The 123,357-nt window shown below is 37.8% G+C and overlaps 6 protein-coding genes across 8 annotated transcripts; 3 read left to right on the top strand and 3 right to left on the bottom strand.

Annotated features, from left to right (window-relative positions):
- The first annotated feature begins 375 nt into the window (after window positions 1-375).
- On the top strand, window positions 376-17,438 carry rhocb (ras homolog family member Cb). The gene is made up of 5 exons (XM_079467893.1): window positions 376-537; window positions 11,236-11,393; window positions 11,784-11,904; window positions 12,031-12,161; window positions 13,730-17,438. The coding sequence occupies exons 2-5, from the start codon at window positions 11,238-11,240 to the stop codon at window positions 13,901-13,903; spliced, it is 582 nt and encodes a 193-aa protein (XP_079324019.1). The 5' UTR covers window positions 376-537; window positions 11,236-11,237; the 3' UTR covers window positions 13,904-17,438.
- Window positions 17,439-19,698: 2,260 nt separating this feature from the next.
- On the bottom strand, window positions 19,699-29,079 carry LOC306900682 (putative helicase mov-10-B.1). 2 transcript variants are annotated; one of them, XM_079467891.1, is made up of 22 exons: window positions 28,639-29,079; window positions 28,444-28,555; window positions 27,320-27,504; window positions 26,286-26,524; window positions 25,950-26,193; window positions 25,721-25,846; window positions 25,423-25,582; window positions 25,186-25,340; window positions 24,395-24,568; window positions 24,161-24,308; window positions 23,857-24,024; window positions 23,357-23,454; window positions 23,167-23,264; window positions 22,925-23,023; window positions 22,615-22,717; window positions 22,357-22,474; window positions 21,424-21,621; window positions 21,246-21,317; window positions 21,038-21,163; window positions 20,869-20,957; window positions 20,667-20,785; window positions 19,699-20,309 (listed from the first exon to the last, which is right to left on the bottom strand). In XM_079467891.1, exons 1-22 carry the CDS (start codon window positions 28,788-28,790, stop codon window positions 20,248-20,250), a joined length of 3,045 nt encoding a protein of 1,014 aa, XP_079324017.1. In that variant the 5' UTR covers window positions 28,791-29,079; the 3' UTR covers window positions 19,699-20,247. The 2 variants fall into 2 exon arrangements, with proteins under 2 accessions (XP_079324017.1, XP_079324018.1); XM_079467892.1 differs by lacking the exon at window positions 28,444-28,555 and having other exon boundaries at window positions 19,701-20,309; window positions 28,639-28,857.
- A 1,997-nt stretch (window positions 29,080-31,076) lies between these two features.
- Window positions 31,077-40,837, bottom strand: LOC306900121 (putative helicase mov-10-B.2). 2 transcript variants are annotated; one of them, XM_079466838.1, is made up of 21 exons: window positions 40,590-40,837; window positions 40,398-40,494; window positions 38,423-38,619; window positions 37,734-38,316; window positions 37,292-37,426; window positions 36,699-36,861; window positions 36,445-36,599; window positions 36,194-36,367; window positions 35,036-35,183; window positions 34,777-34,944; window positions 34,511-34,608; window positions 34,327-34,424; window positions 34,040-34,138; window positions 33,792-33,897; window positions 33,548-33,665; window positions 33,225-33,416; window positions 32,774-32,845; window positions 32,525-32,650; window positions 32,258-32,346; window positions 32,034-32,149; window positions 31,077-31,713 (listed from the first exon to the last, which is right to left on the bottom strand). In XM_079466838.1, exons 6-21 carry the CDS (start codon window positions 36,780-36,782, stop codon window positions 31,652-31,654), a joined length of 1,905 nt encoding a protein of 634 aa, XP_079322964.1. In that variant the 5' UTR covers window positions 36,783-36,861; window positions 37,292-37,426; window positions 37,734-38,316; window positions 38,423-38,619; window positions 40,398-40,494; window positions 40,590-40,837; the 3' UTR covers window positions 31,077-31,651. The 2 variants fall into 2 exon arrangements, with proteins under 2 accessions (XP_079322964.1, XP_079322963.1); XM_079466837.1 differs by lacking the exons at window positions 37,292-37,426; window positions 37,734-38,316; window positions 38,423-38,619; window positions 40,398-40,494; window positions 40,590-40,837 and having other exon boundaries at window positions 36,699-36,928.
- Window positions 40,838-60,381: 19,544 nt separating this feature from the next.
- wnt2bb (wingless-type MMTV integration site family, member 2Bb) lies at window positions 60,382-71,799 on the top strand. The gene is made up of 5 exons (XM_079466987.1): window positions 60,382-61,057; window positions 63,664-63,884; window positions 65,614-65,891; window positions 66,191-66,455; window positions 69,341-71,799. The coding sequence occupies exons 1-5, from the start codon at window positions 60,861-60,863 to the stop codon at window positions 69,568-69,570; spliced, it is 1,191 nt and encodes a 396-aa protein (XP_079323113.1). The 5' UTR covers window positions 60,382-60,860; the 3' UTR covers window positions 69,571-71,799.
- An 8,046-nt stretch (window positions 71,800-79,845) lies between these two features.
- Window positions 79,846-85,606, top strand: capza1b (capping actin protein of muscle Z-line subunit alpha 1b). The gene is made up of 10 exons (XM_079466696.1): window positions 79,846-80,075; window positions 81,657-81,720; window positions 81,964-82,015; window positions 82,141-82,204; window positions 82,988-83,194; window positions 83,373-83,452; window positions 83,691-83,769; window positions 83,864-83,935; window positions 84,016-84,078; window positions 84,438-85,606. Exons 1-10 carry the CDS (start codon window positions 80,037-80,039, stop codon window positions 84,576-84,578), a joined length of 861 nt encoding a protein of 286 aa, XP_079322822.1. The 5' UTR covers window positions 79,846-80,036; the 3' UTR covers window positions 84,579-85,606.
- Window positions 85,607-85,623: 17 nt separating this feature from the next.
- cttnbp2nlb (CTTNBP2 N-terminal like b) lies at window positions 85,624-102,128 on the bottom strand. Its single transcript, XM_079466695.1, has 5 exons — window positions 102,014-102,128; window positions 96,690-96,797; window positions 91,583-91,813; window positions 91,000-91,107; window positions 85,624-88,732 (listed from the first exon to the last, which is right to left on the bottom strand). The coding sequence occupies exons 1-5, from the start codon at window positions 102,017-102,019 to the stop codon at window positions 87,461-87,463; spliced, it is 1,725 nt and encodes a 574-aa protein (XP_079322821.1). The 5' UTR covers window positions 102,020-102,128; the 3' UTR covers window positions 85,624-87,460.
- Between the last annotated feature and the right edge of the window lie 21,229 nt (window positions 102,129-123,357).

Raw genomic sequence — 123,357 nt, 5'->3', positions numbered from 1 at the left:
AACAAAAAAAATAAAATGTAGCATTTAGCTAAATTAAATACGTAGCATTTCTAATAATACGACTTCGACTAGCTACAATCCATCCCCGATCATGCCAAAAATTGAACCATGAGGCAATTTAATCCTGTGTTTCATTTTTTTATATTTTTTAAAATACAGGAATAATGTGAATTATAAAATCCTTATAAACAATCTGCTGTTCGTATGAAAAACTATCTTAATCCAAACTCGCTATGGTGCAGTCGGAATTCAACTGGTCCTTCGCACACTGCGCCCACACCCAGCCGCCGCCCGTGCCGATGATGTAATCCTGTTTAAACGGTAGTGTGGGCGGAGCTATGGCCGACTGTTACGGACAGCTCCTCCCTCCGAACCAATAGCGCTCGGGCACAAGAAACACCAGCAGCCCGTGTCCGCGATCTGTGGGAGGATCTAACGGCAGCTTTCAGCTTCTGCACGGCCGGCCACACAGTTGAACACACACTGCGCTAAGCAAAAACGAAACCTTAATCTCTGAAACTTCACTTTGATCGGAAGGTAAGACCTCGTTTCGAAAACCCTCCAATTTTGCGTTTGTTTCTTATGGGGTGTTGGAACACGCAGAAACCTTTCCAGGGCTTATCGCGCGCACGCCATGTAGAAAAGTAGGTGTTGGCTTCAGAAAAGCGAATTTTATGACTCTCAACAACTTGACGGTTTCTTAGATACTAGATTCTGATTGTGGCTCGTTTGGATGCAAAGTTGTGATCACCACCTGTTTTCACGGAAAGATTGAGGTGTTTTTTGTGTTTTTGGCCGCGGTATAAGATTTGTCTGGGGAGTGTGAGGGTAGACAACACCCCTGTTGAACACCTCTCGCAGCCTTATTTTTAGGTCTATAAGTTCCGTTGTCTAGTGGATCCGTTCGGAGTTGTGAATGTTACAGTGTAACCTGCCACTGTGGGCGTTTATACAGCTGGCTGTTCATTTATGAAACTTAGACCCCATCTCGAAATATTCACAAGCAACTTTGAGCTCGTGTTGTCGAAGTCTCGGATTCGCCACAGTTTCGTGCGGGTTCACGTTACACATTTGAGCGCGATGCTAATAGACGTTATTTGTTATATATTTAGGACCGAAACAAACCGATTACAAAGCCTATTGAAAGCGAAATGTTTACATGGTTGAGAACTCGTTAGACAGGAATCCACGTGTTTGTTTGTGTTTGAAGCAGTTTCTATAGGAAACCCCTACACGTAATTTGGAAAGGAAGAGGCCACATTTCAGCAGGAGTTTTCAAGCTATTCTCTCACTCGCTTGCTTACTTTCCTTTTCCTTGTTCTGCTAAACACAAGGGAATATATGTGGAAGAATGTCAGCAACCAAACAGGTTTGGAACAACCTGCAGGTGAGAAAATGACAGATGTTTTGTCTGTGAACGATCCCTTTACTGTTTAAAGAAATACACATACATGCATGCAAAAAGAGAAACAAACGGAAAAATTCTTTAATCGGCACTTCTTACTGGTAGCATTTCAAAACATACCGGGCTGCTTCATAAACAACTTTTTAGGGAAGCCATACAAAGTTTACTTTTAAATTTGGGACCCAGTCCCACTGTTGTAAGTGCACGGCCCCTCTCCGTTGCAGCTTAATGCCTTTTTTTACTTTATCCTACAAATGTGTCTGTGATGTCCTAACACGGAGGTGAAGAATATCACTACTCATACTTTATAAGCCTGTCTCGGAGTGCCACCTCAGCAGTGTCAACAGGTGTGTGCTCAAAGCCACAACACACAACACTGTGTGAATATAGAGGTGCAGGTCGATATCTGGGCTTTTATTCAGTTCACTGTCCAAACATCATAGTGATGTATTGCACATTGTATTGATTCAGAGGCAGCCCAAAATGCTGTAGCGGAGACTATGCCACTCAAATATCATAAACAACATTTGGGATGTTTTATATGCCAATCGTTTTGATGAAACAAATCAAAATTGAATTTACACCTAAGTTAGTGAATCCCATTTGATGCAGTACAGCTGGATCCCCAAACAGCACCCTACTGAGAAACAGGACGCGCTATTTCGGATATAAGCATATTCAACGTCGTAAATGGTTTTAATGCACAGTTTGATATTTGTCCAGACAAGCTTAATGTTAAGAAACAAACAGAACCAGTCAAAAGCTGTTACTACCTTTACCCTTTCTCTCTAAAATGATGTTGAGTGATCATGAATAAACAGTAAATTATGTTTTGATGTTGATTCTTTGACGCTCACCCCATCTTTTGAGAACAAGGGTAAAAGAGGCAAACGACCCCCCCTTTTCTCTCATCTGCTGTCCTCTCTCTAGGAATGAGAACAAACGTTGAAGTAGGTCAGACACTTCTGCTGTGTTCATCCTTCTAGTTAAGAGAAATTTGTCTGTTTTGCTCTGTTAAGGTTGGGAGTTGGACTGGCATGACATGTCATGTCATTTGGAGATGATTTGAGTTTTTTTTTATAAAGTTTCACTGGGCTGAGTACATTAAACACATACACAACCTGAACAGATGTTAAGAGCAAAGATGAGTCATCTTTACTTGATCTAAAAGGACTTTTGAATTCATAATAGTGTGTAACTTTGAGGAAACTTTGAGCTTGCAATGGTGGCTTAGACCATTTCAGCGGCATGCTGAGTCAGCAGAGAACGAAAGCAGATTTCACTTCTGTTGCTGGTAATGCAGGGCTGTGACATTCTGGTGCAGTTTATTTGGGCGATGAAACTGAAGACAAATGCTGAATCACTGTACCGCCACTGCACTCTTTCTCCCACAATGTAAATGTTTAGTTTCTGTAAGTTTGCTACCTTAATGATAAAGTTACTACTTTTCACATTCTTTTATGGTATACTAACAGAGTTGGCTTTTAACAAAATAATTTGTATATGTAGATTAATTGGGAAGCATAGTATATGTGTTATTTGTCTATAGCATTTCTTTATTGTAAACATGTATCACTATTCATTTGACATCATCACATATTAAAATAGATTTTCAACCGGTTCATGGTGAATCGGAATTGGAATCTCTAAACAATTCCAATAGTTTTTAGTTCTTTACTTAAATTTTATTAGAAAGCTGAAATCAGAGCAGATCAGCAGGATTTGTAAATATCTTCCTCGGATGATGGTGGTCACATAATAAACAGGGGAACACAACAATGGCTCCATCTTTGTTGCTCAACAGTCATTTACAACAATGTTCATTTACAAGAACATGTTAAATAAAATAAACAAGATAACAATATATCATAGACTAGACTGTCAGTATTCATTGCGTTTTGTTTGTTTTCTTTTTTATTATACCTTTCCACATAGTTTTCATGTATGTTTCTTTTTTTCCAACGTTGCAAATTTTTTCAACATTAAAAAAAACGTATATACAGGATATAATATTATTAATGCGTTATGAATATTTAAAGATAATTATAAGTTTGATGTGAAATTGTTACAAAATAAAAAAACACGTCTTTATTAACTTAATTTAAATAAACAAATATTCCAATATAATTATTTTATGAGCTCAAATCGGTGGAAATTATGCTGGATTTGTAGATTTGAAACTGTTAGATGGCGCAATCCCAGCCGGACATGAACAACACGTGGTAAGTCAAACTAACACCGTGTCTACAACATGACCACCAGCTTGTTCTTAATCGGTTTGTCGCGCCGCATCCAGTGTGGACAAAATTTTAAATTGTAATGGGTTCTAATGTCTTTTGTCGCGTCACGCCGGTGTAGACACGGTGAAAGTCACATGTCTGTGTTTGTTGGCAATCGGTGTGTATGTGCATAATGTAAACAACACAAACTTGATGATTGTGTGCTCATGCTGTAGTTTTAACTCCCCCACCCCCTGCAAGCCCTCCAGGCGCTCTCATTTTTATGGAAACTATACAGCTATACAGAAACTATACTGTATCTGTCTTTTATAAATATGATCAAACGAAAATCCTGTCTACTGTATAGGTACCCAAGGTTGGCAGAAATTGTGTGTGTTACCTCATCATTAAGCAAAGGAATTTGAAATATAAAGGAAGTTTCATTTGCTATAATTTGTTTGTGTATATGTGTTTTCCTCACCTCAGTGTCTGTTACGCTGAAAACGTTTCCTTTCTCAGTGTGATAAGGAAACCAAACATCAGCGAGGCCTCAGGAGGCCCTTAAATTAGAGTTGAATCTTCTGTGCACTTGTCTGTTCTGCTGTGTATAGAATCCTTTCTGAGGATGCGCTGCAGAACCGTGAGGCAGCTGTGTGTGGTTAAGAGTGAGCTGTGTTTGCTGTTGATTGGCTATCACCCTCGGGGTCAATGAATCCTGTTAGAAAAATGTTGCCGTAGCAATCTGATGATCTTCAGCAAGAAGATCGCTGTGATTGTGTTTTGGCAAGTGGTTTATAAAGTTCCTCCTCTGACGTTGGACAACAAACACACACACATTGTGTCACATCTTGCACTGGTGAGACGGCGGTTCACAAAATGTTTTCTTCACTCTGTGACGGCTGTAGAATAGTTGGAAGGTAATTAATGAGAGTTGTTTCCAGTAATTATTGACTGGAGTTGAGACTAAACATTGATCTGTTGTTGCTGATATACAGTGGAGTAACTTCTTGGTTTCAAGATGTCACACGTGATTTGAAAATCACTGGTATCAACAAATTTCCTTTTTATTTATTAAAAACATGATATAAAAAGCATTATTAAAAAAATGTAATAACAGCTAAGAAAACAACTTTTTTTTAAAGAAAGGCCTTATCGATACGTATACATTTCGTATACTTGTTATAATTGCTTCCAATGTTTCCTCATCTGTAAGTCGCTTTGGATAAAAGCGTCTGCTAAATGACTAAATGTAAATGTATGTTGGTAATGAGAAGTCATGTACACAGCATGACAAGAGAATATTGAGCTTATTTTAACTAGAGAAATATAAAGTATAATGTTAACCTGCATTTAAAAGGTATTGGTAGATGTGTTTCTTCACATGAAATCAAACATAATGTAAATACCTTTGTGTCTTTTAAAAATGTTACGGACTGTCCATCATTCATGGACAGTCATTTGAACAATTTCTTTATTTGTATTATACATGCAGTTAATATTTTGTCAGTTCTTTTTTGTCATTTGAGAACATCTAGTAGAACATCGAGTATTTTTATTTAGCTTTGTTTAAATGACAACCTATAATGCACTCGGACAAATTAGGACGCATTACAGTAATGAGAATTTCAGCAGAAAATGACAGCAATAAACTATAATATATAATATATATATATATAAAAAAGATTAGGCTTTGTTCAATGTAGAGAGGTTTATTATTATCCTTTTTTGTGTCAAGCTATTTTTTATTTTATAAGTAAAAAGTGGTTTCGTGAGAGTGACCCAATTAATGATTGTTTCGTATGGGTGTATAAGGTAGATTATGAATTTTTTTATCTGGGTGGAGCATAATTTGTGAGTGTTGTGGCAGGTGATTAATGATTGTTTGATCTGTAGGGTAATTCACGATTATTGTGGTTGTAGTTGGTATATGCTAAATAATGATTTCTCTAATTGTTGAAAGTGTACTGTTAAAGTAATTTTCACAGCCTAATTTATACAATTCGATATTATAAAAAAATGCTACCTACATTTAACTATGAAAAGAAGACACACTTCAACAGAGAGAATAATTGGACTGTCGCCGAATCTTCAAACAGAAGGATCCGAACTTGTATTCCCGTCTCAGTAGGGCTGTAGTCAACCAAAGAAATGCTTAGTCGACCAAAGTCCTGTCCTGCGCAGCGATCAGTCGACTAAAAAAAAAAAAAAAAAAAAAAAAAAAAAAAAAAAAAAGACGCGATGTTTTGCATTTTGATTGAACATTTATTAAACAATCGTCATAGAATTTATAAAACAACAACGAAAAGACATCAATAATACATAAAACTATAATATTAATACAATTCGTTGAAAATTAAGTGATTTTTTTTAAATAGCCGAAATTAAAGTATTTAAAGTTGGGGATGAAACATAGGCTAAAAAAAATAGGCAACTGGTCGACCAATGAGAATGTCAGTCGACCAAGACGGCATCGACCGATTAGTCGACTAAACGACTAAAGTTGACAGCCCTACGTCTCAGTAGCAAGCAGTATCTACAAACACACATTCTCAATGGTGTTACAGTTGCTGAAACATTCTTAACCTGCCCAGCATGTCCAAATCAGGAACCTGAGAGCATTCCTCACAGTCTAATCACATCTGCACAGCTTTTATCTACTGACCTCAGCACAGCTTTTCGTTCATTTTAAGGTTAATGGTTATGGTTTACCTTAAGATTATGATCTTTAATTACTAAAGCAGCAGTAAAAACAACCGCGTGCTGTGTTTATTTAACTGTATATGTGTTTGCATGTTCCGTGAGTCATTGTGAGCCATTTTATTTCCTAGAATTGTATGTATGTGTATTCAATATCTTCCTGTTCATTGTCTTGAATGGTGATACTTTTCGATCATTTATAAACAGTATGGTGACATGCACAAGCGCATTACAAAGAACTATCGCCTCAGGATAAACTATATAAATGTACTTTTCTAGTGGATGTTTATGAAAGCTCTTTTCTTTTGAACGGAAGGCTGAATAGAATAAATTTTTTGAGTTTTCTCCTATGGAGCTTTCCAAACATTTGTCACATCATGTTTCAGTAACCAAACTTGACAATGTTTTTGTTGCAAAAGCTGTTTTGCCAGACTGACAGTGGAAACGTTTCTGTCTGTGTTTGGTGATTAGACCAGCACCTACTAGAGAAAAAACAGGTGGAGTTGCACCCAACCTAAAAGCTGAAAAAAAGATAAGAAACTTACAGACAAGAAATCTGACCTTACAGGATTGAAGATGAAAACAAATTGAGGCTATTGAGGAAAGCTTACCAGGGTTCTTATCAATATAATGCACTTACACCGGGTGCTGTTGGTTAAGGTCTAAATTTCAGTTTCATTGCAGCTTCAAAAGGCTCTACATGCGGATCAGCGGATGAATAAGGGTGAAACTATTGTCATTTTTGCAAGAAAGATTATACTCCTTAAATACACGGAGTGACTCATGTTAGACGAACATGATAAAAGCAGTGAGATTTTTGGCTGAACGGTCCCTTTAATAGCAATTTAGATGTAGTCAGACAAGGATAAGTGTGTATGTATGTGTGCACGACTTCACATACTATGTATTCACATTGGAAAGGTCACACATGAAAAGGTATTAGTCGCCTTTACTGTTTGTTTTACTGTTTTATTTTTTGGGTGGAGCTTAGATGGAGGCAGAAAGAGCCCCTTGACCGCATTACTCATGCTAGGTAGCACGTTTTGTTTCATTGCTTTTTGACAATGAAATCGCGGATGCAGGTGTGTCATCAAATTTAACATAAAAGGCAGCGGTTGATACGATTGCAGCCTTTCCTTACGGCTAATTTTGTGAAATTTTGTTTGTTATACTGTATCTTAAAATAACCTGATCTGTTTATGCGACTGATATACCCAAGTGTGTTTAAAGTTTAATATACTTGTTTGTTGCTCTTCATAATTTTTTTTTAATTCACCATTGTAATCTGATGTTTACTGATCTTTGTATTCAATCTATAATCATTGACTCGAATCGAGAGCTTGTGAATCCGAATCGGAACATCAGAATCGATACCCAGCCCTACTTATAGCTTATTCTGTTCATTTGCAAACACGTAATGCAAAAATGACTTACTTCACCTTGTGCATTGTTCCAAAGCAGCTTTACAGGAGAACATAAGAAAAACTGAAAAACACAAAAAAAGGTAAAACACAGCACAGTACATGGTGTTTATAGAACAAGCTAAATGATTCTTGTAAATAATATCTAATAAGGCAGTCTCCCGGTGGTTTATTTAGCATTTTTTGCATTAAGTGAATGCTTGTCTGAAAACATGTGTCTTTAATCTAGATTTAAATTGGGCGAGTGTGTCGGGAAGGCTATTCCAGAGTTCATGTGCTGCGTATGAGACCGCTCGACCCCCTTTGGTGGATTTAGTTATTTTAGGTGTTATCAAAAGTCCTGAGTTTTGAGATCTTCGAGAGCGTGATGGCTTGTAGTCTGTTAGGTAGGTAGGGGCTTAACAGTTTAAGGCTTTATAAGTGATTGAAAGAACTTTAAAGTCAATACGATACTTAATGGGTAGCCAGGGAAGGGTTGATAACATTGGGGTTATGTGATCGTATTTTCTGGACCTGGTTAGAACTCTGGCAGCTGCATTCTGAACTAACTGTAGTTTGTTTATTGATGCGTCAGCAATACATAGAATATAACGTAATTGCGTATTTTGTGAAGTCATGAATGCGCATAGCAGAACAGAGCAAGGCAAGCATTTGTGTTTATAAAGCATATACATTTTTATTTTATTTTTTAAATGGCAGATCGTTTCACTAGATAAGACCCTTATTCATCGTCTGGTATCGTTTAAAGCCCTTTGAAGCTGCACTGAAACTGTTATTTTGACCTTCAGCCATTTTTAGTCCATTGAAGTTCACTATATGGAGAAAAATCCTGGAATGTTTTCATCAAAAACCTTAATTTCTTTTCGACTAAAGAACTAAATACATAAACATCTTGGATGACATGGGGGTGAGTAAATTATCATGAAAATTGTGAAAGTGAACTACTCCTTTAATGGCCACACACATCTTTATATTGACACAAGGATTGGACTGAGTTTTGAACCAATTCATAAAACTAGCAGTTTGAACTGATTTACCAAAATTAAACAAACTGTGTTTTTGCTTATGAAGTTTCAATCAAAAAACTACAATAAATGACATGCTTAACATAAAAATTCATAACACATTCATGATGTTGCTTCATTTTATGTTGGCAGCATAAGAATCGTGGGTATATTATGAGTATGCGGGGCAATATGTCACCCAGCCCTAATAGAGAGCCATCGCTTCACATCTTCTCTGGCTCAAGGTCGATGGTAAGCATTTGGAGTGTCAGCAGGACCAGCTCTCCTGGGCACTGTGTAGTGAGCTATAGGTGTGCGTTTGTCATTTCTATGATGGGCTCGAAGAGGAAGGCTGTCATGACGGACTGGACTCAATTATCGTGTGATCCCTACTGGAAATCTTTAAAACAGAACCATTAAACCTCTTTCTGAATCCAATTTAAATCTCATTCATTTTCCATATCTGGGTTGTATCCAGCGATTATAGATTCTTATCAATCACAATAAAGCTGATTAATTCGTACTTATTCAATGCAGGTTTAGTCCAGTGATAGTCTTTTTGATTCTAGATGTGTGTGTGTGTGTGTGGTACAGATATGCAGAAAGACATGTATTTTGTATATCAAACTGTCAAAATGAATGAAGAAATACACCAGTGTGATGCTTATCAGTTTGTTTGTGATTACAAGTCCTCTCAGCCGCTTTTGACTATTTTTCAAGTGCGTTGAGGCTGATGTAGGACTTAGGATGGCTGCAATCTCCACCAACATCATGGACGTAATGGTTTTTAGAGCCTGCATGTGAACAGGAAGGGAGTAGTCGGGACAGGAAGTGAGTTTCTTTTCTTCCTACCACCAAAGGATGACGATACGTTCTGCACTGTGTTGTCAGAGAGGGGATAGAATTCCCAGAAGCAAGAGGAGGTGGGAAATTCCCAGCATACATCCTGGCAAATATCTGCTGAAAATATGAACTATGATTTGAAGTTAATTGTGATTCCATCTTGTCTAGTTCATATTTTTCATCCAATGAGAAGTATTTGAGGTCTCCTTAACCGTTTCCAAAAGCCAGTAGTGTTCAGAGCAGTACTGTGTGTATGAAAAGCGTGTGAGATAATGGTAACAAAGATTAATGCATGGGAGAAAGTAGGCTGTCGTCACCAAGAACATATTTCTCTCTCCAAGGACTCGCATCTAAGAATAGCGCTGACCTGCTTCACTTATTCCCTCTCAGAGTTTGTTCTGTGTTTTTGAGCTTCAGTTTTTGCGTGTCTTCTGGAGACAGATTCAGAGAAAAAATGTCTGTGGCCATCTAACCCAATCGCCCAGATGTATCGTATGAGACAGATCTGACCAATTTAGAGAGAACTGATTGCTCAAAAAGCTTTTAATGGGTTTCTTATGGTCAACTAGGCAGCCAATCAGAAATCAAATTGAGAAAATCAAGGCCTTCCTTAAATAAGGTGGCAGTATTGTGGTACGAGATGAACAAATGCTATCTTTACGTTATGGCAGTGGTTCCCAGAGATTTCAGTTGTATGTTGTATATATGAAAGGTTGAGAACCACTCTGCTATGGTATGTTTGTACCATAGAAATGGATTTTGATTATCATTCATTAATCGCCATGCATGTAATTCAAAAGTATATTGCTGACACCTGTCATATTGAAAAAGGGCGAAATGTAAATAAAACACATCGCCGTAGTCCAGAAAGCATAATACTTTTAGTGCCCTATAGTTTACAGTTATTAAAAAATAGCCATGTTTTTGTTTAAAGGTGAAGTAACCATAGCTTTGCTGATTGATTATTAGTTTATCCATGAATGTTAGGTAAAACTATGGTAAACCATAGTAGATTTGTGGTTACTATGTTTTTACTGCAAATAAAATCCCCAAACTATGGTTGCTGTTGTTAAACCTTGGTTAATTCTCTTAAGGGATTCCTCTCATACATGAATTATCTTTCCGTTTATTGTCTTAATGGGTTAAGCTCTACTAGTTAGTCAGGCTTACAATGTGTCTGCTTTCTTCCAGGTGGCTACTCCTAAGGCCGCTTTGCTGTTCCATATGTGTGTGTCCTGTTTAAATACGGACAGCTGGTCAGATTGGCCCTATTTTAAGAAAACTCTGTTAGAGAGTCTATATTCCTCTGCACTGACATTTTGAGGCCATCGCGTCCTTATTTTATTCTCAAAATTGCGGGGAAAATAGGGAAAGGGTGGGGCAGGAAAGTTTCTCTCACTTCTGTTTTTTTCCATACTTTTTCTCACACTTGCTGTTTTTGTCTGTATGGATGTGGCTACAAAAATTGCTCCCAAATAAGGTTTAGAACAAAATGTGCTCTTTTATCCTAGAGTGATGTTCTTTTTTTAGGTTTCTTAAGTGCTTTTCAGCATTAAGATGTCTCGTTGGGACTCGTTTATGTGAAATAAACTGCTTTGTGGATGTGGTTCTCACCTGTTCTTTTGTTTGTGTCTTTCTCTCTCTAGTGATGGCAGCTATCCGTAAGAAGCTGGTGATTGTGGGAGATGGAGCCTGTGGGAAGACATGTCTGCTTATTGTGTTCAGTAAAGATCAGTTCCCTGAGGTCTATGTGCCCACTGTGTTTGAAAACTACATTGCTGACATCGAGGTCGATGGCAAACAGGTCCGTTGAGTTGTCTTTTTTTTAACTCAAATTTGTGGCCGCCATGATCGGATAAACCTTTTTATGTTGTGAGCTGGTCTGCTGCGGTATGGAGACACGGTCAAACAGGAAATGGTTGTTTGTTCCAGTGTCCTATTTGGGGTGGTCTACCTGTCCTTTCGTGCTCTGAAAGCAGCTCACAATATTGCAGTGTGGGTTAAAGATGGAGATGTTTTTTTTTCGTCTAAGTGCCCGACTACTTGTGTAGTCCAGAATGCAGTTATGCCTATCAATAGCCTCAAGTTTATAAATTATTTTTTATTTATGAACACTGACTTCGACCACTCAGAGTCCAGAGAAATACTTTTGTCTGAAACGATTCTGAAGTATCTGCACCTCTCTCTTTCTAAGGTGGAGCTGGCTCTATGGGACACAGCTGGTCAGGAAGACTATGACCGTTTGAGGCCATTGTCATATCCAGACACAGATGTTATTCTCATGTGCTTTTCTATAGACAGTCCAGATAGCTTGGGTATGTGAGAAATTTACCCTACACACACACAGGTTCATACTTGCATAACAGTAAATGAAAAATAAATTAGCTGAAATAAATGTTGTTTGGATGCTTTCATGTAAATTCTGTTCTTGTCCCTCGCAGAAAATATTCCAGAGAAGTGGACACCAGAAGTAAAGCATTTCTGTCCCAATGTTCCCATCATCCTGGTGGGCAACAAAAAGGACCTGCGGAACGATGAACACACACGCAGGGAACTGATAAAGATGAAACAGGTGTGAATAGTCTGTGTGTTTGTGAGGCACGGCAGATGACTTTTGCTGGGTTATTCAAATTGAACTTTCTCTCATTATTTACTTAATTTCAAACCAAAATATCAAAAGTTTTGAATCCACTGGTTATACATTTCTGTGCAACTACAATGAATGACATTTCAAGCTTCTCTCTGTATTTAAAGTTTTCAAAAGATGATAAACCGACAATTTAAGTACTTATCGGTGGTTGTGTATGGTATTGGTTGGAGTGAGCTGTTCCTTTAACAAACAGGACACTTGAGTCACTTCCTGTCTGAAAGCTAATAATGCAGCTGTTTCCTGTGGGTATAAAACTGCCCCTTCGCATCATACTGAAGGGTGTACGTGTACGTGTTAAAGAGAAAGAGAGACAGCAGCATTTTTTTGTATTTCAGGTACTCAAAATTTTTAATTTAGTAATTTAGCAGACATTTAGAAAAACATTTAATTTTAAGTGCAACTACTTGTTTATTAAAATAATCCTTTAATAGTCGTTGGTCAAGATCATTGTCCTTTATTTTGACCGGTACCCATTAGTCTAATTATGGATTGGTTTCTGTATGAATTATAAGTATTGCTTCTCTTGTGTATAAACCTGCTTGTGTCGAAATGGGAAATTACTGGAAAATATAATGCAATATATAAAAAAACACATTTTCATATTGAAACCAAGTGCTTATATTTTTTAATATAAAAAAGCATAAATTCGTATGTATTTTCAATAAATTGTAATAAAAATCTGTTTATTATTCGATGTATTTTCAAATATATATTAAATATGTAGGAAAATATATTTTCTTTGCGTAAGGGATAAAAATATCGCCTATATTTTAGATACATTTAACAAACATAAATGTGATATTCTGATGCCTATCATTCTATTGGATTGCTTTAATTTTACTCACAAGTAATTGGTAATATGTGTTAGAACACTATTTACGACTCTTGTCATTGCAGACATTAGCAGTGTTGTTAGTGTCTAGGAATTCACATTGAGCTGAATCCTTGATGTTATCTCTTCAAGAATGCAGCTCACATGACTGAATCAAATTGTATTATGACAGGTTCTGTACTGTTTATTATATAAAAATAGCATGGAGTCTGTAGTACCTAGCACAGTGTATTATGGTATTTTGTTCCCCTTTATGTTGTGATTTTATTAGAAGATATTTTTATGGTGGCTTTGCATTCAGCTTTGAATAAATGTCAGTACAAAAGGCAGTAGGGATTAAATCTTAATGACAGATAATGTGAATGCAACTTAATGTGAGGTTTATTTATGAAAAGTATACTACGGTAGCAAAGGTGAAAGTAAAAGCAGATGCTCTTGCACATGTTCAAGCTATTGTGTTTGAATAACATTGTTCTTTGGGAACTTGGGAGCTAGAGAGTTATAAAAGACCAAAAAACAGCAGCGTTTTTATAAGAAATTACCTGGTATAAACAGGAGTGAAGTTTTTAACATAGAGTACTAGGTTTTCCAAACTTTACCCACAGACTTGCAATATTCTTTCAGTTCTTCAGTCTTCGTGTGTGTTCATGTGTTTTAGGAACCTGTTAAACCAGAGGAGGGCCGTGACATGGCAAACCGGATCAGCGCTTTTGGATATCTGGAGTGTTCGGCTAAAAGTAAAGATGGAGTGCGCGAGGTGTTTGAAATGGCCACCAGGGCGGCGCTGCAGGTTCGCAAGCGCAAGAAGAGGGGAGGCTGTCTGCTCCTATGAGCCACACACTGAAATGCACACACCTCCATCCACCTTCCTACAACTGACACACGACCCAAGGGGAAACCTTTATCCAGCCATCTGCCCCTCGTACGGTTCACCACGTTTCTTGCAAGTAGAGTGTGGATGACAAAAAAAATATTTATAGAGAACCAAGTGCGTGTCAATACCTCTCCACCCTGCAATTTTATTGTTCTCTCTTTTTTTCTTTTCACCAGCATATCTTTTTTTCTTCTCAGCGAGAAAGACTGACTGATTAATTTTGTATTTGTACATAAATCTCTGTCTCTCTCGGTTCTGGTTTAGTTACTCTATGCCTCTGTATATGATGCTCTGTGAACTAAGATACAAATGTATGATACATTTGGAACAAAAATAAGAATACATTTATCATTCATTTAAAATCTCAGTGTCTGTGTTTGTGAATGCTGATCTTGAGACTTCCTCCTACAGGAGCTTTGGTGGGAAACAGAAAGTTGTCAAATCAGTCATTGTGAAGAGGGACAGATGTGCACTGCAATACGGGTTTAGTGGGCCTCGACTAAATTTACATTAAGTGTTGACTGAATTCGTTCATTGTATGTGTGTGTTTTAAACACAAAATAATCCTTTGTGGCTCTGTCTCTAGTACAGTGTGTTACAATATCAGAGATGTTATCAAATCAAGATGAATCACCCAAATCCCAGGAGAAATTATACCTGCTTGAAAAAGAAGTTTTGTTCTGGGGTTGAGATGGGTCTTTGCCCTCTCACTCTCTAAAATTCTCTAAAATAGATAAATAGTTGATTTGACACTCTTTGATGAAATGCGGCGAAAAAAGTCAACAGATCTTCGAATAAATAAGAGCGAAAACGTTGGCTTTTATACGAACAGATAAAGCTCACACATGAGACACATTTCTGGGTCAATGGTGCAATATACTGTTCCTATGACTTATTCAAAAGCATTCTGCGTAGCAAAGTGATCAAGAGAGAAAAAAAACTTTGATTTAAAGAAATAAAAATTTAAGGGGAAGTGTCTGTTTTTCTACTTATCAGTTTAATATCCAGAGGCCGCTGTAGGTAATATGTAGGTTGATTTACTCTGTGTAAACACTGTGGCACGGTGTAAACATTGCTCTGTTAGTCAGAGCGTCTTGACCAGCACCGCTAGCTCAACAAAATGGCTATATTTGACCTCCCAGTGGAAAGTGTGGGGGACAAAATATATTCTTTTGTGTTTTGAGAAAAATCAATTCATAGGTTCGAAATGACAAGAGGGTCATTCTACGATGACCAAATTTATTTTTGGGTGAACTATCACTTTAACATAAACCTGTTGCGTGTTACCTCAGAATTACACAGTTCAGCTTTAAGCACCAAATAAAACATTCCTTGTGTTATTTGTGCCTGTGGGGTTTTAAAACTTTTTTTTCTAAACTGAACAGCTCTAAAACGAGTGCTCCAAATTTGGGGTGTAGGATGTAACAGTAGCCTACTCCCAATGACCAGTAGGCAGCGCCATATGCTGCGTAATCACATGAGGAAATCCGCTGTTCTGGTTTTGAAAAACTTTTATTGATAAATCATTGGTCCGAGAAATTATACAGACGTGCTCAAATTTGTTGGTACACTTACAGCTCGTTGAAACAATGCTTTATTGTTCCTGAAGAGTGATGCAATTGTATCATGTATATTTGCATACCTTTGGTATGTCATAGAATAAAGCAAAGAGATGAATTATTGCTTATTCTACAAAGGTATTCTAAAATGGCCTTGACACATTTGTTGGCACCCCTTAGAAAAGATCAAACATAATTGGATTATAGTGAAATTTCAAATGAATTAGTATCACACATGTATCCAATCTGGTAAGCAGTCTATTTAAACTGAGAAGTTTAGAGACTGAAAGTAGTCACTGTGCTGTTTGGTATCACTGTGTGCCCCACACTGAACTAGGACCAGGGAAAGAAAAGGATAGAGGTGTCTGGGAAGTGCAGAAAGAAAAGAGACCACAATGGTAAAGGCTACAAGACCACCTCCAAGCAGCTTGATGTTCCTGTGACAACAGTTGCAAATATTAAGAAGTTTAAGGTCCATGGAAATTTAGCCATCCTCCCTGGGCGCGTCCACAAGAGGAAAATCAACCCAAGATTGAACAGAAAAATTTGTGAATTGTAGAGAAAGAACAAAGGATAACAGAGACAAACAGAGACAAGCTTTCGTTCTGATCACACCATCCATCGCTTTTTGAGCAAAAGTGGGCTCCATGAAAGAAACAAACGCTTTTGAAAGGAAAAACATAAAAAAGCCTGACTGGAATTTGCTTAAATTCATAAGCATCCTTCTGGAAGAATGTTCTTTGGACAGATGAGTCCAAACTTGAGTTTTGGCAAGTCACATCAGCTCTATGCTCACAGATGAGGAAATAAAGCTTTCAAAGAAGTGAACGCAATACTTCCAGTGAAACACGGAGGAGGCTCGGTTATGTTTTGGGGCTGCTTTGCTGCATCTGGCTCAGGGTGCCTTGAATCTGTGCAGGGCACAATTGAATCTCAAGACTATCAAGGCATTCTGGAGCGAAACGTACTGCCCGTGTCAGAAAGCTCCCAAGAATGGATAAGAACAAATTAATGGACTTTCTATGAGTCGTGATCTGAATCCTATCGAACATCTATGGAAAGAGATAGCTGAAACTTGCAGTCTGGAGAAGGCACCCATCAACCTGATACCGCTGGAGCAGTTTGCTCAGGAAGAGTGGGCCAAACTAAGTGCAGAAGTCTCATTTAGAGCTACAGAAACCGTTTGCTTTCAGTGATCGCCTCAAAAGGTTGTGCGTCTAAATATGAGGTCCCATTTTTGTTCATGACATTGTAATTTGTTCTATTTACAATATTATGTAGACTAAATGATCCAACGCAAAGTCTAATTTCTATTACAGTTTTTCTCAATTGCTAAAACACGATTTCTGAAACCTTGCTCCATTTTCTGAAAACATTGAACACAAAACCTCATCTTCAAGCACTATTTACAAAACCTCTGACTCCTCTTGCAAAATGAAACTTTCAACTCAAAACAGTTGTACCTGTGTTCAAAATCAAACACTGCTCTCAAATTATAAACAAAGTGATCAAAATGATATACACTATCAAGCAGCCAGTAAACAATACACCAATAAATAGAAAATTCAATGTTCAATACATAGTTCTCAGGGATAAGTAAATTTTTAAGACATTTGTCTTTTGATGAATGATGAAAACATGTTCTATCATCGTAGCTCAAAATTGATCAGAAATTATTACTCTGCTTTCTTCTTTGCACTTTTTGGGATTTCTTCCTACTTCTACCCCTATTTTTACAGTACTGTACCCTGCATCTCATAAACTTGTCCTTGGTCTCTGAAATAGAGTGTAATTATTGTTCTTTGTTGATATGAACCTGCAACCATTCAAAATCTATCGAGCATGTCAGTGCTGTTCACAAATGGAAAGAACAATGTTCAGGGCCAAACAATTTGTTTATTGTACAGTATACAGCCTTCAATGTACTGGAATATAAAATCAAAAATCAAAAGAGTAAACATGTGATGATCAATGTGCTTCTTGTCTTTGGCCTGGGTCAGGCCAGAGCACTTCATGGAAGTCACAAGCAATATTGTCCCTCCTGAGGCAACGGGGGAAGAAGCCTCTTGTGTGCCGTATCCAGCCCTGACATGATTCCTCAACTATATCACCACAGGCTAAATCCATGGCTTGCAGCAGATTTACTCTTGTGTAGGGTTGTCTATCATAAACTTTCCATCTCCAAGAGGAGAAAAACTCCTCAATCGGATTCAGGAAAGGCGAGTATGGAGGGAGGTACAGGTTCATAAACTGCCCATTGATGTTAAACCATTCCCTTACCTGAGCAGCTCTGTGAAAACTGACATTGTCCCACACTATCACATAGGTGGCAATGGGATTCTCATTTAGCTCTTGACCCTGCTGCTCAAATAAAATATCTCTTATAATCTCTCTGCAATAAATCTTAGAACAAGCTGGGTATTATATGGCCCGAGTGTAATATGGTGATGCAGAACACCATGGTTGCTGATAGCAACACAGATTGTGACATTGCCACCTCGTTGACCAGGGACTTCAACAATGGCCCGCTGTCCAATCACGTTTCGGCCTCTCCTAATCCTCTTCGTTAGATTGAAGCCGGCTTCATCTACAAAGATGAACTCACGGGATCTGTCCAAGGATTCCAAGTCAAATATTGTCTGTGTAGAAATACAATATACTGTATTTAGAAGTTTGTAAGTTGTACAGAGACAGTGCTATACTGTAGGGTACAATTAGGCCTACTGTATGCACTTCTTATTCACGTACATTGTATTTACTGAAGAGTAATGTCATATGTGTTAGTACTGTAGACAATCTAAATTACAGTAAATGTGCACTTACTTGCACATACTAAGCTCGCAGTTCTTTCACCCTTGCTGAGTTGCGCTCAAAAGGTACTCTGTATACTTGTTTCATTCGCATCCTATTTCGATGTAGGACACGGTCAATTGTGGAAATGCTCACACTGTTGATTCCCTGGAAGTGTGTGTTGTCTTGTATCACTCGTTCCTGGATTTCTCTGAGTCGTATTAGATTATCTTGAAGGACCATGCCCACTATAATGGCCTCTTGCTCCTGAAAATTCATGCAGTACTATATACAGTGATGTACTTTACAAATGTCTATTGAAAAACAGCTGCATATAGTGTAGTACAGTAAATTTGCAATTACAAAAATAAAGAAGTATACCGTTCTCTTCTCTGAATGTCCTTACTATGGTGGACACAGAAAATCGGCTCAAATTGGGTTGCACTCTGAGTCCTGCTTCCCTCATTGTCAGTCCATGGACAAGAACATGGTCTATAACTGTTGCTCGAATTTCATCAGATATTTCCACTCTTTGTCTTCCTCTTCGTCCTCCTCTTTCTTGCCCTCCTCCTCTTTCTTGCCCTCCTCCTCTTCTTCCTCCTCTTTCTCCTCTTTCTTGCCCTCCTCCTCTTCCTCCTCCTCTTTCTTGCCCTCCTCCTCCTCTTCCTCCTCTTTCTTGCCCTTCTCCTCTTCTTCCTCCTCTTTCTTGCCCTCCTCCTATTCCTTCTCCTCTTTCTTGCCCTACTCTTCCTCCTCTTTCTTGCCCTCTTCCTCTTCCTCCTCTTTCTTGCCCTCCTCCTCTTCCACCTCTTTCTCCTCCTCTTCCTTGCCCTCTTCCTCTTTCTTGCCCTCTTCCTCTTTCTTGCCCTCCTCGAATACGCACTCGTCCTCTCACATTGTTTCTTCTATCCATTTTCTGACTTTCTCCTTCCCACCTTCAACAACCTGTTTGCTCTCTGAACTGGCTTATATTGGTTGTGTCACCGCATTTGAAACAGTCTAAATAAATTTTGAGTGGATGTGTTCAATCAATGAGAAATGTTCTCTATTTGTATTTGATTGTTGCCACTTGTGTTTACCAGTATGGATGACATGTGCATTAGAGTGCAGAATGTGTTTTGAGAATGAGAATGTGTTTAGGGTTTTGCTGAAGAGTCTAAGTGAGATCTGCAAATTGTGTTTTACCATGATAAATGGTTTAAGGTATTGACAACAGACTGCACAATTAGCTAAATAAGTTCAGGCAACTGAGAACTTTGTTCAGCCAATGGTTATTTGTGTTTTAGCAATTGAGAAAAGCTGTAAATATGGAATAAACAATGGTGGATGCCAATTCCTTTTGTCAGTTATTTCAGTTAAAATGTAGAATTCTTCGCTTTTTTGTGGAGGGTATCAACAGCATGTCTGTACATGTTTCCAGCATTTGCTTTATTTTTGGTATATCAAGACAGGTTTAAGCCGACAAGAATGCAAACAAAATCCACCCAAAAACAAACATTGACAGTCATTCATAGCGCATAAATATTCATAGCATTAACATCTGTGCAGCCGGACATTACCACAGTAAATTATTACACAATATTAAATTAATTTAAAACATGTTGCCTTGTCCTTGCATGACTTAAAGCTGATTGGATGAAATTTTAAATAAAATCTGGCTAAAGGGTTGATTGCAGTAAAATAATGCTTCAATTAAAATCTGTGGTTTACTTGCCATATGTTCAATATGCTTGTATTTTTCATACTGATAGTAGACATAGTATCTCTTTTTTGAACCAGTTTCATTCTACAAAATGGAAAGAGCCTTCTGTAAGTAAGGCCATGTAAAACAATAAAATCATTGTGTAAATTAATGATTGAAATCAAACTTTGAGGCTTGTTATCTCCGGTATTCTTAACACATAATAACTCATAAATAATTAAAGAAGTGTGGCTTTGAGAATTGTCTGCACTTCAGTGTTCATGTCTCCAACCCGGATTCACATATTGTTGGACGACACTCTCCTCTGTTTCCACTAGGATCAGACATGAGACAACAGTATTTTGATAACATGTTTTTAGGCAAGATTGGATACATGTGTGATACTAATTAAAGATACGAATTTGTTTGAAATATCACTATAATCCAATTATGTATCATATATTTTAATTTCTAATATTATTTTTACTTCAAAATAGTCCCATCATTTCTGTGCAAAAAATGTCATGCTTATGTTCAAACTCTGTACAACTAAATATACAACTATTGGAAGCACCAGAAACATGATTACTAGTGTACTATATGAATTTTACTCTATTTTAAAATCTAATACTTAAACACTGGTTCTTTGAACATTTAACATAGCATGTGCCTGGCCATGGCCTGTTCTTACCCAGCTCCAGTGCGCGCATATTAAGAGCAAGCAAACGCTCAACAACGTCATCTGGTTCCTCCAAGTTGGAAATATCATATCCCGTATAACCTCCTTCATCAGTGCAGTACTTAATAAACCTACAAACATAAGTTTCCAAAAATACACTACTCACAACAGGGCCAGGATTTTTCTATGCATTTTAATGTAAAAGAATACATACCTGCCCCAGTTTGTATCTGTCTGTAGAATGATAGGGTTTCCCACTATAATCAACAGAGCTTTGGCTCTCGTCACCGCCACATTGAATCTCTGGTGAAGAGAGAGATGCAAACAAAAATGCCACAAACACTGTGTGATGTGCTGCCAAGTGTACGTGTGATATACATTACCTTCTCGTTTTTGAGGAACCCAATGTTAAATGTTTCATCAAAAGTGATGTTCTCCCTGCTGCTGCGAACAGTCGACACGATGATCACTTTCCTCTCCTGGCCTTGAAATTCTTCAACTGAACCAACCTACAGACAAGGATTTTTATACATCTGTAACTTTGACAAGAAAACATTACTAAATGTTTGGGGAGGTTAGATTCAGACTGACCTTGAGCTCTTCAATGCCCATGAAGAATTTAAGCTCTCTGTGTATTTTGATGGCTTGCCTGATTTTCTCCACCTTTAAAATCGAACAGAAAGTACACTGAATTTTATAATATCTCTGGTGGATTTCAGGTGTCATCTAAGTCAGATTCACTTTTAGGCTAATAAAAAGGAATTTTCACCTGCTTCCTGTAGGGGGCGATGATGCCGATCTCTTTGGGGGACATTTTAGCAATGCCTTTCTTGGCCTGTGTCAAGAGCAGCTTCTCCAGGTATTTCAAGATGTTCTCGATTTCAGAGATGTTGAAGAATGAGGGGCTGTTTGACTCTCTGTCGTCCTTACCAATCACCCCATGGAAAATAACGGGGAAATGCAAGTCCTGAAAATGCAGCATGGGGCAGATGGGCATCATTTGTTATTTATAGATGGTTTTAAAGGTTTAACAATAAAACTCAAATAGCATGATCAATAAAAACTCTAGAATTAACCAAGAATGCTTAAGGTATCAAATCTTCCCTACCAGCGGCATATTTGATCAATTTGACCAAACTTAAATGGACCCAGAAAATGTTCTTTAATGAATATATGAACATATATAAACTTATTTTTTATCAAATCCAAAAAATCCAGATAAAGATATAGAACAATAATACAAATGATTAAATCCATAGCTTCTTTTTCAGAAGATAAATAGTTTAATAAGACCTCGACCATGAAGAACCAATCTGTCACGAATTACGGACAATCTTGTCAATTGCGGGGAAAGAATGTACTGATATTCTGAATAACCAAATTGACTGAATAATAAAGAACTCTCACACCCTAAAGAGTAGTCAAAATAAATAAGCTCAGAAAGGAAGTTATCTCTGTTTTGGCCTTAACATCCCTTAAGAACTAGATGTGAATAGTATATGGGGTTTCCAAATAAATCTAGGAAACACGTTACCGAAACTGTTCCGAAAGCCTATCTATTATCACTTAATTCGACCTAAATGATAAGGCAGCATCACATGTATCCTTAGCAGTTTCTTTTGGACGCCTTAAGCAAATGTATGAATGGCATGTCTTAAATGTTCTTAATATTTATCTTCCCTTTTGTAAATATGGCTCATACTCTTTTAGGCAGGTGCTCCCAGTCGCAAAATTGGTTCGAGCTGATCTCATCTGCACATGCCATCAACTCCCCATCATAGAACAATTCATTAGGGACTTTCAGAATGGATCGATGAGACCTGTAGAGAGAGAGATAACAGGTCCCTCTATTTTACATAATAAATCATGACTTTCAGACTGATCTTTGTGTTTTTTAGTCTCAAAGTACACAGTTCAAATCTGTCTCTTTAAGGAGCTTTCTGGACTATTCAAACTTTACCTATAGTTCTTCAGCAGCTTGGTGACATAGCGGTTGTCATATCCTGTTGCACCTTTTTTATATAGTTCATTCTGTGTCATCAACCTCTCAAGCAATGAGAGACCTACAAAAAGGACATCAACATTCATGCTTTCAATTAACAACACAATATTCTACAATGTTTTAAGATTTTTGTAAGAAATATTTTTAGTTTAGCAATCTATTAAACAGGATGTGCAAAATATGTATGTATTTAAAAAGCTGAAGTTCACAAATCGAGTATGTAGTATGTACAGTATGTATTCAGTATCTGTAAGCATGTATCTCTCACCTAGTCCGTATCTGATGGCAAATGGAGATCTCAGAATTGGCCCCAGCTGCTTGGGATCACCAACCAAAACAAGTTGTCCTGTCTCTGCATCTAGCAAACCTGCACACACAAAAACACACAGCATGCAAACAATTATAAATAACCTCGCTCCAAACAAGAGTTATGTATAGAGAATATAGAAAAGTACAGTGTGTGTGCATGTGTGTGTGTGTGTATGTGCGTGTGTGAGAGAGAGAAGCCACCTGCTACACTGATGATGGTCTCTGACTCCACAGCATGTCCAGCTTCATCCACAAAGATGTGAGAGAAATGACCCACAGGAATACCTCCACTGACCAGCCTTTATAACACACACAAACACAATCTTTACTGTTGTGTGTATTTGTGAGAGAGTGTGAATCTATTGTGGTTGTATATGATGAAGCTCTTTACCTGCCAGCAGTGACCAGAGTACTGACCAGTATCTTATAGGACATAAGATCCTCTTTACATGGGAACACAACCGAATCTCCTTCCACATTGCTGTTTTTCTAAACACAAAATTTTTTTTTTTTGACAAACTCACAATCAACACAAAACTCTTAATAAATAAGATAATGAACATAATGCTGATGTGAATCATTGACATAACATTTTGGTTTGGACAAATACTTTTTATTTTCAAGTTAAATGGTCATTGCACCAAAGTTCTTATCGCTTGTTTTAGTTCTTTTAGTTTTATTATTTTAAATGAGCAATCATTCACTTTAGCAATTTTGTTTATTATTATAATTTTAGTGCCTTAAATTTATTTCAGGTTATTTCTGAGGTAACATTTCGTCGTTGTGATTTTTTAGTACGTTTTTAGTAAACTAAAATAAACTTGCTTTGCACATAACTTGTCATGGATCATAAACCTTTCCTAAGAGACTAAACATCAGACAGACACCAACCATTAGAGCTGCAGGGATGTCTTTAGGATTGCGCGAACTGGCATAGAGTCTGTAGATTTTTCCTTTGTCAACATGTTGGCTGCTGATCAGTTTTTCACACAGTTGATCAGCGGCACTGTTAGATGGAGCACACGCTAGAATAAAAGCCCCAGCCATATTCTTCTCCACCTGAGAGTTTAAACACAGACACACAATTTTATTGTGTGTGTTGTAATATTTGGCAAATATGGACACTGGGATGAGCGGATTTGCATGCAGGTGTGTTTATTGGGTGTTTATTTGTAATTGTGATAACTTGCTTTACCTGTTTGATTGCCTCCACAATAGTGACAGTTTTGCCTGTGCCAGGAGGTCCAAACACCAAGTATGGTGCCGGCTTGGACACACCTGCCACGATGTTGCATACTACGGTTTTCTGTTCAGGATTCTTTTCCAGCTTGAAGTCAAAGAGTCTACACAAGCACACACACAGCTGTGATCCTACTGAAATACTCCATAATGTGTCATTAAAGTGAGATAAAGAAGAAGTTTAACTGACCTTAGGTTAGGTACAGACACAGGGTCCGTGTTCCTCGAGCCATCAGGAAACAGCACATCTCTGAGGTTGTGCTGGACAGCCATGTTCACGGCTCGGTGTTGCAGTTTTAATGGGAGACGATTGACAGTAAACTCCACACGAAATGCCATATTGTCAATGAAATGGTCAAGCAGCCTTGAAACATAAAGTCAGTGTGTTAAAGACAAAAAGTGCCTGTTGATGTAATTTTAAAGACATGGGTCCCTAAAAGATGAGGAACTAGTTTCAGTTTTGCAATGGGTTGTGCAAAACCTTTAATCATGAACACACATCTTTATATACAGCAGGGTCCAAATAACATGAGACTGCTAGTGTAAATGCTAATGTTTTATATTTCTCTATGAAATAGTTTTACTTCTAAATTACAAAATGGACAAAAGAATAAAAATACTATAGACCACTTAGGAAGGTACTGGTCCAACCCTGGTCCAGAGGAAAAACTGCAAGAGCTTATCTACTGCATCTTGTGAAGTGTTCTAATATCATTGACTATTTTTCAATTATTGCTTTCATGACCTGGAAAATTTCCAAATTATTTAAATTATTTACACGTTTTAACTTTAGTTCAAATAAATTACTTTTTATTATGAATTATTTGAATAAATAATCATTTTGATGTTAAATAGTTTTCTATCCAAGTTTACTCCGAAACTCACAGCAAGTTTTCAAAGTATTGTACAATTTATTGTATTTCAAAAGATAAAAAAGTTCTTCAAATACTCTTTCAAATTTAGAGATCTTATTTTTCATACCTTTTGGAGAAGCCCAGTTTGACCTGGTCCAGTTCTACTCTGTGGACGTAGCCCTTGTATTTCGTTACATTTAAGGCATTGATTTCTTCACTTTTGGTGAGAAACAGATGATCTCCCCTCAGAACTGATGGGCGGTTCTCAGATACACCAGGAAGCTTTAGCACAAGATATTTATGATCTATGTGTACATTGGGTCACTTTATTGCTCGAATAAAAAACAGTAAGAACACAACTCACCTCTAATACAAGCAGTTTCTTTTGACTGTCCATCTCCATGGGGACATCATCTTTGTTGTATCTCTTTATATCCACACGCATCTGATCCTCCTCCAGGTACAGCAGTAATTCAAAACGCTTTGCATAGACGTGAAAATTCAAATCACTTTCAAGCAGAGACCTAGTAAGAGCCACAGAAAAGAAACAGTGACTATGGGATTAAATTATCTTCACACAAATAGATGCAAATATGCTTTTGTGTATTTCAGATCTGATAAGATCAGTGCTAACAAGCACATTGGAATTATAGACCACATACCGAGATTCCTGGAGCTGTATTGTGGGAGAATTGCTGCTTTTCAGGAAATTTACCAAATCGTGGATGTAAGATGGAAGAGGGTAATCCGCCAGTGACACAATGAATTGCAAAAAGTTTCGAGTAGTACTGCAGGTAAGAGAAAATTATTTCTCATTTTGAAACTTTAACATTTTGTACAAGCAGTTTAATACAAACATACACACAATGTACTTCTTGGATTTTTACTCACTTTTCTGGACGAATACCCTCATCCACGTTGAAGTATACTGGTTCATTGTGCATAAGTCTGAAGGGTTTATATGGTTCTTTGGGACCGAGTTGAGCCGCAAGTTTGGACCTGTAAACCGCTTCAATGAAGCGCACAATGTGGAAACTGTCTGCCATGGTGTCTTTTTTGAACTCAAATGCCAGTGTGGCAGAATAAACTCCAATGTGATCTGATTTGAATCTCATGATCACCTCGTATTTTTCACCTAATGACAAAAAAGTTTAGTTGATATTGAGAGTTTATCTGATGTCCAATGTTTTACACATAAATGTCAAATACAGTTTTGTAATAACTCACGTGGTTGAAGTTGAAGCGGATTGTTGCGTGTGACTTTCTGGCTGTCTTCTAGAGTGAAACACTGAAGCCAGTGAAGGGCCGTGTAGTATGTGAAATACACCACATCCTGACCCGTATTCTCCACAAACAGCTTCAGCTCATGAACTTCTGCTCTGTCCACAAAGAACTGAATCTTGCCGTCTTCTGTCAGTTCCTCTGAAAACACTTGCACCCCATCTTTATCAGCTATGAACTCAGACCTGGAAAGAGGCATTTCTTTTGATTTTTTTAACTTTAAAAGGTTGATGACTTGGGCTACATAAGAGCCCAGAATAGATGACAAACCTTCAATAATGTTTAAAAACATTTCAGTTTGAGACCAAATTAAGTTGATAAAACGCCAATGGGGAATTTCATGGAAATTCAAGGCAAAGGATTACAACTTTTAAATAGCAAAAATGTGAGAATTTGAATTTTCTTCAGCCGAAACTTAAATATCCAAAAAATGTTTCTATTACATGAACTTATGCAAACAGACATATGAGCTTATCAGTTAAAACCAGTCATTCTAAATACCACAACAATATACAAAAAGAAAAAATGATTTCCTTACTCCTTAAAGTTATAGTTCACCCAAAAATTAAAATTATATCATAATTTCCTTGTTCTCCTGTCATACATGTAGGACATTTCCTTCTTCTGCAGCACACAAACAAAGACATTTTGAAGAATGTTGGTAACCGAACCACAGCGGTACCAATTCACTTCTATTGTATGTATGAAACCAATGCAAGTCAATGTGTACCGCCGTTGTTTTTAAAATATCGTGTTCTGCAGATGAAAGAAAGCCATACAGGTTTGAAATGACATAAAGGTGAGTAAATTATTTCAGAATTTTCATTTTTGGATAAACTATCCCGTAAAGGCACATTATGCTTTATACTTTTGATCCATTTAGGATCTTGGTAATGGTAGCTACTGTACTAGATGATACTTCACACTCTTGGGCATGACAAGAAGTCTGTTTGAATTTGAAAGTGAAATAAGCAGCTCACCTGTTTACAGTGTTCAGTCGGCGTAGTAAATCTTTAGCTAGTTTTCTCCTTGCCCTTACTCCACCCTCTGGCCCTGGAACCAAAGGCGGGTCACAGGCCTCCAGGCCATTAGGAGTAGTGGGCATGGTTTGGTTTTGCTCTCTGTGAAGGGGTCTAAACCATTGATCATGTGAATGCGCTCGGACCTGGATGTACAACAACGTGGTTTTCAATTTCCAGTGTTTTCTCAGAAGAAGCGATGCCAGACTAACGAAATAGATTCAGCCCATATTTCAGGAAGGCTGTGTGCTCAGTGAAATTAATATTATTTTCCTGTATTTTTGTAATTTCCTTCTCAAGTTTTTTCTTCTTTCGTATCTGCTGTTTGTTCTGAAATTCATTTCTGTACCACTGCTTTTACTGCAAAATTCTATGTCTACACATTTCGCCATTGTATCTGTATTCTTATTTCCTGAATATTTTAGTGTGTACATTTCTCCACCCTATCCTTAAAGTGTGCATTCACCAGAGATGACAAGTACGAATCTACCATTGACCTTCATGAATCTTCCTGTCTGTATCTGAGCAGAGAGAATGTCTCCCACAAAACTTCAAAGATTAGAAATGTGCCTGTTAGAGGAAGCCTGAGTTACTGCGTCAGTCTGTGACCCTATATGCATACTTTAGCTTTCTTAAAAAAGACCGGTTTAAGGTCATGTTTATTGCTTTTTGTGTTAGCAAACATGTCAAATGCATATAAATGACAACTTCTGTTGTGGATTTAATTTATTCTCGTACAGTCTTACTAATGCATGTCATAAACCAGGTTTACATTGAATCGAATATGTTTAACAAAATGTTTATATATCACTGTGTCGTTGCTGTATCATCTCGAGAGTTTCGTTTGAATGAAAATGAAAGTAACATTCGTTTTGTTGTTTTCGGACATAGCCTATCTCAGCATATCTTGCCATTACATGTAATAAGAAGATAGACCTCTATAAAATAATGCATAGCCTAATGCAGATGTCCAGTTTGTGAAAAGGCCAATAGGCAAATACCGTCCGTCACCAAAATAAATATTGTGGGAATTAATATTAACCATCGAAGAACAAAACAAAGACATGTATGTGATGTTTTTCTACCTGAGTGTTGAAGTAAACGTGTCCATCTCTAGTAACGAGAGCTTTTCTGTTTTTTCTTAATACATACAGGACATTTGAGAAGCTTGGATCTCTGACTCCGTCCCTGGATAGCCTACATTTATTTAACCGAATTGCAGTTGTCGATCATTTTTATTAATAGTATTATTATCATAAAATAAACACTTAAAGGTATACCTGTTTTGAAACTCTTCACAGTAAATAGTTCTGAGGTCTTCTTTCACTGTAATAGATCTCCTGTCGGATTCCTCCAGCAGCTCTATAAAGTCCAATCCAACCGCGCGCACGTCTGCTAGAGAGAAGTGCTTTTTTCTGTTTCTTCTACTCATGTTGTCTGAGTTGAGTGCAAACTGCTGAGGTCTCTGAGGTGCTTCCAACGTCCTATGACCCACACTCGCTTGCTTCTATGAAGCGAAGCTGTTTTTGCGTAAGAGTTTTTGAAAACGGAAGAAACGAAACTTAACGTATTGCCAAGTCACAAAAATAAAACCTCATTATATACACATCAATTCATTGTTTAAACCTTTTGTGTTCGTGAATTACCAGTATAACCATTCAAATAGTGTTGAAACAAAGATCATACAAAATGATAAGAATCCATTTTATATATGCTGTCCTGTGAGGGCAAGTGCTCCCTCTATGGATCATCAGAGAGACCAATCCTTTTGGTGAAGGCCTGCTCAGTCTACCTATTGTTCAAATAAATAAATATGAATTTAACCCTAAATAGAGAATGTGAATCCAGGTAGCCAGTGCAGTCGGGCCAGTTCCGGCTGTGGCTCACCAAAAGTAAACCAGCTCTGGCCCAGCAATGGTTGCCAGATACGGCTTGGCTTTTGTTATGCGAATTTGGCTCAATTCGGGCTGAGGGACATTTTGGGGTTTGATATGGCCATACAGACTTGAGCCAGTTAAGGTTGAGCGTTGGGATGGACTGATCATAGACTGGGACACAGGTAGGGTAGACTTTTCAGAATGGTTTACCTTTAAACAATGCAGCAAATTTGTTTTACTTTTTAATAAAATATTTAGAAAGTGACACTTAATCTAAAAACGTTTTTTACTTTAGTGAGAAATAAATAGAAGACAATTCATAGAAGAAAGAAATAAAAAGATCCCGATTATCCAACTTTTAAATTCACACGTTATGTAGTGTTAGCTGATTGAAGACTTGCTTAAGATAGTTCTAGCTTGTATATGGTGTTACTCATTTTAACATGAGAGTGCTTTTTTCCTCATTATTAACAAGCATCAAAATTATATTAAACATCCAGATTTAGATTCATATTTACAAAAGACAAATAATACAGCTGGATTTTTATGAACATAACTACCATAATCAATATTCAAGTTTTTACATTGTCTACCTTTAAGAAAGTTAAAAGAAGTGACCATGTTTTCAAACATTTGAATTATATTTATTAATATTTAATTAGTTTTCCTGTTATTAAGAATCATTTTTTTACCAAGCATTAAAGCTAAACAGACTATTTTTAAGTAGTGTGATGGAAAGTTAAGCTCAGAAAATTCCCCTAATAAAAAGAGGGAAGAATATCTTCCACGTAATATCTAATATCTTCACACACATAATGAATTATTATTCAATTAATGAATTGTCAACTTACTGTCAAAGATGTGTTCAGTATATATATGCATAAATGAGGAAGTGATGAACATATCACTTATCTCTGAACATCTTACACAATAACAAGATAACACAATAAATCGGACGTTTGTTAGGACAACGCGTACCGAGCACGCCGACATAATGGACATCCCTTAGACAAAACATATACTGTATCTGACCTTGCATGTTGGAACAGCTGGGACACAGAGAATTTCTGCATTCTCACACCTGTTTTTCCCTATTAATTTGATTTTTTTACCTTATATTCACTATGTGGCCTTAACTTAAGTGTGTTTATATCCTAATGAAAAAATATATAATTGACTTTCTCTCAAACGTTACTTAACAACAGTATTGAGTTATTGAGTTCTTTATTTAGCTGGTATATTGTCATAAGATATGTTTATAGGACCTTGACAACCCTGCTGTCAACTAACGTTAAATAACCTTTTGTCACATTTATATTTCTCAAGATCATCAGTTTTGTTGGCCATCTGGGAAGAATTCGTTTGTTCCATGTAAGTTAAAGTGCAAATAACATGATATGGTTTCTTTATGGATATTGAAATCATATTTGCAGAGGCATATTGTCTTAATTAATGTAATTTAAATTCGACTCAATATATTGAAACAACTGTTTATATTTCTAAACCTCTTCATAGTCAAGACATCCGGGAAAAGGCTATAGGCTTACACTTTGTTGTAAATACAAGATCTGCATCAATACAAGATCTTGGAGAAAAATTATGCACATTGCAGAAGCTTATCGAAACGATGCCACGGCAAATGTGTGATGTAATCAAAGCTAAAGGCGGGCCAACGGAATATTAGAGTGTGTGACTTTTTGGGGGGACAGCAGAGTATAAAGTGCTGCAATAAAATTAATCTAAATTCTGTTGGTCAGAAATTATAGATTCATATGCATATGTACAATATTAGAAGATTAAGAATTAATAAAAACCATGTGAACTTAAAAACAGGCTAAATTAAGCTTTTATAAAATACATTTTATTCAGGGTAAATTTGCTTATTTTGACTTCTGGCACATTGGTCATGGAGGCTGAGACAAACTGTCTAACAGTTTGTGTGCGTTTTGATAAAGTGAATACATGTAAATATAATTATATCTAAGCAACTCTAAATGAGAAGGTGTAACTTTTAACACTCCACTTTACTCCCACCACCATTTGGACTGGAAGGTCATCATAATTGAGATCCACATCATGAACATCATGAAGAGTCCAAAACCTCCTTGCTGTTGGAGGTACAATTTTCCTTTAGCACACACAGTTCGAGCTCTACACTAACAAGGCCATCGTCAACATAGAACTTCATTCTCATGAAGTTGGTTGCTAAGGGACACTCGTTTTCATATCTTCTTGTCTCTACTGTCTGTGTCCTAAGATTTGCTGTAAATAGTTAAAAACCCTAAAATCAAATGAAATCAGATCAAATCTTTACTGTCCAGAACATCTAGAAACCGCTGAACATAATTTCTTTAGTTCTTTCGTAGAGGATAGGGTAAATGGGGGGGGGGGGGGATGAAGAACTTCTGAAACTTTGTTAGTGTTCATGTCTCCATTCAGGATTCAGATGTTGCTGGACCATGCTCTCCTCTGTTTCCACTAAGAAGAAAAACACAAAATAAACATTCTAACTATGATTAAAAGAGTTCTTTCAACTCACAGTTTTCTAACTCTGCATTTTAAAATAAACAATCACCCACAGAACAGAGGTCGCAACCCCTTTTTCAATATCTGCCTTTTTGTATTATATGTTTGTTAAATGTTTAAAATGAAAAAAAATCAGAAAAAGAAGAGGGGTTCCTAGTAAATGTATTTTTCAGGTTATCTGAACGCTAATGGTTTAAAATGCAACATTACCTGCAAATTATATCATTTTTGAAATTAGCATTTCGCTGAGATTAGCAATAGCCAGGTCTTACCACTGGTCTCCTGGATATTCAGAGCAAGCAGACGCTCTTCAACCTCCTCTATTCTTTCTACATTGGAAAACTGATACCCAGTGTAACCGCCCTGCTCGGTGCAGAAATCAATGAACCTAAAACAAATGCAAACAGCATTAACATCAATGCAAAATAACATTATCATTTAGACAAGGAACCATTTCCTTGTATTTCATGTGTATTTAAATTATAAGGATTCATACCGGCCCCAGTTTGCATCTGTCCGTAGAATGATGGGGTTCCCCACCATGATGAACAGAGATTTGGCCCTTGTCAAAGCCACATTAAATCTCTGAAAAGACATAAGAACAATTTCAGGATAAGACACAACAAAGACTATCAGCTGAAATGCCCAAATTCACTAAAAAACAAACAAATTTATTTTTATTGGACCAGTTATGACGAATACATTTTCCTAGTCAAAATGTTGTTTCTTTGTTTTCTCGTGTCAGTTTTTTTCTCATGCCTACCTTCTCATTCTTAACAAACCCAATGTTGAACGTTTCATCCAAACTGATAAACTTCCCACTACTCCGAACCGCTGATACAATGATCACCTTCCTCTCCTGGCCTTGAAACTCTTCCACTGAACCAACCTGCTCACACACATACACCAAACACAAATTGGAGAAGTCCTTTTTGTTTTCACCTGTTTTAATATAGGGTGAATTGCCAAATAAGCGAGTGGGAGTGTTAACAGAGCTTAAACTCAAACTAACCTTGAGGTCATTAATAGCCATACATTTCTGGATCTCATCATGTGCGTTCATGGCCCGCCTGATCTTTTCCACCTGAGAAATCAAACCACAAGAGAAAAGAAATTGAATGGCCTGCACCAAAGCCCAGACCTAAACAGAGAGCCAGATCTCATCAACCATGAATGCCTTGTTAAACAGATCTAGCTGGCCCAAAGGTTCCAATACATATTATTTAAAAATTAAAAAGGAAAATGTTGTCACCATTTACTCACCCTCAGGTTGTTTCAAACCTTTATAAATCTATTTGTTCAGCTGAACACAAAGGAAGATATTTGGAAGTACGTCAGTAACCAAACCGATCTCATCCCCCATTGACTCCCATAGTATTTTGTTTTTAATTGGAACAACCTCAGGGTGAGTAAATGATCAAATAATTTTCATTTTTGAACTATCCCTTTAAATATATTTTCACCTGTTTTCGGTAAGGAGCAATGACTCCTATCTCCCTGGGGGAGATTTTAGAAATGCCCCTCTTGGCCTGTGTGAGGAGCAGCTTCTCCAGGTAGTTCATGATGATGTCAATTTCAAAAGTGTTGAAGAATGAGGGGCTGTTTGATTCTCTCTCATCCTTTCCAGACACTCCATGGAAAATCACAGGAAATCCCTGACACATTAGAAAACACGATATGATAACAAAAACATATACGCTGATTCCACACAAAGTGTAAATGTTGCTGTTTTTTATTTTGACCAGCCAGACTTAGCAACGTTGGCTTAACTCTGTAGGTTTCGTACTTTTTTGGGCAGATGCTCCCAAGTGCAATATTGGTTCGAGACGAACTCATTTGCACATGCCATTAACTGCCCATCATAGAACAACTCACTAGGAACTTTCAGAATGGATGGATGAGACCTACAAACAGACAAGCATAAACCAGTCTTAATAGCTATTTCATTGCAACTTATTATGAATTAAACAGATCTGTTGTTAAGTAGAGCCTACTGATTCAAGCATCTACAATTTGGTGTAGGTCTATACCTATAGTTCCGTAGCAGTTTGGTGACATAGCGTTTGTCATACTCCATGTTCTCTTTTCTATTATAAAGTTCATTTTGGGTCATCAGCCTTTCCAGCAAAGAGATGTCTACGGGATTTTCCAATAAAATGACATTGGGGAGGTAAATGACAGGATGTTAATTTTGGGGTACATTAGTCCTTTGAATGCTACTGTGCTATTTATTTGGTCCAAAATGTGTATGACAGCTTTTGGTGTTTGTTTATATCACCTAGTCCATGAGTAATAGCAAGAGGAGATCTGACAATTGGACCCAATTGCCTTGGATCTCCCGCTAAAACAAGCTGTCCTGTCTCTGCGTTCAGTAGCCCTTTACAGATGAAAGACATGCACATATTTATACACAAACACACATCATAAGATTGGACTGTAGAAGAATCTCACTAGTAGTTTAGGTAATTAAAAACACAAATTTGTTGCGTTTGTTTGAGTGTGACAAAGTAATGTTTAAAGTTATACACAGGGAAACAGAAAGTGAAGGTCTGAGTGGTTGAGAACCTGCTACACTGATGATGGTCTCTGGCTCGACAGCATGTCCAGCTTCATCCACAAAAATATGAGAGAAATGACCCACAGGAACACCTCCAGTGACCAGCCTACCATGCACACACAATCTTTACTGTTGTGTGTATTTGTGAGAGAGTGTGAATCTATTGTGGTTTTATATGATGAAGCTCTTTACCTGCCAGCAGTGACCAGAGTACTGACCAGTATCTTATAGGACATCAGATCCTCTTTACATGGGAACACAACCGAATCTCCTTCCACATTACTGTAATTCTGAATACACACATATTTTTGATGAATTCACAATCTCTTTATGTGCCACCGTTCTATTTGTGTATAACACATCTTGGTTAGATTGAACAAATGCTTCCTATATAAGAGTTAAATAGTCATTGCATAAAACTTGTCATGTCTCATAAACAAAACCACAAAGGCACGGACCGCTAGAGCTGCAGGGACGTCTTTAGGATTGCGCGAACTGGCATAGAGTCTGTAGATTTTTCCTTTGTCAACATGTTGGCTGCTGATTATTTTTTCACACAGTTGATCAGCGGCACTGTTAGATGGAGCACACGCTAGAATAAAAGCCCCAGCCATATTCTTCTCCACCTGAGAGTTTAAACATTTAAACTATAAACCAATTTCACTTAATGTAATGTCAATAATACCATATTCATGCAGCTTTGCGGTGTGTTCTAACCTGTTTGATGGCCTCCACTATAGTGACAGTTTTGCCCGTTCCAGGGGGTCCAAACACCAAGTATGGTGCCGGTTTGGACACACCTGCCACAATGTTGCATACTGCACTGTACTGTTCATGATTGGACTCCAGCTTTGAATCAAAGAGTCTACACAAACACAAATATATGAAATGCTTCCTACTGTTTTCTATGTTTAGTAAATTAAGAATTGTATTCAGGATTTTGCAGAATTTGTGGCGGGGATTGCATTGAAATATGATTGCTATTTAATAATTGGTTACTTTAACACACATGTTTGCTGTGAATCTAAACATCTGGTTAAATTTTTTCTCAATCTAATCGAATTTGTTTAATCTCACACAGTCAGCCACTGGTCCGACCCATAAAAAGGACATACTTTGGACCTTGTTTTGTCGTATGATTTATGTATTACTATCAGTGAATTATGTCACACATGTATTTCAGATCACCTGCCTGATTTATTTACTGTGACTTTTCCCAATTCAAAGATTTCAAACTGCGCTTCTGCACACAGTTAAGCTGCTTCAACGTTTTCCAGTGCTTTTAAAGACTCATTGTTGTACAATCTTGATGACTGTGATCTCAGTGTAGAAGAATTCACGGTCTTATTTGACTGTACTTGTACTGAGATTTTGGACTTGTTTGGCAACCCCAATTAGATTGATATTGACAAGTTCATATAAATTCAACTTCATTCCATTTCGACACATCAAGGTAAATAAGTACTGTTGTACATTATACAATAATAATAAGAGTGTAAATGATTACATGTATTAAAATTATTAAATAGATGAAAACTAATAAGACATTTCTACTACCCTTAACCTCACCATATACTTTAATATTAAATACCTGTTCCATTTTCAAATATTTTCTTTATGTTTTTGAAAATAAATGCCTGTATGATCTGATATGTGATATGAATGTAGTTCGAAAAAGGTGGATTCGATCTTGCACTCATATGTTCCGTCAATATTAGTCCTCGCATGTCTTACTCACTACGCTGCAGAAGCTGCAGTTGAGTACAAAAAGTGATTCGTACATGGCATGGTAATAAAACATTCAGGGCTCACCCCTAGTGCCGCCCCTGGCCAACTTACATTTAATTGAATTTGATTGTAATACTGAATACTGACCGAAGTGAAGGTTGAGACAAAGGGGACATGTCCCTTGATCCCACAGGGAACAACACATCTTTGAGGTTGTGCTTGACTGCCATGTGTACAGCTCTGTGTTCCAGTCTGATTGGTATTCGATTAACCGTGAACTCTACACGGAATTTCATCTTCTCTATGAAATTGTCAAGGAACCTTAACACACACATACAGGAAAACTGACATTTAATGGATGGATTAAACTCATTAAGTCTTATGAAAACATTTCATACCATCTTGAGAAGCCCAATTTGACCCGGTCCAGTTCTACCTTATGGACAAAGCCCTTGTATTTTGTTACATTTGATCCACGGATTTCTTCACTCTTGGTGAGAAGCAGATGATCTCCCCTCAGAACTGATGGGCGGTTCTCCGATACACCAGGAAGCTTCATCACAAGGGATTTAAACACATATATTTGGGCATTAAGTCTCTCTCTGTGTTTCTAGATTTTTTTATAAACAAAAATCATATCTTTTTGACTCACGTTTAACACCATCAGTCTTTTGTCATATTTGTCTCTCACTAGAGTGACTTTGTCTTTATTATATCTCTTAATGTCCACATGCATCTGACATTCCTCCAGGTACAGCAGGAGGTCAAAGCGTTCTGCATAGTTATGAAACTCCAGCTTACTCTGAAGTAATGATCTAGAAACAAACGGACACCATCATGTCTATAAATGTTAAAAAAAGTAAGTGATAGTACCTCCAAAAATTATATTTCTGTCATCATTTACTCACACATTTGTCATTTCAAACTGTATGGCTTTCTTTAATCTGTAGAGCACAAAAGAAGATATTTGGAAGAATGCTTGTACCCATTCACTTATAGTGACACAAAACCGATGCAAGTCAATGGGTACCACCATTGTTCGGATACAAACATTCTTCAAAATGTCTTCTTTTGTGTTCTGCAGAAGAAAGTCATACAGGTTTGAAATTAGAATAGGGTGAGTAAATGATGGCAGAATTAGAATTTTTGGGTGAACAAACAAAATGTACAAAACATCAAAATGTGGTATGTCACTAATCTCAGACTAGTTACAAATTGCATGATTGGAGGTTTAAGCACACTAACTGAAGTTCTTGAAACTTTCCTCCAAGAGTCCGAGAAGTACAGCTGTTGTTCAGGAGCTTGGCCAGCTCGGGGACGTGGGGGGGAGGTATGTAATGACCCAATGGTAAAACAGTTTCCAGAAAGTTCTGAACACAACTGCAGGAGAGAAACACACGGGCAGACATTACCCATTTAAATAATCTGACATTTGTAGGGATGTTACGTTCAAACTTTATTAATTTCTTTAATTATTAATAATATGAATTAGTAATATTGCAATTATTAATAATAATAATACAAATGACAACTAGTAATATTCTATTCATATTTAAAATTGTATGTTATTAGTCATATTTACTATTATAGGATAATTTGAATAATTATTTTATTATTGTTACATTATTAATTTGTAAAAATTAAATGAATAAATATTATTATAGTCACTTTAAATAAATTCACTCACTCCTCAGGTCGAACACCCTCATCCACTCTGCAGTTTTCTGGTTCGAAGGTGTCGAGCTTCGTGGGTTTATATGGCTCAGTCGGGGCTAGTAAAGATGCAAGCTTAGTCCTGTACACAGCTTCAATGAAGCGCACAATGTGGAAGGGATGGCTGGTGGCTTGAGTGTTCTTAAATTCAAATGCCAGAATAGCCAAATAAACTCCCACATGATTGGACTTAAACCTCACAATCACCTCATACTGCTCACATAACAAACAAAAGAGTTATTTTTAACAGATCATGTTACCACATGTAGTCTCCACAATATATGACATTCATTCTGATGTTAGGGTGCCTCTACACACGTGGTTCAAGACGATGCGGATTGTTGCGTGTGACTTTCTTGCTGTCTTCTAGAGTAAAATACTGAAGCCATTGGAGGGCCGTGTAGTATGTGAAATACACCACATCCTGACCCGTATTCTCCACAAACAGTTTAAGCTCGTGAATTTCTGCTCCATCCACACAGAACTGAATCTTGCCATCCTCCATCGGCATCTCTGAAGACACTCGAACCCCATACTTATCAGCTATAAACTCAGATCTGGGAAAGAGAAGAACATCAACTCAGATGCTATTTAGTAAATAATCGGTTAAGTCTACTGCAATTTGACACACAGTTCTAAATGAACAAAATGAAAGGTGCTCACCTTTGTGTACTGTTCAGTCGCTGCAGGATGTCTTTCGCCAGCTTTCTTCTTCCTCTGACTCCGCCCTGTGGTCCTGGAAAAGGTGGCTCCTGGGTACGAGGAGGTGGTGGTATGCTACTTTTACTCAGAGTGAGCATATCTTGGTTTTGGCTTCTATGAGAGGGTCTAATCCATTGGTCATGAAACGTTCTTCGGATCTGATGGGAACATGATAGGAATTGTGTTTGCTGACTGCTCCATTAGATCTTAGTAGATGGCCTTGTTCAGTCCATTAATATACAACTTAATATTTATAATTATTTTGGTTAAATAACTATTGTCTGCTGAGAAGTGCATGACTGTAATTTCAAAGAGATGCAGAAGAAGTACCATATCACGTTTTATTAACAATCATTTTTTATCATTCTAACACTATGCATGACTCCATATATCTTACTTCAGTTTTAGATAATGCCCTAATCTCTCAACTGTCTTGTCTGGACAGCGAACAGATTCAATCTTTAACTGTAAAGTTTCCTGGTCCAGAAGCTTATTAATCCTCATAACACGATGTTCTTTCCTGCCTTTCTTGAGTTTCTGTTGTTGTGTGCTTCAGACTGTCATCCCTAACATACATTAATTTATAAATGTGTCTAAGAATCCTATTTCAGTTCTAGTGAATATATTATTTAGCTAAATTTTCACTTTAAATTTATACAAATAACAATATGAGAAGTAATTACGAAAGCACAGAATTCAACAAAACCAAAGCACATACTAAGTGATAGAAAACAAGCATTTGTGAAATTAGACTTTTGACTAAAATCCATACAATTAATAAGTAATGATTTTTATGAGTTTAAACTCTTTTATATATTTTAAAATCTTCCAAACCGACACATTAAAATCTTGAGTAAGCAGAAACTATAGTGATGTACAAAAAGTGCAAGGTACAACCATTGCGTAATTGTCCAAAAAAGAGAAATATTCATCTTTACTTTATATTAAACAATTCAGAGGCAATCCTAGTACCACTTCATATTTTGTTTTACCATATTACCAATTTAACATAAAGCAAGGCGAGTTTAAAAGGGTTAAGTGCCCAGATAGCACAGGTACATATGTAATGTCTGCTAATGATCTGGAAAACATCTGCTAAAAACATCTAAAATCATCTTAGAAAGAGCAGTTTTACAACATTCTAATCCACAAACATTTTACAGACATTTTCTAGACTTCCATCACAGATGAGCAAACATTAAAAAAATCTTGCAGATGTAAATGCAGATATCAAAAGATGATACAATGCATGTGTGCTATCAGTGTCATGATCCTAGCTCTTGTCATGATATTCAAGTCTTTTGTCAGGATCATCACAGACCATTGTGTTTAATGTAGAGACGAGAATGGCATTGTTTTGTTTCGACGTGCCCTGCCTTCTCTCTTGGCCCCGCCCCCTCGTTTCACGGTTAGCGCCCCATTAGTGTGTCATCCTTAGACGTGTCATCTCCCCGTCACCGTCCCTGTTCAATCTTCCCTGATCAGCGTTTCCCTATATCTTGTTTTAGTGGCCATGTCCCTCGGTGGATTGTAATATTTACCTTGTGGATTATCCCGTTGCCTGTTTCCCGTGCCCAGTTGTATTTTGGACTTATCATTTAGTTATCGTACCTTGTTTGTTTTGTGGGAAGTTTTTGCTTGTGTTCCTGTTTCAGTTATCGTGTTTTCCCCATCGTGTTTTTTTGGTTATTGAGATTATTAATAAAGTCTTTAATTAACCCTTTGACTGACCTGCACTTGGGTTCTTCTTCACTCCGATCCTGACAGTCAGTGTGTAGATTTTAAATAACCTCAAAACTGTTCATATTATAGTTAAAACTGATAAATGTAACCTTCACATTTTATACAAGCTCATAATCACACAATGGCACACTGACAAGCCTATAATCATGTAGTGAGAATAATACAGAAATGGGGAGCTAACGAGGTTTCTTACGTTGGGGAAGTAAACACGTCCTCTTGTGACGCTCGCTTTGTTGCAGCTGTGCAAAACAAAGATGACCGTAGAGAAGTTTGGATCTTTTACACCCTCTCTGTGAAAATAAATAAATAGCACTTCAATGACAATAGCTGGAATATGTCGCCTAATATATACCGACACTATCCACCGATTAAATGACCGAGTTACCTGTGCCGAAACTCTTCATTGTAAATGTTTTTGAGCACTGCTCTTTCAGATATAGATCTTCGATTTGTTTCCTCCAGAAACTCTATAAAATCCAATCCAACAGCACGCACATTGCCGAAAGACATATTCCTCTTCCTCCTGCTCATTCTTCTAAACTCTGATGCCAAACACTAATAGTAATTTAATGAGTCCAGGGAAAGAAATGAAATGAACGGCTTACAGCCCCTATAACACGTAGCGGTTTCTGCGGAAATCAGTAAAGGAAGAATCGAAACTTAATAGAATACTGTCAGCGATGCCACACCCACCGCTAGAATAAAGACATTTTTGCATTTTGACAGACATTCTTTGTCTCATGTTTGACATTATAGGACAGTTTAGAGCAGGGCCGTGCACAGGGGGGTGGCCCGGTGGCTAGAGCCACTGCCCCTCTGCCCTCATCGACCGAGGTGCCCCTTTTCCCATCCCGCTCCGTTCAAAGTATTCCGCTGATTCCACTATTCCGCTCCAGGTTTTCCCGCTCGCTCCGCAGCATCATTCACAGTGTCTGCGGCGCGCGCTCTCTGTCTCTTGAAACTGAGAGTGAACACGACAGTTAACGAAAGCTGTCGCATTAACAGGACAGTGGTTGAATCTGCAAAATGTGTAATTTGGTATTATTATTTTTTTGTATGTCGGTAATGTTTTGCTCTTGGTATTGTACTAGTGCTAACAACTTGTACAACAGATCCGCGTTTTTTGAATTAAAGTTAGCTGTTTGTCTAACCATATTATTGTACTCAACGATCAGATTTAAATAATGTCCTGTTGTTGGCACACTTAGACAATCCCCCCCAAATAACACAAAAAATAAGACCGAGAGAGAATGAGCGAAGGGAGGCTGTTAAAGGCAGTTCAACACTGCAAACATGGATTCCACAGCCATGTACACAAGGGAGAAAAAGCCAGAAGACTGAGTTTTTGCTTCAGTTACAAAATCCATCAGATCCTGCGCATTTAAAAAAAACACAATATAATGTACAATGTGGTACAATGAACAAGTACGTTCTTTTCAGGGACAATGGTATGAAGAACACCCCTGGTTAGAGTATGTGCTATCAAAACATCTACAATAAAGTCTAAAATGTATTTGAGCGTGTGCTGAATGATTTTTTAATTGTATATTTTCTAATAACTGGATAATTTGTGTTAACAAGCAACCACCCCCTTGGTGCCCCTTTTTTTGGTTTAGGCCACTGCCCCTCAAAATGTCTGTGCACGGCCCTGGTTTAGAGAGACATAGGAAGTGGTTCGGGAGGAGAGAGGGGAGCAAGATCTGGAAAGGACGCCAAGCCGGGACTCAAACTGGTGTCTCACAGGGCACAGATGCACCACATGTCTGGAGCACACTCCAAGTTTTTAAAACGTAACACGTTTTTTAAGTGTCTATATTCTTATTAATTAAATCCTTTAAAATAAATCATGTTTTTAAATTCCTAAACCTGAACCCAAAGAATATACATTGGCCAATTCTTTTTGATAATTTCTTAATTTATTGTAAAATCATGGCAAAAGATGTGTTATTTATAACAACAACAAAAATGTGGTACTCGAGGCTCACTCGATGAAGCTTTTCAATATAACTAATTTTCAGACCAAGTCCACATTACTGCAATCAAAATATCTGCTTTTACTTTATTTAAATAATAAAACCAAGAAATTGCAAAACACTGAACACAGTTCTCGTTATCAGACACGTGATTCAAAGCTAAAAACTTCTTTGTTTTATCGGAAAAATTCCGACATTTAAAGTGCTGTTCATTTGTGGAAACATCCCAGGATTTCTGTGTCTTTGTAATCGAAATTGGTACAGTACAACACCCCCTAGAGTAACATTGTCTGAGTGGCGGTTGAATGGGTGCCACCACTGTTCGGTCACCAACATTGTTCAGAATATATTCTTTTGTCTTCTACAGAAGAAAGAAAGTCATTCCGGTTTGAAATGAAAACAGGGTGAGTAAATGATGGCAGAAATTTAATTGTTCGGTGATCTATCACTTTAAGATTTTACTAAATTAAGTGTAGGTAGATTAAAAATACTCACAAATAAACTGTAAATTAACAGATAGAATTTTGACTGATGAGGAGAAGGCAAAAAGAAGTAAAAACCCAAAAGTATTACAAATAATAACTTATAGTTACGTATAGCTGAAAAAAACATCTGTTCTGGTTAATACTTAATAGGCTAGCCTACTCAACGAAATTCATTGTTTTACTTTACATGGCCGGTCCGTTATAACGAAAATAAAGCAGTCGTTAAATTGAAATGTCGTGTTCATTTTTTATCAAAAGTGGAAAACTTGGGGAAAATGTTGTGTTGGCTGTGCTTGTACGTCCATGACCATCAAAAGTTGTCGAAGGCGCGATCACGGTATGTATTTCGAAAATGTATATAAACGGAAAAACACCGTAACACACGTAGAATGGAACATTTCCGTTAAAATATACAGTTTTTTATCTGTTAATTCAACTACTTTTCTTTGAGGGCCAACATGATCTGTGCCCATTTTCCTCATGATTTTGGCCATAAAATAAAAATCAATAATTTTGACTCATACAATGTATTTTTGGCTTTACCTCAAAAATTATTCTGTGCTACTTAAGACTGGTTTTGTGATCCAGGGTCACATATCATATTCAAGAATGCATACTTGCAGAACCACGCATCTGAGCATGTAAAGTTAGGCTAAATGTCTGCAGCGGTCATTTTATTGCAGGTAGGCAAATCAGAGCACCATGTGCTGAGTTTAAACTACGTTGTTTTTATCAGTCTTTTTGATACGCGCATTTACATTTTGCAAATGTGTAACGTTTGCCTTTGTGATATAAGAATTATTATAAACACTAGACATATAACCTTTGAGGGTTAGTGTGCCATAGATCAGCGAGCAGAGCTCAATATTATGAACCCAACAAAATAAATACCAAGCACAGGGAAATGCACTTAAAAGACAGCCACGAAGAAACAGCAAAATGTATCAAATGATTGACCTGTTTAGAGCATCAAAAAAGGTCAGTTTTCTCTACCTTCCTCCTGTAGTTTACATTTGCTAATCAAGGCCGTTTTTCACTACTTGTAAATTAAGTTTACAAACGAGCTTTGCCCACCAATATGTGATTGGAATAGAAGTGTAAGGTGTAAAGTCTGTATTTGTAACGGTCACCAGCTGGAGTGCCCTTGAGAACCACCAGAGGGCACTCCACATCAAACTTATCATTCACTCACAAACTACATTTCCCATAACTCACTACCCGGACTCATCAGCACTGATTGCACACACACCTGCATATCATTTACATACACACATATATATATCACTTCCACACACCATTCTTTGTGAAGTTTTGTTTTGTTCACTCTGCAATTCCGAGCGGTTTCCTGGTTTCTTGTCTTTGGTTTTTGGATTTCGTGCCTTATTCCCCGTTTCCGCTTTTGCCTCTGGTCCCTGCCTGTTTTGTTTGTTTCTTTTTGTTTGTTTCTTTGATTGGACTGACTGTCTGTGTATGACCCTTGCCTGTTATCTGGATTACGCCGTTGGATTGCCCTCTAAATAAAGCTGCCATTGGATCTCACATTCAAGTCTCGGAGCAGTTCATGACAGTATTGCTTGGCACAGGAGGCCGGGCTTCTTATCCACCTCTCGCTGAAAACACTCCTTTACTTTTTCTATTAAATTACAGATCAAGAAGGCATTTATTTTCATTAAGATTGATGCAATACTTCAAATACATTTTTACTCATAAAGTTTAGGTTAAGGGTAAGGTATAGGGATTTAAAGGCAGATCATTTTGAAAATGCTAATGCTTTCATACGACTCCTCCCTGTCGTGAATCATCAGCCAAAGCTGGGCTTTGTAATTGGTCCAACGTTTTCTGACCCTACACCTTTCACAGACGATATATAATTACAAAAATACCATTGTTTTACTTTACTTATTGATTGATATCAGGATGTTAAAAGACTTCCAACCAGCATGACAAAAACGTTTCTGGACAGGATTGCTTACTCTGCCTTTAATAAGTACATTTTATATATAATATACAAATATATAGGCCTATAAATATATATTATAATTTTTTATAAATATTATGTTTTACACTTGATTTATTATTGCATAATGGTAAATGCACAACAATACTGATGTTGCAAAAAGTAACGTTATCTGCCATTGTTACCAGTACCAATAGCATAACTTCTATTTCTACTGAATCCAAAGAAAATACAGCTATTTTCGGTTAGTGTAAATAGCATATCGCTAAAAAAATGCAATAAATGTATTGAAATACACACACATTCAATTCAAACACATTCAACATGAATAAGAAATCACGTTTATGGTCGGATGATGTAATAAAGTTTTGTAAATGTTGCGTTTGAGGATTATAATTTCATTATACTGAATTAGATGAAATTCATAAAATTAATTGATGACTATTTAGTCAGATGATCTAAAAACGATGACTGCTTGCTTAGTAAATACATGACGCTCTTGCTGAATTAAGAAAAATACATTCAAACACTTACCTTGTTGATCGATATAATAATCATACGTTTCTGTAAGTTAAGGAATCTAAACAGTTGCTCACCTGTCTAGTAAAACATATGCAAGATCAGCGTCTCTGTCTGGTAAAAAAATATTTATTGGCAGACCCATCTGCAAACAGTAAATAATAATGTTAATTTCACTCCAATTGAACTGAAACAATATAGATGCTTGATAGACGCTAATACTTTCACATTTGTACACGAGACAATGGTTTAAAAAAAAGCAGAAAAAGCATAAACTGAGGGCGATGACGCCAGAGACGCAAGGGAGATGCAAGGCCCGATTACACGAATCATATGAGGCACCTCAGCCAAGCATAACAGCCTCAAGTCTGCTTTACTTTTTTACTAAAGGTTGCAGGGTTATCATCTAGTGTCTTTGGTAACGCCATTGACAGGCGACTGCTAGACAAGTCCCGGTGTCACTGGTTAAAATAAAAACAATCATGATTTACAATATTTTAGTTAGATATTTTAGTTCTCAAATTAACCAAACATATAAGACTGGCCTAGTGGTTTTGGGACATTTTACTGCAAAAAGTGTAAAACTGTAGCTTTTCACAAGTAACCTTTTAAATGTTTCACAAATTCTGTTGCTATTTTAATTATTTATTTAAAAACTCAGTGTATAAAACTGTTTTCAGTTTGTAATATATCTTTGTTTTACAGAAAAGTAATTCAAATTACGCTGGGCTGTAGTAACCTTGTCAACAACCAGATGTCAGTCTTAACCTTTCATCCCAATTATTAGGTTTTGAACATCTAAAAAAAAGTAGCAGATTCTATATTTATCTGTCCATGCCTTGTATTTATCTCCCTGGCATAATTTGTCAATATCCCACCCCTCTATACACAATCTCTCACTTTGATAAAGGTGATATGGGTGCATAGATGTTAAGAGTTTGTCTGTCTGTGCTAAAGAGGCTGCTTGAGGTTCTTATCATTTCCTGCATTTGCCTCTTATGACCCAGACAGTCTGGAGAGCCCCTCTTCAGCCGCTTGCCCTCCCCAGGATGAGTGCACCCTGCCAGGCCAACACGCCATCAGTAGGCCCTTATCTCCACCTGTAGAGGAATTCTCCAGCCATATAAGCCAGTCTCTAACTACTGTGTGTAAAACACAAGAGGCCGAGTCTGTGTCTGTAATGTAGCTGTGGATGTGTTCTTGAAGTAGATTGATGGGCTACTTTGATGGGCGAGTGTCTGTCTTGGGTGACTTTCTCTAAAAGGATGTTAGTGATTCTCTAGTCTTTCTGGCTTTGATGCTTTAAGGCTGTTTTTATAGACTGTTTGGACTGATAATCTCTCTGTTTACAAGCTCTACCTTCATTTACAACGCTGTTTACGAGCTATTCTTCCTCTTAGTGTTGGGAAAGAGAGCAGAGAGGGAGGAGGGAGATCAGGAGATGAGAGGAGAGGAAAGAGTGTTTGTGGAATGCAAAGTGCTGATGGGCATGTTATGGGGTGTATGTGTGCGAACGTTATAGATTATAAAACTCAGGGAGTCATGAGAAGGTTAAAAGCCATGTTGTACTTCCCAAAAAAGTCAGTGATAGATCAAAGAGGCTTGTGTGACTCTGAGTTTCTCAGGTGACAGTGACCGGATCAAGTGCCTTTGACGTCTCAGACTTTCTTTGAGACAAGAGATGTGTGCAGAGATGACCATGATTTGAGTGAACTAAACTGACTCTGTTTCCAGTTACTCTCTTCACCCCAGTTTCCATTTGCTCAGTCTCTTCTTACTGTCTAGGGCCTTTGCCTTTGTCAATCGCACTGTATAGTTTGTGGTTTTCTTTTTTGCTTCTTGTATGATGTATTGCATCATTGTTTTGTTTTCTGTTTTCCCTCATCATAGGCTGAAACTATCTCTCTTCCTGATCTGATCCCTTCTTGAGCTGATCTTTCGAGCCGATCCCTTTCTTCATCTCATCCGTTTTTCTAGCTCATCCCTCTACTTGAGCTGATCTTATAGCTCAGACTCTCTCTCTCTCTTTGTGACAATGGCCGATCCCTCTTCTATGTAACTCTCTCTCTTGTCTTCTGCTGCTATAATAGAAGGTAAAATCTGTGTGAACAGAGCCGTGAGATACGAGTAGAAAAAACTGTTTATAAAACTGTGATCCATCGACCATTAACAACCGGCTTAAAGCAGCCAACCCACATAGTTTAGCATAACTCTGCACACCATGGAGAATATCACTGCATGATAGATTCAACAGTGTAAATGAGAGTCCTGCATATGTGTTTAATCCTTCCCGGTATATGCGTAATGGCAAGTTTTTTGTGTGCAGGTATGCATGTGAAGGACACATGGTTGGTTTGATAAACAAAATATTAACACCTAACTTGGTACGAACTATTTGTTTTTAATGAAATATTTAAGACTTTGACCAGCTATCACATTTGAATTAGTGAATCAGAGAACCTAGCGATCTGTAAAAGTAAAAAAAAATGCTGTTATATCAAAATCTCAAAATCTTATGTGGCTTTGAAGTACATTTCTGCAGTTTCAAAGATTTTAATGTTTGGTTCAGTAACAAAACAGGTTTGGCAAAGTGAGAAAATCAAAAATACAAAAATTCTAAAAGCATGTATCAGATATTATTGTACAATTGACTTGGTATATTTATGTTTGTGTAATTACAAATAACATTTGCACCATTTTTTATAGAAAGTTAAGACTGAAGGGACCTGGAAATGTCAAATAGTGTAACTGCCAAAGAATGAGAAATATTAAATATTTTATTCACCTAGATGGAATGTCAACATAATATATACTACAATTTATTTTAAAATATCACATGAAAATAGATTTATTTAAGTTATTCCAAAATATAAATGTGAATGCGCTTGTGCAACATTTATTGGGACATGCTGTAACGAACTGCCCAGAGACACGAAGAGTGAGGATCCACTTGCAGCAGTTTATTGAAGGGGCAAAATCAATTTCATAAATATAAATACCATGTATCCATCCATAAAATAAAACAAAAGACTGAAAACACAAAACAAGACAGTTTGTTGAATATATTAACACATAACATCAATCATCGTGGTCAACAAGTTAAGCTGAAGTAGTAGTTCAAACCTGTATAACATCTATAGCAACACAAAGAAGATATTTAGAAACATTTTGGTAACAGAACAGCACAGCTCCCCAATCACTTTTACTGTAATCAATGCAAGTGCACGGGGGGCTGTTAACAACATTCTTTGAAATATCTTCTTTTGTGTGTTTCAAATGTGCTGGAAAAACATTTGATAACAAGAAATAATGTATCATACTGTAACTACACTTAAACGGTTGGTTCAGGGTTAGAATACAAATTTGATCATGAATTACTAATCCTCAAGACGTTTCACAACAATAAGACCTTTGTTCAACTCCTGACAACAAATTAAGATTTCATGAGCTCAGAGAGATTTATGACTCCCCAACAGACAGCAATGCCACATACACTACAAACTAGCGCACGAAGTTATGTATAAAGACATCATTAAAATAGTTAATGTGACTATACAGTGGTTCAATTTATTTTATGAAGAGAAGAATATTTTTGTGTGCAATGAAACAAAAACATATATTGAATAATTTCCTGACTTCTGATCTGCATGTGCGTAGTCTTATATTGCATTAATGATGAAATATAAGTAATTTAATTATTTCCTTAGGCACTGAATGTATGTTCAAATCTAGACATCCACGTCATTCTGCTACATTATTAAATATAATGTGTATATTAAGTATATGTGTATATTACATTTTATTATATGATATAATATATTGCTTACACTTTTAAATGAATGGAAGAGAAATATGCATTAAAGCATAATTGTTTGACTAATGTTGAGCAACATCATCATCCTATTTATCATGATTTATCTTGGACTTTCAGAGCTTTAACTCTGAAGTTGTGGATGAAAATAGTTCCAAATAGTAGTTTATTTTAGTTGACATCTTGAATTAGCATTATAAACTAGTGATATTTTTGCCCCGAATGTTTGTGATACAGGTCCAATGGTTTTACCCATTTGCTACTTCAATTTAAATCAAATTTGACAGGCATAAATGTTCCCCTATGTAAAAAAAGATGGCATTGATTGGAAGTATATACAATTTTTTATAACGATGAATAATCAATATATTTTTGGGGTCGTACCATTTGACATGTTTACCTAAGAATACCTGAGCATACCCTTAAAATGTACCCTTTTCATGCAGCAGTTAGTGTCACCGGGGGTTCTTCTTAGAATTAATATCCTGTCACGTCTTCTTGCACAATATTACCAAATTTGCTGACTCACATCATTCCCCAAATTAATTTTAATATTTAAAATTAATAAGTGTTTCATTTACTTGTATTTACTATTAAATAGGACTGATGTAAGATCATGCCAAGCTATTCATATGGTGTTTTAGTGAGAATCTCACCTTTATAACAAGATTAATTGTTTTGTATCAGGTTTTTAGGGTCGCACCACATAGACATTTCTGCAATCATTCCTCAATTATTCTTTCAAAATGAACTAAAACCTTTGTCCGCAGACAAGAGAACGTATGCAAGTAATTTGCTAAAAAATGTTACAATTTTTTTTTTAAATGTATTAAATCAGAGGGACACAAACAAATTCTAGCTATATTAGTTTAAAAGAATTTAAAGCAACACTATAGAACATTTGCTCACTGGTTCCTCTATGTGGTTGATGAGAACAATTATTTGTTACAAGAGTTGTAAAAACTGTTGGCGTCTTAGCTTCTCCATGGGCAGCGCAATACACGTGAATTTGTTTACTGATGGAACAGAAACGATGGAACCAATGCAGAAATGACGTTTGGAAACTCTTCCGCAGGCAGGCCATAAATGTGCCAGCCAAAACATACATAACCTGTAAGTGTACTGAAAGTGTTTTGATTGGAGGAAATAAAGGCCGCTGAAAGAATGACAACTGAATTGTCATTATCTCTGATGTGTTACGCGCCTGGATGCAAAGATAGGCCCCTGTTATCACTGCAGGGCCACAGGATCAGACAACACCTGGAAAGGGCACATGCACACAAACATTCGCTAATAGTCCAGATCAGTGTGAAGAGGGAGAGCTGGCAGGTGAAAAGAAACAAATGTCAAGAAGCAGGAATCACAACAGCTGGACAAAAATAATTTATACACCGTGAAGCTGTGTGTGTATTTCAGTAAGAAGAAGAACATTCAATTGTATTGTTGTATAATAGTGAGATAAATTGCCAGAGAAGAGAAGCAGAGAGTTGTAGCCGATCTGTTGAACTAAGTCCTCCACAACAAATTTTATCATGTGTTTGAAAATAAATACATGCACAAAAGGAGAAAAAGGTCTTGACTTTCACATAAATTATGTTTTATGTTTCTATGATTGCTCTTTGTGATACATCGTGCTGTATTATGTTGTGTTTTACAGTGCTGTGCTGTTCTCTGCTATTTGATGTGTTGTGCTATGTTGTATTGTATTGTGTTTTGCTCTGCTATTTGATGTGTTGTGCTGTTTTGCTCTACTGTGTTGTGCTGCGTGATGTGCTGTGCCGCATTTGTCTCTGTCTCCGTCAGTCGGCTGTACGTTGGCGTGATGAGGCGTGAAGTAACGCAATCGGTTGTTTACAAACAGACATACGGCCTGACAGGGTGATGCTCTTGTTGTTTGTGTTTTGCGTTCCAACAAGGCTGGCGGACACTGACCCAGGGTGAGAGGAGTCGTCCGAGAGCGGGGAGTGTTTGAAAAGATGCAGATAAGTTGAGAGAAACATTCCGTACGCTGACCGGAGGCGTATAAAAAGCAGAACACTCACACAGGATCAAATCCAACCTCTGCTTTAACTCCAACGGTGCAAACACTTAGAGTTTGAGTTTGTACCCAGGCTACTTACTGCTAATCTGTTCTATATTATAAATGTAATCCGTCCAAGGGATTTTGATATAGGGAGAAGATATAATCGCTGTATGTAAGAATGTAAGATATCATTGTAAAAATATGTAAGAATAACCATTTGATACAAATAGCAGGTTGTTAAAGAGTTCATACCTGTATCAGCTATAAGCTATAAATTTTAACAAAAATAAGGCCAAACTAAATGTTTTCTCCCCCATCTGCCACTGAATACTCAAAGGAGAGGACTTGGCCAAATTCACGGCATCGCTTGAGCCAACGTTGCTGCGTCAGCCTGGTTATGATGCTCAAAAATGCAATGTTTTGATTGCACTACAGTGTTTACATATTTAGGTGGAATCAACTTATGAATTGCTTACTTATAGTTGTCAGACTATGATAGGAAAAATGAGTGTGGTTGTGGAAAACACAGCAATTAAAAGAAGTCTGACATTACAACTTGTCAGCCACATCACAAAGAAAGAGAGAATAAAGTAGAGAGAGCTGGGTAAAGAGGGCATGTAGAAACGGACCACCGTGGGTTGTATTAGAAGCACATGGTGGGTGGGGGCAGACCGTGTTCTGGATTAGGGACTGTGGAACGGCACGACCAGACCTCTGAGATCTGCGTAATCTACAACAGATCAGACCACCTTAACGTCCCCCCTCCCGCTTTGCTTTCATCTCTCTCTTTTCTGTTATTTTTAAGTGTAATTTATCTCTGTTACAGAGGAGAATGCATGTTAAATATGTCTTAACTGTAAAAAGAAATACAGGACTGCATGTTCACCTGTCGACCAATCACTGCGCTCATAATAGGCTCATAATATCACATTACAAGTACTGTATTATTATCAAGTGTAAATATGTTCAAACATTGACTCAACATTCAAGAAACGTTTTCGTTATTTCCCACATTATCTTTGATTCTGTCAATCTTCTAGGCATCTTATATCAGATGAAAACAGCAAGGAGAAGATCACCGTGATGGAGCGATCTGGTCAGTGGCCTCTCTTTCTCTCTCCCGCTCAGGTGAAATATGGCTGGGTAAAAGTTTTTTGGCCTCCTCGGCAGCTGACTTCATTTGAAACGGAGAATGGTTTCATGCTGCTTGCAAAATCATAACTCAGGCAGGCAGGAGGAGAAGTCAGACACCGGCCAGAAACCAGGCCCAGAGATTTGAGATGCTCAGTCTATCTTCTCCGCAGGTACGCAGAACAGAGACACACACAAGACCATCTCAGGTCAGAGGGTCTGTGTCCCCAGAGCTTTCAGTGATGCAAACAGATTCAGAGGGGCCTTCACTCGTGTGTTTCTCCCATATGTTTGAGAGAAGTGTTTGCCTAGAGATGCACGGAAACACATTTCAAGCTGACGTCTGAACAAACTGAAGACAAATTCAATTACAGAAAAATCAGATCTTTTTATCTGGTCGACTGTCCATCAGCTGTGTCAATGTTTCTAGGGGTTGATTTTCGGTCTGAATGTTCTTCCAACTCATGTGTAGCACCCAGAGAACAGAGATAAAAACAAAAAGAAACTACTTCTGTTCTATCATATCAAAATGACATCAGGGAGAAATATCACCGTCAAAGATACTTCAATTCTCCATATCATCTGCCAATTGTTTAAACACGGAGGCCAGAAATCCGGCCAATGGCAATATCTCTCTTTCTCTCTCTCTCTCCCCCTCTTCTTTTCTTTTGCTTTCTCTCTCTCTCACACCATTTGTCTCTGATGAAAGAATGATGAAAGAAACACAAATCATTTAGCCGTAGTTGTCATTCTCAGGAATAACAGTTTGATTTTGGGAAAAAAAAAATTCGAATTGATTTCTGGCAAGGCTGGTGATATATGAGCACCTCTAAGCTCAGATCTCTCTATTAGGTCCAATCCACAAAATTTTTTTTTTTTGGATCTATTGATGAAGTGTCGAATTTGCATACATGAGATGTTCAGTTGTTGCCAGATTTGTCCGTGATTTTGTCTTTGGAATTTGTACATCTGCATTGTATTTTTTACTTTGTAATGCTGTAATATCTGTAGTATTCTGTTTTGTTATTGATGGACCAATCCTGTCAAAAAAATTGGAACATGGAATAAATCACAGCACAGACCTTTTTGTTAGAACTCTGAGTTAAAATTTTTGAATAATAATGACATTAACTTTAACCCAGAAACGGTGTTCCTATTTTGGATGTACAGTATATGTGGGTGACCTTTCCTATAAATATGTGCAAGATCTACAAACGTCATCTATAACATGTAAAGAATGAAGAAAAAACAGGGATGCATTTGGAAAGGAAATCTATTTAAACAAATGCACATTGGACCTTCAGCATTGCAGAGAATTGAAAGCCTAATTTCCTTTGCACATATAGTTAATAACTATCTTTTTTATAGTAATGACTATAAGGTCTTATGAATTAGATTTTACATGAAGAAGAAAGAGATGCGAGAAAAAAAGTTTGTATAAATCGAAACAGAATATGTTTTTCGACTGTGCTGCTTGAGCAGCAGCGTAGAGCAGGTTCGTCCTGGCTCGAATATCAAAGCTTTCCTGTAGCCTGTTCTACATTCAGGCAACACACACACCTGCAGCAAGTTAGAAATGGTGTCATCGCTCAGAGAATAGTGAGCTACTCTCTTTCTCTCTCTCGTTGCCTTCTCATGTTGACCCCCTCCAGGCTGAAACTTCATGTGCGGCCCTTGCACACAAACATACGTACATGCATCTACAGAGCATAAACAATAAGGAGATGCTTTTACAAAAGTTACTTGATCTACTTAAAATTTTACGAGTGGTTTGTGAAAGTTCTGATAAGTGTGAGTTTGCATAATTGTCACAGATGCAACATTTGCACTTTTACGTTACTTTTAAGTAATTTCAACCAAATACATAATTTGAATGTGTTTCAAAGCTTTATATGTACAAAATGCAGTTCAGTGAATCTTATTTAAACTCGATGAACTCAAAGGCTTTGTTCAGACGAGCAGCACAAATCACATTTTTGGCGTATACAGCTTAGATCTGTTAAGTTGTTTGTAGTCTCAACAGCCAAAATCATTATGAAATTAAATTTTTACAATCTCGTTCAAAAGCACACATATATGTGGCTCAAAATCCGATTAACATCGTATTTTTGGAAATGTGCTTGAATCATTCGGAACTCAACATGACTGGAAAATCATAGCCCAGCTGTGTTTCAGTTCCTCTATTTATGCTCACATGTGCCATTCACTATGTAGAGAAAGGGCAAATGAGTGAGTTGTTTCATACACAGATCTTAAAAGGATATTTCACCCTAAAATGAAAATTCTGTCATAGTTTACTTACCCTTAGGTTGTTCCAAACCTGTAAAAATGTCTTTGTTGTGTTGAACACTAAGGAAGATATTTGGAAGAATGTCAGAAATCTCAAGATGAGATCTATTTGGTTACTGACATTCTTCAAAATATATTCCTTTGTGTTTAGCAGAACAAAGAAATGTATACAGGTTTGGAACAACCTAAGGGCGAGTAAATGACGACAGAATTTCTATTTTTGGGTGAACTGTCCCTTTAAAGCTGCAGTCTGTAGCCTTTGCTTCCGCATCGCTGTACATACATAAAATTCCAGTTAACTTTACATAGTTTTCTAAATGTGGTTTTAAATTACTTCAATTGACAGTTTCCACAAATTTGTACCTGACAGCTTAAATTCTATATTATTTTTTAAGGCGTAAGGCGTATTTTCTTCATACATTTTTATGTTCTTAACTGATTTTTGTTTATTTGTACTCCTTGTTGATGTGTTACTCAGAATTTTGCTGGTTTAATGAACAGGCAGCATTATTCATTTTAAAACCAGATGTAAAAAATTTTAAATTATTTAAAAAAATGAAATTCATATTAGAATTAGATATGAATTATAAGCAACATAGACAGCATACAGTATAATGGTTAATATTTGACAATATTACATTTTTTACATTGAATAAATATGTTTGAAGTATAATTGAAGAGTTGATTTGCAAAAATCACGTTTTTATTGTGCATTTCAATATCAATCACATTACAGTTGGGTTGTTTTGATTAGGTTACTATAACAAAAAAAATGTAATATACAAATACAGCTGACTAATTCAATAAAACATGATAACACAATAAAAAACATAATTTTTTACTATTCTAACTCTTTTGCAAATAAAATCTTAATTCTTAAATTTAACATTTAAAATAGCCAAATGTGCTAACATTTAAAGTGATAGTTCACCAAAAAAATCCTGTCATCATTTACTCACCCTCCTGTCATTGCAAAACTTTAACCAAAAAAAGTCTGACATTCATTTGCTCCACAAACAAAGATTTATAGATCATTTCTATAAATTTCGATCCATTCTATGTTATTAATAAAACTTGAATTTGAGGATCAGCTGAGAGCCTACACAGATTCACATATTTATTTACACATTTTTACATATTTTTAAAATGTATGCGGATCCACGTGACTCTGAAGCAGTGTGGAATGCATCAATCTCCTGTAGTGCAAGAGATTCTGCTAAATAAACAGCTCCACAAACCGGATCGCACTGTGTGAAAGAGCGAGCAAGGAAGACAGACACTGAAAGAGACAGAAAGGGAAAGTGAGGCACATCAACACACTGACCCTGCACAGAGCTGACAGGCCTGCTGACGGAGACACATTAACTCTCACACACACACGCATAATACACCATGAGGCACTATGACATGTTGAAATGAATGAACAGATGTGATCTTATACAGAGCACTGGGGTTGTTCTGCCCTGCTGTGCTGTAAGAGGTGGTCTGCAGTAACAGCTTCATGTCTAAACATAATCATTACATAGAGCTATTACAGACCAGAGAGAGACAGAGAGCAGTCTGTGATGGTGGATAAAATACTGAAGAGAGAGAAAACAAAAAGAAGCAAAGATAGAAAGCGAGAAAGGGTTGCGCCAGGACTTGTTTACTCGAACAAATAGTTGAATTAGTTATAAACACATTAATCTGGTTGAGCAGGATGGAAATAAGCCAGGGAAAGATTTTCCCATATTAACCAATTGCTAGAGGTTGTGGATCACTTTAACAGTACAACACACATCGCATCCCAAATTGTTACTGGACGTCCTTTTCACAAAATGTGGAATTAAAATGGAATTAGTTTAACTTAAAATATCATTTTTAAACTGTATGACTTTCTTCTGCAGAACACAAAAGAAGATAATTCGAAGAACGTTGATAACCAAACAACAATGGACCCCGTTGACTTCCATTTTTCATATCTCAATTTTTTTGTTTTCCACAGAAGAAAGTCACACAAGGACATGAGGGTAAATAACTGATGAAAGATTTTTTATATTTAGGTGAACTATCTCTTAAAATAATGTTTATGTCATATTAATTTCTTGTGAGCTTTTATTAAGGCAGTTTTCGATTTATGAGATTTGCGGTTAAAAGTCTGTGTTCACCATGGATCTTATTTTACTCAGTAAAAAACCACTGTGGCGAATCACTCGAGTTGGCATACAAGTTGACATCATTGACTGAACTGTTTTATTTGGTAGCTCAGAAGTTAGTCCGTCCACTTATCTTCATTGTGAATTATGGTATTAAAATGAGACAAGAACCAAGAACCACTACATTCTCTTCTTATCAGACAGACAGTAAGAGTATGTAGATGTCAATCTTTTGTCGGCTGCATGATGTTCCTGCCTACTCAGATCTTGTGCGTGTGCAAGTGATGCAAATATTACCTTTTTCGCAGAAGGTCAGAACGTACAACAGAAGACAGAATGCTCAAATGGTGATGTGTCATAACATGTGACCCTCGCTGCATGACTGAGACAGACAGGGAAGAGAGAAAGAGACAGAGAATCTCTCTCGCATCATTTCCTGATGAGCCGATCTCAGTGCTGAGTTGTATCCTGTCAGACCCATGACACACACACACACACACACACACATACATACATACAGGTTTACAAGTTGTCAAACCAGAGTTTCCTCTTCACTCAAAAATATCTGAAACACGAGATGGTGGATTTATTTGGGCTGTCAAACGATTCATCCTGATTAATTGCATGTCTGTGTGCTGTGCGATTAATCGTTTGACAGCCCAATTTGATCAGCTGTTCTTTTTATATAATATGACATATTTTCAAAAAGTTAAAAAAGTAACAGCCCCAACCATTAGGTTGTAATTTACCCTGGGTTATTTCAACCCAAAATGATGGGTTGTGGTAATCCGTTGATATGTAAAATTTAACAGATGTAAAATATAAACAATTCTGGGTTAATTTATCCCAACGGTTGGGTTTTTCCCTTTGTGACCCAATATAAGGTTGAAGATAACCCATACAGGTTCTAAGTAATGCAGAGATAGCAATGCTGTATCTTCAGAAATTGAAATATATATATTTATATATATAGTTTTATTAAAATGAACTTTTAAATAAACTTTTGTGTAGCGATATCACATAAGGTACTGTGGTACACAACATTTTGCCTTTGTTTGTGTTTGTACAGTAGTTAGAAAAAAGCTTTCATTTAGGAACACTCCGTCTTTCTGAGAAGTGGAACTGCCACTTCAGAGTGTCTGAATTCGAACGGATTCCATCATGCTGTCAGATCATCCAAAAATACAAGACCATAAATTAGTGAAAAGTCTGAGACAGATGACAGCATGAACCCCCCTCTCTCTGTCCCTCTCTCTCGCCTTTCTCTCCAGTGGAGGTTTATTTTGTTGTTATTGACCTTTACTTCTATTTTTGTGTATACTCATAAATTCATACTGATTAATGTTAATTGTCATGTATGTCTGCTCTCTCAGTGCACTTGCATTCTCCATCATTTGTTCTCGTTAGAGCCAGGCTGACATTGACTTAACCTACCCGTGTTATGTGTTAGCAGGGGTGCCGCTAGGGTTTCTGGGCCCTCTGGCGAATTATTAATCCGGCCCCCAAAGAGTAATTGCATATTGCTTTTAATAAGAGACAAAAAATAAACACATTTAAACAGTTTATTACAATAACTGAAATTTTGCATACATAACTGTACAAATAATTATAACGTACAGTACAAGTCACAAGCATTGTTTCTCTCTCACACCCCCCCAGCACCCTTGTGTGTTGGACAACATCATTGCCACCAAATGTGCTACCAAATTTTGCGAACATACAGAATATATTCTGCATTGATGTTTGCATTAAGGTCCGAAATTTTACTATGTGTTTTTTTGTTTTTGCCGCTCGTACTATGTCTCTGAATTCTCAAAACGCCTCTCAAAATGCTTGCTACAGATGCTACATATCACGCACGAAAATATCGGAGGTACACAACGTGAGGTCGTATTTATTTATCACCTATTTATTACCTAATTTTGCCAATTTCTGAGACACATTTCGGACTCGATGTGCATGCCTTTCTAGTCTTGAAACTTTGAGTAACAATAATTTTTTGCCAAAATCTGAAGATATTTGCAGAATGGATTTTAATATGGTAACCTGTTTTTAAAATGAAGTGTATCACAATCTTAACAGATAGCATAAAATATGACACAGTTTACCACATGTTAAACTTTATACATCTTCAGAGCTTCGTGCATTCTGTGTTTGGATTCTCTGTACGGACCCATTGATCACAAACTCCACAAAGTAGTACTGATATAAATATACCATTTTAATGAATTGGCAGCAGCAGTTGAGAAAAGTATTATAAAATAGTCGTCGGATGATTTCTGAGCAGGCAGGAGGACACTCGGAGTTGCACTCATTCCTGAAACAGTGCCAAACCTGATGACACTGAAGAGTTAAGACCTGTCACACAAGGACAGCTTCATATTCATACATAGGTACAGAAATAAACTGTGAGCTCATTCTCTCAGGTGTTCTTGGTCACTGTGGTCACCTTGAATGACTATTTAGTCTACATTAGAACAGGCAGAAAGAAGGACAGTGGGAAAGAGAAAGAGAGATAGAGAGAGAGAGAGAGAGAGAGAGAGAGAGAGAGAGAGAGAGAGAGAGAGAGAGAGAGTCATGACTGGAGTTGATCTCATACATGGAGTTATGGCATTCTGCATGCGGCCAAACCTCAATGTTCAATTGCACATTAATGGTTTATTTATATGTCATTTTGTGTTGGTTTTATATTTATGCTTATGTAAACTTCGTCAGAGAAAACAAACTTTCTGACTGTCAGGATGTTGTTAGGTTTTAACGTTTAGATTTTACTTTGTCGTCTTTGTCTCATAGTTTGAAAAATCATACATTAAGTATCTTATTATATAACCAACTAAATTCAAATTGAAACCAAAAGTTTACATCATATGTCTTTCTACATTGTTTTCCCACTTTCTGCTCTCCTTTCTTAGCTGTGCTGTAATTCACTATTGTTTGTTGTTCTGTAGTTCTGTTTTATTTACCATAAAGTCAGGAGCTGAACTGATGTGCACAAATATTCTCCACAGAGCTTAAGTCATTCCAGTTTAAGGTGAACAACATGGGGGCGGGGGTTAAAATGAAAAATTCAGAATACAAAGATTAACAAAAAAAATCATATTTGTTTATTTGTGGTGGATTTGTGGTAACATATAAGACAGAGGCAGTTTCAAATCCAACTGGAATTATTGCCTATTTTATGGCACTTTCCTATAGGACCTCAATTTAAACCTAGGGCCATAACAGGTAAGACAGGTGAGCTCTGCATTAATGAAATTGATGTTTTTTGTCATGCAATAGGCAAATATGTGATGTTTTTGAAACAGGAATCCGTGATATGTTATACACAGTGCTCGTGCAAGCTCTACAAACCTTATCTGTAAACATGAGCTTGTGTATTCAGACACAGGCGGCTCTCCAGACACTGAAGACCTCATTATTGCTCTTATTAGAGGGAGTGCTTCATCAATATTAATTCAATTATTATAATATTAATAGTTGAAATAGTCGGTCTGCCAAGATGAACTTTTACTATAATTAAAATTGTGTTAATGTTCCTGAGAGATATTTTGCCATGAGCTAATTTTCTAATAGCTCGTTCTTGAAATCAAGAAGGCTAAACAAATAGGGATGCTTTAGTCTATTTAGCTTTTTCAAGGGAGTGTGATCTCGATTGAAGATGCGACGTGTCGTTTGACCGTCGTTGTTAAGCAGGTGAAAGGTGCACGTGTCTAGGCTGACCAGGGCACAGCGCTTTCACGCGCGAGTCTCTCCGGGACTCCAGTCTCGTTGAACTCTACCCAATAAGAGCGGAGGGACAGCGGGCTGTCAACATTCCTATGGCCCCTCTCTCTCCCCCCGTCGCCCACCCCTTCGGTCTGCAGTTCGCACAGTTCATCGCTCCGGTTTATCTCACGCAGTCTGCTATCAGCGCTCGCAGACAGCGAGAGGAGACTCCAATGGAAAAACGGAGAAGCGCGCGTTTCGCAGCTCTGGGGATGATATCTGTCCTGAACGCAGAACGTAGAGAGAAAACGTGGAAAAGTTGGCGCTGTCTCTGATCCAATTGCACCTCACCAAGACTTCATCTGTTCTCAAGAAGAGGTGGAAAAAGAAAAGAAGGGCGAGAGCTCTCCCAAAGCGCTCTAAACCTGCCGTCTGGCTTGGATTATTTCTGCTGTGGTTGCCAGCTCCCGGGGAATACTTTTATATGGCACACGCTAATATCCGGGCAGATACATGATATCCGTCCGCGCATCGGAGCTCTACATTTGCCCAACTATCAGTTCTTTACACTCATTTCATACAATACAGAATTGTGTTTTCTTATGATTGCTGGGGGACGCGTCCAACTATGTTTGGCATAAGTGAAGCTCTTGGGTCGCCCCGGATCCTCTCCAGATCTGCCGCTGTTCCTGGAGGCTCAGGATTAAGACATATAGTCAGAAACGGTACATGTTCACCCTACAGTCCTCGCGCGTCCTCGCGGTTGTGTTGTGCGTTCATATTCCTCCTGCTCATCCTCACGCCGCGGGTGGATTCGTCCTGGTGGTGAGTACAGTCAAGCATCTCCGCGCGCCACCACTGGCGCACGCTTGCGCGCAGAAACGGGGCATTTTAATGCTTAGGTGAACTGAGTTGATTTGGGATTTACAATTAACGGACATTTCGAAACGTTTACCACAAAATATGTGTTATCTTATTTTCGCTTTTATTTGGTTTTATCGTAATGGTACGATTAAAGTGAGGTGTAACTAAAATACAAAAAAGGAGAGTCTAATTTAAAAATACATTTTAAAACTTTGAGCAATTGTTCACATAAGTCTAATTTAAGATACTTCGAAGTGTGTATGTGGTGGGCAGACGTACAGGTGTGGAGATGTCATCGAACACACACGTTGCGCTCGGAACAGGCGCGCAGTTTCTCCACTCTACCCACCAAGAAATTGGGCTTTAAAACGCAATTATTTTACAAACACACAAAACACGCCCTCTTACCCAAAGACATCATTTGAAACGCACATAAAGAATGGGGGTTTCCCCAGTGCGTATGCGCGTATATATGGTAACAGGAAGAGCACATCATTATATTAGAGTTATGGCTTAGGTTTTCATGGTGTGCTTGGGGTGTTGAGCCAGCCAATAATAAATACATTAAAGAACCGCAATATGTGACCCACACACACGCAGTTGACTACAGTACTAGTCATGAAAAACCACATGCTTGTTGCTCACATTATACAGTATATGGGAATGCCTGGGTTTTGGGTGTGTGTGTGCAAGAATAAAAATAGTTTTTGTGTGCCTTAGATGCAAGTTATCTTTGTACATCTAGACACAAATATAGATAGAAGGACATATAGATAGAAAGCAAGTCATTTTATCCAAATCAGGGCTCGACAAAACTAAGTCAAGCTGACATTTCCAATGTGAGCCACTCACTAAAGAGTCTCTCTTCTTTCTCTCTGATCTGCTCATCCATCACTTTAAGCAGACAGAGCAGGAATCCTCTTAAGCTACTGGGCGGCCTGTTAGTGTCTCATAATAGTGAACTTATTTCACACACACACAGCTGAAGTCAGACGTAAGCCAGCCATAGACGTCCACACAGGGAGGTAAAGTGTGTGGGTGCCCTTTGAAGTGAACTTCAATTATCCTTGACCAGTGGGTTTTTGTACACGGGCCGGTCCTACTGCATTACAGTCTGTGGGGAGAAAGTGGGCGGCATGTGGCACACACAAGCTTTGATAATTATCCACAATTAAACAGAACATGACCCACATCATCCCCTCACTGATCCAAATCAACAAAAAAGCCCTGGAGCTTTAGGACCCTGAGTTTGTTCTTCAATCATAAAGGTCTGTGAATTGTTTTCTTCACAGACTGTTTAGTTGCTTTTCTAATCTATAGAACTGGTGGTTAGACCAATGCTGGGGAAAAGGAAAGATGGCCAGATATACGTAGAGAGGCGAAGGGAGGAGAGGTGGGGATTGGGAGTCTATTGACCCTCCACTTGGGTAATAGAGGGGACAAATTACTACAGTCATACATTCTTTACCCAGTCAAGCCTAACTAGACACACACACACAAACACATATATGCAAGCCCAGACACTCAGTGTAAATGAGAGCAGATTTTACTGGGTTTTTACAGCATGTGGTTGTGGTCCTGGGGATAATGATTTACTGCTGCTGGTAAAGCCAACCTGAAAACCACAAGCGTTGTGTGTGCTTCCAAATCTCTAACTGTTGAACACAATGTGTGGGTTGATAAAGCCCTGTAATCACAATCAAATGGGAAACCAGAGTTGAGGGAACATACAGTACATGAGCCGGCAGTGATTCAGGTCAATCACAACAAAGAGGGTTGTTCAGAATAGAAGCTTCCATTTTTCGTCAGAAATGCAAATGTTTGCAAAAATAAAATAAACATGTAGAATTCAATCCTCCCTTGTCCTGAAGTGACGGAGTGTGTGTTTGTGTGACCCGGCTTGCTGGGATACGGATTGTGCATGTAAACGTGTGTGTGTTTGAGAGAGGGGGGTTTTATGCTAGTCTCTGCTAACATGGGTGTTTGAGAAACAGTAAACAAATGTTGGACAGTGATGGAACGGAGCAGCTAAAACAGGAGTGGAAACTACACAGTGTAAAAGAGAGAGACGACACGCCATAATAATCCAAAAATGTGGTTCATTACAATTCACTTCTTTGATGTGCTTGGTTTAGAATACGCAACAAACAATATTGTGAAATATTCATCACATAAAGATCAAAATAACACTTCACACTTGAGCGAAGATCAAATGTGAGTCAAAAGTTTTTCTCAAATCATATTTCCTTCTCACTATGCAAGCGTCTTTAAATAGTGCAGATTCATAATGAGCATAGATTCTTCCAGTGAATGTCTGTTTATATATGATGTCTTTTTTCCAAACTTCCTCCTCTAAATCCAGTAATGACGGTGATTCTGGGAATGATCAAACTCAGTCATCAAAGCTTCTGGCATCGGACAATCCATAATCACAAAATGTTTACTTCAAACTCACTGATTCAGCGCTTTTAGAAAATGTGCTTTGAGAGGAGAAACTGGAAAAGTCATCTGAAGTGTAATGGTTTGGGGGAATTCTGATGTTAAGCCTCCGTGTTTGTGTGTTTCAGGTATATTGGCGCCCTTGGGGCCCGTGTAATCTGTGACAATATACCTGGGCTGGTGAATAAACAGAGACAGCTGTGTCAGAAGCATCCAGACATCATGCAGTCCGTTGGGGGCGGAGCTAAGGAGTGGATCCGAGAGTGCCAGCATCAGTTCCGTCATCATCGCTGGAACTGCAGCGCGTTGGACAGAGATCACACCGTTTTTGGGAGAGTCATGCAGCGCAGTGAGTACTAGACATGGATGTGTGTGTTTCAAGAGAAAGAATGGGAGGAATATTGCGCCATTTGTACAAATGTCTGTAAGACTATTATGCAATTTAGGATTTTGTAAGCATGACTGGTTGTTTTAAAACTATTTGATGATGGTACAAAAAAACTAAAGCTACAGTAAATCTCACTTATGCTATTTTATATTATAAATAAAAATCATATTAAATAATACATTATTATATGAAATAATATATTATCATAATATAACAAATGAATATTCTTATAATATATTATTAACACACATTAAAAGTTTTTTTCACTTTTTATATACTTATTTTTTTCTGTCACACTACAGGACACATGGTACGGTTTATTTGTCAACTACACATACATAATAATCTACATGTAATCTACATACATATGTAGATTACATATTTGTGCATTAAATTTGCCAAATACAGACACACACACATACTGAACACACTTATTTCTCATACATATATTGAAGACTGAAGGTCAGAAAACTGTACTGTCACCACAGTTCTCTTTTTCTCACTCGCTGGTTTTGGATATTAATATCTCACATTTCTCACTTTGAGATATTATTGAAACCACAGATCCCAACAGAATCACTGGCCAGGTGTGATAAACAGACAAAACTCCACAAGCTCACTTGATCCTACCTGAGGGACTGTTCACTCAATGCCGAACTCTTATGTTTACTCAAAAAATGTTCAGTGTAAATGTGGTTTTCTGTTTGGCTTTCATACACGGTTCCAAGATCCCTGTGTGAAAATATCACCCTCCGGCATTCTCTTTGCTTCTTTACCACATAAACAGGCATAGAGGATGTAAATGTTTGGAGAGATGATTCTGGCAGCCAGACAACCTCTCGCAGCGCTGTGCTTATTCAGTTTATGAAATGAATCAGAGTTGGAACGCTTGCCAAGAGAAGATTCTGCTATAAACAGCAACTCCACTATTACAAAAATCATCTTTTCTTCAGAGATTATTTAGCCATATAAATCATGGTGTGATAGAATCCCTATGAAAATTGAGAATTTTGATGTGTAGTCTATGTCGGTTATGTGATCACATTTTATGTTAGTGACCTTATTAGATTAAATAGTAGTGGATCAAAATGTGATGACTTGTGCAACATTTTGTCCAATCAAATCCTTTCTAGAATAGAAATGTGTCAATCTTTTTTAAGTAACTTTGAAGGTTCTTTGGGGAACCAAAAATGGTTCTATGGCATCGCCGTGCACCTTTTGTAGCACCGATTTTCAGAAAAGTGTTAATCAAACATGCTTGATTCAATCAAAGAACTGTGAAATAGTGGACACCCTCCTAGTCAAGCCAAATGAATCAGTGTGAATGATGTGAGTCCAAACACGCAGCCGATGTTCAGAGAGGATGGGAGGGTCAGAAATAGCAGCCAACCTCGGCTGACTCCGACAGTTCGCTATCAGACTGCTAACCTTCAAACAGTTTACCCTAGCACAGAATGGCCCGCCCTGGAGGGATTAGGCCTGTACTAATATTTAAACCGAACACTCACACTGGGGTTAGACACACCCCTAGTGTGGTGGGTCAATGGCGGGCAAATCGAAAGTGATGTTTGGGATTATGTGGTGCTCTCTTGAGGAGAGGGGAGGGTGTGATTAAGTGTCTTCGAGTGTGTGAATAAGGATCTAAGTGTGTTTGTTGTGGCTTCATGGTTTTAATGTCTGGTGTGCGCAGGCAGTCGAGAGGCGGCGTTTGTGTACGCCATCTCTTCGGCAGGAGTGGTTTTCGCCATAACCCGTGCATGCAGTCAGGGGGAGCTGAAGATCTGCAACTGTGACCCGCACAAGCGTGGCCGGGACAGAGACGAACGAGGAGAATTCGACTGGGGTGGATGCAGTGATAACATTAACTATGGCATAAAGTTCGCTAAAGCCTTCGTAGATGCCAAAGAGCGGACGGTGAAGGACGCACGTGCACTCATGAATCTTCACAACAACCGCTGTGGGAGAATGGTGAGATTAAGTCTTGTAATAGGTGAAAAGCTGCCTATTGAAAGTAAACCTCATTGTTATTAATGCATGCTGCCATTTAAACAAAGAAACATGTTCAAGTTGTACATGCAAAATGTATGTGCAATCCAATGGAATAGAACCAGTGGGTTTGGTATCGCGAGTGGCCTGCTTTACCCAGTTGAGCTACAGGAAAGCTATATGTCATATTTATATGCAGAATACATAACTAACACTTTATAAAATTTGTTCATAATCAATACTTGGAGCTCTTACTGTTTCTCGGTAACCCTCTTTCACAGGCAGTAAAGCGCTTTATGAAGCTGGAGTGTAAATGTCATGGAGTCAGTGGGTCGTGTACTCTAAGAACCTGCTGGTTGGCAATGTCAGATTTTCGCAAAACAGGAGATTTCCTCCGCAAGAAATACAACGGTGCCATCGAAGTCATCGTGAATCAAGACAAAACAGGATTCACAGTTGCAAATAAAGACTTTAGGAAAGCCACCAAAAATGACCTGGTGTACTTTGAGAACTCCCCCGATTACTGCCTCGTGGACAAAGCTGCAGGTAAGAAAATAGACTTTGACGTATTTTTAAAGGTTGAATAAATAAAATGCTTCAATATATGCAGAGCATGAGACAGAATCAATTGTTTTAAAAATGAAGACCAATCACAATTTAAAATCTAAATATTACTAATTATATATAGTCGCATTCCTAGATGTATTGTGAACATTCAAGTCCAGTGTCTTTTGAATTTCTACAAAATCAAACATCTGTGTCGTGGGAGTGAGGTGAAGTCATCCAATGTGAAAGACTGACAAGACTGTAATAAAAATCGTGGTTACCATATAAAGAAATAAAACTTTTTCACAGTAGTTCACCGAATGAAATGTATTTTTAACACCATTCTTAATTCAATTTTAACACAATTCTTAATTCATACAAACTAGGGGAAAAAAAGGGGTCTTTGAAATTGTCTCTTAATTTTTCCGCAACTGTAATCACTAGTGGGTATATGTAATATAATTATTTTTATATTTTAATAAATATTAAATTTTTATATATTTAAATAAATGTTACAATTAAGCATTTGGCAGACGCTTTTATCCATTATCCTATACAATTTTACATAGGTACAACCCACAACCTTGCGTTGTTAACGCAATGCTCTTACCACTGAGCTACAGAAAAGCTGTATTAAGTTAGTAAAATAGCCAAAAAGTACTTAACTCTAAGGAAAATGAATAGCAGTATAACAAGTTTTTGTTCACTCGAGCTGTGATGACGATACGCAACAAGATAAAACAGATTTTATATTAGAATATTTTTTTAATAATGTGCATCATGTCACGTCTGGTATGAAAACGTTGTCAAACTAAGGGATTTATAAAATCAATGTTTAATGAATGTCAAAGTCCTGCATTCCACGCAAAACACTGAGTCATACATCTGACTCATTTTGAACTATATTCGTGACTCAAACATTTCTAATTTAAAAGTACTTAAAGACTCTGCTGCTGACTCGCTCTGTATCAATGAAATGAGCGTCATACTCTGCTCAGTTGACTTCTCAGAGTAAAGAGTGGAGATCAGTAACCAGACTTCAGGGAGCAGGCAATGCTCAGCCTGTCTTACGAATGAAAGACAAGAAACCAATTTGTTTATTACAATTGTAATAATAATGTCACCTGTTACAGTTCCTTTAGGAATCCCACTCACTCTCATGTCCAGTTTGATAGCAGTAAGCATTGGACATTTTTACATGAGCGCAAAAAGAAAGACACATATCTGAAAATGTACTCTCACACCTGTCTAATGGCTGGAATACACTACAAGACTTTTAAATCTGAACAGATTTTTTAAAAACTTGACATCAAACACTTGCAGGCTTTTTGAAAGTTTCAGAAACACACTAACTGATCAAATCTGCAGACTGACACAGACTTTCTGCAACAAATCCAGACTGAAAATCTGGTCAAAATCTGTGTAAAAGACTTGTAGTGTATTTTAGCCTTAACTCTAAACCTAACCATTTAGCCTTAAGGAGGAAAAGGGCAATATAGACTTTGACAGGGTCAGAAGAGGTGAGACTGGATTGTTTTGCTTTATTAATCCCTTCAGACACCGCTGGGAAACACACACCTCTGCACGAGTTATCTGGAATACCTGTGCTCACCAAATACTAAAACACCATGTAGTACACCAGTACAATAGTCAGTACATCAAAAACACTACAACAACTAGACAAAACAATTCACTCAGTTCAAGTCATGGCAACTATGTTTTCACATCATTTAACTCATCAAAATGATTTAAGCAATGGCAACTTTTTTAAGAAGCTGCAACAGTTAATCACTAGTCAAGATTCAAAGTAAGTTGAAATGACTTGCACAGCCAATTTAATTATATCAGAAAATTTAAGGCAGTAATAAAAAGTTTTAAAAAGATGTATGGAGCAACACTAAGGTCACACTAAGGTCATGGGTTCAGGCCCAGGGAGTGTACCGACTGATAAAATGTGTGACTTGCAGGCCGTTTTGGATAAAGCCTAATGTAAACAAGCAGAAAGTATTTTATCACTATGATGCACATTGTTTTATTACAGTGTTGTTTCGTGCACAATATTTTCAGACAAATTACCCATAGCAGGAAATTGTCACGCATGCTTTGAACACAACATTACTGCTGGTTTTCCAGATGAGTACTGCGGTACTCTGATACAGCTCATGCATCACTCTGATGGTTTGAGTGTTTGTTTGGTTTGTGTTTGGTTCAGACAGAAACTTTACAGCTCAGTGATTTTAGAGGGTCAATGCGCTTACCCCCCAACCACTACCATCACCACCCCACTGGAATTTGCACCCCAAGGATACAACAGGCTCATTTTTCAAATCCTGTTCTTTCAAAGCTGCCAGCACAACCATCACTCTCTGGTTCTCATGGCCGTAGGGCGAGTAGAGATTACTACACCAGGAGCCTCACTGTCCACTACCTTTAACCTTGCGAAACAACAACAGGCGTTAAAACACAGTAACATGATATTTTATAATCTTCCCCAAACTGTGCATTTAGAAGTGATGCATCTGTAGCTCTTCATCAATGCTGTGATTTTACGACTGTGTTTTCCAAGTGTCTTAAAATGCACCAGCGCCTGTCATGTGCCATTTTTGTTACCTGAAGTTTTTTCTTCAGGTAACAAGTTTTGTCATTGTTCTACAACATCAGCCAAACCACTCAACTTCAAGGTGAATGACAAACAATGTTTCAAGCAAAAAATATGTAGATCTTTCCTAGCAGGATCACACAATCTTAAAAGAAGTTCCTGTACACTGTGGTTCAATAAAGTACCTTGAACATCAGTTGCACAAAAGTTGACTGAATGGTTTTAGGGAACCAAAAAGTTTTTAATAGTTTATGTTGTTCTAAAAATTATTTTGTTATCATTCCAGGTTCATTGGGTACCGCCGGTCGGGTCTGTAACAAGACATCCCGGGGGACCGACAGCTGCGAGGTCATGTGTTGTGGGCGGGGCTACGACACCACGCGCGTAAAACGCATCACAAAGTGCGAGTGCAAGTTTAAGTGGTGTTGCGCCGTAGAATGTAAAGACTGCGAGGAGGCCGTCGACATTCACACCTGCAAAGCCCCTAAACGTGCCGAATGGCTAGACCAGACCTGAGACCCATCCCTTCCTCAGGATTTTGTCCAGGGCATTCTGGGACATGAAGCCCATACCTTGCAATCTTTCTCCCCAGTCCCTCTTATTCGTTGCATGGCTTTAATTGAACCGTTTGTGAAAGCACTACAAATGATATCCACATTTCCCATGAGCGCCTTGCACACTATGCCCAAAATGGCAGATTTGTCTTTTTCTCTTCCTCTTTGTTTGTTTGTTTTGAATTGGTCAAAGGACGGTAAAGGTTCAAGAACAACCTGTGTGTGTTTTTTGTGTATTGATATGAGAATTCGTTCTACGAGTGTTGTGTCATGACATGTGTGCTGCTTTTAAAACAACTCTGAGCCTATCAAATATTATCAATAGCTAAATATACATCACACTTAACTGTGTACTAAACATGCGTCACATGCCAATACGGTATTTCACTTTGACTCATATCGGTGATGAATATTACAGAATGTATGAAGATATTCACAGGAGCTCAAGAGGACAGAATGGATGGCCACTGGATGTGTGGACTGCTCATTTTCTATGGACCCTATCAGAAAGCTTCTTAAGAAGCTCCAGAGGATTTTGAAAGGGCTAGACATAATATTATTAATATAAATGAGCCTGCACTAAGGACATTAGCTAACAGTTGAGCAAAAAACGACGTGTTGTTATTAAACTCATTACCTGTGTAAACATGAAGGTATTAACAGCTGTGACTAGTAGAGGTGAAAGTTCTCTTTAGCTCTCCTGTGCTATGGTACTTTTTAACTGTGTCATTGTTTTTTCAGCAGAAATTCATATAAAGTCATTAAGTAATAAATTAACCATTTAAGTCATTTTTAACTTTAAATAGTTTTTGCACAAAAGTCCTGAGTATTACAGAAACACTTTTTAGAATCATATCTTATCGGTTTACAGTTTTAGTAATGCACAACATTAGATATAAAAGCTGCAATCCGTAACGTTTGCCTCTCTTTTCACCTCACATAAAATTGCAGGTTACTAATATTTACATGGATTAAAGATGTCATTTTTTCCCAGTTAAATCGACAATAAAAAAAATCCCGTAAAAAACAAACTTTTAAATAATTTCTTCACAGTTTTTCTTTTAAAGTTGCTGCCTTTTCTGTAATTTTACATTTAGTCCAAATAAAACAAATTCATGAAAAATCTGTAAAAGAATTAAAAATTATGTAAAACTATGTTTTTTTACAGTGAAGCCAACATTTTAAATTAAGAATAATTACCATTGCGAATCAGATTAAGGTATCCAGACACTTTTGAACACTGTTGTTTTATGTACTCGCTTAGTAACTCATTGAAAAAGTCATGGATTGCAGCTTGAGTATTAGGGTTCTCTACTACTGTCCCTACATCTTACCACACCACAGTGGCTAGGAGCAAGGTTTGCATTTGGATACCTTAGTCTTGACCTTAGATATAAGCTATGCTTAATAAAAGGCCCTTCCTTTCAAAAGGACCTGACCAATGGCTGACCTGATCTGTCTAATAATGCCCTGATTGGTTTAATTACAGGGCAAGAGGAGATGACTGCTTTGAAGGTCACAGTGGGGATGGTCTGCCTTTGTTTTTGAGGCGTTCCATGCTGCTTGATGACAGTGCTAGTAGAATACTTGGTACATACAGTGACCTCAATAAGTATTTGGACTTTTTAACACACTTTAAAAAGTATGCTGGATTGTCATTGCATTATATAACCAATATAACACATATCATGTGTGTTAAAGAAATTGAGAACAAATGCTATGATTTTTAAAAACATTTAAAAGCAAGATATGAATTATATCGAATGAAAAAAACGTATGCAGTATTAAATTATATAATAAAATCCTATTTTTTATAAATGTATTTTTAAAGTGTGATTTAACTTTCTAAATAGTGTTATGGGCCAACTATTTATGAATGATCCTGAGCTATTGCTCTTCTGAAATGTTCTGTTATAATAATAACCCATAGAATGTGATGAGGTATATCACAGTGTCTACCCTGGTAAATCTCTCTTTGTGGTGTCCACATGTCTCGACCTCTTCTATTAAGGGAAATATGTTCTGTATAATCCAAGAATGTGTTTTGCCATAAAGACAGAAACAAAAAAAACACTCTTTGTTAAAAAGAGCTGCTTCCCGTATATGTTTTGTCAGTCTGGTAAAGCAATCCATTGAGTTACATAATAATGTTTTCAGATTTTTCAATAAAGTGAAAGAACTGCTATCTGTCAAACAACCGGTGCTTTCTGGATAAGTTTAGTATACAGTTTGATCTCAGTACAGGGATGCAGATGTGCACAATATGGTTACTCAGATTGCTCTGGGCAATGGGTTATTATTACTAATCGTGAAAATACGGTCATTTAGGCCCTACACAGATTTAATATAACCCTCGAGAATCAGGCCACTGATAGAGAGATATGAAAAGAGAGAGAAAGAGGGAGATCAGTGTTGCCCGCAGCAACATGTCACCAGCAAATAAATAGGCAGCATGGTATCTGACTAATGCTACCGATCTGGCCCCGCTGCATTGGCGTGTTTGAGACAGCCCCCAATTCCACTGGTGGGTGAGAGGGTGCCCGACCATGATTGTACACAATGATTTATGAAAGGAGATTTAGGAAAGCTGCACTACAGATAAATCTTCAAACCATTTTTGGGTTTGTGCTGGGAGCGTTGGTTGGTTCTGAGAAGGGAGGTTTATCGAGTAAGAATACAGGGTCAAATAAGTTATCTAATCCAGCTCCATTCTAGCATTCACTTGGTCCATCTGATTAATGTTCTGTCACATCAAGAGAACAGTATCTAACAAAACAATTTATGGCCATTGAACTTAAAGGTGCTTAAAGGTCCTTAATTTTTGTTTATGTTTTTTTGTTGAATTGTATGATTTAAAAAAAAACTAAATCTCAGAACGTTATCCATTTTACTTAATAAAAAACACACAACACAATGTAGTACAAAATTCCAAATAGCAAATAAACTCAATACATTTCTTCATAGCACATTGTACACTAATTTACAGATTTTTTACAGTGCAGATAGGATAGCCTGAAAATGTTAAATTATACTTGTGTTGTTGAAATGTGAAAGGTGTTAGTAATTCATTCTTATTAGAAAATCAATAATGACAGCAGGATTACTGACATTTTATTATCTCAAAATGTTCACCTCCTTCTTGTTAAACAGCTGTCATTTCAGTACTATTAAAAGTCCTTTTTATTTTTTTATCTGTGAAATTATTTTATTAAGGTAAAAATTACTCTTATATGGAGGTTGTAGCCTATACAGTATCTAAGTGGGAAATTACATGTCATTCTGATTCCCTCTATACATACAGTCCTAAAGAAAGGGACAAGAACAAAGTTAAAGGATTTTATGCTGAGGAAAAACTTTATATAGAGATGAAGGGAATGAGAAAGAGGGAACGAGGAGAGGTGAGGAAAGAGAAGAGAGTAGTATTGGGTTTCTGAGTGGCCTGGCAGCCATTTTTTATCAGCAAGCCAGATCTTAATCTGAGCAGAAAAGAACAGCCTTCTCAGACACACACACACACACACACGCATGCATTTATCTTCATTACGTCTTCTGTCACCTTGTGCTGCTCTGGTGCCTGTTAAGGTCTGAAAGAGAGCAAAAATCCAGTCAGCAGGGTGTTAAAGATGCAAACTCATTCACACACACGCACACACTTGTTCACAGACCAAAAGATATCAGTGACAAACTCACCAGTGCCTGCATGTCGCCCAATTCATAATTTCTTTCTTCTTTTCTTCCCCTGCATCAGGGACGTTTTATCAAAGGAGGTGAGGAGGTATGTGGAGGTAGCTTTTTTGTTTTACCTGTGTTTATAAGACTGCAGAGGAGTGACAGAGGGAGTGATCGCGAAGCAGAACAGAGTCCATTACACGAGACCATATAAAAAAGAAAAGCACCCTGAGTCAACACCCAAGAATGTCTCCATCCTAATATCTACCCTTTTACTTCCCTCTCTATGTACCCCCACCTACCAAGTGTTGTGTTTACATCTCTTCACTGCACTCACTGTATGATAGGAATTGGGTTGAAGATCAAGATCAGATACAGTATTATCTCAAATTAACGTCCGTTAAAAGTAGTTTTCTCTCATAAAACAAATATGTACCTAATAAGATATATTACAAAATATGTGAGATATATATTGATAATATGTATATATGTGTGATTGCTGATTCTGCTAGTTGGCTCGAGGGTCTCAGGGTCAAATGCATGGGATTCCATCTATCTGAAAGAAATGAGTGGACAAAAGCGAGACAGAGAGCAGACAGATTTAAAGGGGATAATTCAGGTGTCTTTGAAGTTGTTTAGTCAATGCGAGTTTAAACGTTCTGATGCTCTCTGGGCACACTTCACAAAATTTGGTATGGGATTACGGGGTCAGGGTCAAATATACAGACACACACTCAAATACCAGCTATCCTGCTCAGTTTGTTGACACTTGGTTGTTTACACGCTGTTGTCGCAAACATTTACACAAACACCTCACTCAGATACCGAATCAGACAGTGCTTAACCTACGACAACCGCAAACATGCGATCGCACAAACAAACGTGCTTGCACGCATTGTAACAGCTGAGTTCCTCCTTTTTGCTCCTTGGTTTGTTTGACATTTCTCTCATCCTCGTCTCAGAGCAGACATCATCTCTACCTCCCCCCCACCCCATGTTAGTTGTCCACTGGCAAGGACACCCCAACCAAAATAAACAGGCACGTCAGGGACACCTTAACGGAGCTCCCTCAGGCCCTCTCTCACAACACTTCACTTTGGCTCTTGAATCACATTTCTCAAAAGTGTTTAAACTGTAGGGATTTACTCAGCCATAAACAGACTCCTAATGTGTTTACATAGTCATATATTCTATCCATCTACAGCTGTTAGAGAGGGATACATGCTGGGGGGACAGATAGAGATTGGAGAAGTTGACTGACTAAGATAAGAGAGAAAATTTAAATACCTGTACACATATCTGACACGGATCTGGCGTGGAAGCGCTGAACCTTTGTGGAATTTGTCAGATTGAAAGGAATTCTGGGAATTGTATGTTTGTACATTTCAGAAAACATTTTAATCATGTCTTAGACCAGCATGAATTTCCATGTCGGTCCAAGGGGGTTTATGCTGGTAATTGCTGGTCTGGTGGTCCAAAACACAACATATACCGTCTCTCCATCGATTGTTTTAACAGTCTCTAACTCTCTTCCTTATAGAAAATGCAGTTTTATAGTTAAATATGGTAAATTTCATCCCCGATTTAAGTTTAATATGTACATAAAGTTGTAGATAAACCATATATTGTAAGCAGCATTGAATTAAGCATTTTACGATCTTGATTTTTCTTCTAGACAAGCAATAAGATTCAAATGTTTCCTGCGTTTCAGATTGGTCTCTTAAGAAAAACACAATCTGATGTTTCATTACAGATCATAAAATCACCAATGTTTCAGTAAACCCATTGAAACGAAGACATTTCTAATTCAATTCTTTCAAGATCCCAATATGTATTCTAGACTGTGATCTCCAAATTCATTTAGCATTGAGCTCTTACTGTGTATCACAAAGTGACTCATTTGTTTCTAAATCTGAGATAACGTTGAGCAATAAAAGTTTCCCCAGGCCTGCTCTATTTTTACTTGTTCTTTGTCTTGTTGCTATTTACTCTTTGGTCCTCGTCTTTGATTCATTCATGTGTGGGTAGTTGACAAATAAACTGTGCCATGTGTCCTGGTGCAAAAGCAAACATTTTGAAAACAAACTGTACTGTAAATTAGATTATTAATATTTATATAATTAATATTTATATTTTTCATGTAAAATAGCATAAGAGAGATTTATCCTCATACTTAAAAGACTTTTCACACCATATGACACGTGTGGTTTATTTGTGAACTACCCATATGTTTCCCAGTTCTGAGAGAAGGAAGACCAGGTGTTGTAGGCTGCATTCATTAGTTTTCGATTCTTAAGTACAAATGCAAATAAGTCAACAAAGCTAAAGTTCTTGATATTTAAATAATTGTGCTTTAAATCCTTTTTTATTCTTTTGAGTCTTATCAGTTGCGCTGCAAGATTTGTGCAGTATTTAACACAAACCTTGTATCTCATCCTCTAATCCGGTTCAGAGGGTTAATTCACTCAAAAATGGAAATTCTGTTTTTGTTTACTCGCCCTCTTGTCACTTCTGTATGACTTCCTTCACAACTGGCAGCAGAATATAGATGATACCGACAGATCATTTGACTTTACGAGTTTTCCCTGGTGTTTATTCAAAATACCATCTCCACCTTACCACACACACAAACCCAGACACACACCTGAGCATGTCGACAGTGCACCCCACCTCCCCTCCCTCCAAATACACCAGCAGCGAACACAAACGCTGCAGGGTGTTGCGATTCTTTACCGTCAAACAAACCTGACCTTCTGCCCCCTCCTCTTTCTCTGTGATGCTGTCTGGGTTCAGAGCAATGATAGCCCTTCTGCTAAGGATTTTTCACTGTCCATATATTTGAGTGTGTGTATGTGTCTTCTGTGCAGTTGTAACCAGAATTCCTCTGTGGAGAAGAATATTAATGTGGAAAAGGATGGGTTTTAACGCAACAATAAGAAACCAAACAACGGTTTATCTATAGCGTCAAATTTAAAGCCACAAAGTGATGTCGTCCTACAAGAAGAACTAATAACAGATGTGTTTGATCCTTTACAGGGATAGTTCATCCAAAAATTAGTCCATTAGATAGTTAATCCGAAATTCTGTGTATCGTGTATTCACCCTCATCTGGTTTAAAACCTATATGTGACTATTTCTTATGTGCAACAAAAAAGAAGATATTTTGAGAAATGTACAATATACATACAATCGAAGTCAAAAGGACCCCAATGTTGTTTGGTTACCAACATTCTTTAAAATATCTTCTTTTGAGTTCTGCAGAAATCATGCAGGTTTAAAATGACATGACAGTAAGCAAATGATGAAATTATTTTTATTTTGGGGTGAACTATCCCTTTAAGAATGAAACATGTCATTTGGTTAACTAAAAGTCTGCACCCTAACCCTCTGTTACACTCCCACAGTGTTTGTGTTAAGGATATAAAGGGTTCCACAAATCAAATGGCTTATTGCAGATGGTTGAGTTATTACTTTTCTAGTTATTAGACTGTTTTTATTATATTAACCTCAGACGTAATTTGTTCAACCTCTAGTTTACAAACAATGTCTGTCTCAATGTAAAACAATGTTTCTTATGATAAAACTCAATGAATGTAATGTTAAAAAATTCAAAATTGGATAGTTGATGAACATATCTTTTGCTTAGTGTTTATGGTACATTTCTGGATTTGCTTTACATTCTCTAACACACCTGCACCACATTTGCTGATTTTTTAACTATTACCATTGCTGCCGTAGAAGTGTTATGTTAAAATAACAGATAAAGATAAAAAGGATCCATTAGCAAAGATCCAATTTCATAGAGACTGGGGTGATGAGCTAATTTTACTTAGCCTATTATTCATTCACAAAGCAACACCCTAGCAACCACCCACAATACCTAAAGTGATTCTATAGCAGCAGCTTTATTTTTATAATGACTTTAACATGATTAGAATGATCAATGTCTATGTATTTTATTATTTCTCCTTATGTTTGCTGTGTGCTTTGGTATAGAAAAAAGTTTGGCAAGTTTAAGCAAAACATGTAAGTGACAGAACAAGAAAGAAATCCTGACTGACACTGTCTCAGACACCCTGTGAAGTAACTGAAGCTTCTCAGTTACAGCACAAGTACTTTAAACAGTGTGTGGTTTGGAAGAGGCCTGTGTGCGTTTGATTGGATCACAGAAGGGATAATACCTCCACATATCCCTCCACATCAAAGCAAGAGGCCTTAACAACTGTCACATCACATCAGTGCCCTCCCAAGTATGTGTGTGTGTGTGTGTGTGTGTGTGTGTGTGTGTGTGTGTGTGTGTGTGTGTGTGTGTGTGTGTGAGGCAGTCTATATGGGCAAAGCAGGATCAAAGGGAGGTAAGGTTACCAAACGCCCAAGTCGTGGGAACACACCTCACTTCCCCGCTGCACACAACACACACACTTAAGGATAAAATTTTTAGGCAGATTCTCATCTCCCTAGTTAAAAACTGTGAGGTAAACATTGCAGAGCAGTTACAAGTCAATTCAAAGTAGTAACGTCAGGGGGAGAAAGACAGAGACCAACACAACAAAGAGTTTGAAAGAAAATGGTATTGGTTATGATGAAAGAGATAGATGTTAGAGAAAGATTAGTGACGGATGAATTTCGTTCTCACATCTAACACACCTCCTGTCACCCCCACTACCCCTGTTTTGCGGTGTTGTGATGATAAGGATTTATACAGTTCACACACGCATTTGTTCCAGTTACTGATTTGTGGTGTCCAGCTATAATCTCTATGGGAATACCATGAGCACACAGCATAAAAAAATATTCATGTCTTTTTCTGGCAACAGTCTTTGTGCTTAAATTAAAAGTTCTTCCAAAGAATGTATGTAAATACTTTAAAAATAAACCAACGTTCATTAAAACATCTTCTTTTGTGTTTAAAAGTAATAAAACACTACAGGTTTGGAATGAAATAAGGCAGTGAGCAAATGATAAAATCACTTTTAATGTTGTTTTTGAAATAGAAAGAGTGTTTAGCCATAAATTTGCAATATTGTTTTATAGTTAAAATATGAGGGTCTAGTAAACCAGATGCGTTCTTAAGGGATTAAAAAAATCTAACATTGCCCTACACCATTTGGGACATCAGATGTGTGGCTTTTTTGGGAATGAGTGTGTTGTTAGTTAACACCACTCACATTTCTTTCTTAAAATCTGTCAAATTAAATGAATATTTCTCAATTTCTGCCTTTGGACAGAAGATAACCTACATAAAAGTTTTTCACTCCTCAATCTCTTTTAAGATTCTTAGCAATTTACTGTAACATGCTGATGGGCTTCACATACAGAATCTCCAAGATACATCTTCTAGCCGACCTCTTACTGGATCCAAAGTTGCACGTGACCAAGGGGATGGCAGAGGAGGATGAGGAGGAACAGGGGTATAAGGACTCCTCTGTGGTGCTATTCTCCTCGGACAAAATGTTCCATATTAAAATGAAGACTACTGCGTTAACAAAATTTTGGTTGCATTTATATGAACATTGCAAGTTTGTCCTTGACTTACACCCTCACACAGCTTAAAATGTCTGTTTGATTTCAGCAATTACATTAGTCTGTTGTTACTGGGCCCGATTTGCCCGTGCTCTAGGGTTAGACATCTCCAACGTCAGATGCCTTCCTAAGAAAGCAGGCCCCAGATGTGTGTATTCTCGGCCTACATCCACCTGTGGTTTTTGAAGTAAACGACGTGCTTCAGAGTTCAGGGCAGTGAAAAGGCGACATCTACTGTTCAACAGTGGAATTTTCTTTCTCAAGCAAACGGTTTAATGCTAAATATACGCTGCCCTCTGTAGGACATCGAGAGCGAAAGAAAGAGCATGGGCGTCATAACGGTACCGACCCAAGATATTAAAGCAATTTATAGGTCCCATTCCAAACAATATATGTCAACTGGTGCACCAAATAAGCATAATGCACATAGTTGAAATATTTCTGGTGAACTTTCATTTGTATGATGTGTGTTTAAGTGTGGTTTGGATCTTATTTATGTGGCTACACATTTCAGCGGCGAATGCTGCGTTCAAGACACCTCGGATTTAGGATATTTCCCAACCCGGAAATAATTAATGGAACTGCGCTGTTTTAATGTAAATCAATACTTGTATGCTAACGTTTTAAATCGGCTACCAAAATCAAAAGTAGCATTAATGTTTTAATGTCACTAAATACTTAATCGAGACGTAACTTCCGGGTTTGTAGCGGAAAATATCATGGAAAATATGCCGAATCCAATTAATGCTGTGATTTCAGAATCACCTGCGAGTGTTGGAATGCAATGCAAAACAGCACCATCACAGCCTATAAAGTGTAGCAAATTAAACTTAGACAAACAGGAATGAATAACAATTGTGTCCAATTATTTACATCAAATGTGGTTTTAAGTAGCCTATTTCAGGTTCGTTTTATTCATTTAATTAAGGGAAAAGCGTTTTATGGAAATAAATGATTCGCATCTGTAGTGCACAACGTTCACACCAGAGAGTTTGAACGATGTAAATGAATTACACGTCATATGTCACCGATCCCTATCAGTCGCATCACTTGATGCGTGCAGTACCAGTGCCCACGCTTCCTTTTTTGATTGACAGGGTGGATCAGGCCGGGCGGGGTAAAGCCAGAGCTGCGAGAGGCGGCGGCTCACACTCCGTTTTGCCCTATTATGGTCACGAGCATGACAGCGCGCGCTACCCAGCATGCGCCGCGGTGTGAGGCTCCGCCACAGTCAAGATGACCGACTTTGAGGAGCCGCTTTCAGACGAGGAGAAGGTAAAAAACTAAACATTAAGTTCATCGTTGCAGCCCGAACAAGACTATACTCCCGCGTTTCTTTATATCCGTGCCCTCCGCGTGCAGAGGAACGAAGAACGGCTCCACCGAAGGACCGCGCGGCAGTGTAGCTGGTTAGCCGTGTGCTAATTTGTGAGGAAGTGAAATCGCAGCGTTGCACTCTCATACAACAAACAGTGCTAACTCAATTATAGCGAAAACCCGGACAACACACGGTGTGTTAACGGCCATCAAACTATGCGTTACACACAGAACGACCGAAGTTCGGCGGGTTTCCGTGTTGTTTTGAGCGGAACTGTTTTGGTCGTCAGCTGTTAGCGCGTTAGCTGTCAAAGTGAGTTCAGAAATAGATCTCGGCTGATCCACCCACTCTGAACCGAACCTCGGCCGAGCTCCGGTAGAGTTACAACCACATAAGCGTTACGCGCAGGCCAGCAAATGCCAGTTCCGCCTGACACGACTGCCACCCGAACCGGATGAGGTCACGACTGTGTTTTGTGTCTGAAATGTAGTATTAAGAGGCACGAAGCGAGCCTGGCACCCTGGTTAATTTACAGTAGACAAGCTTTTTATGGACTGAGCTGTCATTTCGCACGCTTGACTGTAGTCTTGGGTATCAAATGTAGCAGATGAGAAACTCCTACTCTATTTCTGTACTTTATGTAAAAGATGCATGGAACTTCCACATATTTGTATCGTTTAAATTGTCTGCATATTTTTAGACCTTTCAGTTATAACTCTCAGCTTACATACCCAGCCAGACAGTCAGAAAATGACATGTAAATGTTTTGAGGCAGTGTTGTTATGTTGGCATTATTAAAGGATTTCGTCTGAACATCCAGTGATAACATGAGTTCAGTGTTCGTCTATAGAGATGTAATTTGAATGTACACAAATCTTTATTTCATTGCTCTCTTGAGTCGTATGTGTATTTGTGCCCACTACCCTTGTTCTTTCTCATTTGTTAAGATTTTTTTTTGAGGTTGTGGTGCAGATATTGCTAAAGTGTGTGTTGTGGATGTAATGGGTCATTTGAGCTCTGCAGTTACCAGCTGAAACTGTCTTGCTATATTTATGAGCACGCATGAAGCAAAGTGTTATGTTTTAAAATAAGGAAAAATGTCGAATTTCGAAACTGCCACTTTAAAGGAAATAAAAAAACTGCATTTTTTCCACAATGAACACTGTGTTGTCAAAGTAAATAATCTCTTTAACACGTTTTGTTGGTTTAATAGTTTGCAAAAAAATCATGATATTTTGAGAGATGAGGCTTCACAATTTTCTCCTGCCTGATTGTTATTTATTTCTTTGTTCAATTTAAAGGGAAGTTATTTGTGTTTCTCTACTGTTTTGTTAGCCTTATATTTCTCATACTACTATGCAGTATTCAGTAGTGCTCTGCAGAATGTTTTTTTCTTCAAATTCATATTGAAGAGTTCATTTTCAGTGAATAATTCTAAAGTATTAACATTCTTTATTTGTATATTTTTGTTTTATATTAGATATTGTCAGTTAATGGATGCGTAGTACAAAGCCTCAGTATTTGCGTTCATTCCACAGGTCCGCATCGCATCTAACTTTGTGACCCACGCCCCCCCTGGAGAATTCAATGAAGTTTTCAATGGTGAGTGGTTTTTTTTTCAGAACCTCTTTCGGGGCTTCTGTGTTTGTCTTAAGTGATATGTTGATTTGGTATTATGTGTCTTCTAGTATTACATTATGCTTTAGGAAGTCACTGCAGTGCTGATTTACAACTGAATCGACCTGTCAGACAAAAGCATTTCACTTTTTAAGTTTGTAAGTCAGCAGTAGATATGGTAAAGAATGTATTCAGTGCCCAGCTTTTAATCGTTGTGTATTTTTTTAGATGTCCGGCTTCTCCTCAACAATGACAACCTCCTTCGGGAGGGGGCAGCACAGTAAGTAGTTTGTCTTTGTGTCAGTTAAGTTATTTTGCAGACGTGTGTTTGACATTAGGCATGGTCATTTATACCCAGTATTAGTTAATGATATGTCTTTGTCTCTCTCGCTTTGTTTTTCACAGTGCCTTCGCTCAGTATAACATGGATCAGTTCACTCCTGTCAAATTGGACGGTAGTGAGGAAGCGGTAGGTTAATGTCTTGGAGACTTATTCAGTCTGTTGATAGCAAGTGCAACAGGAAAGGTGTGTTCAGGTTTAGTCTTTATTCTGCGATAATATAATGATTAGATGTGTGGAAAGGCTGGAACTCTGCCTATGTAAAGATTCCTCCCATTTAAGTGTTACATGATGTGGCACATTTAATCCCTTTAGTGTTGTAAGCCCTTTTAGTCGAAGGTGGTGAAATCTGTATACATTTATTTGTTCTGATGAACACATAGAAATATATTTGGAATAATGCCTATAACCAGACAGTGCCCCCACTCCGTTGACTACCATGTAGGAAAAAGTGCAATGGAGGTTAAAAGTGCCCCAGAACTGTTTGCTGTCCTACATTTTTCAAAATGTCGTCTTTTGTGTTCCACAGAACCCCCAAAAAATGTAAAAGTATATGAGAGTCCGTGGAATGACCGAATGGGATGACAGAATTTTCATTTTTGGATGAAATATCCCTTGAAAGAATAGATCAGCTCACTTCATTATAGGCAGCTTTCTGTGAAGGACTATACTGATTAGCCTTTTGTTATAGTATAGTGATTTCTAAAATGTCAAAGTTTTTTAAAATAGTCTCAGAAGTTTACTTCTCTCGATATCAAAGTCTTGTATTTAGTTTTATCTAAGAACAAGTGATCAATGCTTTAGAGATCAGTTTTGAGTGTTGGCTACTGTGCGAGTATGGTATCTGCATTTTAGAGACCCGAGACATGGAATTAGTTTTGTCTAAACATCACTTGTGTTGCTGTTCTACAGGTTCTGATCACAGAGCATGGAGATTTGGGTAATGGGCGGTACTTTGATCCTCGGAAACGGCAGTCGTTCCGTTTCGATCACCTGCGAAAGGAAGCGAGCGATCCTCAGCACTATGAGGGAGAGACCACCCTTCGGTCATGGAGAGACGCCTGTGATGAAGCCCTCAGTGCTTATGTGAAAGAGCATTATCCCACTGGAGTCTGCACGGTACACACCCTGGACACTTCTGTTACACTGGCACCACATTGCCATTCTAATAACTTTGGTTTGACCAGTTATGTGTTGAATCAAGGATCTCATTGAAAAGTGCAGTTTTATACATTTTAGTGCAACCGTTTTATTGTATGTGAAGTCACTGACGTGTGTACTAACGTTAACTCTACAGGTGTATGGGAAAACTGTTGATGGTCAACAAACAATCATTGCTTGTATTGAGGGTCATCAATTTCAGCCCAAAAACTTTTGGTGAGTAGTGTTGCTGTTTAGTGAGTTATTACGGTTTACCCAGTTTCATGTCTAAGCACTCTCACCTTTTCTTTACTCATCTCAAGTTTTCTGTGGTCATGCATTTATTTTGTAAGTGGGTGTGTTATATAGGATCATGTACAATCAACCCAGACTGATCACATTTGTTTTTTTCTTATTGACTGTCTGACTAGTTGTGATTTGATTCTGTGATCTGTATGTTATTCTCTCTTGTCAGGAACGGCCGGTGCAGGTCAGAGTGGAAGTTTACCATCAGTCAGGCATCAGCTCAGGTGGTGGGAGTATTGAAGATCCAGGTGAGACCTCACAGATGATCAGTGTGGGCATGAAAATGAAACTGTACTGCTGGAGAGTCTTTGATTATAATTTATGTTGCTTGTGGGTCTTCAGGTGCATTATTATGAGGATGGTAATGTTCAGCTGGTGAGCCATAAGGAGGTGGAGGAGTCCATTGTAGTGAATGTGAGTTGACACAAAAATAATTGTTCCGGTATTTTAAATAATTGTTTTTTAAATTGTTAGTAATTTGTGCCTTTCTCTAGAATGAAACCCAGACTGCCAAGGAATTTGTAAAAATAATTGAAAATGCTGAAAACGATTACCAGGTAAGCTTATTAATGTGTGTGTGAATTGAAGGTGAATGGCAATTACAGAATATTGTTTAAATCAGATGTGGATAATAGTTGTATCTCAGGGTCTATAAAGGAACATTATCATGGCTCAAGACGTATATGCTGCTGTGTATTTAATAATTTTAGATGTTAAAAAAGATTTTTAGAAAGGATGACAATGAATAAAATGCCACATGATATTGGTAGTTGGTACTTTTAGCATGAATTGCATCTGGGTAATGTAAAACAAATTTCTACAAAATAACAACACATTGTCAACTGTAAATGCAGAAATTACATTACATCCACATTACTGTCCAATTGTGTTTAAGATTGTTTATATTTCCCACCAGACGGCCATCAGCGAGAACTACCAGACGATGTCAGATACCACCTTCAAAGCTCTTCGCAGACAGCTACCTGTCACTCGTACCAAGATCGACTGGAACAAGATCCTTAGCTACAAGATCGGCAAAGAAATGCAAAACGCTTAGAACCGACCCGGTTCTTCCTTCTGGTTCACACACGGAGCCGGCTTTCAGAACATCACACGCCGTTCCTTTGGTGGAAGAAGTCTCCCACAAATGAAAAAAGAAAAACTGTTTAAGAGGATGTAATTCCATTCACCTTTCTGTCATTAATGGACTTTGTCGGGTCTCAGCTGTCGCAAGACCTTGAAGGGAATATTGGATCTAAATTATGGTCAAATTATGCTTTTCTCTTATTTACCCGTTTATCAGTCATTCAAAAAGAGTTAGTATTGTTTTGATTTTTTTTTTGTGAACTGTGACAGCTGCAATTCTTGTGCAAATGGTTTTGTGTGTTGTTTTAAAACAGTTTAAATTGCCTCACTGTACTCTCCAAACCCGAGTCAGATAACAACCTCACCTTTCTCCACCTCGTCTGCCTTCTGACAGCCTGGAGTGATATGAATCCTGTCCTGCCATCAACTATCCAGGCTGTAATAGGGGAAAGACATGAGGTTGATGGGAAGATAAAGGCAACAGGTTGTGTCTTGGTTTGGGATGATCATCTGACAGCTCTCTCCATATCTTTGTATAACAGTGACTCGTAGTCTACGAAACTAAAACGGTTAAACCAAAAAGACAGAATAAATAAATACATGGATAACCCTCTTTGGTGACAAACGTACAAATCACATCTCGAGTTTCATATTTGCACACAAATTGTTGTTTCTGCATATATCTGGGAAGACCATAGCCTGTTACAGGTACTTTGTGATGCATTTTGGGTATCCACGATCTGTTTGCTGAACGCTGAATTTGAGTTTGTTTGTCCCTCCTGTCACCCGGCAGCTTGAGGAGGTAGTCAGTGTTGCTGTTTGCATGTTTCTGCCACACTGCTTTCACATTGACCTTTAGTCTTGTTTGTCTCATCAAAAATCCCTCTGTAAAATACACCCCTTGAATCCATCATGTAAACTGGCATAATCTTGTCTTTATTTTTTCAGATTTTAAAACATGCAAAGTAAACATCTAATCACAGTAAAAGAATAACTGGCGCCAAAATGTCTTTGTTACTGTTGAGCCTTTATTGTGTAAACAGACTTACAGTTTTCTCTTGTGAAGATATATTTCAGAAATCAAATAATAAGAAGTCAAATCATACAGCAGGACTTAAGATGCACCTCCAATGTTTGTAGTGATGTGCTAGGAGTAAGGAATGTATTCATAAAATGCAAAAACATCAATATCAAATCGGACAAAGAAAATGCAGCTTAACTTCAAAACCCTTTTGTCAAGGACAAATACAGCTGGTATCAGTAAGAAAGTAAAGAAAACAAGTCATTTTAAATTTTTTGTATAACTTGCCAAAACTGTTTTAAAGGTCTTCATAAGTCCCAGATACAAATATGAAAATCTAATATTGGTTCAGTTTTATTGACGCAATAAACAGGATCCAGTAGTAGAGATCTAAACTGCTACTTCAAAGGTTGCAGAAACCGAGGTATTTTAAAACAGATAAATGAAATGACAGTGGAACGGTTGAAATAAATGTAGGAAAGGACAGACACACCATTATTTCTGATTAACACCCAACAATTTTCTCTCGAAAGCAGGTTAAGACAGCATGCTGACAGCAGGATTTTTACAAAATGTCTATTTCTATACAACTAGTGAAAAAAGGATGCTGGTAATCATTAAATGATGACATCACTCAACTGTGCTTTTATGTGATTAATTTATCTTGTGCTATAGGTTCTACCTAATATCCAACTAGGGCCATCCAGTACAGACATAACATATAACAGAAGCAGGGCTGGATTCGTATATTCGTAAATTCTCAATTGATTCTAAATGTTTACAAACCATATTAGAGAATCTATATGACAGAAGATACATATATTATCTTCATTTACAGAGAAGGTATTCTGGTTCATCTGATGTGTAATGCTGTGACATCATCCTGAGCAGCACTTCTTCAGATCGACACTAGAGGACAGTGTACTCACGGTACAATACAGTAGCAGACAGGTTTTCAATAACAGGCCATTAAAACAGTGTCTCCCCAACAGTTCGTTTAAATACTTAATGGACTTAATATTATATGATTGACGTTTATATATTCCAAAGATATATAAACCATACGATCAGGACACATTGAGAATGATCTTATTAGTAGCTCAAGTCTGATGGAATAATTCTATGACATATCTTTAACATCATCTGTGTTTTGCACTTCATACATATTTTGACTTTATATATTTTTTTTCTGTGACAATCATTTAACATCAGGAATGGACTAACAAAAAACTACTTTTAGGATAAATAAAACTCTTTAAAAAATAAAATCAGAATAATATAATACTTAAAATGTAAAAAAAAATTAAGAATATTTAAATAAATTCACTCTTTTATGAGTAGTATTTGACAGGGTTTGGTCAGGTTGTGTCAAGCGCCAGGTCAGCACTAGTTACCTTTATAACGGTTGGGCAGGTTTTATAGGCTCAGATAGAGTATAGAATGAAAAAAAACATCTACACTAAATACCGATTGTCTTGTTTTTTTCTAATGTTACACTCATTTAAAATATCAATGAATGAAACTTAAAATAGAAAGTTACATAAAAATGGTCATCGTTTATTCACGAAACCTGTATGACTTTGTGGAACACAATGGAATAAATATCTTGAGAAATGCCTGGTTTGGTGTCCACAGAATGGAAGCCAAAGTTGTTTGGTTAGTTCAAAACATCTTTTGTGTTCTACAGAAGAAAGTCATTCAGGTTTGCAATGATACGAGTGTGAATAAATGATGAAAGAATTTTCATTTTTTAAGCAACTCAAAGAGTGCAATAGATATCAGAAGGAATAAACAAGGGACAGGGTAACGAGTGGCTGTGGACTCGAGGCTGGTTAACTGGATGAAGACATAACCAGGTCGAGCTCTTTTGTATCTTCCTGACTGCTGGTGAGACCGCAGCCTCCAGAGAGCTCAGGGAAGTGGCTGGCCCTGCCGGTAAGCACAGGGGAGTTAGGAGATTGATTTACCCCCTGCTTTTTAAGAGATACAGGAGGTGGATGAAGCTTTTCTGCCCTGGGAATGACAGGTGAGCGGATCCCAGGTGAAAGAACACCTGGGCTTTTCCCTGTTGGCGAGGATGCGGTGCTCAGATTGCGGTAATCCGTGCCAAAAGGCGAGCTGTTGGATGTGGGTAGTTTCCCTGCCGCTTGCTGGCTCGTAAATCGGGACAGCGCTTGAGTGACAGTGTTGCGGGCAATCTGCTTGGCAGTAGAATTGTCTGGAGGTGTCGGAGGAGCGGCAGTAGGGGAGAGGTCACGCGGAGAGTGGATGACGGTTCCGTGATGCTCAGCCTCAGCTTGGGCCTGAAACTTGTGACGTGCAGCCTGGAATCGTTGGTTGATGCTGGTCTGGTAGGAGGAGGGGTAGGTGGGGCTGGAGCAACCCAGCGAGGCCAAACGCTTGGTCAGCACGGGGGACGAGCAGGGAGATGAGCTAAGGGAGGATGAGGCGGGGCTGCTGGGAGAGAGGCACTGTGAGGCTCCGCCTCCTCCAGGAAGCATCGCACCGTTGTCCACCAATCCCCCTTCCTTATTCCTCTCCTCTGGGGGAGACTCCGCCTCTTTGGGCGTGTGATGACCGTTCAATTTGGGGAGTGGAGATGATTTGGATCCAGCACTTTTGCCATCGACATCAGTGTGTGGAGAAGTTTTCTTTGTAACTTTGACATTTTCTTCATGAACATTATCTTTCTCTGCCTCTTCTCTGTGTTTCATTTCATCCAACTCTTTCTTTAAACTATTAAACTGCTCTTGAAGCCCTTGATATTTTTTTTCTTCCTTGCGTAGTTTCCCTCTCATCTGCTCACATTCAGTATCAAACTCAGCCAGCTGTCTCTCAGCCCTCGCCTCTATCTGCTGAGCACGACTGTGTTCGCTCTCCAGCTCCACCTTCAGGCTTTCTAAAGTAATGCGCTCCTGTTCCAGCTGGCGGGTGAGCTCGATGACACGCTGGCTCTCTTCTTCTGCCCGTGTCGTGGCCTTCTGACATTCATTAGCCAATGTTGAGGATAACTGCTGCTGCTGTGCTAAATCTTCCTCGGCCTGGTTTGACAGAACCAACCGCTCACGTTGTAAGCGTTCGACTTGTGCTCTTTCCAACTCCAGCTATGAACGGAAGATCAAGAGAAATATTAACTATTACAAACAACAAAATAAATGCATTGCGTGAGGAAATTATGATCAAAGGCTAATTTGAAACGGTCTCTTCATTTTTTCCAGAACTGTAGTATAGAGTTTAAACGGTGGCCGAAATGTTGGTAAAGAACTGTAGAAATGTTTACACAAAGCAGCAATATGTTTTCATAGTGGTGTAAAGCAACATTGTTTAAATTGTGTTATCATGTGTGTTTGGAGCTGTAACAACAATATGTATCATTCAGTGCAGCGAGAGAAAGCACTTTGGGCTCCTACAAGCCCAAAAGACACAGTTATGCAGCCAGAAAGAAATGTGTGTGTGTAAGGGAAGCCCATGGGCAGGACAGGACGTGTTTTTTACATAATACTGCTGTCTGTACGTTAACCTTATCATCACCCTTTTCTAACCCCTTGAAAACACAAATAAACAATGGAATGGCTCCACACACACAGACATACGGCAGGCTCTCATGCACTACATTCCAGAAAAACAATGGAGCCCTTCCTCTACAGAACTCCACAGGCTGACCCCAACACTGTCCAACACATATCACGTGTACACACACACACACAGACTTTTGTCATGACCGCTATAAACACACAGATATCAAATAATACAAATGATCACCAAACTTTAGTGCTATACGGGAGAGGCTGAGGCAGAACGTTTCCCTTAAATTCTTTGGATTTCTTTTGCGATGTAAGGCTTATTGAAAGGGATTGATCATCCAAAAATTTTAAATCTGTCATCATTTACTCATCCACAGATTGGTCCAAACCGGTTTACATTTCTTTGTTCCAATGAACATAGAGCAAGATTTTTGGAAGAATAGTAACCAAACAGATCTTATCCACCATTGACTCCTATAGACATGGGCGTAATTTCCACTTGGGACAGGGGGGACATGTCCCCCTCCCCTTTTGAAATCCTGTTTGTGTACCCCCCCTTTTCAAGATCCGGTTGTCCCCCTCACTTTCAAATTAGTTTGCAATAATTTTTTAACCACACGCCGCCATTGCCACAGAGCAGTACTAGGACCGAGCAGGACACAGAGAGTCTACCCGTGTCGATGCAAGCTTCCGTCCCGTGCACACTCTAAAAATAGATGACTGAAAGATTGTTTTCAATCACGTGGTTTTGATTTGAATTGAATAGAAATTTGTTTTTACGTGGTCATTGTTTCGGTAGGCTATGTTAAGCTGTTTCCTTATAATAGACTTCTATGGGGAAGAAATGCGTAACGCCTGATTTATTACTTTTTTCGTTTAAAAAGGATTCGTTCTTTTAACAGCAGTGTTTATGACGAGGCTTGACAGAAACGTAGGCTGCCCTGTTTGTTGTTAAGGTGCGTTAAACCTTGTTAAGCATTTTAGAAAGTCATCCGGCTCGTCTTCTTCAGATCGCAGATTCAGGTTTACAAGCCATGTTTTCCGCTGTTTCTCAGTCAATACTCACATTTCCCCCCTTCATGAACATCATCTTTTGCTACACAATAAAAACACTTTTTGGTTTCATGGTTTAATCAATTTAAACAATCAAAAACAATGCAAAACATAGGTATTTTGAATTTGTGATAGGATTCAAATAAAAAAACATTTCCTCCATTTTGTGTTCCCCCCACTTCTCAAACCAAAGTTACACCCTTGCCCATAGTATTTCACGAGGTCGCCTATGCAGATAATAATTATAATGCAGGGCAGAAGGTATGTGTATGTGGCGTTCTGTCCGGGGAGAGGGCTCCGAGCTCGGTAGTTCTTCCGAACGAGGAGTACTCTGCCCTTATCTGGGAAGAGGGCTCCGAGTCCGGTATTAGCCCGAACGCAGAACCCCCCCCCCCCCCCCCCCCCCTTGTGTCTTCAAGGAGAAAAATGGGCTTGTGGTGAGGAGTAAATGGTGGATAAGATCTGTTTGGATACTGACATTATTACAAATATCTTCCTTTATGTTTAGCAGGACAAATACATTTTTACTGGTTTGGACCAAGCTGAGGGTGAGTAAATGATGACAGCTTTTCTGTAGCACAGTAAGAGCATTCGTTGCGTAAGGCTGTGGTTTCGATCCCAGGCGATTGCAGATACCTATGTAAAAATGTATAGGATAATGCAATGTAAGTCGCTTTGGATAAAAGCGTCTGCCAAATGCCTAATTGTAAAATGTAAATGACGGAACTATCCCTTTAAGTGTAAGGTGTGTGTGTATGGTGTGTATATGTGTTTTGTTGGCGTTTCTTAGTTACCTGCTGCAGTAGTCTTTCCTGTTCCTTCTCCAGCATGGCTGTGATGTCATCGCCCGCGGCTGCGTCTTGCACCCGCCGCCTTTTCTCTTCCTCTAAATCAGCGATTACCTGCTCACACACACACAAAGTTATTCAAGTATCAACCACATGCAAACACAACATAACTGGCCATAGCTAAATATTTTGATAAAATTATAATTGCAGTATAAATATAAGTTGTATATGAACAGGTCAGTCTATTCATCTTATAAAAACAAATATGTCAACTTCATAAAAGCAATTTGTACTTGTTGCATTTTTTACTTTAATTGTACACAAAACTCTTTTGTCTTAATATTGGGCGAAATTCCATTTTGAATAAGATTTTTTCATATATAATGAAATATCTTACAATCAGTATTTAAAACAAACACCAGTCATCATAGGATCATCTTCTCCCAAAGGAATGTATGGAATGTATCAATTGGCAGCATAGTTTTGCTTTGGGATATCCTTTGAATCAGGAGCTTGTCTTTGAAGCCAAAAATACTGCCTAGGTAGGAAGCTGAAAAAGGTTTGGAGAGCAACGCCTTCCGTCTCTTACCCGCCTATGTCTTCTCTCTGCGGCAGCAAGCTGTTTTGCCATTTTCTCCTTCATGTTGGTGCAGTGGGCCATAACCAGTCTCAACACGCCCAATGGGTTCATATGCACAGGATCCTGTTCTCCATCTCCCTCAGCTTGTGAAAGCTCGCTGTCCCTCAGCAGTGCCACAAAGGGGTCTCGGAGGTCATACAGTCCATATCGCTCCTGGACAAATGCATCTTTTTGTTTTGCCTAAAACAAAATGTCAAATAGTAGAATTAGGTATTTGGTTTTTATTGAAATATCATCATCTGAATGCTGCTTTGTAATGATACAAAACTGTTTTCTTATTTGTCTCAAGGAACTATTCAGATCATGACTGTGCCCTAAGCGTTGCTCAATCTTGATCCAGTTTTTAAATCCAAAAGGAACAAAAACATTCTCCTAGAGAGAATTCTTCAGGCAAATTGTAATAAGCCAAGTTTAGTCATGTGTACATGGGTAGCACTGACAAGTTCATTAACAGTTCTTTGTATTCAAGCGTTTTGGTAAAAAATGATATGTACACAGAGAGAGCATTTTTATTTTATAAATGTGTGTAGTGTATCGTGTAGGTGCTAAAAGTTTCCATGTGACCAGCTGAGCTCATGATACGTGTGATGTCTGCTCATTCTGGACCGACCAAATGCACCATCACAAACCACATTCCGTTCATATAATGAATAATAAATATCTCATCTTATGTTTGCATGTGGTTTTGTAGACAGATAAGGAGATATCATCCATTTTCACAATGTATAATTGTTACCCTGACCCTCATTTTTATCCCCCCTCCACAGGCAGGTGTTAAACCTCCCCTGGGCTCCAGGAACAGAGAAGGGGGGCTCAAGGCACAAAGGGTCCAGCTGTAGGGGGTGGAGTTCACTCTTCATTGTGCATGTGTGCATGTGAGTACGGGCTAAATTTGAGGCCAGTGTGACTAATTTAAAAAAGGGGGGGGTTCTTACCAAACCGATCAGCAGATGGGACGCAAACATAGCACACACATACACAATAAAAGACTGGAATATACATGTGGTTTATGTTCTGCTGTCTCACTGTTTCCAAGCTGTGCTTGTTCTTCTGTCCTCGGATCACACCTTCCAATTCAAGTTGATTGAGCTTAGGGTTTCTGAAAACTGAATTACTTTCTTTAGGAATGCACAGATATACATTCATAGTAATGTCATAAGCCAGCATACTGTATAAAAGTCATTTTTAGATATTTAGAGTTGCTTGGTTAAATTATAGAAATATGTACAAGATACACACAAAATACTAATTTTCATGCAGCCTTTGTGATCCACCAGCGGATGTCTGCCAGGAGATAGAAATGCGATTGTGTGCCAACCAGACTTCAAGAGAACACAGCTTCCGTAGTTTCTTGGTTATTATCTGCGGATCATCAGTCTGGGTCTCAAATAATTTTAACACGCACAAACACAATCAGAGTGGGTGTGGTGTGTTCTCTGTGTCAACGGTAATCAACACAATACATCATCTGTAATAACAAAATCAATGAAAACACAGGCAAGATGGTTTCTCTTGGTCTTCTGTTGGGCAAAATTGCAAACTCTAGTTTGTTAACTGCACCGTCTCAGACCGCCAGTCTGGATAGTTTATTTGTCTAACTTCAGTTAAAAGCAGAACTGCATTTTACTCCACATCATTACAGTCAATTACAGTCAATTTACAGCCCAAGAGACCTCAAAATGTGGCCTGCTGGCCTTTGTGTGACCTCATCCAGAGATCAGGGAGAATAAAAAATAACCTGTTTAACAGCTGGTATTGACATCTGTTTTGCATGTTTCATCAAAAGTGGACAGTACTAAATAATACAGACGGAAAAAGAGTCAGAGGGGTTCAAGAATTCAGATGTAGAAAGTCAGTGTCAGGACAACGAATGGTTCACACAAACACTATCAGACACGCTGACTCAGACACCTGAGTAGCTGCTTGTTGAGTTTTGTTTATTGTCCGTCTTTCTTTTGTAGTAAATCCTAAAGCAGTAATGCTTTTTTCTTAAAGCACTTGGTAACAAAAGAAAACCAGACACACAAATCTCTCTCTTCAGATGCAACACAGCAGACCAGAGAAACACCCACACACACAATAAAAGCCATCAGGGCAGACAGCACTACACACACATGAATTGATGTTCTTACCAACAGACTTCAGATGCAATATTTAGCCATTTCAGTTTCATATTTAGTTTGTAAATTAGTTACTATTACCACTAGCTGCTGCATTTTACAGTCATAGACTGTGTCCTAACCAGACGTGACACCATGACATGATAAAATATATATTTTCCTTTTTAATCATGTGACTGTGGACTCTATTAGAACGTTTTTGAATGTTGAGCTTGAGTCAAATCTGCTTTAAGGGACGGTTCACCGACAAATGATTACCGATTTTTACCAATATTGTAGTCAATGGTGGCCAAGAACTGTTTGGTTATAGGCTTCCAAATATCTTTCTCTATGTTTTTCAGAACAAAGCAATGTATACAAATTTAGAACAACTTGAGGACAACAATGGAGACAGAAATTAGTTTCACATGTAAATGTTTTTTAACTGGCGCACTTTCCTGCCGGGAAGCACTCAACGCGGCCGTAATACGCATTCAGGTTGACAACCTACTGTACAGTATTCTAAATATAACATTTTGTATACTGTCAAATCTTGTATTACATAATCGTACCAAAACTTGAATGTGTTAGTTTGGCTGTGAGAAAATAAAACATATAACAAACTAGAATAAGTTGGTGTGGCTGTTTTTACTCAGATTCTTGCTAATCAGAGACTGTTACCGGAGGAGACAGGGAAGAATCAGAAGAATTCCTGGAAGGAAGTTAACTCGGAGGGAATCCTACATCTCTTTAACACACACACACACGCACGCACACACATTCCAAAGCCAGGCCCCCCATTGGTTTTCTCTCTAAGTGAAACAGACCTTTTTAATATGGAATTCCCAATTCATGACATTCTCTTCACCTGTGAACAGACGTGATTTCACTTTAAAATGTTGAAATAATGAACCAGTGAGTCACATTAACGGCCAGTTTCCTTTTTTAATCTCAACCCGCAGGACATTCTGTATTGGGTCTTTCATTACATTAGAATGAATCATGGGGAAAATGCTCTTCAGACAAAGCTTCAGGTGATCTTTTGGAACTTCTAACGTCCGGAGTATGAACCAGCAGGGGCTTGCGCGCACACACATGCCATTGATGATCAAAAACAGTCTAAAGAGCACCAAGGGCTTCTCATGGTCCCCTCTGTGAATAAGGCTCTAACTGGCCAGGAAGAAAGTCTGAGAATGAAGAAGTAGCACCACACACACACTTCATCGTGCCTGAGGCTAAACAGTAAGAGGCCTTAAATAGCAAGACAGAGAGAGAGAGAGAGACAGAGGGAGAGAGAGGGGGCAAAGCTGCACTTCCTTATAAAGTTGCACATAGCAACTATAAATACAGCAAATGCTATATAGACACACACACCTTAGTTCTGTGTATTTGCTTTCTGTGTGGAGCTAGATTCTATTTTGTTCTTCAAACTGATTTCAAGTTGATCAGTAGGTCACAGCGAGGCACCAGAGCGTCTTTTGTGACCGCGAGACCCTCGTGTCATGTTTCTGTCTTTCCCACACACACCCCTGAGCTCATCTAAAGCTTGTCTTCTCTGTTATTACCTGTGTTAACTCTTTAACTACAGCATCAAACAAGACAATTGCTGACTTAATATAAATCACACACACACATGCAGTAAGTCCACAGGGGCAGCTGTGGGATTCTGTGGGTGTCTGTATATTAACTAAACTTCAAACTATATTCAGAGGACTTTTGAAGAGAACAGGCTCAATTAAGCACAGCTGATTTAATTTGCCTGCTTATGCCATAAAATGAAATGTTTGATGGAGAATTAAGGCAGTAATGAAGAAAATATTTATATTCCGATTTAGTGATAGACTGATTCATATACATGATTTTTTGTGTTTTAATGTTAAAGGAACAATTCACCCAAATATAAAAATCCTGTCCCAAATCTGTAGAAATATCTTTGTAATGATGAACACACAGAAATATATTTAGAAGAATGCAAGAAAGCAAACAGTTCTGGGGCACTTTGGACTACCACTGTCATATTTCCTACTATGGTGTTCAATAGTGGCCAAGAACTGTTTGGTTACATGCATTCTTCCAAATACCTTTCTCTGTGTTCATCAGAACAAAGATATTTATACAGATTTGAAACAACTTGAGGATGAGTAAATGATGACAGGGTTTGACATTTTGGGAGAACGGTTCCTTTAAGTTACATGCTACTAACTATAAACATATTACACAGTCATTGATCATGTAGTTTTACCTATATTCTGTATGTCTCTCATTTACTGTAATTGCATTTGTGTTATATCGGCCTCTTATCAGCCACAGGGTTTTCGAATGCCCGATACGATAAAAGCACTAAGTCGACCACAACATTTAGAAACATGTTTTTGTGACATAACTGGTAAGAGCAACACAAATATAATGGTTTCCTTCAATCTGCCATCATAAACATCTAGACCCGCCCACAAACTCATACCATTGGCAGTCATTGGTAATTGAGTTGACATGTTGGAATGCTCAAACAAACAAAGCAATGGAGCCACAGGGCCAGTATTTAAAGATATAAGCCACCTTCAAAAACACAAAAGATAATATAACATCCACATGATTTGAATCATTCCCTGCTCCGTATGAAAACAAAACCATCCTCACAATTAATAAATCAGTCAATGTTTCTTCTGCGTGTAATTGTGTGCATGTTTTACAGGAAAAGCACTGCCTGCCATTGTTTTCTGTTCTGAGTACCCTCTTTGACACACTTCCTCTGGTTCCTGTCTGCCAGCCCACACCAAAGCCTGACCATCAACTGGCCATTACATAACACAACCAATCTATACACACCATCAATCTATACACAATCTGACCTGCATCAGAGCCACAATGGCATGAGTTATGGGAACCTGTTGGAGAACATCCATTATTTTCAATCCATTTGTTAACGCGTGTGCGAGAGTGAATGCAAGATTTCTTACCCTGAGTGTGTGTATGACAACATCCTGTGCCTCCAGTTCTCCTTCCAGGATGCTGAGCAGCATCAGAAGTTCAGCTTTATCGAGGGTCTCCACATTCATTCTGCTGCCCTGAAACACACACGCACGTTAATTAAACCTCACATTACAAGAACCACAGGCCTGGAAACACAACTCGATACGCTAACACTCACAATCGTCCAGAGACTAGTGAAACAGGATCATGCCACTGACACAGATCAAGTTCACTGGCCTAGAAACACAATACAGATACACACATTTCTACAGTGAATGGATCTCGTATGATATGACATTTGTGTGAGAACTATCTGACATTTGTGAAATGCACGCATTGAAACACACAAAGCAGTGTTCGGTTTCTCGGCATTGAGGTCTGGCTTGCCTTTAGACCGCATAAACACAGGAAGCTATTAGCATATCAGCACAGAGGTCTCCAGTGAATGTGGTGAGACTGCTGTACTGTAATGGATTCCCTAAATCTCTCCCTTAGACACACGCAAACACACACACACACACACACTTATGAAGCATTTCTCTTTTTACTGAAAGTGTAAAGGACAGCTCTGGATTGATTTACAGACTAATGTACCGCTGCACATTAACCACGAAAGTTGGGTGTGTTGTGTTTTATATGCAGGTTTGTGTTTTAATAGTGATGGTATGGTATGTGCGAGTAGAGAGCCAAGATCATTACCGCACAAACAGAGGATATAATTCAGATGAGCCTACAATACAGGATTTTTTCCTATTTAATTATGTTTCTTTTGTATAATTACTGTCCACTCCCACTCCTGAAAGTCATCGTTGTTTTTATTAAATTACTGTTGATTTCTTTATTCTGATGGGTTGACGCTCATTCCAGGGTATTGATGACACTTTTGCAACTTTACAGCTTGACATACTTTCAGGTTTGTAAAACGCCCGCATATCACTTCACCATATTATTTACAGACCCTTAATATTCAGCTATTCTAAGAAAGGTAGGTATGTGGAACTTCTACACCCAAGAGCATGCTAGGGATCGATACCTAGAAAATTTCACATGCACATCTGTGTGATATAAACAGAATATTTGCGCCATTAAATTTGAAATAAATTAAAGAATAATGGCGGCAATAAAATAAAACAAGAACTGCACCACTCCAGTTAGCATCATAAGCGCAATGGTTCATCATCTAACATTTACACACCTAAAGGTAAAGTAGAATGTAACTGGTTATAAAGGTACTGTCACCTTATATATAAAAGGAAAACAGGTAAATATGTCTTGTTTTTTATGTCATTGTGGAGCAAAACCCAGGAGGAAAACATTTCAGGTTTGTCAGGTGGCTTTCCCCCAAGCAAATTTTCTTCAAACATCTGAACACTCCCTGTTAAGATTCTGTTAGTTAGCATGTCACTAGACAACAGCAAGAATTAGATTTTTCTTTCTACTCTTTCTAAATCACACATCTTGACCAGACCTAATATAATCTCAGATCAATGATGTCATGCAGACATTACTAGCACACATTTCAGATGAGATCAAGGCCATTCATGGTGTGTGTGTGTGTGTGTGCGTGTGTGTGTGAGTGGGTGCGTGTGCTAAATCTGGAATGCACCTTTATTTATTTGGGCTTGGCTCTTTATTAAACAAATACACCCTGCCAAAGACTGTGTGTGTGTGTGTGTGTGTACAGCTGATCAATTCAGTACAATTCAGAAAGTTCAGAAGTTAAATAAGAGTTTTAGGTAGACATTTGTATATAAACTGCAATCCAAGAATTCAACTGTTTGACTTCTCACTGTAAACACATTTGCTTGTGTGCATGAGACTGTGTGTGTGTGTCTGCTAACATTACAATTTGATATGGCTAGATCTAATATTTGTGACAAAACCATAGCTACAGAGAGTCAAATAGGCATGGGCCTCTTTTCTTTGTTCTTATCTTTTCTTTAAGCTCTCTCTGTTTGTATAAGTGTATGTTTATTTGTATGACATCATAGACTAATAGTTTGACAGTACTCTTTAGTGTTTGTGACAAGACTATTCAAAATGTTATCATAACAGACTGAGAGCCTGCTTAATGTGTATACGTATGTGTTAAAAGCTGAAATATGCCGTTATTTACATACGCATTAATCCATACATTTATCTGTAACCCTTTATAACTCCACTTATTTTAAATAGGAAACAGATTGCAGGAGCTCATTATTCCCATAAGAATCTTCATCCTGCTGTATCCTGTAAAAATATTATCTGTGCTGATCAAAAGAGCCTTCCTGACTTCATTTCCTCTCAAGAGATCTTGTAAAACCAAACACATACGTACCTGTTGTCAAACTTACAGACTACAGTCTGTGTCAGAAAGATGGTGAATCTAAATACTGAACCTAACATGCTTAGGGACTTTCTTTGTTGGAACTAAAAACCATAAAGATCTTTAAACACAAATCTTTCCAATCTGAAAGTATTTTAATCCGCTCACTAATCTATGGTACTACAAAAAAAAGATCAATCCGAAAGTCACTGTAAACTTGATTCTGTCTGCTTATACTGAAACTACTAGATTTGTACATTTTCCCTTGTTTGTTACTTTGACTGAAGTATGTCAGTTGCAGTCCTTTGATGACGACTAAGACGTTAAGTGAACAGACTTGTGTCTTTGTCTTTTTGCCGGATTTCAATTTTGCCCTAATCCTCACGCTACAACTGAATGGGAACAATTCACGGGAACCAACACGACTTGAATAAAATGTGGCCGGGCAATGTTGCGCTTTATCGAGTCACACCTTCCAAAGATCCTCTTTAAAGGCATGAAATGATTCTTTCCTGTGAAACACAAAAGAAATCGAAATGTCAAAGCTGTTTTTTCATACATCAAAACATGAGCCAAGGCTGCCACTGGTGCCCACACAACAACTAATGTACATGGCAACCCAAACCGTACTTGTAATACACAAGTCCAAATGTATTCATGCAGAAAACAGGATTTTCACCCAAAGAAGCTTTATAAAAGAAACTGTCTGTACCGTAAGAATGTAAATAACAATTATTCAAACAGCATACCAGACCAAAAACTGAATTCCAGGACGGAAAAACACAATTTATCAGGGAAACGTTAACAAGACTCCACAGGATATGAGACATATGGAAGATTTTGATCATCTGAGATCAACAACAAAAACGACTGACTGACCCCTCATTCAGTTACACATTAAGTCCAGTTACACTGTAAGTACAGTGATGAAGTCATCAGTGCTCTATCTGGTTATGACTGGAGCAAACAAGACTATCTAACAATGTAATATTTTACTACTTTATAAAAGAATAGCTATAAAAAAGTTTTATGGGGCTATTGCCAAAAGATAAACACACCAACATTTGTATCCTTGTCATCCAATAACCACTATTATTACATACATTTACACCTGAAGTGGCTTTTTCAAACCTCGTGTTTCAGCTGGATACATTGTTTTTCACACCTTCTCATGAATGAAAAGAGATTTCTCACTAAAATCTCACCGGACCTCAAGCTGAACCCACAGCCACAGGACATAAACCAACCCTTCAGAAACATCACACCACAGCCTGTTGTCAGCTTACTTAATGAATCATTTGTTTTATGAGATAGTTATACATGTGTCAGATGGGTGTGTGGTTTGCGGTGCTGCTCCGATGGTGTAACCAGACATTACATTTACACAAGTGTGGAACAGTCTATAAAGTAAGAACGGGTGGGGAGTGACGCTAAAAACATGAAGGTCATTGGTTTGAATCCCAAAATATAAAAGCCTGAGCGCACTGGATAAAAACCACAGCCAAATGAATAAATAAGAGACGGACTGGTGAGTGGGAAAATGAAGCACTCTATGGGTTACAGAGACCAAAAGGAATTCCAGGAATTCACACCCCACACATGTTTATTAAATATTAACAGAAAGACTCAGGAGAAGCCAACACATACTAGATCCCAACAAGAACTGATCAACAACCTTCATCTTACAAACAATTTCCAAATCCAAGACTTTGATCCTGGGACAGTATTCAGACGATTTCATTAGAACTATCTCAGAATACAAAGATTCGGCATGTTATGGTAAACCTAAACTTATTCCGTCCACCCCATCTAATGACTTCTCTAAACCTTATACCCTATAACTCAGCCATTTCCTCCAGCAAGCTGTCCGAAGTGCTCTGGTTTCCCCTAAGCGCGGGTTACACACTTCCTCAATGCTCCAGATTTGCAGATCTGAGCTAAATTTATACAGACCAGGATTTAAGCAAACCATGTTCAAAAGTTGTTACGTCCATACGGAGATAACCATCACTTCAGACTTTTGCATAAGCTGTTACATTAGAAAGTTTTTTTTTTCGGAAACAAAACAATTATGAGCTTTTGCACACACTTATAGCAGACCATAATCCAATCCAGGTTATATTGGTCTTGTTTGCAACACTGTCGAACCGAATCCATGAAACTGAAATAAAAGACAATGAAACCGTTCTAAGGTTTCCTCCTGAGGCCATTAACTGAACACATCAGCCCAAGCAATAGAAAGATCTGTAAAATGAGGCGAGCTTTTCTCAAGTGATTCTGACGTGCCAGTCAAAACAGAGCATTTCACTGCATACAGGCTAGACTGCATTTTTGCTCTTCGCATCCCTGCTGGGAATCACTGCTTGTTTGTTCGAGCTGAGAGTGAAGTACCAATGCCTTCTTCAGTAAGTGTATTTTAAAAGAACATACTTAATGCCTGTACAGCCCACATGACTAGGAAATGCTCACCAAGCTACTGCTCAACAAAAACCCACTGGGAATCTCAAATGTCCTGTTGGACACAAAGCTTGCCTTTCAGCGATTGAAATAATCGTTCTGAACATATGGACCATTCACCTACTACAAAAATCGAACCAAAACAAGCAATCAGTGCACTTCTCAAACACGTAGAGCAGCAATGCACCCGGATACCGTAGATAGCCGTCTGACATCTGCCCGGATAAACAGATGGAAGAGTTACTTCGTAGCATTCTGTCAACATTCATGTTACATTGTCTTCTCTCACTGCGTGCGAGACCAGTCGATACTTATCTCGTTGTGTCCACATTCTCTTCTTATACTCGAAAAAAGATCATTGTATGGATCCCGAATCCATTTTTACGATTTAAAACAGCATATATTCTTGTCATAATAGTGAGTTCATGTATTGGGAATCTATACTGGGTTGCGACTCTTCCACACCCGCACGCTCTCCTGATCAGATTCACACCCTCTGCCCTTCACACCCTTGAACAACCTTCATTCCTCAAAATTGTATTTCCTTACCTTCATATGGGGTTGTATTTGTTCATCGGTCCCTTTGATTAGATTTTCCCACTTTACGGAGTTATTCTCACTTTCACTGCTGGCCGCGCTACTGTCCCGGGCGAAAATAGGGACCACAGCCACTGACAGATCGTTCAGCCAATAGGTGGAGACCATCGATCGGAATTCTACATTGGGATTGGACGCTCGGCTGCAGGAGGAGGAGCTAAAGACGCTTTCAATCCGTGTCTTTGTCTGCGGATATTTGTATTACGCGCAGGTTATTGTAGTGATGTTTGCTCTTTATGGAAGATGCGGTTAATTTTATTTTATAAATCGAGCTTTTGTTTCATTAATGTAAATATTTAAAAACATCATGCAAATTGTTGTATTTCATTTTTGTATTTCTTAAGTCAGATAAACGTTTCACTCACATTAAAATGAAACGAATTGTTATTATTTTTAAGAACGTTATAGTTTTAATGTGTTTGCTCGGCTTTCTAATTGTCGATACTTATTCATTACTGTTTAATGTAATCTAATGTGTTTGTAATCCTTTCATTACATGGCAAAGGTTAAGCGATAAATAAACCTTTTTTAGATCTGCAGTACGCATTAATAAGCCAAACATCGTCTACGGCGCCTCATAGTGGCCGAAAATATACACACAGATCGATGAGACAAACATTTACATTTATGCATTTGGTAGGCGCTTGTATCCAAAGCGACTTTCATTGCATTATACATTTGTTTTCTAAGTATGTGCAATCCCTGGGATCGAAACCATGGCCTTGGCGTTGCTAGCGCCATGCTCTTAACCACTGAGCTAAAGAAAAAACTAAACAGTAAACAAAACAGATCATTTAAAATCTAATTTTAAAATTCTAACTAAATTAAAGCTGCAAGCAGCATTTATCGGGTTTCGAGTTTTAAGGCAGTCAAAAGCAGTCGTGCATTCATGAACAGTTTAGGGGGTCACACCACAACAAACGCATGAAGGTTCAAAGTCCAACACACACAGACACAGAAAAATGACAGGTATCAACTCATAGAAACTATGCATGCTTACAGAAACATGCACATATACTACAAGAATGTTATTTTTCTGACTGTCAAATCATTTGGACAATTTGTTAATGAGTATCCGATTTTCATTGTTGTTGCCTTTTAAATTGAAGCGAAGGTGCTTTCAAACTCAAGAAGTCTGAAGTTCCTGGGCCGAGACGTTTGTTTTCAAAGCGTATCAGAGACTGTAGATGTATGTCACGTGATACACAATTGTTTAAGCAATCCAAAAACGTTATTTCGCCCCCAGTGGCCAAATGAGTTCATATTTCTTACAGACCTTCAGGACCAGGACAGGAACAAGCCCAGCGAGTGTCATTTTGATCGGCCTCCGTTAACCCTGTCTAATGAGTGCTCAAATTTCATTGGCCGATGGCGGCCATGTTTTTTGAGAAAAGCCAAAGTCCTTTTATACAGTCACGGTGCATGACACAAAGACACACCATACCAAATAATAAGTCGATCGGGCAAACGGTTGGGTAGTTATAGCCCTTTTCGTGTTCTTTGCTATTATAGCGCCAACTAGTGGCTAAACACCGAGTTATTTTTATTATGACCCCGGACTGAGGGTCTACACATATGGTATAAGCCCCGTGAAGATATCTCAAACCGTTCTCTTGATATAGCCATTTTAGTGAAATAGGCAACTATCGGTTCAGACGTTTTAGAGCCCCCTAGCGACCCTGAGTCGAAATTTCAAGTTTTTTTCAACGAATATTTATATTCACACTCCACAGAATTCATCAGCGTTGGTTTGGTTCCGATCGGGCAAAAATCCAGGGACTAGTTCATTTTTGGTTTTTTTTATAAAATGCAAATTAGCGGGAAAATTTGCATACCGGAAATGAAATCGGAGATAGCCATTTTTTAAGTTTTGAGCCAATGATTACAATGATATAAAACACTTGGGTGTGCGACAAACGGTTTAGGAGTTACGAATGCAAACGCGTTGAGCATCGCTATAGCGCCACCTATGGGCCGATTTGGCTGGGTCACTGTATCTGAGTAACCTGCACAGATACAACCAACTGACAAAGTCTCGAGTTTCTACGATTTACGGTTTGGGCTGGGCGACACGTTTTATGGCGGAATAATAATAATAATAAATATAGCTGCAAGCAGCAATTATCGGGTTTCGAGAAGTTTAGGTAAGTAAACGTCGACCAGTCTCAGGGATGGCAAACTAACATGTCCACAATCGACAATACAACCCCACACCCAGCAAAATGAGTCAAAGGGTCAGCATTGGCTCATACAGACCCAGGCATGCTCACACACACATGGACATAGATTACATTTTCTCATATCAAGTCATTCGGACAATTCAGTAGCGAGACTCACGTTATCAGGATAAATTAGTCAAATCCATTTCAGAAATTGCCCTAAAACACATCCTCAATGAATGATAGCCTTTAGACCCAGAATTTTGACTTAGGTGATCAGTAACGGTCTATGCAGACTACGTATGCTTACAAAGACATGTATGAAAAGCCCATTTGAATGAATATTTCGCCTTTTGGACTTTTATGAAGGCTTGCCTCTTCTGATGAGCATGCTTGTTTTGAGTCATAATATGTATAATACTACTTAATTGCAAGTCAGTTGGATTATTTATTAAGGAGTAGCAACCTTTAACGTACATTATTCACGTTAATATAAAAAAGGACCCTGTAATGGTCACACAACAAAAAAAACTCAACATGTTTTTAATCATTATTGACCTAGAGAGTCCAGAGAATTGTACTATGGTGGAAATTTTGAAATTGCTTGAAAATCAAAGAACTAGTTTGCAAAAGTACGATTTTAACATCATCAGCAATAACTCCTGAACCGTTTGATTGACATCAATAGATCAAGAGGCAAATTTGTTCAGAATGAGAAGAGCTATCATATGATATCAATAGTTTGTGTGTTTGTCAAATGTCACGTGATACACAATTGTTTAAGTAATGAAATACGCGTCAATTTTGCCATTTTTACTGTTTTAGCGCCACCTAGTGTCCAAACGCCACCTTCTTTTGAAGGTGACCGCAGAGTGATAGTCTACACATTTGTTCCAAGCCCCATGATGATGTGTTAATCCGTTCTGGATTTATGGCCATTTTAATGTGATAGGCTCCGCCCAGTTAAGTTTTTGCCCCCCCCTACCGTGTATGAATATAAATTTCAACTTTTTTTCAATGATTATTTACATTCACACTCCACAGAAGTCATCTGCATTGGTTTGGTTCCGATCGGTTGAAAAACCAAGGACTAGTTCGCGAAAGTAGATTTTTGACATCGTCAGCGATAACTCACGAACCGTTTGATCGACAGAAGCGTGTCCTGAGGCAAAGTTGTTCAGAATGAGAAGAGCTATCATATGATGTAAATAGTTTGAGTATATGTCAAATTTCACGTGATACACAATTGTTTATGCACTCTAAAACCGTTACTTCGCCCCCCGGTGGCCGAATGAGTTCATATTTCTTACAGACCTTCAGGACCATGAGTCGAACAAGCCCAGCGAGTGTCGTTTCGATCGGCCCCTGTTAACCCTGTGTAATGAGTGCTCAAAATTCATTGGCCGATAGCGGCCATGTTTTTTGAGAAACGTCAAAGTCCTTTTATACAGTCACGGTGCATGACACAAAGACACACCATCCCAAATAATAAGTCAATCGGGCAAACGGTTTCGTAGTTAGAGCCTTTGTCGACTTCTTTGCTATTATAGCGCCACCTAGGGGCCAAACACCGAGTCTTTTTTATTGTGACCCCGGACTGAGGTTCTACATATACGGTCTAAGCCCCGTGAAGATAGCTCAAACGGTTCACGAGTTATGGTCATTTGAGTGAAACTGGCTACTTCCGGTTCGGACGTTTTGATGCCCCCTAGCGACCCAGAATCGAAATTTCAACTTCCTTTTATGATTATTCATATTCACACTCCACAGAATTCATCAGCGTTGGTTTGGTTCCGATCGGGCAAAAATCCAGGGACTAGTTCATTTTTATTTTTTTTCATAAAATGCAAATTAGCGGAAAAATTTGCATACCGGAAATGAAATCGGAGATAGCCATTTTTTAAGTTTGGAGCCAAGGATTCCAATGACACCAAAAACTTTGTTGTGCGACATCCGGTTTACGAGCATTGAGCCCAAACGCATTGGCCATCGCTATAGCGCCCCCTATGGGCCGATTTGGCTGGGTCACTGTATCCGAGTAACCTGCACAGATACAACCAATTGACAAAGTCTCGAGTTTCTACGACTTACGGTTTGGGCTGGCCAACGCGTTTTATCGTGGAAAAATAATAATAAGAAGAAGAATTAAAGCTGCAAGCAGCATTTATCGGGTTTCGAGTTTTAAGGCAGTCAAAAGCAGTCATGCATTCATGAACAGTTTAGGGGGTCACACCACAACAAACGCATGAAGGATCAAAGTCCAACACACACACGCACAGAAAAATTACAGGTATCAACTCATAGAAACTATGCATGATTACAGAAACATGCACATATACTACAAGACTGTTATTTTTCTGACTGTCAAATCATTTGGACAATTTGTTAATGAGTATCCGATTTTCATTGTTGTTGCATTTTAAATTGAAGCGAAGGTGCTTTCAAACTCAAGAAGTCTGAAGTTCCTGGGCCGAGACGTTTATTTTCAAAGCGTATCAGAGCCTTTAGATGTATGTCACGTGATACACAATTGTTTAAGCACTCCAAAAACGTTATTCCGCCCCCAGTGGCCAAATGAGTTCATATTTCTTACAGACCTTCAGGACCAGGACAGGAACAAGCCCAGCGAGTGTCATTTTGATCGGCCTCCGTTAACCCTGTCTAATGAGTGCTCAAATTTCATTGGCCGATGGCGGCCAGGTTTTTTGAGAAGAGCCAAAGTCCTTTTATACAGTCACGGTGCATGACACAAAGACACACCATACCAAATAATAAGTCAATCGGGCAAACTGTTGGGTAGTTATAGCCCTTTTCGTGTTCTTTGCTATTATAGCGCCAACTAGTGGCCAAACACCGAGTTATTTTTATTGTGACCCCGGACTGAGGGTCTACACATATGGTATAAGCCCCGTGAAGATAGCTCAAACCGTTCTCTTGATATAGCCATTTTAGTGAAATAGGCAACTATCGGTTCAGACGTTTTAGAGCCCCCTAGCGACCCTGAGTCGAAATTTCAACTTTTTTTCAACGAATATTTATATTCACACTCCACAGAATTCATCAGCGTTGGTTTGGTTCCGATCGGGCAAAAATCCAGGGAGTAGTTCATTTTTGTTTTTTTTGAAAAAATGCAAATTAGCGGCAAAATTTGCATACCGGAAATGAAATCGGAGATAGCCATTTTTCAAGTTTTGAGCCAATGATTACAATGATATAAAACACTTGGGTGTGCGTCAAACGGTTTAGGAGTTACGAATGCAAACGCGTTCAGCATCGCTGTAGCGCCCCCTATGGGCCGATTTGGCTGGGTCACTGTATCTGAGTAACCTGCACAGATACAACCAATTGACAAAGTCTCGAGTTTCTACGACTTACGGTTTGGGCTGGCCAACGCGTTTTATGGCGGAATAATAATAATAATAATAATAAAAATCCTTACAAAAACAATAGGTTTTCAGCCCTTCGGGCTCGAAACCCTAATAAAAATCCTTACAAAAACAATAGGTTTTCAGCCCTTCGGGCTCGAAACCCTAATAATAATAATAAAAATCCTTACAAAAACAATAGGTTTTCAGCCCTTCGGGCTCGAAACCCTAAATATTCCTCTTGATTAATATGAAAGATTAGCATTGAACAGCATTAAGGTCATAAAAAAATATTTAAATATTTATAGTAGGCTAGGTTGGAAAAGTTGTAAATGTTCTTCAGAAAGACTTAGAGAGCGCATATGTTTGTATGGGAGTGAAATCTAGGGATGGTTTTGATGTCAATAAGGGGTAGACAGACCGCAGAGATTGCAAAGCTAGACCACAGAGAGTAGAGCAGAGTTTCTCTGGCTCACCATACTGTTTCTCTCATGCATGAAATTGTATTGAATTGAGGTTCAGTTGGGACGCGCTGAAATGGATAAAAATATGTGTTTAGGTATGCAAATGTAACTTGTTCGACTGTGTAATTCCGCTCACCACTTTGCTTGTGTAATGCAAAAAGAGATTTGAAATCTCACCTGTAATCACTGTTCATTGCTTTTCTTTCATTTATTTGGGTAATGTTGTGGAGTGGAACAGTTGTTCACCCCTTCTGTAATGACAACCTTTGCACAAAGCACGGCTTCAGAGTTATTGTCTCGAAGTGCCCCATAGGCGGAAGCCCCACAACAAGATAACGCCCTCTACTTTTTACTTTCATTTCTCTCTGAGATGAGGATAATCTGATAGTGAGAGGGAGAGAGATTCAATAAAACAAATAAGTTGTCCCTCTGGTCATGATCTCTGTTTGAAAAGAAATAAAAACAGACAGGAAACAATGTTGCTGCCAGTATCGACTAACCAAGCCATTTGTCTGTAATCTTCAGAGCTTTCACGCTAATAGATTCCACTCAAGACCTTTAACCTTCTGTTTTCATATTAATATTCTGTTCATATCTGTCACTTCCAATCCCTCTTTTGGTCTCAAAGCTGTTTCTTCGCTCGGTTTCATATTGTTTTAGCTGTAATGAGATCACACCTCCACACCATCTGAGGCTGTAAAAATATTCTATGAATAATTCTGACACAAGCCACTCCATAACTTGACATATTACAACAGGAATTGTCTTCAGTCACAAATAAGAAAAGCAGCTTCACTGTGCTGCACCATGAGCGACAAACACCAAACCTCAAACTGAAACACACCCTCACCATGGTAACCTGTTGAAATTACAGACTAAATATTCTAAGTTTGGGTTCTGCATGTGCACTTCACAAACTTAGAATCGTCACGTGGTGCTGTGTGTACAGTGTCATGTGGGTTGGCCCTGCTTCACCATGCAATAACCATGATACAGGAAATGATATAACCATTTACATGCCATCATGATGCTACTGTGCCAACCCATGAGACTTCCTGGAAATCTGCAGCTGTCATTAGAAATTACTTTGAGTAGAAAAGGCTTTTCAGTGAGTGAACTGCCTCTTTATTGTAAAGTTTGCAACTTCGTAAAACTCGGTTATTGATTTTCAGATATTATTACACTAATTATATTGTTTGTGGGCTTGAGAGAGTGTGTACACACATAAAAGAATCAAAATATCATTATAAATGTAATTACTGTCTCTTGTTCTCAGTTGGCACTTCAGCACCATTAGACCACACAGATGAACGGACAGGCTTTTTTCAGTTTCTCACTCATAATGGTAGACTGTGTTAGAGAGAGAAAGCACTTAAGGATATGGGATGTTCTACTTTTGGGTTTGAGTTCCCTTTTTTAAAAAGTTCCATGACGTGACTACAGTAGCAAACTAACAAGTCATGCATTAACACCATATTGAAACAGACCTCTTCATTGCAACTTGCATCTTATTCCTCCTAAAATATATGTGAGATTACAATTACAATTATTTTAATTATAGGTATATGATGTTACAGTTGACTATACTTAAAGGGTTAGTTCACCTTCTAAATGAATATTCTGTCAAGAACACATTTAAAATCTAACACAAGTATTTTGAAAAATGTTGGTAACAGAGAACCGTTGGTCCCCATTGATTTGCATTGGTTTTGTATCCACACAATAGAAGTCACATTTTTCAAAATATATTCCTTTGGGATTTGCAGAAGAAAAAATCACACAGGTTTAAAGTGACAGCAGGGGGAGTGAATGATGACAGGAATTTTAATTTCAATTTTAAGGTGAACTATTCCTTTTATAACGTCTCTTTATATTTATATAATAGCCAGCAGAGAGCAGTATAAGTCAGTCTTGAAGTTCCGTTCTGCACCTCCAAAATTTGCATGATCAGCCAACAAGACAAATACCATGTTTTGCATATTTCAGTCCTTTAGAAACCTTGAGCACAAGAGTCTGTGATATCCAGCCACTAAAATGACAACATTGTACAGGCAGCCAATGAACCCTGGCAGATTAAATTTTCTGATGTCTTGTAGTTTTGTCTAAAGCTTTCTCAAAATAAAAAAACATACAATTGTGAGAATACACACACCTAAAAAAACATTAAATATATGACTGTAAAAAATAATTGTGTAATTTTTTTTACAGATTTTCCTTATAAAATGTAAAAAAACGTAATTGTTTTCTACATACTGGTAATGGGTACTGTTAAAAAGCGTAAAATTACAGAAAAATAAATATACATGAAAAACAGGGGAAAATGCCGCCCAGCTGCCAGAAAAGTTTTTAACAAGATTTTTTAATTTATAGTTTATTTTGGAAATACGGTCAAAAATTTTAAAATTACAGAAAAAGACCACAAATAGACAAAAAATGGGAAAATTTTTTTATATATATCCTTATATCCTGTAATTTTACAATCATTTTTACAGTTTATTTCTGTTTCTCCAGGTCATAGAAAGTGTCTTTTTACAATTTACAGATTGGACCAATTTAATGCTAGAATTGACCAACCAAAGCCAGTACTTCAGGGAGAAGTGAAATTCTGTTCTTCCTTTTCAACCTCATACCATCAAAATGCGCCAGACTAATAGCACTGGTGCATAGGCATGAGAAAGAGAGAGTATTGTGTGTGTGTGGTGTGATATGTAATTCATATGTCCTTTAAATTTGGACAAGGTGCTCTACTTGTTCATTGAGGCAATAAACGTCTTATATTGGGCACAGGGCAGCGTCGAAAGAACGCAGGCAGCATCTCTTGCTCAGTTCTGGCTGTATTCCCTGTTCTCAGGCAGCGTGTGCCTGTGTGTGCAGTTTAGTCGTATTTAATTTAATCCCTTGTGTGTTGGCGTAGAGATCAATGCAGTAATTTTGAAATGTGGGTCAGAGTTAAACCTTCTTTAAAATCCTGAAATACATACACATTTAGAAACCCACCAAAGGATAGTCTTTCGATGTTCCTGGTGGAGTTTCTGCCAGACTGTCGGGTTGAGAGTTCAAAACACAAAAGTTAGCAGATGAATACATTCAGAGTGGGCGGGGCCCTGGCATCATCATTATTAGTTGGAGGAATACAGTCTGGGAGTAAAGGACTGTATTAAGAGGTGAGCTTCTATTTAACATGTAACATTTTTCTTCTATGTATATCATAAAAATCGTATAATGTCATGGCTAACTTAGACTAGAGGCCCAGGAAGACCCCTGCCCCTCAAATAAGTCAATGTGTTTGTGTGGAGAGAGAGAGAGAGAGAGAGAGAGCCTATTAACCTTCCAAAAACAATATGAAAATGGTCCAAAGTGATTCAGTTGTCACAACATCTGGATGACAATCTGTCAAGGTTTGCGAATGGTCTCCTGTTCATTTATTTTTAATGCATTAGTGATGCAGTTTTACTATGAATGCTTTTGTAACAACGTTAAGAGTAGATTTGTCTTTTCAGTTAATGCATAGGATGTGAAAAATACACTTTGGAAAAGGACAACATCAAATTTTTATTACATTCATTAATTTACTGAGAGCCGAGGGAGAATTTACATCATGTCTAATGTGTTGAGCAGGGCCATTGGATCAAAAGTAGAGGATGCCCACACCAAATACTTTTTTCTAGCACCTACAGAAACTTAATTTCTCTTTAAGGCTCGCTTTAAAAATGAACACACACACCATGATGTATTTAGCTGTGAAAACATCTTGATTGATTTATTTTTATACAAGTGGCTTTGTTATTCTACAGGCTTCTCTTAATAAACTAAAAGCCACAGGAACAAACAGATTTTGTCCAAACAAAGTATGTGTTTAGAATTTGGGCACCTACTTTAGTGTCTGCAAAATAGAAATCATCTGAAATATTCATAATACTCATGATACAGTAAACTGCATCAAAGTCCACTGCTTGAAAATGTCTTCAGGGCACTATAAAATATTTAACTTCTCAACAAAAATGTGCTTTGTGATTAAAATTCTAAGTTCAGTACTATGAGATTTTAGAGTAATGCAGATGTATGACCACAGTTCATCTCTTGGGCCAAGAATATTATACATCTTAGTCTCAGTGTAAATTCTCACACTCAGTCATACCCCACTTTTCACTTTAACTTGTTTAATATTTTATCAAAATACAGAAATTACTGACATAAAATGATTTTTGAATGGCTTTAGTATGTTGACATTATGAAAATCAGCAAAAATGCTCATGATTCCATCATGAAACACATGAGTCACCAATGTCAAAATATTCTAAGTTAAACATGCACATAGATATCAAACTGATGACTTTCTATGTGGTATATGATCACTTTTTCGCCTGGTCTAGGTTCCCCCTCATCCATCAGTTCTTCTGTTCACTTATTCACAAACCAAGAGAAAAAAAACTATAAAATATTAACCAGTCCAAGAATCATTGTGCTCATCTTAACCATATTTCACGGATAGAGAGACCAAAAAAGAGTTTTGAGCAATTATAGTGCACTATATGTTAAGTGCAAAATTCATAGCATTTAGGCAGAAGAAGTAAAAGAGGATGCGGAGGTTCACATAATCCCTGCCTTCTCCTTCACTTCCTTTCGAGAAGATGCTTACGTTTGGGTGGAAGTCTCTCTCCATTTTGAGAAGATGTTCTCTGTGGACTATGGTGAAAGGTGGAGAGAGCTTGGACGAGAATGACAGAACATGGTTTCTCCATTAGGGATGACCCTTCCATTCATTCATCCGATAGCGAGAGGTAGAATGTGACAGTCCAATGTCCAATCTGTCAGCTTTGAATGAAAGGGCAGATCTTCACTAGGGGTCTTGGATCAAACCTGCTAGATCTCTAAAAAGCTTTAGAAACAGGCTATGGATCAGGAGGAGTTGTGAGTTCAAGATGTAATGATTGCTGAGGTTCACAGAGAAAGAAGTGGAAAAGGACATCTCATTGGTCAAGGTTAAATCTGATAAGTGGAAGTTAAGGATGTCTGCAATACCTCTTAATGCTCTAAATCAGAATCAAAAGAGCTTTATTGCCAAGTGTGCTTGCACAAGGAATTTTCTTTGGTGTTGGAAGCTTCTAGTACAGACATTCAACACAATAACAAATACGAATATAATAAGATTTACAGTCTAAAAGATTCTAAAATATGCATATATAAATAAAGACTATTGTACAGAAAATGGGGGATAATAACATATAAGAGACGTTGTACAGGGTAGCATAAGTAGAATAGAAATATTAGAAATAGCAGATACCTTGCATTCTGTAATTTTGTATTAGTGTGTTAGATGTTTGGTTGGAAAGATGTTTTGGTCTTTCTGACCAGGAAAGACAACAGTCCCTTGGTTTAAAATTGTAGGATTAACTTTATTAATGCAAACTCCTCTTTTGCTTAGATTTTAATACTGAAATCTAAAATGTAATACACCAATTTAACAGGTGGGCTGTACTCACATCTCAGTTTTGTGAGAACATTTTGTTTTAGTGTAGTGATTTTAGTACCGCCAATTTATTTTCCTCTGGCCTCTTTTAAGAATATGATTTAGAGTTTGAAGTTCATGGTAGACGAAGAAAGCCTGTGTAATACTTTTCATCCACCCAATTGACTTCAAAAGAACAGCTCCAATAAAACAATTGTTCCTCCTCATCGTTGATTTCCTCAAATAAATCAGAGTTCAACTAAAGACAATCTAACAATTGCTCCTTGGGCTTTACATGTTCAGAAGTGATCTATGAGAGCGCTGAAACGTTCTGACACGATCTTGTTTTCAGGCGAAAGTTGTTTTTTTAATTAGGAATCAATAGAGCAGAAAGGTGGAAAATTAGAGTCAGACCCTCAAGGAAACATGATAACTCATAAACCCTCTGAAACCTGACATTAAATATTAGTTCAGATTAAAACAGCGTGAGCTCAGTAAGAACGGTAAGTGATAAAATGACATGTGCTTCAAACATTTTGTCACCTAAATGATCATGCCGACACAGTGTCAAAACAACATCTGTGATAGTGGTTCGTTTCAGCAAACAGGCGCTTTGGCAAATTACTTTTACATTTAATTCATGGACACTTGCAGGGAGTTAAAAGACAATGATTTTTAAAGGAAAATAAAAGGTAATTAAAAGTTTACTCAAAGTAAAAGTAATATGTTAACTTAATTTTTAACCATCAAATACACCCACAAAAGTCCATTTCAAAATTATTTCGAGTTTACCTGGAATTACAATTTACTACTAACAAACTATCAACAATATTTCCGCCAAATTGAAAATAAAAATAGTATTCAGTGTTTCTGTTAAAGACAGTTTAATAGGGCAAACGATACGCGCCAGGCCTTAAGTTAACCTCCGATCTGTGTTTATTTATTTGTTGGCTAGAGGGTGCTAGTAACTATTTATATTTAATTTAATTTATTAAATAATTATCTTATTTAATTTAATTAAATAAATGATTTGTTGAATGTAGTTAATAATATAATTTATTTGTTAAATTGGTCATGTACACTGACATCTAGCGGTCGAAAGTGGTATAGCAGTCTAAATTTAAAATATTGGAGGGGCAAGTTAAGGTTCTCTGTGTCTTTTGCTTGTAATCAGAAATAATCTGCAGGAACTCTATTCTTTGCAGATGTGTATCAGAAGTTACAAAAGCATGCATGCACAGTAACGTTCGTTTATGTTTTTGCTTTGAAACTGTTTTTCTTTTGCTGTGGCGCGACTACATTTCAGGCGATACAACAGTAATATGTAATTAATTTGAATATTTATGTGCAATCATTTAGGAAAAATTTCTGTATTAAAAATATTTAAGGAGTGCGTATTCGTGCTGATCCTTGTATTTATTGCTTTATTTACTGCTGTGGAATGGATGGATGTCCTGGTTCATATATTACAGTAGGAAGGTGTTAAAAAAGGTTTGTGTCTTTGTACGTATGGGTTCGTGCTGTTGTTTCAGATGGCTTGAGGGGTAGAAACCAGAGATGATGAATTTTAATTAATGTGCATTTGAAAGAGGTGCATCTTATTCTTCAAAAACTCCCGTTGGTATTTAATCTGTTCCGACGCACGTAGAAGGTGAAAATTTTAAACCCAGAGGTGAACACGCTTTGTGTGGCAAGAGTGTGGAAATAGACGGATACCTGTAGCTGCCTGACTGCATTCAAGGCCTGTGAGAGCCTTGCTTGAGGCAAATAAGGTCTGAAGCAGCAGGAAGCCTTGAGGAAGGCCATAATGTGTGAGCTTCACACAAAGTTGAGTTTTCTGTTGGTCTCTGTATGGCTTTAATGATGCCACCCTGAATCTCCAAGGCTCTCTGCGAGAACTCAGGGGGAGGAATGCATGTTGCCTGATAATCAGATCCAGCAGCCCTGAATCTATTAGCACAGCCGTTCAGATACACAGCCTGTCCTTTCAGAGTGGAAGCGCGGGTCAATTATATGCAGGGAGAATGAGAGTTTAATGACATTTGTCTGCTGTGCTGTTAGGTAAACAGAACGGATTGAGCATGTACTAAATGCCACATTCAGCCATAGCAGCTGCAGATACACAGACTGCAAGATTGTTTGTTTCACCGCAGCAGGGGAAACTGGCCTTCATTTGACTTCTAACACGGTTTGCGCTCGCACATTTAAATTAGTCATTTTTTGCTCCCTCGATGTGTGCACGGATACATACAAAGCCACTTAAGTGACATCCTTACGGTGTGCGCAGTTTGGCTAAATGTGCATTTCAATCACAGAGGAAAAGAGGGCTCTTCAGCTTTTTACCCCCTAGTGTGGCACTTGATCTCGACTGCAAAATTGTGCAACACCGCAGGTGTTTGTCGTACACACAGGAAGTAAAAATGGAGTCCACTACATGTAAAGGATGACATCATTACCTAATTTGAATATCAATTTGGACTAGATAAGGAACGTTGACACCGAGAATGACTAGTGTAAAATTTTTACTGGACAGGAAGTAACATGCACGCACACTTTACATTAGTGAGACCTGCAGATGTTCAAACTCTGTAATTCTGTAAATTTACAGACTTTTACAGTTTTATTTTACAGAATTATTTTACAGAATTTTTAAATACGGCAAAAATCTCAAAGGACAGAAATAGACTCCAAATGTACAAGTCAGGAGTAAAATAACAAGAAAAACATTTTGACTTCATAAAAATATATTTTTATGTATTTTTATGGCACCCCAGCAAATATTACCGTTTTAAAGGGATTTTTACAGTATACTGGTAACATCAGCAAACATTTTGCTGATTTATAAGCCTTTCAAACTATTCCACAATCTTCTTTTACACATTTACTATATTTGTCAGTATAATAAAAAAAATGTGGCTCTCACATGTACAGTCGAACCTGAACACACACAAACGCATCACAGTGGAGCAGTGTGTGTAATCCGACAGTTATGGCACTTTTTAGTCGGTAACATGTTAGACACACACAAAGGCCCGTGTGTGTAATCCCGTTGTGTGCTGCTGCATCTTTGAGGACAGGAAAATTTGAGTTGACAGAGGATGAATTATTAACGGGGGAGGAATCCCAGAGGAATGTGAGCGGTTGGGAGGGGAAAGGGGAGGGGTAACTTATTATTAATTCATTACACTGTAACCTCTAATTTTCACCTCAAACACACTTAGCATGTGTATGTCAAACTGAAATATGCAAATAGGGTTAAGTATGTTTGGCAGATGTGAAATATTTTTCCCAAACACAGTACATGCAAATAACATATGCAATTATAAAACAAGAGTGAATAGTAAAAAAAATTGCACAAACTCTAATGCTGTACATCCAATAATTCGGTCAGTAATTCATTTATCAATGTGAGAAAGAGAGACGGATAAAGGGAAAATGTGAGAGAGAGATAAAGAGAGAGACAGATAAAGAGAAAACGAGAGAGAGAGATGAGAGATGAGAGAGAGAGATATCTGTTTAGAATTCTGGAACATGTGTGTGGTGGGTTCATAAATATTCATGAACATGTGTTGATCCCAATGGTCCTATCAGAGTTCTATTTTTAGAACTCTCATTCTCTCTCTTTTAACATATTGATAATCTGAGATTCAAATTTGAAGTTTTAGATTTCTAAGAAACTAAGAAACATTTAAATGTAAAATCCACAAAAATGTTAACAGAAAGTGTAGAAAGTGTAGGACGATCTTCCTCGTCCATCAATCTATGTTTGTATTTTCTAAATTTTCTGTTTGTCAGGGACGCTAGGAATTGACTGTGCTTGGCCCAGACTAAAGGAAAACTTTATTATAGGGGTTGTTTATTGGTGCTGTTATAAAGCCACTCGATATCCATCTGTTCTCAACTACACACACACGCGCACGCACATATACATTTACAAATGAAGAAGTAGGCCGATATTCTCACTGAACAGCATGTGGCTACAGGAATGTGTGAAACTCTCAGGATCTGTAACTTTCTTCTTTTGATAACCATTGACCTATACATATATATTGTATGTTATATGGTATTAGATGGCCTATAGACTCATAATAAGTGACATGAGACTCAAACATCTCTGGTGAGTTAGTATACTTTGTGCTGTATAACAGATTCTCTAATGTCTAATGGTATGTGTGTGGTGACATACATAATTTTTTCCTAATAAGAGGATGATCTCAGTACTATTTCTTGGCAGATCTCAGGGGTGTTGCTAGAGTCTATTAATGTAAGTGTGATGACATCACAGCCAAGATAACATACATTGCATTCATGTTTGTGTTATTATATTTGTAATAATAGTAATAAAAAATTGTTTTATACTTATTGAACTCAAAGTTAATTCTGTGGAATAATCCATTCAAAAATACTTCACTATCCATTTTCATTAAACTGATTTCTTTGTTTTTTGTTTTACTTAGAAAAATAATAAGGGGTTGCAATAACAAAGAAGAGAGAAAATATTAGTGAATTTTGGGTGAATGATTCTATTAAGGACATATATTGAATACATGGTTTAACTATTTTGTTTTGTTTAATGCACATACAGTAGTATTTTATCATGTAATACAAATATTGATGTTTATCCTTTTTGAGAGGCGTGTGGGTGTGACTTTAATGCCTTTGTAATGGACATAAGGTTTAAATGGCAATTAAGAGGCACTTACAGGCCCATTAAAGCAAAGTTTTCAAATGTTTAAATGTGTTCCGGAACTCATGTTGTTTTCCTTTGTTTTGAAATGGAGAAAACATAATTATTTCTAAAGGGCTTTCAAAAACTTTGCTTGATTGTCATAATCCTCCGTAAAGCTTTAAAGCACCAAAGAGACGCTTCTAGTATGAGGCAAAGACAAAGAGAATAAGAGCGAAAACTGTAATAAACGTACTTATTGACTCATCTCTGGTGCTAATGAAAATATAAAACTTTACTTTGATTCAACTTATTCACGTTCTCTATTGCATCTTACTAATGATTGCCTAATGTTCTTATGTGTCCAGAAAAGGCGTTTCTAAAAAGAAAATATCCGTACTGTATATATGTATACAAGTAGATTTGAAGCACAAACATGTGCATACAGTACGGTGTGTGATATTCCCCTACCCTGCTTATGATAAATAAAAGCATTTTGGAGAGATCAGTTATACCTGTTATCCTGACAGATTATATTCAGCTGCTTTTTAACATGTTTGTTGTGACTGGCTTGTGAAGATTGAGGGCACGGTATACAGTAGCTGGGTCACCGAAAGTTTACTGTGGTATGTGGGAGAGATGATCTACAAGCGGCTTATATACAAATATGCAAGATGCAAATATCACAGCACACTCTTAAAAAAGGTCCTTCAAAAGGTTTTTGGTAAGAAAGAGATGGCTCTTTCAAGAACCTTTGGTTGAATGGTCCTTTAAGGAACCAAAAATGGTTCTTCTATGGCATCGCTGAGAACCTTTTAAGCATCTTTATTTTAAGAGTACACGGTGAAGAGTAATTCTCCTCCAAACCCCCAAAACATATAGTTCTATATTAGTTTATATAGTTACTAATAAACTATATTTTAAAGTCTCCATTTAGTTAAACATTTGTTTGTTAGTACCGTAAGTTGCAAAATGAGGCCAAATTTGACAGAAAAAAACATAAAAGGACAAATCCAAAAATAGATTAGATGAGATTAGATTCAACTTTATTGTCATTACACATATACAACTACAGTGTAACGAAATGTAGTTTAGGTCTAACCAGAAGTGCAGTTAGCAAGTGCAGGATATACAGTTAGACTAAATACAGAATACAATATGAGAGAATATAATACAGTGAGCATGGATTATAAAAATATTTTGCAGTAGGAATGTTCTATGAAAATATGAATAAATGGGGGATGTGGGATTGTGCAAAGTACTTTCATTAAAGTGAACTTGTGCATTAGTTCGTATGCATTAATCTATTTATATGCCCATAAAACCGGTAGTGATATATAAGCATTCAAATGTTAGCACTGTGTATAGCCTACTTTGAATTAAAACAGAACTAAATACTATAGGTACCAACAGACCTTGTTGATAAAGAATGTTCTTATTTCAGTTCAGCTCCTCTGGTTCTTGCGTCTATGGATTCTACACCTTTCTGCAACATATCTGACAAAAGGCAGATCACATTGGTATGCAGCCGCAACATCTTAAACATATATTATTTAGTAAGGTGTGACCTGTGTTCTTTGAGTTTCTGGACTCTGTCAAATATTCTGCTGCCAAAGTACAGAATAACAATTCTGTCGTGCCGTCATAACGTTACAATTCAACATCACGGCTTAAACACAAATAAATCTTAACCAATGTACGTCTAAACATGCATAAACCAAACACACCATTAAAATACATAAACAAGATGTATAAATCATCAATTCGTTCTATCAACTTAATATAAATACCATCCAAACAAAGAACTATAGGTATATTTTATTTAATTTATATGCATCAGTGACAGCTGTATGCTTGAGTTAAGATTATTTATTTTAAGTTTAAGATTTATATTATCATTGAGACTGTCATAATGAATTATACACATGTACATCCTTTGACAGAAAGGGATAGAGACTAAGTTTTTACATTATTGACTTCAAACCACAGTTTGCGTCTCCTTCAGAGAAAATATTTAATTCGGGCGATTCATGATTGACAGAATGTAGATGGATTATGTACGGAGGTGTGACGTCAACGCTCGTGTAAATATATCTCTGTAGCGTCGAAGGGATTCCGATCGCAATATTCCATCACACACTAAGCAGCAATCTAAATGAATGTATTAGTCTAGATCTAATAATATACTCCTGCGTTTGCATATTTTATGTGACACTCAGTTATTTCTCCAACCTGATTTACTAGCTCATTTCACTAATACATTTTCATGTCACAATATACCTTTGGAAACCGGCTCCATTTCCTTTCAGGATTAAGGCTCATGTTTAATTCAGTCCTGATACGTGCGGTATGATTTGATCTGGATTTATTATTGATGATAAGAGTGATGTCCAGTAGAAATATTCATCCAGAGTGTTCAGTTTGATAGAGGTCATTTATGTAGGACTGTAAATACACTTCATACATCTCTTAAAGAACGAGAAGAAAGACAGTGTGGATTCATAGAGATCATTGTAGGTTTGTATGTGTTTAACTCTAATTTGCTGTATTATTGCCAAAGTTTCAACTTGATGAATTTTAAAAAGGCGGGTGAGTAAACTTGTGTTGCAAACTATCAATGTGTCACTAACTCTTTATCACACGAGTGGCGTTTCAAAATAACAACTATTGATTATTCAGCAGTGTGAATAGCTTCTTGAAATTGCAAAAACGGTAAACGTCATTTTCACCAACATAAAAGGAAATACGCACCGCATGAGGGCCGTCACCGTGATCCACAGGTTCGGTTTCTGAAGCCTGAAGATCATAAAAAACTGCTGTATTCTAACATCGTGGGTAGTTGGTGAGCTAAATGAGGTGTACTGTAATTTACAATGAATGAAGGTGTTTAGAGAGAGCGGTTACAGCAAGAGCTAAAAGAGTTACAACCTGCTCAAATCCTGCATTCCTATCTTTATTGGCCTCTCTCTCCTCCTAACCGGCATTAAATATTCACCCCAGTAACTCTCAATTCCAACACATCACGAGTAAAGAGAGTGACAACAGAGAAAAGGAGAAATAAATGTGGAAGAATGTCTTTGGAGTGAAACAAGGAAGAGATAGTATGCGTCAGGTTTGTTCCTATACACAGAAACTTACAGTTTTTTATTAACAGGAGGTGATGCGCACTGTTCACCCACCAAAACAAACTATAATGTAAAACTGTCATATAATTGCATGTAGAATGGAAGCTTTTGCGTCTAAGCCTAAATCAGGAATGCTGAATCTGCAAAATTTCTCCATTTGTTTTCAATGCGGAAGCCAAAATGCATGTGACAGGTTCAAATTTATGTAAAAGATGCACTGACTGCAAAAAATCCGAAAAAAGTGAAACTGCACGGTTGTTACCCTGAGGCACTATTTCTACATCTTGAATATCATTTGCATTTGTTTAACCTAGCATGTAGTTAATATTTTGAACAACTTCATTTATTCTATATATCAAATGGGTTATCTGATCAACTCCACAACAAAATGTCAACTCGGTAACAAAATCCAATACTGAATAATCAGTGCTATCAAGCCACCCAATATTATCTTCCTCCAGAAAACAATAACTAGAGAGATGTTTTCATCGGCTGCAATGTGTTACTACTCTATGTTAACACACCAATTATCAAAGATTTAAATATTCTTTGTCAAAACCGGGGGGGAGCAGTCATTTTTAATCTATGCTAATCCGCCAGGAATTAATAGTTTATATGAGCGAGACTAAAGGATCAAGCTCGTAATACTAATATAGAATATAGATTAAAACATTGAGTAACTAATAAGAATAGATCCAGCAGAGGTGAGTTTATTTTCGTCTGCCAGGCAGGGTGATATTACACAGACTCATGTGAGCCCTGTGTTCACTTGCTAATCTGTAATTAGCATCTGAAAGAGCAGAGTGTTGGAAATGAGGGTTATTAATATTCCATAAATCATATCTACTGTTTTTTTTTGTATTTTAATTATAGTGTGCTGAAGAGTGACAGAGGCTGCAATCAGAATGATTCGCAGGGTTGCTGCAGAGGGGCCTTGAAAGACGAGTTTGTAATACGCACCTTTATGAATCGATACTTAAAGGGATAGTCACTAAAAATGAAACCATTTACTCACCCTCTGGTCGTTTCAAACCTGTAGGACTTTCATTCTTCTGCAGAACACAAAGGAAGTGAATGAGAGGGTGAATAAGTTATGACAGAATTTACATTTTTGGGTTAACTATCCCTTTAAATGCTGTCATTTTAGTGGTGTGTTTCAGGAGCTGCAGTAAACCTAGTAACTGTTCTGTCAGCAGTGGCTTGCCTTGTGTATGTCCAACTGATTATGCTGACATACTGTATAACATTAAAAGAAAGATGGAAAAGAAGAACCTGACATTACTTCAATAAATGGTACAAATCAATGTTTACAGTACCAAGGACGGAACAGAAGCAGATTACATTTTTGATCTTCCAATTTATTTGTTTTTTTGATTCCTTCTGATTTAATTCTGCTCATGGGAAATGTTAATTAAGAAATTAATGGATTTCTTCATTTTAATTAAGAAAATAATGACTTGCTTTAATGCTTTTGCAAACCAGCGGGATTAGAATTCTTTGTCCCAAACTCCAAGTTTATTCAATTTTTTTATTTTTAAGGGCCAGCATGTACGTTTTATGGAGGATGTATTGAGAGAAATGCAATATATAATACATAACTAGGTCTTCAGAGGTGCATAAAGACCTCACATAATGAAGCGTTATGTTTTTTTAGCCTAGAATGAGATTTTTCTATCTGCATGCAGTACACCGCAGGGCCCCTTGAATTCACCATGTTGTTTTAACAGTAGTCCAAAACAAATGCTCCATTGAGCAGGTTTTGTAAATACCTCACTTCCGCCAAGAAGTGAAAACTTGTCAACATCTTAGCTCTGTGTTAGCCACCGCAGTGCTTTGAAGGGGGAGGGGGGAGGTGTTAGTTGCAATTCATAACTTCACTGCTAGATGCTACTAAATTTCATACACTGGCAACCGAATGTTCTACTTTAAAATTATAAATGTTGTTATTGTTATTCAGTAGAAATGTGTTCTGAGAGAGTCTATCCTAGAAATACAAATAACTGCACTGGGCTCCAAAAAGCCATTTGGAAAGCCTATTAAACAGTTGACTTTCCTCCATTTGATTATT

Source organism: Barbatula barbatula, assembly GCF_947034865.1.
Source record: "Barbatula barbatula genome assembly, chromosome: 11".
NCBI classification, from domain to species: Eukaryota; Metazoa; Chordata; class Actinopteri; order Cypriniformes; family Nemacheilidae; genus Barbatula; species Barbatula barbatula.
This window is presented reverse-complemented; position numbering and strand designations above follow the sequence as displayed.

Bases quoted from the DNA above. Each gene is read 5' to 3' on its own strand.
- LOC306900682 (XM_079467891.1), bottom strand. From the start codon at position 28,790: ATGAGTAGAAGAAACAGAAAAAAGCACTTCTCTCTAGCAGACGTGCGC. The intron at 24,309-24,394 runs GTCAGTTAAACT...GTGCTTGTGTAG, and splicing joins GTGTCTGTACCTAACCTAAG to ACTCTTTGACTTCAAGCTGG. The intron at 24,025-24,160 runs GTAAAGCAAGTT...TTAAACTCTCAG, and splicing joins TTGTGGAGGCAATCAAACAG to GTGGAGAAGAATATGGCTGG.
- cttnbp2nlb (XM_079466695.1), bottom strand. The intron at 91,108-91,582 runs GTAAGAGACGGA...GTGTGTGAGCAG, and splicing joins CAGAGAGAAGACATAGGCGG to GTAATCGCTGATTTAGAGGA. The intron at 88,733-90,999 runs GTAACTAAGAAA...TTCCGTTCATAG, and splicing joins AGGAAAGACTACTGCAGCAG to CTGGAGTTGGAAAGAGCACA.
- capza1b (XM_079466696.1), top strand. From the start codon at position 80,037: ATGACCGACTTTGAGGAGCCGCTTTCAGACGAGGAGAAG. The intron at 81,721-81,963 runs GTGAGTGGTTTT...GTATTTTTTTAG, and splicing joins ATTCAATGAAGTTTTCAATG to ATGTCCGGCTTCTCCTCAAC. The intron at 83,770-83,863 runs GTGAGACCTCAC...GTGGGTCTTCAG, and splicing joins TGGGAGTATTGAAGATCCAG to GTGCATTATTATGAGGATGG.
- rhocb (XM_079467893.1), top strand. From the start codon at position 11,238: ATGGCAGCTATCCGTAAGAAGCTGGTGATTGTGGGAGATGGAGCCTGT. The intron at 11,394-11,783 runs GTCCGTTGAGTT...TCTCTTTCTAAG, and splicing joins TCGAGGTCGATGGCAAACAG to GTGGAGCTGGCTCTATGGGA. The intron at 11,905-12,030 runs GTATGTGAGAAA...TGTCCCTCGCAG, and splicing joins AGACAGTCCAGATAGCTTGG to AAAATATTCCAGAGAAGTGG.
- wnt2bb (XM_079466987.1), top strand. From the start codon at position 60,861: ATGTTTGGCATAAGTGAAGCTCTTGGGTCGCCCCGGATCCTCTCCAGA. The intron at 61,058-63,663 runs GTGAGTACAGTC...TGTGTGTTTCAG, and splicing joins CGGGTGGATTCGTCCTGGTG to GTATATTGGCGCCCTTGGGG. The intron at 66,456-69,340 runs GTAAGAAAATAG...TTATCATTCCAG, and splicing joins CCTCGTGGACAAAGCTGCAG to GTTCATTGGGTACCGCCGGT.
- LOC306900121 (XM_079466838.1), bottom strand. From the start codon at position 36,782: ATGCATGTGGACATTAAGAGATATAATAAAGACAAAGTCACTCTAGTG. The intron at 36,600-36,698 runs GTGAGTCAAAAA...CTTGTGATGAAG, and splicing joins AAAGACTGATGGTGTTAAAC to CTTCCTGGTGTATCGGAGAA. The intron at 36,368-36,444 runs GTATGAAATGTT...GTGTGTGTTAAG, and splicing joins AAATTGGGCTTCTCAAGATG to GTTCCTTGACAATTTCATAG.